Here is a 144,179-nt window from a genome sequence, read left to right on the forward strand (position 1 = left end):
CAAGCAAAGGGCAACCAGTGAAGAACAAACACCATTGTAAATACAACCCATATTTATGCTTATTTATTTTCCTTTTTGTACTTTAACTATTTGCACATCGTTACAACACTGTACATAGCCATAATATGACATTTGAAATGTCTCTAATTCCTTTTAAACTTTTGTTGTCTATTATTGTCTTTCACTTTTGTTTATTATCTATTTCACTTGCTTTGGTAATGTAAACATGTTGCCCTTTGAATTGAAGAGAGAGAGTTGATTTTATTATTATTTATGATACCAGTCTTTGACCGGTACCCCCTGTACATAGCCTCGCTAGTTATTTTATTGTTGCTCTTTAATAATTTGTTATTTTTCTATTTTCTTATTTATTTCGTTTTTACTTCAGTTAATTTTAGTAAGAAATTATTAACACTTATTTTTCATGAAACTGCATTGTTTGTTAAGGGCTTGTAAGTAAGCATTTCACTGTAAGGTCTACTTCACCTGTTGTATTCGGTACATGTGACAAATACAATTTGATTTGAATATTTGACTGAGTATGTACAGGGTTTTACAACCTTTGTCTGGAATAAAAGCCGCAAATTAAACACTAAACAACATCCTATGACAAAGTCCAAAGGTGCCACCTCCCACTCCTACTGCTGGGTGTAATCATTAGTCCAAACAGTTAAAAAAAAAAAACCGAGAGATTCTATTGGACAGATTAAGGTAGGTCCCGCCCCGTTTCGTTCCGTTTACGAAACGTTTTGCAACAGAATCGGGATAATGACTACACCCCTGTTAACGCGAATGTTCCCTGGCGAATGTTTGCGGAAGTGGAAGCTTGAACAAATAAACAGTTCAATTAATCATCTCTGTTGTATGCGAGATACACTCAACGTTTTCAATGATCTCGTTGTTTGCGTCGTTGGTTTACAATGAATGTGTCAAAAATCAGCAACACACATTGACGAGTATTTAGTTATTTATTCTGCCCTCCCAAAACAACTGGAAACACGTGAGCTGACCTACTACGTCGTCGTCAGCTGAGACAGGCGACATGGCGACTTCAGCGGGCTTCAAGGTGCTGAGAGTTAATATATATATTTGCTTTGTTTTGTTCGCATTGTCAACGGATCATGTTGTCCTGTGAGGTTTTGTAAATAGTTTAACCGAAAACAGTTGGCTAGAAGTTGAGAAAGCTGTCAGTGTCGACACTTGACAGCTAACAACGTTAGTTAGTAGAAGTTGCCTGTCCAGTTGGCAGAGTAGTGCAGATTCATGTGAAACGGTCTTAAGAAGTTACTTGTAAAAACCTTGAACCTGTCGACTTCCAGAATACCAAACAGGCTCATGTTGTTAGCTTTCATAGTTACAAGTCGAGCTAACTTGTTGTACTAACAACCACCAACACAAACATGCAAAACAGTTTAAAAGTTGTCAGGAAGTTGGTTGAGCCAGCTGCCTAGTTAGCCACAACATCACATTTCTGAAAAGGTAGAAAGGTGAACGAATGTGAAATTGGTCAATGTTCAAAGAGAGAAATTATAAACAATACAGCAAATGTATCCCATTACATTATCACATGGAAATAGCACTTAATTTGGGTGAAGTTAGGCCTAGTGTACCTAGCTATTTGTTTACCAAGTCTCCAACAACAACAACATGAGTTGTATTCATCTCTGAATGCGATTCCCTCTTTCTCTCTCAGGTTCTATATGAGCATGATGGAGTTTTTATACACACCAACCCAGGAAGGAGTGAGGAGCAGGATTCTCTGACTTCAGGATCCCTGCGTGTCCTGGACCAGGTATGTCGATATTGGAACGACAGAATGAGATGAGATCCTTCCCTTGTTATGATGTCCACAGATCAGACTGAACATTCCTTCTCGTCATTTCTACCAGGATGGGGACATAGTGCTGGAATATAAACCCGTGGAGGATGTTGACCACTCTGCCATGCTGTGTGCTGCCAAGGTTAGACTTTATTTACATATCTTTTGATAATAATATTCCATGTTTCAGGTCATCATAAACAAAGTGTACACATGTGCATATATTCAAATACTAACAAGATTAATCTTACTGGTACATTCATATAGAAATACTGCTAATTGGCGTTTGGCCACAACTGTTGTCTGGTGCTGATAATACACACAGACAGTGCAATTGGTTTAACATGGAAATAGCTGTTCTATCAGTCAGCCTACAGTAGCAGCCAATGTGTGGTGTTCAATGTAGGTCTACATTTCATGAGACCTTTGGAGAAAAAACCCACACGCAGGACTTGACGTGAACCTGTTTTTATCCACTTGTCCTTCAGACCAGGAGGTGACTGGAAATGGTGTTTGATGCAAGAAACCACTTAAAATACAATGAATTATTATTCTGACATTATTACAGGGAATTAGACATATTATACTACCTTCTGCCTATTGGATACTTATATTATTCAAGCCTGTCTCAAAATACAACACTGGCCCTTTAAGACAAAAACAAAAGCCCTTTACCTGACTCACCTTTCAAAGATGTCTAGAAATGTACATGTTTGGTGGTCTTGTAGGAAGCAATCACTCCCCTATTGCTGACTACAGATGACCTATCACTGGGCTAATACCAACGTAATCACAACAGTAAAACTAAATGTTTTGTCATACCCGTGGTATACGGTCTGATATACCACAGCTGTCAGCCAATCAGCATCCAGGGCTTGAACCACCCAGTTTATAATTGTGTGTGTATATAGGCCTACTGCAGCTCTGATTGGTTATGCCACCGGTCTGTGTAGAGTACGAGTGGTGCCTGTCAATGCAATAGAATCATACACCGATGCTTTCTGACTACAACAACATCTCTTGCACAATTAGTTTTGTTTTGGTATGTTGTATTGAAAGTGGCTAATAACGCATTGACTCGATCACAATTAGTTTTGTTTCGGTATGTTGCGTTGGAAGTGGCTAATATCGCATTGACTCGATCACAATTAGTTTTGTTTCGGTATGTTGCGTTGGAAGTGGCTAATATCGCATTGACTCGATCACAATTAGTTTTGTTTTGGTATGTTGCGTTGAAAGTGGCTAATATCGCATTGACTCGATCACAATTAGTTTTGTTTTGGTATGTTGCGTTGGAAGTGGCTAATATCGCATTGACTCGATCACAATTAGTTTTGTTTTGGTATGTTGCGTTGGAAGTGGCTAATATCGCATTGACTCGATCACAATTAGTTTTGTTTTGGTATGTTGCGTTGGAAGTGGCTAATATCGCATTGACTCGATGACAATTAGTTTTGTTTTGGTATGTTGCGTTGGAAGTGGCTAATATCGCATTGACTCGATCACAATTAGTTTTGTTTTGGTATGTTGCGTTGGAAGTGGCTAATATCGCATTGACTCGATCACAATTAGTTTTGTTTTGGTATGTTGCGTTGGAAGTGGCTAATATCGCATTGACTCGATCACAATTAGTTTTGTTTTGGTATGTTTTTGTAACGCATTGACTCGATCACAATTAGTTTTGTTTTGGTATGTTGCGTTGGAAGTGGCTAATATCGCATTGACTCGATCACAATTAGTTTTGTTTTGGTATGTTGCGTTGGAAGTGGCTAATATCGCATTGACTCGATCACAATTAGTTTTGTTTTGGTATGTTGCGTTGGAAGTGGCTAATATCGCATTGACTCGATCACAATTAGTTTTGTTTTGGTATGTTGCGTTGGAAGTGGCTAATAACGTATTGACTCGATCACAATTAGTTTTGTTTTGGTATGTTGTGTTGGAAGTGGCTAATAACGTATTGACTCGATCACAATTAGTTTTGTTTTGGTATGTTGTATTGAAAGTGGCTAATAAAGCATTGTCTCGATCACAATTAGTTTTGTTTCGTTATGTTGCATTGAAAGTGGCTAATATCGCATTGACTCGATCACAATTAGTTTTGTTTCGTTATGTTGCATTGAAAGTGGCTAATAACTCATTGACTCGATCAGAATTAGTTTTGTTTCGGTATGTTGCGTTGGAAGTGGCTAATATCGCATTGACTCGATCACAATTAGTTTTGTTTTGGTATGTTGCGTTGGAAGTGGCTAATAACGCATTGACTCGATCACAATTAGTTTTGTTTCGGTATGTTGCGTTGAAGTGGCTAATAAAGCATTGTCTCGATCACAATTAGTTTTGTTTTGGTATGTTGCGTTGAAAGTGGCTAATATCGCATTGACTCGATCACAATTAGTTTTGTTTTGGTATGTTGCATTGAAAGTGGCTAATATCGCATTGACTCGATCACAATTAGTATGTTGCGTTAAGTGGCTAATAACGCATTGACTCGATCACAATTAGTTTTGTTTTGGTATGTTGCGTTGGAAGTGGCTAATATCGCATTGACTCGATCACAATTAGTTTTGTTTTGGTATGTTGCGTTGGAAGTGGCTAATATCGCATTGACTCGATCACAATTAGTTTTGTTTTGGTATGTTGCGTTGGAAGTGGCTAATATCGCATTGACTCGATCACAATTAGTTTTGTTTTGGTATGTTGCGTTGGAAGTGGCTAATAACGTATTGACTCGATCACAATTAGTTTTGTTTTGGTATGTTGTTTTGCTAATAACGCATTGACTCGATCACAATTAGTTTTGTTTTTCACAATTAGTTTTGTTTTGGTATGTTGCGTTGAAAGTGGCTAATAAAGCATTGTCTCGATCACAATTAGTTTTGTTTTGTTATGTTGCATTGAAAGTGGCTAATATCGCATTGACTCGATCACAATTAGTTTTGTTTGCATTATGTTGCATTGAAAGTGGCTAATAACTCATTGACTCGATCACAAAGTTTTGTTTTTAGTTTTGGCTAATAACGCATTGACTCGATCACAATTAGTTTTGTTTTGGTATGTTGCGTTGAAAGTGGCTAATATATGTTGTTTTGTTTTGAAAGTGGCTAATATCGCATTGACTCGATCACAATTAGTTTTGTTTCGTTATGTTGCACAATTAGTTTTGTTTTGGTTGCATTGAAATGGCTTGCATTGTTCACAAAGTTTTGTTTCGTTATGGCATTGAAAGTGGCTAATATCGCATTGACTCGATCACAATTAGTTTTGTTTTGGTATGTTGCGTTGAAGTGGCTAATATCGCATTGACTCGATCACAATTAGTTTTGGCTAATATCGCATTGACTCGATCACAATTAGTTTCCTTTTGGTATGTTGCGTTGATCACAAAGTGGCTAATATCGCATTGACTCGATCACAATTAGTTTTGTTTTGGTATGTTGCGTTGAAAGTGGCTAATATCGCATTAGTTTTGTTTTGTTTTATGTTGCATTGAAAGTGGCTAATATCGCATTGACTCGATCACAATTACGTTATGTTGCATTGAAAGTGGCTTAACTCATTTCGATCACAATTAGTTTTGTTTCGTTATGTTGCATTGAAAGTGGCTAATAACGCATTGACTCGATCACAATTAGTTTTGTTTTGTTATGTTGCGTTGAAAGTGGCTAATATCGCATTGACTCGATCACAATTAGTTTTGTTTTGGTATGTTGCGTTGAAAGTGGCTAATATCGCATTGACTCGATCACAATTAGTTTTGTTTCGGTATGTTGCGTTGGAAGTGGCTAATATCGCATTGACTCGATCACAATTAGTTTTGTTTTGGTATGTTGCGTTGAAAGTGTTGCATTGAAAGTGGCTAATAACGCATTGACTCGATCACAATTAGTTTTGTTTTGGTATGTTGCATTGAAAGTGGCTAATATCGCATTGACTCGATCACAATTAGTTTTGTTTCGTTATGTTGCATTGAAAGTGGCTAATAACTCATTGACTCGATCAGAATTAGTTTTGTTGCATTGAAAGTGGCTAATATCGCATTGACTCTATCACAATTTCCACAGTAAAGGGAAACGTTGATAGTGTTAACTAAAGAGGGGAAAACTCTATAAAGTGTAGTGAGGTTCAATCTGGTGTTTCTCTGCACGGTGTCCGCACAGCTTAAAGGGAACATTAGTCAGGATTATGGTGACAACACTCCACATTTTTATAGGTTGGCTTGGCTGTATCCATGGTGACACATCGGTTGTCTTGAGAGCTCGACGATGACTGTCAAATCACAGTCTGGCTCCAATCACCTTGGTCATGTGACAGCAGCATCGCTTCATGTTTCCTGACTCTGTTTGTCTGCTGCACTAGAGTACGGATGTTCTAGTGATCTCTGACTGAAATAAAAACCCTTGAGAGCGGACATGCAACAGGAAACCGAAGCCCAGAAGTATATCCTGATTCCTGAATCTAAAATGGTTCATCCCGGTCGTGATGAAAACACATAGTTTCCATGAAGAGATGAGCTAGCTAACTCTCCTCTCTCTACCAGCCACTCAGGACAGATGTCTGTCAGTTAGGTTCTCTGTGGAGAAACCGGTTTAATTTGAATAGCCTCTCATAGTATTTCCAGCCTTTGCTGTATTTATTTGTACCACTTCCTACCCAGCCAGCCACCTACCCAGCCAGAACTATGTACTGTATATAGATAGTACAACATTTTGGGGTCACTTAGACATTTCTGAAAAACAGCAGATTTAAAAAAAAAAAAAAAAAATGTAATATCTACATTGGCGTACAGAGGAGCATTATCAGCAATCATCACTCCTGTGTTCCAATGTCACGTTATGTAGCTAATTCAAGTTTATACTTTCAAAAGGCTAATTGATCATTAGAAAACCCCTTTTCACAGAACAGTGCAAACGGAGGCCCCGGTGCATAACTGAGCAGAAGGGCAAGTACATTTGTGTCTAGTTTGAGAAACAGATGCCTCACATGTCCTCAACCGGCAACTTCATTAAATAGTTACTGCAAAACACTATCCTCAACATCAACAGTGAAGAGGCGACTCCGGGATGCTGGCCTTCTAGGCAGAGTTGCGAAAAAGAAAGCCATATCTCAGACTGGCCAATTAAAAATAAAAGATTGAGATGGACAAAGAACACAGACACTGGACAGAAGAAGATTTGGAAAAGGAGTGTTATGGACAGACAAATCTGAGTTTGAGGTGTTAGGATCATAAAGAAGAACATTCATGAGATGCAGAAAAGATGCTGGAGGAGTGCTTGACGCCATCTGTCAATCATGGTGGAGGCAATGTGATGGTCTGGGGGTGCTTTGGTGGTGGTAAAGTGGGAGATTTGTACAGGGTTAAAGGGATCCTGAAGAAGGAAGGCTATCACTCCATTTTTGCAACGCCATACCATATACCTTACCCTGTGGATGGAGCTTAATTGGAGCCAATTTCCTCCTACAACAGGACAATGACCCAGAGCACAGCTCCAAACTATGCAAGAACTATTTAGGGAAGAAGCAGTCAGCTGGTATTCTGTCTATAATGGAGTGTCCAGCACAGTCACTGGATCTCAACCCTATTGAGCTGTTGTGGGAGCAGCCTGACCGTATGGTACTTAAGAACGGCCCATCAAGCCAATCCAACTGGTGGGAGGAGCTTCAGGAAGCATGGGGTGAAATCTCTTCAGATTACCTCAACAAATTGACAATTAGAATGCCAATGGTCTGCAAGGCTGTAATTGCTGCAAATGGAGGATTCTTTGACAAAAGCAGAGTTTGAAGGACACTTATTATTTAAATTAAAAATCATTATTTATAACCTTGTCAACGTCTTGACTATATTCCCTATTCATTTTGCAACTCATTTCAGGTATGTTTTCATGGAAAACAAGGACATTTCTACATAACCCCAAACTTTTGAACAGTACTGTGGATAGTACAGTATATGGGTAGGTGTGTGTACTGTATGTAGATAGTATATGGGTAGGTGTGTCTACTGTATGTAGATGGTACAGTATATGGGTGAGTCTGAGTATACCTGTATTCTCTCTCCCAGGAGTCTAGCTCTGTGTTTGAATGGGGCCAGAGGCACCAGGGTTCGAGCCAAGACCCAGGAGACAAGCCTACCAGGCAGGTGGAGCACCAGCTGAGCTGTGAGACAGAATGGGACATGGTTCACACTGTTCAGTTCAGGAAGAAACCCAGCAACCATGAAGGTGAGTGGAAGAGAACACCCTAGAACACAGCAGGACACCCTAGAACACAGCAGGACACCCTAGAACACAGCAGGACACCCTAGAACACAGCAGGACACCCTAGAACACAGCAGGACACCCTAGAACACAGCAGGACACCCTAGAACACTGCAGGACACCCTAGAACACTGCAGGACACCCTAGAACACTGCAGGACACCCTAGAACACTGCAGAACACCCTAGAACACTGCAGAACACCCTAGAACACTGCAGGACACCCTAGAACACAGCAGGACACCCTGGAACACAGCAGAGCACAGCAGGACACCCTAGAACACAGCAGGACACCCTGGAACACAGCAGAGCACAGCAGGACACCCTAGAACACAGCAGGACACCTTAGAACACCCTAGAACATAGCAGAGCACAGCAGGACACTCTAGAACACAGCAGGACACCCTAGAACACAGCAGGACACCCTAGAACACAGCAGGACACCCTAGAACAGAGTAGGCCCGGGTAGGCCACAGTAGAATGGCCATTGATTTGACCTTTTTCTTTAGTCAGGGAAAGTCATGGAGAACATATCAATGTTTTAGCATCATCATGCTTCCTCTATGGAGAGACAAATGTCACTATTCCTTACCTGTCCAGCTGATATATTGTCATTACCTGGAACCTACTGCAATGAGATATGTCCGGTTTCTTTGAACTGTCAGTCTAGTACGGGAACCACAATGTCGAGTACTGGAACCGCAATGTCGAGTACTGGAACCGCAATGTGTGGCACTGGAACCGCAATGTGTGGCACTGGAACCGCAATGTCGAGTACTGGAACCGCAATGTCGAGTACTGGAACCGCAATGTCGAGTACTGGAACCGCAATGTCGAGTACTGGAACCGCAATGTCGAGTACTGGAACCGCAATGTCTGGCACTGGAACCACAATGCAAGATAATTGTTGGTCTTGGCCTTGCCGTTCTGTGGTTCTTCCTAGCAAGACTTAACCTTGTTAAGCGTGCAGCGGTCTCTCTCATATATACAGTATATTTCTCTCTCTCTCCTCAGGCTGGTGTCTCTCATATATACAGTATATTTCTCTCTCTCTCCCTCCTCTCAGGCTGGTGTCTCTCATATATACAGTATATTTCTCTCTCTCTCCCTCCTCTCAGGCTGGTGTCTCTCATATATAAAGTATATTTCTCTCTCTCTCTCTCCTCAGGCTGGTGTCTCTCATATATACAGTATATTTCTCTCTCTCTCCCTCCTCTCAGGCTGGTGTCTCTCATATATACAGTATATTTCTCTCTCTCTCCCTCCTCTCAGGCTGGTGTCTCTCATATATAAAGTATATTTCTCTCTCTCTCTCCCTCCTCTCTGGCTGGTGTCTCTCATATATACAGTATATTTCTCTCTCTCTCTCCCTCCTCTCTGGCTGGTCTCTCTCATATATACAGTATATTTCTCTCTCCCTCCTCTCAGGCTGGTCTCTCTCATATATACAGTATATTTCTCTCTCTCTCTCTCTGGCTGGTCTCTCTCATATATACAGTATATTTCTCTCTCTCTCTCTCCTTCCTCTCAGGCTGGTCTCTCTCATATATACAGTATATTTCTCTCTCTCCTCTCTGGCTGGTCTCTCTCATATATACAGTATATTTCTCTCTCTCTCCCTCCTCTCTGGCTGGTCTCTCTCATATATACAGTATATTTCTCTCTCTCTCTCTCTCCTCTCTGGCTGGTCTCTCTCATATATACAGTATATTTCTCTCTCCCTCCTCTCTGGCTGGTCTCTCTCATATATACAGTATATTTTCTCTCTCTCTCTCCTCTCTGGCTGGTCTCTCTCATATATACAGTATATTTCTCTCTCTCTCTCCTCTCTGGCTGGTCTCTCTCATATATACAGTATATTTCTCTCTCTCTCTCCTCTCTGGCTGGTCTCTCTCATATATACAGTATATTTCTCTCTCTCTCTCTCCTCTCTGGCTGGTCTCTCTCATATATACAGTATATTTCTCTCTCTCTCTCTCCTCTCTGGCTGGTCTCTCTCATATATACAGTATATTTCTCTCTCTCTCTCTCCTCTCTGGCTGGTCTCTCTCATATATACAGTATATTTCTCTCTCTCTCTCCCTCTTCTCAGGCTGGAATTCCAAAACACCTGTCCTCTTTACGTCCAGAAGCTGCTTTAGCAGAGCGACCATGATTAAGTTGGTTGGAGGAGAGGAGACTAATTGCTTCACTTTTCCCACAGTACGATCAATCTTCTCCAGCAGGCCCCTGGGGGATTAATCAGGCCTCCCGCTACTTCCTGCTCTGCAGACATTTAAATGTCAAGCGAGTCAAATTAAAAGGCATTACACATGGATCTATTCAACTATAGATGAAGTGTGGCATGAACGTTGTGCAGCGTGTCTCTCTGCATCAGGAAAACCCCTAGAATACACACACATACTCTAATCTGTGTGTGAGTAAATGTGTTGTGTATCTAAACCCCCCCTCTCTCTCCATCTCTCCCCCCCACCTCATTGTGAGTACATGTGTTGTGTATCTAAACCCCCCTCTCTCTCCATCTCCCCCACCTCATTGTGTGAGTACATGTGTAGTGTTGTGTATCTAAACCCCCCTCTCTCCATCTCTCCCCCCTCTCTCTCCCCCACCTCATTGTGTGAGGACATGTGTATATCCTGTCTCTAACCCCCCTCCCTCTCCACCTCTCTCCCCCACCTCATTGTGTGAGGACATGTGTGGTGTTGTGTGAGGACATGTGTAGTGTTGTGTATCTAACCCCCCTCTCCACCTCCCTCACCTCATGTGTATTTCTGTGTATATCCTGTCTCTAAACCCCCCCTCTCCACCTCCCTCACCTCATGTGTATTTCTGTGTATATCCTGTCTCTAAACCCCCCTCTCCACCTCCCTCACCTCATGTGTATTTCTGTGTATATCCTGTCTCTAAACCCCCCTCTCCACCTCCCTCACCTCATGTGTATTTCTGTGTATATCCTGTCTCTAAACCCCCCTCTCTCCACCTCTCTCCCCCACCTCATTGTGTGTTTCTGTGTATATCCTGTCTCTAACCCCCCTCTCCACACCTCCCTCACCTCATTGTGTGTTTCTGTGTATATCCTGTCTCTAAAACCCCCCCCCCCTCTCCACCTCCCTCACCTCATTGTGTGTTTCTGTGTATATCCTGTCTCTAACCCCCCCTCTCCACCTCCCTCACCTCATTGTGTGTTTCTGTGTATATCCTGTCTCTAAACCCCCCCTCTCCACCTCCCTCACCTCATGTGTATTTCTGTGTATATCCTGTCTCTAACCCCCCCCTCTCCACCTCCCTCACCTCATGTGTATTTCTGTGTATATCCTGTCTCTAAACCCCCCCTCTCCACCTCCCTCACCTCATGTGTATTTCTGTGTATATCCTGTCTCTAACCCCCCCTCTCCACCTCCCTCACCTCATGTGTATTTCTGTGTATATCCTGTCTCTAACCCCCCTCTCCACCTCCCTCACCTCATTGTGTGTTTCTGTGTATATCCTGTCTCTAACCCCCCCCCCCCTCTCCACCTCCCTCACCTCATTGTGTGTTTCTGTGTATATCCTGTCTCTAAACCCCCCTCTCCACCTCCCCCACCTCATTGTGTATTTCTGTGTATATCCTGTCTCTAAACCCCCCTCCACCTCCCTCACCTCATTGTGTATTTCTGTGTATATCCTGTCTCTAACCCCCCCCTCTCCACCTCCCTCACCTCATGTGTATTTCTGTGTATGTCCTGCCTCTAAACCCCCCTCTCCACCTCCCTCACCTCATGTGTATTTCTGTGTATATCCTGTCTCTAAACCCCCCCTCTCCACCTCCCTCACCTCATGTGTATTTCTGTGTATATCCTGTCTCTAAACCCCCCTCTCCACCTCCCTCACCTCATGTGTATTTCTGTGTATATCCTGTCTCTAAACCCCCCCCTCTCCACCTCCCTCACCTCATGTGTATTTCTGTGTATATCCTGTCTCTAAACCCCCCCCCCTCTCCACCTCCCTCACCTCATTGTGTGTTTCTGTGTATATCCTGTCTCTAACCCCCCTCTCCACCTCCCTCACCTCATGTGTATTTCTGTGTATGTCCTGCCTCTAAACCCCCCTCTCCACCTCCCTCACCTCATGTGTATTTCTGTGTATATCCTGTCTCCTAAACCCCCCCTCTCCACCTCCCTCACCTCATTGTGTGTTTCTGTGTATATCCTGTCTCTAAACCCCCCCTCTCCACCTCCCTCACCTCATTGTGTGTTTCTGTGTATATCCTGTCTAAACCCCTCTCCCTCTCTCTCCAGGTGCTCCTCCTCAACCCGCTCCCATCCCAGAGAAGAGTAAGGGTTCCCGGCTGTTGTTCCGTCTCAGTGACCTGGCCTCGGTCAGGGTGAAGGAGGAGGGCTGGTCCTACCTGGTGTTCACCCTCAGAGACCACAACATGGGGGTTGAGCTGCCTGCCCTACACTTTCACCAGGGTGGTAGTGACGTCTTCCTGGACTGTCTCAGGAAGTACATGCTGCTGACAGAGTACGTAGACCAGACAGTACATATACATGCTGCTGACAGAGTACGTAGACCAGACAGTACATATACATGCTGTTGACAGAGTACGTAGACCAGACAGTACATATACATGCTACATGACAGAGTACGTAGACCAGACAGTACATATACATGCTGCTGACAGAGTACGTAGACCAGACAGTACATATACATGCTGTTGACAGAGTACGTAGACCAGACAGTACATATACATGCTGCTGACAGAGTACGTAGACCAGACAGTACATATACATGCTGTTGACAGAGTACGTAGACCAGACAGTACATATACATGCTGTTGACAGAGTACGTAGACCAGACAGTACATATACATGCTGTTGACAGAGTACGTAGACCAGACAGTACATATACATGCTGTTGACAGAGTACGTAGACCAGACAGTACATATACATGCTGTTGACAGAGTACGTAGACCAGACAGTACATATACATGCTGCTGACAGAGTACGTAGACCAGACAGTACATATACATGCTGTTGACAGAGTACGTAGACCAGACAGTACATATACATGCTGCTGACAGAGTACGTAGACCAGACAGTACATATACATGCTGCTGACAGAGTACGTAGACCAGACAGTACATATACATGCTGCTGACAGAGTACGTAGACCAGACAGTACATATACATGCTGTTGACAGAGTACGTAGACCAGACAGTACATATACATGCTGAGACAGAATACATAAACACACTCCACTTCGTCTCTCAAAAACAGAACTGAGGGAGTTGGGCTAGGTGAGGGAGTTGGGCTAGGTGAGGGAGTTGGGCTAGGTGAGGGAGTTGGGCTAGGTGAGGGAGCTGGGGCTGGGCTGGGGCTGGGCGAGGGAGCTTGGGCTGGGTGAGGGAGCTGGGGCTGGGCGAGGGAGCTGGGGCTGGGCGAGGGAGCTGGGGCTAGGCGAGGGAGCGGGGCTAGGCGGGAGCGGGGGCTTGGGAGGAGCGGGGGCTTGGCGAGGAGCGGGGGCTTGGCGAGGAGCGGGGGCTAGGCGAGGGAGCGGGGGCTTGGCGAGGGAGGGGGAGGGGGCTAGGCGGGGGCTGGCGAGGGAGCGGGGGCTAGGCGAGGGAGCGGTCTAATACAACTTATTCCACTTAATTCAAATGTTCAAAAATAGTTAAAAAAATAAATAAAAAAAACTTTAGCAATGAAACAGCCAGGGAAAAGTGTTGTGTGTATTGCCTCTGGTAACACTGGGTATGTGGTGACCTTTGTGTTCCTCAAAGGGTCACTATCCTATGTCAGCCAAGGCCCAAGCCCAGTCCCACGGTGAACACAATTACAGGTTAAACAGACAGTCCCTAGTGGACCAAGCAGAGCAATCACGCCCTGGACAGACACACTCCAGAACACACTGCGCTCTAGAATTGAAAGTCAAGTCTTTCCCAGTGCTGGAGACGATTGCTTTCAGGAAAGTGTGACCCCCCCCCCCCAGCCAGATGTAGCCTATTCTGCTGTAAAAAAAAAAACAGTGACCCGGTGCCCACACACCAGGTGGTCTGTTTAGTTCTGTGGCCGCATGTGAAGAGGCGTTAAGTCTGACCAGAGTCCCGGTAGAAAGTAGTGCACTATATAGGGAATAGGGTGCCGTTTTGGTACACATCCTGAAAGTGGTTTCTGTTCTGCTTCCACTCTGCCAGGTTCAGTTTAAAACATAAATAAAATGAATGCATTTTTATTTGTCACCTGCTTTCGTAAACAACAGGCAGGTTTAGACGAGCTTTGAAATACTTACTTTAAGGCTTCCCTTTTCCAGCAATGTAGAGAGAAAGATACAACTCTCTGCTGCTATCCCCCTGTGGGTTCCTGCTATCCCCCCTGTGGGTTCCTCCTATCCCCCCCTGTGGGTTCCTCCTATCCCCCCTGTGGGTTCCTCCTATCCCCCCTGTGGGTTCCTGCTATCCCCCCTGTGGGTTCCTGCTATCCCCCCTGTGGGTTCCTGCTATCCCCCCTGTGGGTTCCTGCTATCCCCCCTGTGGGTTCCTGCTATCCCCCCTGTGGGTTCCTCCTATCCCCCCTGTGGGTTCCTCCTATCCCCCCTGTGGGTTCCTCCTATCCCCCCTGTGGGTTCCTCCTATCCCCCTGTGGGTTCCTCCTATCCCCCCTGTGGGTTCCTGCTATCCCCCCTGTGGGTTCCTCCTATCCCCCCTGTGGGTTCCTCCTATCCCCCCTGTGGGTTCCTCCTATCCCCCTGTGGGTTCCTCCTATCCCCCTGTGGGTTCCTCCTATCCCCCTGTGGGTTCCTCCTATCCCCCTGGGTTGGGTTCCTCCTATCCCCCTGTGGGTTCCTCCTATCCCCCTGTGGGTTCCTCCTATCCCCCTGTGGGTTCCTCCTATCCCCCCTGTGGGTTCCTGCTATCCCCCCTGTGGGTTCCTGCTATCCCCCCTGTGGGTTCCTACTATCCCCCTGTGGGTTCCCCCTGTGGGTTCCTCTCTGCCTGTCCCCCCCCTGGGTTCCCCCCTGTGGGTTCCTCCTATCCCCCTGTGGGTTCCCCTGTGGGTTCCTCCTATCCCCCTGTGGGTTCCTCCTATCCCCCTGTGGGTTCCTCCTATCCCCCCTGTGGGTTCCTCCTATCCCCCCTGTGGGTTCCTGCTATCCCCCTGTGGGTTCCCCCTATCCCCCCCCCTCCCCCTGTGGGTTCCCCTATCCCCCTGTGGGTTCCTCCTATCCCCCCTGTGGGTTCCTCCTATCCCCCCTGTGGGTTCCTCCTATCCCCCCTGTGGGTTCCTCCTATCCCCCCTGTGGGTTCCTCCTATCCCCCCTGTGGGTTCCTCCTATCCCCCTGTGGGTTCCTCCTATCCCCCTGTGGGTTCCTCCTATCCCCCCTGTGGGTTCCTCCTATCCCCCCTGTGGGTTCCTCCTATCCCCCCTGTGGGTTCCTCCTATCCCCCTGTGGGTTCCTCCTATCCCCCCTGTGGGTTCCTCCTATCCCCCTGTGGGTTCCTCCTGTCCCCCCTGTGGGTTCCTCCTGTCCCCCCTGTGGGTTCCTCCTATCCCCCCTGTGGGTTCCTCCTATCCCCCCTGTGGGTTCCTCCTATCCCCCCTGTGGGTTCCTCCTATCCCCCCTGTGGGTTCCTGCTATCCCCCCTGTGGGTTCCTGCTATCCCCCCTGTGGGTTCCTCTCTGCACCTTTGTTAGCAGATATAATGGCCAGAAAGAGAGGTTAAACTGTTGCGTTTGATGGTAAATTAAGTGGGTGTCGGTGTAATTCCTAAATTCACCACTAGATGGCTTCAGGTTCTATGGAAGTCAGTCCATTCAGTTGCAGTCAAATATATTAATATCATTTCACAATTCACTATTTCTTCTAACATTTGTCAAAATCCACCAATCGAATGGTGTTCACACATTTATTTGTTTGATTTACAACTGGCAGAGGACCCCCAAAAAATGTGACCTAAACTGAAATTCGGGGCTCCCGAACGGCACAGAGGTCTAAGGTACTGCATCTCAGTGCAAGAGGCGTCACTACATTCCCTGGTTCGAAATCCAGGTTGTATAACATCCGGTTGTGATTTGGGAGTCCCACAGGGCGGCGCACAATTGGCCCAGCGTCGTCCGTGTTGGGCTGGGGGGTTGGCTGTCATGGTAAACAAAACAAAAAAGAGAACTTGTTCTTAACTGACTTGTCAAGTTAAATAAAAATTAAAATAAAACATTTTATTAAGATTTTTCAAAATTTGTCCTACTTGTAAAAAGTTCAGGTGCCACGGTTTAATATGTTCTACTTGTTGTAAGTTGCAGGTGCCTACAGTGTAATTTATCCTACTTGTAGTAAGTTGCAGGTGCCTACAGTGTAATTTATCCTACTTGTAGTAAGTTGCAGGTGCCTACAGTGTAATTTATTCTACTTGTTGCAGGTGCCTACAGTGTAATTTATCCTACTTGTTGCAGGTGCCTACAGTGTAATCGCCCTACTTGTTGTACGTTGCAGGTGCCTACAGTGTAATCACCCTACTTGTTGTACGTTGCAGGTGCCTACAGTGTAATTTATCCTACTTGTTGTACGTTGCAGGTGCCTGCAGTGTAATTTATCCTACTTGTTGTATGTTGCAGGTGCCTACAGTGTAATCACCCTACTTGTTGTACGTTGCAGGTGCCTACAGTGTAATTTATCCTACTTGTTGTACGTTGCAGGTGCCTGCAGTGTAATTTATCCTACTTGTTGTACATTGCAGGTGCCTACAGTGTAATTTCTCCTACTTGTTACAGGTGCCTACAGGGTAATTTATCCTACTTGTTGTATGTTGCAGGTGCCTACAGTGTAATTTATCCTACTTGTTGTACGTTGCAGGTGCCTACAGTGTAATTATCCTACTTGTTGCAGGTGCCACAGTGTAATTTATCCTACTAGTTGTACGTTGCAGGTGCCTACAGTGTAATTTATCCTACTTGTTGTACGTTGCAGGTGCCTACAGTGTAATTTATCCTACTTGTTGTACGTTGCAGGTGCCTGCAGTGTAATTTATCAGACAGTACAGGAATATTCATGTATACTACTTGTTGTACGTTGCAGGTGCCTACAGTGTAATGTATCCTACTTGTTGTACGTTGCAGGTGCCTACAGTGTAATTTATTCTACTTGTTGTACATTGCAGGTGCCTACAGTGTAATTTATCCTACTTGTTGTATGTTGCAGGATCCTACAGTGTAATTTATCCACTTGTTGTACATTGCAGGTGCCTACAGGGTAATTTATTCTACTTGTTGTACATTGCAGGTGCCTACAGTGTAATTTATCCTACTTGTTGTATGTTGCAGGTGCCTACAGTGTAATTATCCTACTTGTTGTATTTGCAGGTGCCTACAGTGTAATTTACTACTTGTTGTACGTTGCAGGTGCCTACAGTGTAATGTATCCTACTTGTTGTATGTTGCAGGTGCCTACAGTGTAATTTATCCTACTTGTTGTAGGTTGCAGGTGCCTACAGGGTCATGTATCCTACTTGTTGTAAGTTGCAGGTGCCTACAGTGTAATTTATCCTACTTGTTGTATGTTGCAGGTGCCTACAGTGTAATTTATTCTACTTGTTGTACGTTGCAGGTGCCTACAGTGTAATGTATCCTACTTGTTGTACGTTGCAGGTGCCTACAGTGTAATTTATCCTACTTGTTGTAAGTTGCAGGTGCCTACAGTGTAATTTATCCTACTTGTTGTAAGTTGCAGGTGCCTACAGTGTAATTTATCCTACTTGTTGCAGGTGCCTACAGGGTAATTTATCCTACTTGTTGTACTTTGCAGGTGCCTACAGGGTAATTTATCCTACTTGTTGTAAGTTGCAGGTGCCTACAGGGTAATTTATCCTACTTGTTGTACTTTGCAGGTGCCTACAGGGTAATTTATCCTACTTGTAGTAAGTTGCAGGTGCCTACAGGGTAATTTATCCTACTTGTTGTAAGTTGCAGGTGCCTACAGTGTAATTTATCCTACTTGTTGTACGTTGCAGGTGCCTACAGTGTAATTTATCCTACTTGTTGTAAGTTGCAGGTGCCTACAGTGTAATTTATCCTACTTGTTGCAGGTCCCTACAATGTAATTTATCCTACTTGTTGTACATTGCAGGTGCCTACAGGGTAATTTATCCTACTTGTAGTAAGTTGCAGGTGCCTACAGGGTAATTTATCCTACTTGTAGTAAGTTGCAGGTGCCTACAGGGTAATTTATCCTACTTGTAAGTTGCAGGTGCCTACAGGGTAATTTATCCTACTTGTTGTACTTTGCAGGTGCCTACAGTGTAATTTATCCTACTTGTAGTAAGTTGCAGGTGCCTACAGTGTAATTTATCCTACTTGTAGTAAGTTGCAGGTGCCTACAGTGTAATTTATCCTACTTGTTGTACATTGCAGGTGCCTACAGTGTAATTTATCCTACTTGTTGTACGTTGCAGGTGCCTGCAGTGTAATTTATCCTACTTGTTGTATGTTGCAGGTGCCTACAGTGTAATCACCCTACTTGTTGTACGTTGCAGGTGCCTACAGTGTAATTTATCCTACTTGTTGTACGTTGCAGGTGCCTGCAGTGTAATTTATCCTACTTGTTGTACATTGCAGGTGCCTACAGTGTAATTTCTCCTACTTGTTACAGGTGCCTACAGGGTAATTTATCCTACTTGTTGTATGTTGCAGGTGCCTACAGTGTAATTTATCCTACTTGTTGTACGTTGCAGGTGCCTACAGTGTAATTATCCTACTTGTTGCAGGTGCCTACAGTGTAATTTATCCTACTAGTTGTACGTTGCAGGTGCCTACAGTGTAATTTATCCTACTTGTTGTACGTTGCAGGTGCCTACAGTGTAATTTATCCTACTTGTTGTACGTTGCAGGTGCCTGCAGTGTAATTTATCCTACTTGTTGTACGTTGCAGGTGCCTACAGTGTAATGTATCCTACTTGTTGTACGTTGCAGGTGCCTACAGTGTAATTTATTCTACTTGTTGTACATTGCAGGTGCCTACAGTGTAATTTATCCTACTTGTTGTATGTTGCAGGATCCTACAGTGTAATTTATCCTACTTGTTGTACATTGCAGGTGCCTACAGGGTAATTTATTCTACTTGTTGTACATTGCAGGTGCCTACAGTGTAATTTATCCTACTTGTTGTATGTTGCAGGTGCCTACAGTGTAATTATCCTACTTGTTGTACTTTGCAGGTGCCTACAGTGTAATTTATCCTACTTGTTGTACGTTGCAGGTGCCTACAGTGTAATGTATCCTACTTGTTGTATGTTGCAGGTGCCTACAGTGTAATTTATCCTACTTGTTGTTTTGCAGGTGCCACAGTGTAATTTATCCTACTTGTTGTACGTTGCAGGTGCCTACAGTGTAATTTATCCTACTTGTTGTATGTTGCAGGTGCCTACAGTGTAATTTATCCTACTTGTTGTACTTTGCAGGTGCCTACAGTGTAATGTATCCTACTTGTTGTACGTTGCAGGTGCCTACAGTGTAATTTATCCTACTTGTTGTACGTTGCAGGTGCCTACAGTGTAATTTATTCTACTTGTTGTACATTGCAGGTGCCTACAGTGTAATTTATCCTACTTGTAGTAAGTTGCAGGTGCCTACAGGGTAATTTATCCTACTTGTTGTACTTTGCAGGTGCCTACAATGTAATTTATCCTACTTGTTGCAGGTCCCTACAATGTAATTTATCCTACTTGTTGTACGTTGCAGGTGCCTACAGGGTCATTTATCCTACTTGTAGTAAGTTCCAGGTGCCTACAGTGTAATTTATCCTACTTGTTGTAAGTTACAGGTGCCTACAGTGTAATTTATCCTACTTGTTGTATGTTGCAGGTGCCTACAGTGTAATTTATCCTACTTGTAGTAAGTTGCAGGTGCCTACAGTGTAATGTATCCTACTTGTAGTAAGTTGCAGGTGCCTACAGGGTAATTTATCCTACTTGTTGTACATTGCAGGTGCCTACAGGGTAATTTATCCTACTTGTTGTAAGTTGCAGGTGCCTACAGGGTAATTTATCCTACTTGTAGTAAGTTGCAGGTGCCTACAGGGTAATTTATCCTACTTGTTGTAAGTTGCAGGTGCCTACAGGGTAATTTATCCTACTTGTTGTAAGTTGCAGGTGCCTACAGTGTAATTTATCCTACTTGTTGTATGTTGCAGGTGCCTACAGTGTAATTTATTCTACTTGTTGTAAGTTGCAGGTGCCTACAGTGTAATTTATCCTACTTGTTGTACTTTGCAGGTGCCTACAGTGTAATTTATCCTACTTGTTGTACGTTGCAGGTGCCTACAGTGTAATTTATTCTACTTGTAGTAAGTTGCAGGTGCCTACAGTGTAATTTATCCTACTTGTTACAGGTGCCTACAGGGTAATTATCCTACTTGTAGTAAGTTGCAGGTGCCTACAGGTAATTTATCCTACTTGTAGTAAGTTGCAGGTGCCTACAGGGTAAAATGGCCGTTCAACCAGTGTTGAAAAGTGTCAGTAGTACTTAATCACTTAATTCAGTAGTACTTAATCACATCAGTAGTACTTAATCACATCAGTAGTACTTAATCACATCAGTAGTACTTAATCACATCAGTAGTACTTAATCACATCAGTAGTACTTAATCACATCAGTAGTACTTAATCACATCAGTAGTACTTAATCACATCAGTAGTACTTAATCACATCAAATCAAATGTAATTTGTCACATGGAAGTAAACAACAGGTGTAGACTAACAGTGAAATGCTTCCTGACGGGGCCCTTTACCAACAACGCAGAGTTAAACATAAATGTAGACCGTGACACGAGGCAAAAGTACACAGTGAGTAAAGATAACATGGCTATATACAGGAAGTACCAGGTAATAACGTGGCTGTATACAGGAAGTACCAGTACTGAGTTGATGTGCAGAGGTATGAGGTATATATGAACAGGGGTAAAATGACTAGGCAAAACAGGATAGATAATAGATGGTGGGAGCAGCATATGTGGTGAAAGTGTGTGTGGGGTCAGGGTGTGTGTGTGTGTGTGTGTGTGTGTGTGTGTGTGTGTGTTTGAGCATGTGGGTAGAGTCCAGTGTGTGGGGGTCAGTATGTGTGGTGTGTGTGAGCATGTGGGTAGAGTCCAGTGTGTGTGTGGGGGTCAGTATGTGTGTGTGTTGGGGTGTGAGCTGTGTGTGTGTGAGCATGTGGGTAGAGTCCAGTGTGTGTGTGGGGGGTCAGTATGTGTGTGTGTTGGGGTGTGAGCTGTGTGTGTGTGAGCATTGGGTAGAGTCCAGTGTGTGTGTGGGGGTCAGTAACCATGAGCTGTGTGTGTGTGTGAGCATGTGGGTAGAGTCCAGTGTGTGTGTGGGGGTCAGTATGTGTGTGTGTTAACAGAGCTTTGTGTGTGTGTGTGAGCATGTGGGTAGAGTCCAGTGTGTGTGTGTGGGGTCAGTATGTGTGTGTGTTGGGGTGTGAGCTGTGTGTGTGTGTGAGCATGTGGGTAGAGTCCAGTGTGTGTGTGTGGGGTCAGTATGTGTGTGTGTGTGTGAGCATGTGGGTAGAGTCCAGTGTGTGTGTGGGGGGTCAGTATGTGTGTGTGTTGGGGTGTGAGCTGTGTGTGTGTGTGAGCATGTGGGTAGAGTCCAGTGTGTGTGTGTGTGTGTGTGTGTGTGTGTGTGTGAGCATGTGGGTAGAGTCCAGTGTGTGTGTGAGTCTTGTTTAGCAGTCTTATGGTTTGGGGATAGAAGCTGTTCAGAGTCCTGTTGCTTCCAGACATTGGTACCGTTTGCCGTGTGGTAGCAGAGAGAACAGTCTACGACTTGGGTGACCTTCCTCTGACACCGCCTGGTTTTCAGATCCTGGATGGCAGGAAGCTCCGCCCCAGTGATGTCATCACGTGAACAGAGACTCCTTCCTTCTTGGTTGTCTGTAGGCTACTAGAAGATGGAGTATTGTTGTGTTTCACTTCATCAGCTTGGCATCCTGTATAATAACTCGTCAACTGTGACTGTATCCAGCTAGTATTCTGATAGTATACGTACGGAGCATTCAGAAAGTATTCAGACCCTTTGACTTTTCCACAATTTGTTACGTTACAGCCTTATTCTAATATGGATTCATTTTTTTTCTCCCTCATCAATCTACACACAATGCCCCATAATGACATCACAATGCCCCATAATGACATCACAATGCCCCATAATGACATCACAATGCCCCATAATGACATCACAATACCCCATAATGACATCACAATACCCCAAAATGACAAAGCAATACGTTTTTTTAGATTTATTTTTTCAAATGTATTAAAAATTCAAAATATAATTTCCGTAAGTATTCAGACCCTTTACACAGTACTTTGTTGAAGCACTTTTTGTCAGTGATTACAGCCTTGACTCTTCTATATAATATAATATATAATATAATAATAATATAATACTCTTCTTGGGCATGACGCTCCAAGATTGGCCCATCTGTATTTGGGGCGTTTCTCCCGTTCTTCTCTGCAGATCCTCTCAAGCTCTGTCAGGTTGGATGGGGAGTTTCTCCCATTCTTCTCTGCAGATCCTCTCCAGCTCTGTCAGGTTGGATGGGGAGTTTCTCCCATTCTTCTCTGCAGATCCTCTCCAGCTCTGTCAGGTTGGATGGGGAGTTTCTCCCATTCTTCTCTACAGATCCTCTCAAGCTCTGTCAGGTTGGATGGGGAGTTTCTCCCATTCTTCTCTGCAGATCCTCTCAAGCTCTGTCAGGTTGGATGGGGAGTTTCTCCCATTCTTCTCTGCAGATCCTCTCAAGCTCTGTCAGGTGGGATGGGGAGTTTCTCCCATTCTTCTCTGCAGATCCTCCCAAGCTCTGTCAGGTGGGATGGGGAGTTTCTCCCATTCTTCTCTGCAGATCCTCTCAAGCTCTGTCAGGTGGGATGGGGAGTTTCTCCCATTCTTCTCTGCAGATCCTCCCAAGCTCTGTCAGGTGGGATGGGGAGTTTCTCCCATTCTTCTCTGCAGATCCTCTCAAGCTCTGTCAGGTGGGATGGGGAGTTTCTCCCATTTTCTCTGCAGATCCTCTCCAGCTCTGTCAGGTTGGATGGGGAGTTTCTCCCATTCTTCTCTGCAGATCCTCTCAAGCTCTGTCAGGTTGGATGGGGAGTTTCTCCCATTCTTCTCTACAGATCCTCTCAAGCTCTGTCAGGTTGGATGGGGAGTTTCTCCCATTCTTCTCTGCAGATCCTCTCAAGCTCTGTCAGGTTGGATGGGGAGTTTCTCCCATTCTTTCTACAGATCCTCTCAAGCTCTGTCAGGTTGGATGGGGAGTTTCTCCCATTCTTCAGTCTACAGATCCTCTCAAGCTCTGTCAGGTTGGATGGGGAGTTTCTCCCATTCTTCTCTGCAGATCCTCTCCAGCTCTGTCAGGTTGGATGGGGAGTTTCTCCCATTCTTCTCTGCAGATCCTCTCAAGCTCTGTCAGGTTGGATGGGGAGTTTCTCCCATTCTTCTCTACAGATCCCTCAAGCTCTGTCAGGTTGGATGGGGAGTTTCTCCCATTCTTCTCTACAGATCCTCTCAAGCTCTGTCAGGTTGGATGGGGAGTTTCTCCCATTCTTTCTGCAGATCCTCTCCAGCTCTGTCAGGTTGGATGGGGAGTTTCTCCCATTCTTCTCTGTAGATCCTCTCAAGCTCTGTCAGGTGGGATGGGGAGTTTCTCCCATTCTTCTCTGCAGATCCTCCCAAGCTCTGTCAGGTGGGATGGGGAGTTTCTCCCATTCTTCTCTGCAGATCCTCTCAAGCTCTGTCAGGTGGGATGGGGAGTTTCTCCCATTCTTCTCTGTAGATCCTCCCAAGCTCTGTCAGGTTGGATGGGGAGCGTTGCTGCACAGATATTTTCAGGTTTCTCCAGAGATGTTCAATCGAATTCAAGTCAAGGCTCTGGCTGGGCCGCTAAAGGACATTCAAATATTCGTCCCGAAGCCACTCCTGCGTTGTCTTGGCTGCGTGTTTAGAGTCGTACAGTACCTGGCCTGTTGGAAGGTGAACCTTCGCCCCAGTCTGAGGTCCTGAGCGCTTTGGAGCAGGTTTTCATCAAGGATCTCTCTGTACTTTGCTCCGTTTATCTTTCTCTCGGTCCTGACTAGTCTCCCAGTCCCTGAAAAACATCCCCACAGCATGATGCTGCCACCACCATGCTTTTAGGGATGATGCCACCACCACCATGCTTCACCGTAGGGATGGTGCCAGGTTTCCTCCAGATGTGACGTTGACATTCAGGCCAAAGAGTTCAATCTTGGTTTCATCAGACCAGAGAATCTGGTTTCTCATGGTCCCCATCCCCAGATCTGTGCCTTGACACAATCCTGTTCTGAGCTCTACGGACAATTACCATGACCGTGTGTCTTGGTTTGTGCTCTGACAGGCACTGTTAACTGTGGAACCTTTTACATAGACAGGTGTGTTCCTTTCCAAATCATGTCCAATCAATATAATGTACCACAGGTGGACTCCAATCAAGACATCTCTGAAAGGACACTGTAACCATGGGTTTGTCTGTTTGTAGAAACACCTCAAGGATGATCAATGGAAACAGGATTAATCTGAGCTCAATTTCGAGTCTCATAGCAAAGGGTCTAAATACCTATGTAAATAAGACATTTCAGTTTATTAATTAAGGCATTTGCAAACATTTAAAAAAAACTGTTTTTTCTTTGTCATTATGGGGTTTGTGTGTAGATTAGTGAGTTTTTTTGTTTCTTTAATCAATTTTACAATAAGGCTTTAATGTAACAATGTGAAGAGAGAAAAATCAAGGGGTCGGAATACTTTCCAAATGCACTGTATGTCCCAGGTAGCCTCATTTAATTCACATGATTATTATTGACGATCTCATCAACTGGTGTTACTGCTGATGTTGTTTACAACGTATGATGTTTTATGAAGGCGTGACTGTATCGCATCACAATATTGATGTGAACGTGTCTTGATGGCCAGCGCTCAGTCTACACTGTTTGGTACAGTAACCAGGACTGTGTTGTCTCAGGGGTAGAGGTTTTAACAGACTACAGTACCTGACATCTCTGAAAGGACACTACAGGATAACCATGGGTTTGTCTGTTTGGTACAGTAACCAGGACTGTGTTGACTCAGGGGTAGAGGTTTTAACAGACTACAGTACCTGACATCTCTGAAAGGACACTACAGGATAACCATGGGTTTGTCTGTTTGGTACAGTAACCAGGACTGTGTTGACTCAGGGGTAGAGGTTTTAACAGACTACAGTACCTGACATCTCTGAAAGGACACTACAGGATAACCATGGGTTTGTCTGTTTGGTACAGTAACCAGGACTGTGTTGTCTCAGGGGTAGAGGTTTTAACAGACTACAGTACCTGACATCTCTGAAAGGACACTACAGGATAACCATGGGTTTGTCTGTTTGGTACAGTAACCAGGACTGTGTTGACTCAGGGGTAGAGGTTTTAACAGACTACAGTACCTGACATCTCTGAAAGGACACTACAGGATAACCATGGGTTTGTCTGTTTGGTACAGTAACCAGGACTGTGTTGACTCAGGGGTAGAGGTTTTAACAGACTACAGTACCTGACATCTCTGAAAGGACACTACAGGATAACCATGGGTTTGTCTGTTTGGTACAGTAACCAGGACTGTGTTGACTCAGGGGTAGAGGTTTTAACAGACTACAGTACCTGACATCTCTGAAAGGACACTACAGGATAACCATGGGTTTGTCTGTTTGGTACAGTAACCAGGACTGTGTTGTCTCAGGGGTAGAGGTTTTAACAGACTACAGTACCTGACATCTCTGAAAGGACACTACAGGATAACCATGGGTTTGTCTGTTTGGTACAGTAACCAGGACTGTGTTGACCCAGGGGTAGAGGTTTTAACAGACTACAGTACCTGACATCTCTGAAAGGACACTACAGGATAACCATGGGTTTGTCTGTTTGGTACAGTAACCAGGACTGTGTTGTCTCAGGGGTAGAGGTTTTAACAGACTACAGTACCTGACATCTCTGAAAGGACACTACAGGATAACCATGGGTTTGTCTGTTTGGTACAGTAACCAGGACTGTGTTGACTCAGGGGTAGAGGTTTTAACAGACTACAGTACCTGACATCTCTGAAAGGACACTACAGGATAACCATGGGTTTGTCTGTTTGGTACAGTAACCAGGACTGTGTTGTCTCAGGGGTAGAGGTTTTAACAGACTACAGTACCTGACATCTCTGAAAGGACACTACAGGATAACCATGGGTTTGTCTGTTTGGTACAGTAACCAGGACTGTGTTGACTCAGGGGTAGAGGTTTTAACAGACTACAGTACCTGACATCTCTGAAAGGACACTACAGGATAACCATGGGTTTGTCTGTTTGGTACAGTAACCAGGACTGTGTTGACTCAGGGGTAGAGGTTTTAACAGACTACAGTACCTGACATCTCTGAAAGGACACTACAGGATAACCATGGGTTTGTCTGTTTGGTACAGTAACCAGGACTGTGTTGTCTCAGGGGTAGAGGTTTTAACAGACTACAGTACCTGGCATCTCTGAAAGGACACTACAGGATAACCATGGGTTTGTCTGTTTGGTACAGTAACCAGGACTGTGTTGACTCAGGGGTAGAGGTTTTAACAGACTACAGTACCTGACATCTCTGAAAGGACACTACAGGATAACCATGGGTTTGTCTGTTTGGTACAGTAACCAGGACTGTGTTGTCTCAGGGGTAGAGGTTTTAACAGACTACAGTACCTGACATCTCTGAAAGGACACTACAGGATAACCATGGGTTTGTCTGTTTGGTACAGTAACCAGGACTGTGTTGTCTCAGGGGTAGAGGTTTTAACAGACTACAGTACCTGACATCTCTGAAAGGACACTACAGGATAACCATGGGTTTGTCTGTTTTGGTTTTGTGTTTATTTGCTTGTTTCATGATTTCCCTACATATTGATTACTTCCCCATAAGGAGTAGAAAGGGGTGTGGTCCCGTTTGTTTAACCATCTACTGTGACATCAACATGGTACTATATATAGAGGTGCTGTGAGAACCGAGCCCACAGCCCCCAGCATACAGCCCCCAGCATACAGCATACAGCCCCCAGCATACCCCCTCCAAGCGGCGCTATAGAGAACAGCCCCCCCAGCGGTGCTGTGAGAACAGGCCCCCCAGCGGCGCTGTGAGAGCAGGGCCCCCCCAGCGGCGCTGTGAGAACACAGCGGCGCTGTGAGAACAGGGAGAACCCCCCCAGCGGTGCTGTGAGAACAGGGCCCCCCTGCGGCGCTGCGAGAACAGGGCCCCCTGCAGCGCTGCGAGAACAGGGCCCCCCTGCTGCGCTGCGAGAACAGGGGGCCCCCTAGCGTGTGGGCCCTGTTATCATTTACAGGAGGCTTCATTGCTCATCCAGCAGTGATTTATGTTGTTTCTGCTGCGCTGCTACAGAACCTGGGAGGAGAGATACTCACTAACTCACTCACAGGCTCTGGTCTAGTGTAGTAAACAGGGAATAGGGCTCTGGTCTAGTGTAGTAAACAGGGAATGGGGCTCTGGTCTAATGTAGTGTAGTAAACAGGGAATGGGGCTCTGGTCTAATGTAGTGTAGTAAACAGGGAATAGGGCTCTGGTCTAATGTAGTAAACAGGGAATAGGGCTCTGGTCTAATGTAGTGTAGTAAACAGGGAATGGGGTTCTGGTCTAATGTAGTGTAGTAAACAGGGAATAGGGCTCTGGTCTAATGTAGTAAACAGGGAATAGGGCTCTGGCCTAATGTAGTAAATGGAATAGGGTACCATTTGAGAGACAGCCCAGTCTCAGCCCTTTATGTGTCCAACAGAATCACATAACTGTCTGTTCATCTATCAGGTGTTTTGTTACAGTTTCTCAGTGGCCTTTAGCAACGGTTTCCCCTCTCTAGTAGTAATAATACCCGCTGTCACACCGTGCCTGTGTCCCAAACACCACACTATCCCCTGTATAGAGGGGCTCTGGTAGGAGTTAGTGCTCTATATATGGGATGGGTGCCATTTGGGACAATAATAACCGCTGTCACACCGTGCCTGTGTCCCAAACACCACACTATCCCCTGTATAGAGGGGCTCTGGTAGGAGTTAGTGCTCTATATATGGGATCGGGTGCCATTTGGGACAATAATACCCGCTGTCACACCGTGTCTGTGTCCCAAACCCCACACTATCCCCTGTATAGAGGGGCTCTGGTAGGAGTTAGTGCTCTATATATGGGATCAGGGTGCCATTTGGGACGAAGGCTGTGGGATTTATTTGCGTGCGGGGAGCTGCTATTGCAGTTGATCCATTTTTTCTTCTCTAGATGCTGCCGTGCTGTGATTGGTTATTAAAGGCTTCTCTTCCCTCCAATGGATCGGAGGGTTTTACCGTGTTGTGTTTCTACACCATTTCTATGCTAATGCTGCGGGTGGTGAGTTGTGTTCTGTGTGTGGCTGGCTACATTGTGTTGGTGTGGCCTTCTCTTACCTTCCGTCTGCTGTATCAGGCTAACAGTCTACTGGTCTCTTAGGACCAATTGTGAGGGGGGGGGGCGCGAGAGAGAGACTGTCAATTCTAATAACCCCTCTTAGCCCTCCCCTAGTTTTCGAGTGTCCCTCGGTGTGGGAGTGTCCCTCAGGCCGAGCATTTAGTCGTAGGGAGAGATAAATATCCCTATGGAGTGGGACATCACTCATGCACAGCGGAAGCTGCCAAAGGATTGCTCACCTCGCAGTTCACTGAAGACGAGCCTCGTGTTTTTCACCATGCCAGTACTGACGGCAGTAATAGCCTTCCTTATGATGTATTTCTCATGCAACAACACGTACTTACCATATGAGAAACAAATGGGAACCGCAAAACAATAATGAGGTGGTAATGTACGTATCCTCTGGCTGTGGTTCAATGTAGAGTAGTAATGTAGCTGTCCTCTGGCTGTGGTTCAATGTAGAGTAGTAATGTAGCTGTCCTCTAGCTGTGGTTCAATGTAGAGTAGTAATGTAGCTGTCCTCTGGCTGTGGTTCAATGTAGAGTAGTAATGTAGCTGTCCTCTGGCTGTGGTTCAATGTGGAGTAGTAATGTAGCTGTCCTCTGGCTGTGGTTCAATGTAGAGTAGTAATGTAGCTGTCCTCTGGCTGTGGTTCAATGTAGAGTAGTAATGTAGCTGAATTGGCTGTGGTTCAATGTAGAGTAGTAATGTAGCTGTCCCCTGGCTGTGGTTCAATGTGGAGTAGTAATGTAGCTGTCCTCTGGCTGTGGTTCAATGTAGAGTAGTAATGTAGCTGTCCTCTGGCTGTGGTTCAATGTGGAGTAGTAATGTAGCTGTCCTCTGGTTGTGGTTCAATGTAGAGTAGTAATGTAGCTGTCCTTTGGCTGTGGTTCAATGTAGAGTAGTAATGTAGCTGTCCTTTGGCTGTGGTTCAATGTAGAGTAGTAATGTAGCTGTCCTCTGGTTGTGGTTCAATGTAGAGTAGTAATGTAGCTGTCCTCTGGCTGTGGTTCAATGTAAGTAGTAATGTAGCTGTGGTTCAATGTAGAGTAGTAATGTAGCTGTCCTCTGGCTGTGGTTCAATGTAGAGTAGTAATGTAGCTGTGGTTTAATGTAGAGTAGTAATGTAGCTGTCCTCTGGCTGTGGTTCAATGTGGAGTAGTAATGTAGCTGTCCTCTGGTTGTGGTTCAATGTAGAGTAGTAATGTAGCTGTCCTCTGGCTGTGGTTCAATGTAGAGTAGTAATGTAGCTGTCCTCTGGCTGTGGTTCAATGTGGAGTAGTAATGTAGCTGTCCTCTGGCTGTGGTTCAATGTAGAGTAGTAATGTAGCTGTCCTCTGGCTGTGGTTAAATGTAGAGTAGTAATGTGGCTGTGGTTCAATGTAGAGTAGTAATGTAGCTGTCCTCTGGCTGTGGTTCAATGTAGAGTAGTAATGTAGCTGTACTCTGGCTGTGGTTCAATGTAGAGTAGTAATGTAGCTGTCCTCTGGCTGTGGTTCAATGTAGAGTAGTAATGTAGCTGTCCTCTGGCTGTGGTTCAATGTGGAGTAGTAATGTAGCTGTGGTTCAATGTAGAGTAGTAATGTAGCTGTCCTCTGGCTGTGGTTCAATGTAGAGTAGTAATGTAGCTGTCCTCTGGCTGTGGTTCAATGTAGAGTAGTAATGTAGCTGTCCTCTGGCTGTGGTTCAATGTAGAGTAGTAATGTAGCTGTGGTTCAATGTAGAGTAGTAATGTAGCTGTCCTCTGGCTGTGGTTCAATGTAGAGTAGTAATGTAGCTGTGGTTCAATGTAGAGTAGTAATGTAGCTGTCCTCTGGCTGTGGTTCAATGTAGAGTAGTAATGTAGCTGTGGTTCAATGTAGAGTAGTAATGTAGCTGTCCTCTGGCTGTGGTTCAATGTAGAGTAGTAATGTAGCTGTCCTCTGGCTGTGGTTCAATGTAGAGTAGTAATGTAGCTGTCCTCTGGCTGTGGTTCAATGTAGAGTAGTAATGTAGCTGTCCTCTGGCTGTGGTTCAATGTGGAGTAGTAATGTAGCTGTCCTCTGGCTGTGGTTCAATGTAGAGTAGTAATGTAGCTGTCCTCTGGCTGTGGTTCAATGTAGAGTAGTAATGTAGCTGTGGTTCAATGTAGAGTAGTAATGTAGCTGTCCTCTGGCTGTGGTTCAATGTAGAGTAGTAATGTAGCTGTCCTCTGGCTGTGGTTCAATGTAGAGTAGTAATGTAGCTGTGGTTCAATGTAGAGTAGTAATGTAGCTGTCCTCTGGCTGTGGTTCAATGTAGAGTAGTAATGTAGCTGTCCTCTGGCTGTGGTTCAATGTAGAGTAGTAATGTAGCTGTGGTTCAATGTAGAGTAGTAATGTAGCTGTCCTCTGGCTGTGGTTCAATGTAGAGTAGTAATGTAGCTGTCCTCTGGCTGTGGTTCAATGTAGAGTAGTAATGTAGCTGTCCTCTGGCTGTGGTTCAATGTGGAGTAGTAATGTAGCTGTCCTCTGGCTGTGGTTCAATGTGGAGTAGTAATGTAGCTGTGGTTCAATGTAGAGTAGTAATGTAGCTGTCCTCTGGCACTGGTTTAATGTAGCTGACAGCTCCTCTGGCTGTGGTTCAATGTAGAGTAGTAATGTAGCTGTCCCCTGGCTGTGGTTCAATGTAGAGTAGTAATGTAGCTGTCCTCTGGCTGTGGTTCAATGTAGAGTAGTAATGTAGCTGTGGTTCAATGTAGAGTAGTAATGTAGCTGTCCTCTGGCTGTGGTTCAATGTAGAGTAGTAATGTAGCTGTCCTCTGGCTGTGGTTCAATGTAGAGTAGTAATGTAGCTGTCCTCTGGCTGTGGTTCAATGTAGAGTAGTAATGTAGCTGTCCTCTGGCTGTGGTTCAATGTAGAGTAGTAATGTAGCTGTCCTCTGGCTGTGGTTCAATGTAGAGTAGTAATGTCGTTGTCATCTGGCTGTGGTTTAATGTAGCTGTCCTCTAGTTGTGGTTCAATGTAGGGTAGTAATGTAGCTGTCCCCTGGCTGTGGTTTAATGTAGAGTAGTAATGTAGCTGTCCTTTGGCTGTGGTTCAATGTAGAGTAGTAATTTAGCTGTGGTTTAATGTAGAGTAGTAATGTAGCTGTCCCCTGGCTGTGGTTCAATGTAGAGTAGTAATGTAGCTGTCCTCTGGCTGTGGTTCAATGTAGAGTAGTAATGTAGCTGTGGTTCAATGTAGAGTAGTAATGTAGCTGTCCTCTGGCTGTGGTTCAATGTAGAGTAGTAATGTAGCTGTGGTTCAATGTAGAGTAGTAATGTAGCTGTCCTCTGGCTGTGGTTCAATGTAGAGTAGTAATGTAGCTGTGGTTCAATGTGGAGTTGTACTGAAGGACTTTCATTTCATAATAGCATTTTGACAGTCGCATTTCCTTCACTCTGTAATTTTCTGCAATTTGTTGGGGATTAATGATTTACCAGTTGAAGCCATTTAAACCAGTGTTCTGAACTATTTATACCAAACGGTTTAGGGTCCATTCAGATGGCCACACAGCTCTTCATCATCAACTACACAATAAGCTAGAAAATAGTTAGCTTACGTTACAAACATCTTCAATCTCTCTAACGTTACTACAATATTTACTTCAGCTACGCTACACACATCTTTAATCTCCCAATGTTACCACAATAAAAAACAATGACTTGTGTTTGACCTTTGAAACGTGTTTTAATGAACATCAAGGCAAGCTTACAACATTGTTCATTCAATTTGTAGTAAATTATTTATCTAGATTCTTTACATCCACTGGTTCACAAGATGACAGCTTGGTTTGCTGGTTTATTGGAGGACCATACTATAATCTCCATTTAAAATGGACAAAAATACACATTTCTCAGGCAAGAATTTTGCGAAGACTGTCTGGGAGTGATCTAAGGAAGGGGAAAATGGAAAACTAGCTTTTATTGGCAGAGAGGTTTGGAACTCTTTTTGTTATTGGTCCAATTTACTGCATTGTGATGTCACCATGGAAAGCCGATTAGATGCTGATTAGAAGGTCCTGTGGATAGTTTCTAGTTGGAAAAAAAGATAATATCAGGAAATACAACGAATAAATTGTTTTCACTCTTTAACAGTGTTAGTTTCATCAACTGTTGTACACTATGATATAAAACACTGCATTTGGACCACACTGGGCCTTTAAACAACACAAATGCCAATTAATTCAAATGTCAACACTCCATATAGCAAGCTTAATGTATCGCTAGCTAGCTAATGTTAGCTAGTCGGATAGCTTGTTAATTAGTGATTTTCGTCAATTAATGACAAAAACAATTTCATAATCGTTTGTCAAAATATGAACATATTCCTGTTAAATGTACATCATTATTTGCATGATTTGTTATGAAGTTATGACTTCTATTTGCTTCCATCCTAGTATAGGCATACTCATCCACAGATTAAAGCCCATCACAATCAGCTTTCATTTGTAATCAACCTTTTTCCCAAATATCAATACGGAATGTTTCAATGTCACTGAATTGGCACCAGGAGTCTGGAGGAGTTACAGAATGACCCTCCTATTGTTCTTCACGTTGTCATCCTCGACCCGCCTTTCTCTTTCCTCATTTCCTCTCCTGGCCTGGAGTGGGAATAGGCCACCCGTTATACCCCTATAAATGGCACCTTATTCCCTACGAAGTGCACTACTTTCTAAAGTACTTTATAGGGAACTGGGTGTCGTTTGGGACGGAGCCTCACTCTCTCCTCTGTTTTTAAATGAGCCAAACTGAGCACAGTGGAGTTTATTTGAAATAGCTCTGTATATTACAGCTGGCAGAGGTTTTTAATGAGTTGCAAAGCCTTTATCAACTGCTGTGTTGGTTTTCTGGGGCTGCAGGACTATTCAAACAGGCTAATTAACTTTACATCACACTGCTGTCCCAAATGTGACCCTATTTATTCCCTATATAGGGCACCTCCTTTAGAAGTAGTGCACTATAAAGGGAATAGGCTGCCATTTTGCCAGATGGTGTTTTTTTATTTGTTTATTTTTCATTAGCATCATCGCTAACGGATACAGAAAGGGGTAGACAAACGGACACACAGACAGGGGCATTCTTGTCATCTGGCCTCGTCGAATTAAAGTTTATTTGTCACGTGTGCCGAATACAACAGGTATAGATAGACCTTACATTGAAATGCTTACTTACAGTCTCTAACCAACAGTGCAAAAAGTTATTATGTGAAATATAAACAACAGTGAAAAATAACAGTAGAGAGGCTATATACAGTAGAGGCTATATACAGTAGAGGCTATATACAGTAGAGAGGCTATATACAGTAGAGAGGCTATATACAGTAGAGAGGCTATATACAGTAGAGAGGCTATATACAGTAGAGAGGCTATATACAGTAGAGAGGCTATATACAGTAGAGAGGCTATATACAGTAGAGAGGCTATATACAGTAGAGAGGCTATATACAGTAGAGAGGCTATATACGGTAGAGAGGCTATATACGGTAGAGAGGCTATATACGGTAGAGGGGCTATATACGGTAGAGGGGCTATATACGGTAGAGGGGCTATATACGGTAGAGAGGCTATATACGGTAGAGGGGCTATATACGGTAGAGAGGCTATATACGGTAGAGGGGCTATATACGGTAGAGAGGCTATATACAGTAGAGAGGCTATATACAGTAGAGAGGCTATATACAGTAGAGAGGCTATATACGGTAGAGAGGCTATATACGGTAGAGAGGCTATATACAGTAGAGAGGCTATATACAGTAGAGAGGCTATATACAGTAGAGAGGCTATATACGGTAGAGAGGCTATATACGGTAGAGAGGCTATATACGGTAGAGAGGCTATATACAGTAGAGGGCTATATACAGTAGAGGCTATATACAGTAGAGAGGCTATATACGGTAGAGAGGCTATATACGGTAGAGAGGCTATATACGGTAGAGAGGCTATATACGGTAGAGAGGCTATATACGGTAGAGAGGCTATATACGGTAGAGAGGCTATATACGGTAGAGAGGCTATATACGGTAGAGAGGCTATATACGGTAGAGAGGCTATATACGGTAGAGAGGCTATATACGGTAGAGAGGCTATATACGGTAGAGAGGCTATATACGGTAGAGAGGCTATATACGGTAGAGAGGCTATATACGGTAGAGAGGCTATATACGGTAGAGAGGCTATATACGGTAGAGAGGCTATATACGGTAGAGAGGCTATATACGGTAGAGAGGCTATATACGGTAGAGAGGCTATATACGGTAGAGGCTATATACGGTAGAGAGGCTATATACGGTAGAGAGGCTATATACGGTAGAGTGGCTATATACGGTAGAGAGGCTATATACGGTAGAGAGGCTATATACGGTAGAGAGGCTATATACGGTAGAGAGGCTATATACAGTAGAGGCTATATACAGTAGAGGCTATATACAGTAGAGGCTATATAGAGTAGAGGGGCTATATAGAGTAGAGGGGCTATATAGAGTAGAGGGGCTCTATAGAGTAGAGAGGCTATATACGGTAGAGAGGCTATATACGGTAGAGAGGTAGAGAGGCTATATACGGTAGAGAGGCTATATACGGAGAGAGGCTATATACGGGAGAGAGGCTATATACGGTAGAGAGGCTATATACAGTAGAGAGGCTATATACAGTAGAGAGGCTATATACAGTAGAGGGGCTATATACAGTAGAGAGGTTATATACAGTAGAGAGGTTATATACAGTAGAGAGGTTATATACAGTAGAGAGGTTATATACAGTAGAGAGGTTATATACAGAGAGAGGCTCTATACAGTAGATAGTTGATGAACTAGAGAGTGTTATATACAGCAGAGTGTTTCCTCCTGCAGCAGACGGTGTTTCCTCAGTAGACTCCCTGATGTGAAACAGTAGAGGTTATATATCTCACTTATTCTAATTTCTCTTTCTCAGTCTCTCTTTCTGTACCCTATTAGGTCTACCACAGATGCCTCCCTCCTCCAGGTCAGCCCCCAGGGTTATAGCAGAGCTCTATCCCAGTCCTTTGAGAATACAGCTAGATGATGCCACCTTCAGGAGAGACTTATACAGTAGAACCTATACACTCTAGTGTACACCTGTCTCCTCACACCCTAGTGTACACCTGTCTCCTCACACCCTAGTGTACACCTGTCTCCTCACACTCTAGTGTACACCTGTCTCCTCACACTCTAGTGTACACCTGTCTCCTCACACCCTAGTGTACACCTGTCTCCTCACACCCTAGTGTACACCTGCCTCCTCACACCCTAGTGTACACCTGTCTCCTCACACCCTATATGTACACCTGTCTCCTATCTAGTGTACACCTGTCTCCTATACACTCTAGTGTACACCTGTTCCTCACACCCTAGTAGTACACCTGTCTCCTCACACTCTAGTGTACACCTGTCTCCTCACACCTAGTGTACACCTGTCTCCTCACACTCTAGTGTACACCTGTCTCCTGACAGGGCCCTAGTAGTACACCTATGCCCCTCACACCCTAGTGTACACCTTCTCCTCAGACCCTAGTAGTACACCTGTCTCCTCACACTCTAGTGTACACCTTCTCCTCAGTGCCCTAGTGTACACCTGTCTCCTCACATCCCTAGTGTACACCTGTCTCCTCACCCTATAGAACCTCCTAGACCAGTACACCTGTCTCCTCACACCTAGTATATACACCTGTCTACCACACCCTAGTGTACATGAAGGGCCTCCTCACACCCTAGTGTACACCTGTCTCCTCACACTCTAGTGTACACCTGTCTACTCACACTCTAGTGTACACCTGTCTACTACACCCTAGTAGTACACCTGTCTACTCACAGCCTAGTCACCTGTCTCCTCACACCCTAGTGTACACCTGTCTCCTCACACCCTAGTGTACACCTGTCTCCTCACACTCTAGTGTACACCTGTCTGACTCACACCCTAGTGTACACCTGTCTCCTCACACCCTAGTGTACACCTGTCTCCTCACACCCTAGTGTACACCTGTCTCCTCAGACCTAGTGTACACCTGTCTCCTCACACCCTAGTGTACACCTGCCTCCTCACACCCTAGTGTACACCTGTCTCCACACACCCTAGTGTACTCTGTCTCCTCACAAAAGTGTACACCTGTCTCCTCACACCCTAGTGTACACCTGCCTCCTCACACCCTAGTGTACACCTGTCCCCACACCCTAGTGTACACCTGCCTCTTCCAGACAAGCTGCCCTAGAGTACACCTGTCTCCTCACACCCTAGTGTACACCTGTCTCCTCACACCCTAGTGTACACCTGTCTCCTCACACCCTAGTGTACACCTGTCTCCCTCACCACCCTAGTGTACACCTGTCTCCAGACAAGCCCTAGTGTACACCTGTCTCCTCACACCCAAGTGTACACCTGTTCCCTCACACCCTAGTGTACACCTGTCTCCTCACACCCTAGTGTACACCTGTCTCCCTCACACCAGAGTGACTACACCTGTCTCCTCACACCCAGTGTACACCTTCTCCTCACACCCTGTGTACACCTGTCTCCTCACACCGAGTACACCTGTCTCCTCACACCAAGAGTGTACACCTGTCTCCCACACCTAGTGTACACCTGTCTCCTCACACCCTAGTGTACACCTGTCTCCTCACACCCTAGTGTACACCTGCCTCCTCACAACCTAGTGTACACCTGTCACACACCCTAGTGTACACCTGTCCCTCACACCCTAGTGTACACCTGCCTCCTCACAACCTAGTGTACACCTGTCTACCAGACACTCCTAGTGTACACCTGTCCAGACTCACACCTAGTGTACACCTGTCTCTACTCCTCCACCCTAGTTACACCTGAGACCAGACACCCTAGTCCTCCCACACCTGTCTACTCCACACCTAGTGTACACCTCCCAGTCTACTCACACCCTAGTGTACACCTGTCTACTCACACCCCCAGACCAGTGTACTCCTCCTCTGACGGCTCTCTTCCCAGACACCCTAGGTCCCACCACAGATGCCTCCTCCACCCAGTGTACACCTGCCTCCTCAGACCAGAGACTCTGTACCCTGTCCTCCTCACACCCTAGTGTACACCTTCTCCTTCCAGACCCTGTACGGCCTCCTCACACCCTAGTGTACACCTGTCTCCTCACACCCTAGTGTACACCTGTCTCCTCACACCCTCCCAGTGTACACCTGTGGGATGTCCTGCCTCTTTACGGCCTCCTCACACCCTAGTGTACACCTGCCTCCTCACACCCTAGTGTACACCTGTCCGGCCTCCTCACACCCTAGTGTACACCTGCCTCCTCACCCTAGTGTACACCTGCCTCCTCACACCCTAGTGTACACCTGTCTCCTCACACCCTAGTGTACACCTGCCTCCTCACACCCTAGTGTACACCTCCTCCCAGCACCCCTGCAGGCTGTCTCCTCCCCCTAGTGTAGCCACCTGTCTCCTCCCACACCCTCTGTACACCTGTCTCCTCACACCCTAGTGTACACCTGTCTCCTCACACCCTAGTGTACACCTGTCTCCTCACACCCTAGTGTACACCTGTCTCCTCACACCCTAGTGTACACCTCCTCCTCACACCCTCTGTGCCTCCTACACCTCTGTCTCCTCACACCCTAGTGTACACCTGCCTCCTCACACCTAGTGTACGGCCTCCTCCTCACACCCTCTGTACACCTCCTCCCACACCCTAGTGTACACCTGTCTCCTCACACCCTAGTGTACACCTGTCTCCTCACACCCTAGTGTACACCTGCCTCCACACACCCTAGTGTACACCTGTCTCCACACACCCTAGTGTACACCTGCCTCCTCACAACCTAGTGTACACCTGCCAGCCGGCCTCTGTACGGCCTCCTCCCAGCCGCCCTCTGTACGGCCTCCTCCCAGCCGGCCTCTGTACGGCCTCCTCCCAGCCGCCCTCTGTACGGCCTCCTCCCAGCCGCCCTCTGTACGGCCTCCTCCCAGCCGCCCTCTGTACGGCCTCCTCCCAGCCGGCCTCTAGTGTACACCTCCTCCTCCCAGCCGGCCTCCTAGTGCCTCCTCCCAGCCACTCTGTCGGCCTCCTCCCAGCCGGCCTCTGTACGGCCTCCTCCCAGCCGGCCTCTGTACGGCCTCCTCCCAGCCGGCCCTAGGCCTCCTCCCAGCCACCTACGGCCTCCTCCCAGCCGGCCTCTGTGCCTCCTCCCAGCCACCTGTACGGCCTCCTCCCAGCCGGCCTAGTGTACGGCCTCTGTACCTACGGCCTGTCTCCTCACAGCCGGCCCTCTGTACGGCCTCCTCCCAGCCGGCCTCTGTACGGCCTCCTCCCAGCCGGCCTCTGTACGGCCTCCTCCCAGCCGGCCTCTGTACGGCCTCCTCCCAGCCGGCCTCTGTACGGCCTCCTCCCAGCCGGCCTCTGTACGGCCTCCTCCCAGCCGGCCTCTGTACGGCCTCCTCCCAGCCGGCCTCTGTACGGCCTCCTCCCAGCCGGCCTCTGTACGGCCTCCTCCCAGCCGGCCTCTGTACGGCCTCCTCCCAGCCGGCCTCTGTACGGCCTGTCTCCTCCCAGCCGGCCTCTGTACGGCCTCCTCCCAGCCGGCCTCTGTACACCTCCTCCCACCCCCGGCCTCTGTCGGCCTCCACCCAGCCGGCCTCTGTCGGCCTCCTCCCAGCCGGCCTCTGTACCTGCCTCCTCCCAGCCGGCCTCTGTACACCTGTCTCCCACCGGCCTAGTGTACACCTGTCTCCCAGCCGGCCTCTGTACACCGGTCTCCTCCACCGGCCTCTGTACGGCCTCCTCCCAGCCACTCCTAGTGTACACCTGCCTCCTCCCACCGGCCTCTGTGGCCTCCTCCCCACCTGCCTCCTCCCAGCCGGCCTCTGTACGGCCTCCTCCCAGCCGGCCTCTGTACGGCCTCCTCCCAGCCGGCCTCTGTACTGTCTCAGGGTTCACAGAGCAACTCTGCTGTTATTTTAATGAGTTTGTTCTGAGCAGGGCAGTGACTTAATGAGAGCAGCATATTTGTTGGTTTGTTTTATGAGGACTCTCTGAAAGCCTGGGTAGGAGAAATGATATGTGTCCCAAATGGGAATAGGGCCCTGGGCTAAAGTAGTGCACTATATAGGGAATAGGGCTCTGGTCTAGAGTAGTGCACTATATAGGGAATAGGGCTCTGGTCTAGAGTAGTGCACTATATAGGGAATAGGGCCCTGGTCTAAAGTAGTGCACTATATAGGGAATAGGGCTCTGGTCTAGAGTAGTGCACTATATAGGGAATAGGGCTCTGGTCTAGAGTAGTGCACTATATAGGGAATAGGGCCCTGGTCTAAAGTAGTGCACTATATAGGGAATAGGACTCTGGTCTAAAGTAGTGCACTATATAGGGAATAGGGCCCTGGTCTAAAGTAGTGCACTATATAGGGAATAGGACTCTGGTCTAAAGTAGTGCACTATATAGGGAATAGGGCCCTGGTCTAAAGTAGTGCAACTATATAGGGAATAGGGCTCTGTTCTGAGTAGTGCACTACTTAATAGGGAATAGGGCTCTGGTTAAAGAGTTTGTTTTATGAGGACTCTCTGAAAGCCTGGGTAGGAGAAATGATATGTGAATAGAGGAGAACCAAATAGGGGGGCAATAGGGCTCTGGTCTAAAGTAGTGTACTATATAGGGAATAGGGCCCTGGTCTAAAGTAGTGCACTAAATAGGGAATAGGGCTCTGGTCTAAAGTAGAGTAGAACTGGGTAATAAAGGATGGGGGGGGAATAGGGCTGGGTAATAGATGGAGAACTGTAGTGCACTGAATAAAGGAGAACTGGGAATAGGGCTACTGGTCTAGAGGAGAACTGCAATAAAGGATATACATGCTCTGAATAGGAGAACTGGTAATAAAGGATGGGGTGGGGGGGGGTACATGCTCTGAATAGAACTGGGAATAGGACTCTGGGTAATAAAGGATAGTACATGCTCTGAATAGAGGAGAACTGGGAATAAAGGATGGGGGGGTCTAAAGTAGTGCACTATATAGGGAATAGGGCCCTGGAATAAAGTAGTGCACTAGAACTGGGTAATAAAGGATGGGGGTACATTACATGCTCTGAATAGAGGAGAACTGGGTAATAAAGGATGGGGGTACATGCTCTGAATAGAGGAGAACTGGGTAATAAAGGATGGGGGGTACATGCTCTGAATAGAGGAGAACTGGGTAATAAAGGATGGGGGGGTAGATGCTCTGAATAGAGGAGAACTGGGTAATAAAGGATGGGGGGTAGATGCTCTGAATAGAGGAGAACTGGGTAATAAAGGATGGGGGGGTACATGCTCTGAATAGAGGAGAACTGGGTAATAAAGGATGGGGGGGGGGGGTACATGCTCTGAATAGAGGAGAACTGGGTAATAAAGGATGGGGGGGGGTACATGCTCTGAATAGAGGAGAACTGGGTAATAAAGGATGGGGGGGGGTACATGCTCTGAATAGAGGAGAACTGGGTAATAAAGGATGGGGGGGTACATGCTCTGAATAGAGGAGAACTGGGTAATAAACTTTGTTCTCCATCAGCACCAGGCTACATGGCCAGTGGACAGAGGGAATAGTTGGCAGGAGTTGTTTTTTAGGTCGCCTCAGGGACTTTTAATTGCGTATCTTTTATCTATTGTCCTTCTCGTTGACATTTTGACTCTTGTAATAAAAATCATTTTTTTTCTGTTTGAAATAGAACCTCTGTCAGGTCTCAGTGTTATCCTTTATAATTAAACGTGGGCCGTGCCTCAGCTCCCTCCCAACCAACCAGGGGGCACGTTTTTAACAGCCTCTGGTAATGCATTGTGGGCAGATAACAGGCCTAACTGTGGTGGTACATTTGTTTTAGATCCCGACTGTGTTATGGAATAGCAGCGACATCTCATAGACATTAGCTTGGCTGCCGAGGCTGCCTGTCTGAGTGAGAGTACTGTACTCATTATCATTAAGGTTCAGGGTGCCTCCCTCCCGGCCCAGCCTCCTCTCTCCTGCTCTATATCAGTATTACAGGAGCCATTTAGTAGAGCAGGGATTGTGGAGGAGAAGCTAATGAGCCTTGACTTGCTAATAACATTGGGTGGCCTCACTTCTCAAAGGGGGTTAACGCTGCTGGAATATTGTTTTCTAATGTGACTCTAAAAAAAAAATATCCAATTGCAAAGATGAATGAGCAGCGTCTCAGCCGGCCGGTAACCAACGTCAGGAGAAATAGATTGGCCTCTTTTCTGTCTTTGATTCCTGTGGTACTTTTTGTAGCGAGAGTAAAAATAAAATAAAAGAGTCCTTGAAAAGCATTTAGTTTTCTTGGTGATGTGATATTGTTGGCTTTTACTTCTTCGTAGTAAGAGTACGCAGTCTGGAGAGTTGAAAGTGTAAGAGTACGCAGTCTGGACAGTTGAAAGTGTAAGAGTACGCAGTCTGGACAGTTGAAAGTGTAAGAGTACGCAGTCTGGACAGTTGAAAGTGTAAGAGTACGCAGTCTGGACAGTTGAAAGTGTAAGAGTACGCAGTGTGGGAGTTGAAAGTGTAAGAGTACGCAGTGTGGAGAGTTGAAAGTGTAAGTACGCAGTGTGGAGAGTTGAAAGAGTACGCAGTGTGGACAGTTGAAAGTGTAAGAGTACGCAGTCTGGACAGTTGAAGTACGCAGTCTGTGCAGTTGAAAGTGTAAGAGTACGCAGTCTGGATAGTTGTAGGAGTACGCAGTCTGGACAGTTGTAAGAGTACGCAGTCTGGACAGTTGAAAGTGTAAGAGTACGCAGTCTGGACAGTTGAAAGTGTAAGAGTACGCAGTCTGGACAGTTGAAAGTGTAAGAGTACGCAGTCTGGACAGTTGAAAGTGTAAGAGTACGCAGTCTGGACAGTTGAAAGTGTAAGAGTACGCAGTCTGGACAGTTGAAAGTGTAAGAGTACGCAGTCTGGACAGTTGAAAGTGTAAGAGTACGCAGTCTGGACAGTTGAAAGTGTAAGAGTACGCAGTCTGGACATTTGAAAGTCTGTTGAAAAGAGTGCAGCTGGACAGTTGAAAGTGTGGAGAGTTGAAAGTGTAAGAGTACGCAGTCTGGACAGTTGAAAGTGTAAGAGTACGCAGTCTGTGGAGAGTTGAAAGTGTTCCAGGCAGTGAGGGGCCAGGGGAGGGGGAGGGGGCTACTAGGTTGGACGTCTGAGATGACAAATGCTGTTGTGCTTTTGAGATGCTTTCGCCCGTTGCTTTTGATGAAAATCGAAAGTTAAAATGTGCAGTAAGTCATCTGGCTGTGGGCACTTCCTAATGTAACATCTCACACCTGTGATGAAGGTGAAAATAGCATGGCTAAAATAAGCTTGTGTCATCTTAGTGTTTATAATGAGACTGCAGCTAAACTACATCTGTCTGGTGCCACAGCGTTAACCATGACCTCCTTCATGACCCCTATCTTCCCTGTCATCCCTCTCCTCTCCTTCTCCTCCTCTCTCCTTCTCCCTCTCTCCTTCTCCCTCTCTCCTTCTCCCTCTCTCCTCCTCTCTCCTTCTCCTTCTCTCCTCCTCCCTCCTTCTCCCGCTCCTCTCCTTCTCCTTCTCTCCTCCTCTCTCCTTCTCCCTCTCCTCCTCCTCTCCTTCCCCTCTCTCCTCTCTCCTCTCTCCTCCTCTCTCCTCCCCAATCTTCTTCTCCTCTCCTCTCCTTCTCCTTCTCCCCTCTCTCTCTCCTCTCTCTCTCTCTCCCTCTCTCATCCCCCAATCTTCTTCATTTTCTCTCTCTCTCTCTCTCTCTCTCTCTCTCTCTCTCTCTCTCTCCCTGTTCCTCTCTCTCTCCTCTCTCCTCAATCAACTCTCTCTCTCCTCCTCTCTCCTTCTCCCTCTCTCCTCCGCTCTCCTTCTCCCTCTCTCCTCCGCTCTCCTTCTCTCTCCTTCTCTCCCCTTCTCCCTCTCTCCTTCTCCTCCTCTCTCTCCTTCTCCCTCTCTCTCCTCCCTCTCCCCCACCAGAAGTTTTCTCAGGACCCAGTCACCACTACGCTGGGTGGTTTCTCCAAGGTGACCAACTACGATGCGTTCCGGGGTCCAGACACGGTGCTACTGAAGCAGAGGCCTGTCGGGGAGGTGGCTGACCTGCTGAATGAGGCCATACCTGGTCTGGACATCAACCAGCTGGAGGAACCGGGCTTTGAGGTTATCACCAGGGTGAGGAACACACACACACACAACCAGCTGGAGGAACCAGGCTTTGAGGTTATCACCAGGGTGAGGAACACACACACACACAACCAGCTGGAGGAACCAGGCTTTGAGGTTATCACCAGGGTGAGTAACACACACACACAACCAGCTGGAGGAACCAGGCTTTGAGGTTATCACCAGGGTGAGTAACACACACACACAACCAGCTGGAGGAACCAGGCTTTGAGGTTATCACCAGGGTGAGGAACACACACACACACACAACCAGCTGGAGGAACCAGGCTTTGAGGTTATCACCAGGGTGAGTAACACACACACACACAACCAGCTGGAGGAACCAGGCTTTGAGGTTATCACCAGGGTGAGTAACACACACACACAACCAGCTGGAGGAACCAGGCTTTGAGGTTATCACCAGGGTGAGTAACACACACACACAACCAGCTGGAGGAACCAGGCTTTGAGGTTATCACCAGGGTGAGTAACACACACAACCAGCTGGAGGAACCAGGCTTTGAGGTTATCACCAGGGTGAGTAACACACACACACACAACCAGCTGGAGGAACCAGGCTTTGAGGTTATCACCAGGGTGAGTAACACACACACACACAACCAGCTGGAGGAACCAGGCTTTGAGGTTATCACCAGGGTGAGTAACACACACAACCAGCTGGAGGAACCAGGCTTTGAGGTTATCACCAGGGTGAGTAACACACACACACAACCAGCTGGAGGAACCAGGCTTTGAGGTTATCACCAGGGTGAGTAACACACACACACAACCAGCTGGAGGAACCAGGCTTTGAGGTTATCACCAGGGTGAGTAACACACACACACACAACCAGCTGGAGGAACCAGGCTTTGAGGTTATCACCAGGGTGAGTAACACACACACACAACCAGCTGGAGGAACCAGGCTTTGAGGTTATCACCAGGGTGAGGAACACACACACACACAACCAGCTGGAGGAACCAGGCTTTGAGGTTATCACCAGGGTGAGTACACACACACACACAACCAGCTGGAGGAACCAGGCTTTGAGGTTATCACCAGGGTGAGTCAGAGTAGACACTGGGAATGAACGCACATACTCACACACACTCACACTCACTCTGGAACTTAAAAATGGCGCCGGAAGTAATGGCAGCAATTTTACTTGCGCCCAACCAATTGTGCTGTTATGTGTTTTTTTCTCTCGCGTTATTTGTAACTTATTTTGTACATAATGTTTCTGCAACTGTATTTTACGGCAAAAAAAGAGCTTCTGGATATCAGGACAGCGATCACTCACCTCGGATTAGACAAAGAGCTTCTGGACATCAGGACAGCGATCACTCACCTCGGATTAGACAAAGAGCTTCTGGATATCAGGACAGCGATCACTCACCTCGGATTAGACAAAGAGCTTCTGGATATCAGGACAGCGATCACTCACCTCGGATTAGAAAAGAGCTTCTGGATATCAGGACAGCGACATCAGGACACTCACCTCGGATTAGACAGAGCTTCTGGATATCAGGACAGCGATCACTCACCTCGGATTAGACAAAGAGCTTCTGGATATCAGGACAGCGATCACTCACCTCGGATTAGACAAAGAGCTTCTGGACATCAGGACAGCGATCACTCACCTCGGATTAGACAAAGAGATTCTGGATATCAGGACAGCGATCACTCACCTCTGATTAGACAAAGAGCTTCTGGATATCAGGACAGCGATCACTCACCTCGGATTAGACAGCTTCTGGATATCAGGACAGCGATCACTCACCTCGGATTAGACAAAGAGCTTCTGGATATCAGGACAGCGATCACTCACCTCGGATTAGACAAAGATTTTTTTTCTTCAACAAGCAGACGCAACAGGACATTCTCCGAACCCCCGACAAGGCCAACATCCCCCCCCCCGTTATTTGCAAGAGGAAGAGACGCAGGTACAGAGGACACCGAGCAGGATGCCTTGTGAGGATCCGCAGAAGGTGCGTGGGAAAGCTGCCATTACCTTAAATACTACTCGCCAACGTGCAATCGTTGGACAATAAATTAGGCGAGGTACGATCACGAATATCCTACCAACGGGACATCAAAAACTAATATCCTATGTTTCACGGAATAGTGACTGAATGACGACATGGATATACGCTGCACCGGAAAGATAGAACAGCACAGTCCGGTAAAACGAGGGGGGCGTATTTGTAAACAGCTGGTGCACGAAATCTAATGAAGTCTCTAGATTCTGCTCGCCTGAAGTAGAGTATATTGTGATAAATTGCAAGCCACACTACTTGCCTAGAGAGTTTTAAAGCTATAGTTTTCGTGGCTGTATATTTACCACCACAGACAGATGCTGGCACTAAGACCTCACTCAGTCAGCTGTATAAGGGAATAAGTAAACAGGAAACCACTCACCCAGAGGCGGCGCTCCTAGTGGCCAGAGACTTTAATGTGGGGAAACTGTAATCAGTTCTACCAAATTTCCATCAACATGTTAAATGTGCAACCAGAGAGAGAGAAAAAATCTAGATCACCTGATCACCACACACAGAGACGCGTACAAAGCTCTCCCTCGCCCTCCATTTGGTAAATCCCACCACAACTCTATCCTCCTGATTCCTGCTTACAAGCAAAAATTAAAGCAGGAAGCACCAGTGACTCGGTCTATAAAAAAGTGGTCAGATGAAGCTGATGCTAAACTACAGGACTGTTTTGCTAACACAGACTGGAACATGTTCCGGGATTCTACCGATGGCATTGTGGAATACACCACATCAGTCACTGGCTTTATCAAGTAGTGCATTGAGGACGTCGTCCCCACAGTGACTGTACGTACATACCGCAACCAGAAGCCATGGACTTCAGGTAACATTCGCACTGAGCTGAAGGGTAGAGCTGCCGCTTTCAAGGTGCGGGACTCTTAACCCGGAAGCTTATAAGAAATCTCGCTATGCCCTGCGTCGAACCATCAAATAGGCAAAGCGTCAATACAGTCTTGGAGATAAAGACAGACTTAGGAAACGCATACAGGCGATCAGATCTGACCGCGTTTAACGTCTCCAGAACCACATCAATATGACATGCTGTAGTAATCTTGTGAGATGTGAAGCACGGCTGCTTACTGCCTTGTGCCCACCTGTCTCACTGGCTAGATGGGACTCTCGGCCAGGACCCAAGCAGACTGGCTAGATGGGACTCTCAGCCAGGACCCGAGCAGACTGGCTAGATGGGACTCTCAGCCAGGACCCGAGCAGACTGGCTAGATGGGACTCTCAGCCAGGACCCGCGCGGACTCTCAGCCAGGACCCGAGCAGACTGGCAAGATGGGACTCTCAGCCAGGACCCGAGCAGACTGGCTAGATGGGACTCTCAGCCAGGTCCCGAGCAGACTGGTTAGATGGAACTCTTAGCCAGGACCCGAGCAGACTGGTTAGATGGGACTCCCAGCCAGGACCAGTGCAGACTGGCTAGATGGGAATCTCAGCCAGGACCCGAGCAGACTGGCTAGATGGGACTCTCAGCCAGGACCCAAGCAGACTGGCTAGATGGGACTCTCAGCCAGGACCCGAGCAGACTGGTTAGATGGGACTCTCAGCCAGGACCAGTACAGACTGGCTAGATGGGACTCTCGGCCAGGACCCGAGCAGACTGGCTAGATGGGACTCTCAGCCAGGACCCGATCAGACTGGCTAGATGGGACTCTCAACCAGGACCCGAGCAGACTGGCTAGATGGGACTCTCAGCCAGGACCCGAGCAGACTGGCTAGATGGGACTCTTAGCCAGGACCCGAGCAGACTGGCTAGATGCGACTCTTAGCCAGGACCCGAGCAGACTGGCTAGATGGGACTCTTAGCCAGGACCCGAGCATACTGGCTAGATGCGACTCAGCCAGAAGTTTCCTTCTTCCTCACACAGACACAGCTCTACCGTCTGTCTCCATTAAACCAGGAGGTTGTGGTAACAGCCACCCAGTTCCTCTCTAATTGCCTCTCTGTTTTAATTAGAAGTGACCCTCTGCTCTCAGCGTTGCCAAGGCAACATGCGCTGCTAGCTTGCCTCCTCTCCTCTCCACAGGTGTGGTTGAGTGTGATGTTGGATGACATGTGCTTTGCTAAACATAGGGATAGTCACCCCACACAACCCACTCAGTGGAATGGCACCCAGAGTGGAACGGCAAAGTCACTCGCTGTGCTTCTCAGAAATGGCTGGAAATGTGAGATCCACTTAAATGTGGTTTGAACTTCGTTTCTCAGTAGGTTTATGGGACAGAGTGTGGGGACATCGGTAGGTTTATGGGACAGAGTGTGGGGACATCGGTAGGTCTGTGGGACAGAGTGTGGGGACATCGGTAGGTCTGTGGGACAGAGTGTGGGGGTAGGTCTGTGGGACAGAGTGTGGGGACGTCGGTGGGACAGAGTGTGGGGACGTCGGTGGGACAGAGTGTGGGGGGACGTCGGTGGGACAGAGTGTGGGGGGACGTCGGTGGGACAGAGTGTGGGGGGCGTCGGTGGGACAGAGTGTGGGGGGACGTCGGTGGGACCGAGTGTGGGGGGACAGAGTGTGGGGGGACGTCGGTGGGACAGCGTGTGGGGGGAGGTCGGTGGGACAGAGTGTGGGGGGGGACGTCGTTGGGACAGAGTGTGGGGGACGTCGGTGGGACAGAGTGTGGGGGGACGTCGGTGGGACAGAGTGTGGGGGGATGTCGGTGGGACAGAGTGTGGGGGGGGGGACGTCGGTGGGACAGAGTGTGGGGGGGGGATGTCGGTGGGACAGAGTGTGGGGGGACGTCGGTGGGACAGAGTGTGGGGGGACGTCGGTGGGACAGAGTGTGGGGGGCGTCGGTGGGACAGCGTGTGGGGGGACGTCGGTGGGACAGAGTGTGGGGGGACGTCGTTGGGACAGAGTGTGGGGGGACGTCGGTGGGACAGAGTGTGGGGGGACGTCGGTGGGACAGAGTAGGGGGGGGACGTGGGTGGGACAGAGTGTGGGGGGACGTCGGTAGGTCTGTGGGACAGAGTGTGGGGGGACGTCGGTGGGACAGAGTGGGGGGGGCGTCGGTAGGTCTGTGGGACAGAGTGGGGGGAGGCAGGGGGAGGCAGCAGGTAGGGTTAGGGGGGAGGCAGGTAGGGTTAGGGGAGGCGGCAGGTAGGGTTAGGGGGAGGCGGCAGGTAGGGTTAGGGGGAGGCAGGTAGGGTTAGGGGGAGGCAGGTAGGGTTAGGGGGAGGCAGGTAGGGTTAGGGGGAGGCAGCAGGTAGGGTTAGGGGGGGGAGGCAGGTAGGGTTAGGGGGAGGCGGCGTCAGGACTGTTGTCCTCAACTGACTAGGTCTCCTCTTTCAACATCAGGACTGTTGTCCTCAACTGACTAGGTCTCCTCTTTCAACACCAGGACTGTTGTCAACTGACTACGTATCCCCTATCCCATTTAGCAGATGCTTTTATCAGGTACAGACTTACAGTAGTGTGCATAAATGTAACATATGGGAGGCTGCAGCGAAAATCTAACCAAGGACTCTTGGCATTGCAAGCGCCATGTGCTCTCAATCTAACTGGATTAAATAAAGGTTTTAAACATTATTTAAATAGATCTGTGGTGTGTAAATAGTAAATAAATTAGACCTCTTTCTCACACACACACACACACACACACACACACACACACACACACACACACACACACACACACACACACACACACACACACACACACTTCGATTGGCTGATGATGCAGAGTGTAACCTCTGAGTCACGGAGGAATGCTACGCACGGCAGATTTTTTAATTAGATTTTGATTCCATGAACCTCCTGGCTGGCCACTTTATTACCTTGTGGAAATCATTAGAAAAGAGGGAGAAAGATCAATAGTGTAAATATGCTACTTTACCCGTTTTAAAACAACCTCTGTATAAAGAGCCACACTATACGAAGTTGATCAGATATGCAGCTTTGAAGGTCCCCAAGAACACCGTGGCCTTCATCATTATTAAATGGAGGTAGTTTGGAACCACCAGGGGCTGGTCGCCCGGCCATACTGAGCAAATTGGGGGAGAAGGGCCTTGGTCAGGGAGGTGACCGAGAACCCGATGGTCACTCTGACAGAGCTCCACAGTTCCAGAAGAACAACCATCTCTGCAGCACTCCACCAATCAGGCCTTTATGGTAGAGTGGCCAGACGGAAGCCACTCCTCAGTAAAAGGCACATGACAGCCTGCTTGGAGTTTGCCAAAAGGCACCTAAATGACTCTGACCATGAGAAACCAGATTTTCTGGTCTGATGAAACCAAGATTGAACTCTTTGGCCTGAATGCCAAGCGTCACATCTGGAGGAAACCTGGCACCATCCCTACGGTGAAGCATAGTGGTGGCAGCATCATGCTCTGGGGATGTTTTTCAGGGACTGGGAGACTAGTCAGGATCAAGGGAAAGATGAACGGAGCACCGAGATCCTACAGAGAGATCCTTGATGACAATCCAGAAGCACACAGCCAAGACAATGCAGGAGTGTCTTTGGGTCTCTGAATGTCTGAGTGGCCCAGCCAGAGCCCAGACGTCTCTGGAGAGACCTGAAAATATCTGTGCAGCGTCGCTCCCCATCGAAGCTGACAGAGCTTGAGAGGATCTGCAGAGAAGAATGGGAGAAACTCCCCAAACACAGGTGAGCCTAGCTTGTAGCTTCATACCCAAGAAGACTGGAGGCTGTAATCGCTGACACAGATGCTTCAACACAGGACTGAGTAAAGGGTCTGAATACTTCTGGTAATGTCAAATGTCAGTGTTTTATTTTGTTTCACATTTTTTTCTAAAAATTTTAACTTGTATTTGCTTTGTCATTATGAGGTATTGTGTATAGCTTGATGAGGGGGATGAAATGATATAATCCATTTTGGAATAAGGTTGTAACGTAACAACATGCGGATGAAGTCGAGGGGTCTGAGTACTATCTGAATCCACTGAATGGAGAAGCTTGGTGGGACTCTCTCTCTTGTTCTGTTTACACCTTCAGAAAAATATTTTCACTGACGTGAGAAAAGTTCTTCCTAAATCTCTTTCTAGTTATTTTCCAATGAAGGCGTAACAAAATAGCGCAATCTTGTGTGTATTGGCTGGCTGGATGTTGGATAGTTATGGTGCTGCACGAACACACACACACACATCCCTGCTTATCACAAAGCTCATGAATTATTGACTCCTATATACAGTCCACCCCCCTTATCAGCCCCGTCCCCATGGAAACAGTTCTCCGCATCGTAGCTTAGGCTTTAGTTAGTCTGTCTTTCTGGCTGAATCCTCGTCTTCTATCTCTCTGAGCAGAACTGTTCAATTGACTTAAGTGTCTGAAATGAGGACAGAGTGTAGTCGCTACGGTATTGTACCAGGTTGTTGGCCTGGCAAACCAAACGTCACACAGCTGTCAATTGGACGTGTGTGTAGGCTAGTACTGGACACAGAGTTAGAAATGACACACACACACACACACACACATTAGAAATAGTGTTTTAAATTATTTCCATTTTAAAACGGACACAACGTAACCAGTGGTCCAGCCAGAGCTTGGGGTTTTGTTGGATTTCAATGGGGTCGTGACCCTCATGAGTTGGACTTGACACCCTTCTGTCTCTCTCTCTGTCTCTGTCTGTCTCCCTCTGTCTCTCTCTCGGTCTGTCTCTCTCTCTGTCTCTGTGTCTGTCTCTCTCTCTGTCTCTGTGTCTGTCTCTCTCTCTGTCTCTGTGTCTGTCTCTCTCTGTCTCTCTGTCTCTGTCTCTCTGTCTCTCTCTCTCTCTCTCTCTGTCTCTCTGTCTCTCTCTCTCTCTCTCTGTCTCTCTCTCTGTCTCTCTCTCTGTCTCTCTCTCTGTCTCTCTCTCTGTCTCTCTCTCTGTCTCTCTCTCTGTCTCTCTCTCTGTCTCTCTCTCTGTCTCTCTCTCTGTCTCTGTGTCTGTCTCTCTCTGTCTCTGTCTGTCTCTCTGTCTCTCTCTGCTTTACTGGCAGGGTTAACAAAGCAAGTGAAATAGATATTAAACAATTTACAGTAACAATATGTCTATATGCACTTTTGTAATGATGTGCAGATAGTTTAAATAAACATAACATAAATATGGGTTGAATTTACAATGGTGTTTGTTCTTCACTGGTTGCCCTTTTCTTGTGGCAACAGGTCACAAATCTTGCTTCTGTGATGGTACACTGTGGTATTTCACCCAGTAGATATGGGAGTTTATCAAAAGTGGATTTGTGTGATCTGAGGGAAATGTGTGTCTCTAGTATGGGGTCATACATTTGGCAGGAAGTGTGGTTAGGAAATGCACCTCGGTTTCCACCTCATTTTCTGCAACTGTGTACTCACTGTTTAGGGTAAAATGACATTCTAGTTTGCTCTGTTTTTTTGTTAATTACTTGACACATTGAAAATAATAATATTTTTGTTTTTCTCATGATTTGGTTGGGTTCTAGTTGTGTTGCTGTCCTGGGGCTCTGTGTGTGAACAGGGCCCCAGGAACCAGCTTGTTTTCTCATGATTTGGTTGGGTTCTAGTTGTGTTGCTGTCCTGGGGATCTGTGGTGTCTGTGTGTGAACAGGGCCCCAGGACCAGCTTGTTTTCTCATGATTTGGTTGGGTTCTAGTTGTGTTGCTGTCCTGGGGCTCTGTGGTGTCTGTGTGTGAACAGGGCCCCAGGAACCAGCTTGTTTTCTATGTTGTCTCTATATCTGGTCACTGAGTCTTTACATTGTTAATGTCTTTCTTTTGTTTAAATTATTAGATTTTGACAAGGTATTTTGGTAATTTGATATCTCAGTCCCTCCCCCTCCCTCCCTCCCTCCCTCCCTCCCTCCCTCCCTCTCTATAGTGTGTTATTGGTGTAGCAGTAAGTCCCCTCCCTCCCTCTTTCTCTCTATAGTGTGTTATTGGTGTAGCAGTAAGTCCCCTCCCTCCCTCTTTCTCTCTATAGTGTGTTATTGGTGTAGCAGTAAGTCCCCTCCCTCCCTCTCTCTCTCTATAGTGTGTTATTGGTGTAGCAGTAAGTCCCCTCTCTCCCTCCCTCCCTCTCTCTCTATAGTGTGTTATTGGTGTAGCAGTAAGTCCCCTCTCTCCCTCCCTCCCTCCTCCCTCCCTCCCTCCCTCCCTCCCTCCCTCCCTCCCTCCCTCCCTCCCTCCCTCCCTCCCTCCCTCCCTCCCTCCCTCCCCTCCCTCCCTCCCTCCCTCCCTCTCTCTCTATAGTGTGTTATTGGTGTAGCAGTAAGTCCCCTCTCTCCCTCCCTCCCTCTCTCTCTATAGTGTGTTATTGGTGTAGCAGTAAGTCCCCTCCCTCTCTCTCTATAGTGTGTTATTGGTGTAGCAGTAAGTCCCCTCTCTCCCTCCCTCCCTCTCTCTCTATAGTGTGTTATTGGTGTAGCAGTAAGTCCCCTCCCTCTCTCTCTATAGTGTGTTATTGGTGTAGCAGTAAGTCCCCTCTCTCCCTCCCTCCCTCTCTCTCTATAGTGTGTTATTGGTGTAGCAGTAAGTCCCCTCCCTCCCTCCCTCTCTCTCTATAGTGTGTTATTGGTGTAGCAGTAAGTCCCCTCTCTCCCTCTTTCTCTCTATAGTGTGTTATTGGTGTAGCAGTAAGTCCCCTCCCTCCCTCTCTCTATAGTGTGTTATTGGTGTAGCAGTAAGTCCCCTCTCTCCCTCCCTCCCCTCTCTCTATAGTGTGTTATTGGTGTAGCAGTAAGTCCCCTCTCTCCCTCTCTCTCTCTATAGTGTGTTATTGGTGTAGCAGTAAGTCCCCTCCCTCCCTCTCTCTATAGTGTGTTATTGGTGTAGCAGTGAGTCCCCTCCCTCCCTCCCTCCCTCCCTCCCTCCCTCCCTCCCTCTCTCCCTCCCTCCCTCTCTCTCTATAGTGTGTTATTGGTGTAGCAGTAAGTCCCCTCCCTCCCTCCCTCTCTCTATAGTGTGTTATTGGTGTAGCAGTAAGTCCCCTCTCTCCCTCCCTCCCTCTCTCTCTATAGTGTGTTATTGGTGTAGCAGTAAGTCCCCTCCCTCCCTCCCTCCCTCTCTCTCTATAGTGTGTTATTGGTGTAGCAGTAAGTCCCCTCTCTCCCTCCCTCCCTCTCTCTCTATAGTGTGTTATTGGTGTAGCAGTAAGTCCCCTCCCTCCCTCCCTCCCTCCCTCCCTCCCTCCCTCCCTCCCTCCCTCCCTCCCTCTCTATAGTGTGTTATTGGTGTAGCAGTAAGTCCCCTCTCTCCCTCCCTCCCTCCCCTCTCTATAGTGTGTTATTGGTGTAGCAGTGAGTCCCCTCCCTCCCTCCCTCCCTCCCTCCCCCTCCCTCTCTATAGTGTGTTATTGGTGTAGCAGTAAGTCCCTCCCTCCCTCCCTCTCTCCTCCCCTCTCCCTCCCTCCCTCTCTCTATAGTGTGTTATTGGTGTAGCAGTAAGTCCCCTCTCTCCCTCCCTCCCTCCTCCAGTAAGTCCCCTCTCTCCCTCCCTCCCTCTCTCTATAGTGTGTTATTGGTGTAGCAGTAAGTCCCCTCCCTCCCTCCCTCCCCCCTCTATAGTGTGTTATTGGTGTAGCCCTCCCTCCCTCCCTCCCTCCCTCTCTATAGTGTGTTATTGGTGTAGCAGTAAGTCCCCTCCTCTCCCTCCCTCTCTCTATAGTGTGTTATTGGTGTAGCAGTAAGTCCCCTCCCTCCCTCCCTCCCTCTCTAGTGTGTTATTGGTGTAGCAGTAAGTCCCCCCCTCCCTCCCTCCCTCTCTCTATAGTGTGTTATTGGTGTAGCAGTAAGTCCCCTCTCTCCCTCCCTCCCTCTCTCTATAGTGTGTTATTGGTGTAGCAGTAAGTCCCCTCCCTCCCTCCCTCTCTCTATAGTGTGTTATTGGTGTAGCAGTAAGTCCCCCCTCCCTCCCTCCCCTCTCTATAGTGTGTTATTGGTGTAGCAGTAAGTCCCCTCCCTCCCTCCCTCCCTCCCTCTCTCTATAGTGTGTTATTGGTGTAGCAGTAAGTCCCCTCCCTCCCTCTCTATAGTGTCCCCTCCCTAAGTCCCCTCCCTCCCTCCCTCCCTCCCTCCCTCCCTCCCTCCCTCCCTCCCTCCCTCCCTCCCTCTCTATAGTGTGTTATTGGTGTAGCAGTAAGTCCCCTCCCTCCCTCCCTCCCTCTCTCTCTATAGTGTGTTATTGGTGTAGCAGTAAGTCCCCTCTCTCCCTCCCTCCCTCTCTCTCTATAGTGTGTTATTGGTGTAGCAGTAAGTCCCCCCCCTCCCTCCCTCCCTCCCTCCCTCCCTCCCTCCCTCCCTCCCTCCCTCCCTCCCTCCCTCCCTCCCTCCCTCCCTCCCTCCCTCTCTCTATAGTGTGTTATTGGTGTAGCAGTAAGTCCCCTCCCTCCCCTCTCTCTCTCTATAGTGTGTTATTGGTGTAGCAGTAAGTCCCCTCCCTCCCTCCCTCTCTCTCTATAGTGTGTTATTGGTGTAGCAGTAAGTCCCCTCCCTCTCTCTCTCTATAGTGTGTTATTGGTGTAGCAGTAAGTCCCCTCCCTCCCTCTTTCTCTCTATAGTGTGTTATTGGTGTAGCAGTAAGTCCCCTCTCTCCCTCCCTCCCTCTCTCTCTATAGTGTGTTATTGGTGTAGCAGTAAGTCCCCTCTCTCCCTCCCTCCCTCTCTCTCTATAGTGTGTTATTGGTGTAGCAGTAAGTCCCCTCTCTCCCTCCCTCCCTCTCTCTCTCTCTATAGTGTGTTATTGGTGTAGCAGTAAGTCCCCTCCCTCCCTCTCTCTCTCTATAGTGTGTTATTGGTGTAGCAGTAAGTCCCCTCCCTCCCTCCCTCTCTCTCTATAGTGTGTTATTGGTGTAGCAGTAAGTCCCCTCTCTCCCTCTCTCTCTCTATAGTGTGTTATTGGTGTAGCAGTAAGTCCCCTCTCTCCCTCTCTCTCTCTATAGTGTGTTATTGGTGTAGCAGTAAGTCCCCTCCCTCCCTCTCTCTCTCTATAGTGTGTTATTGGTGTAGCAGTAAGTCCCCTCCCTCCCTCCCTCTCTCTCTATAGTGTGTTATTTGTGTAGCAGTAAGTCCCCTCCCTCCCTCCCTCTCTCTCTATAGTGTGTTATTGGTGTAGCAGTAAGTCCCCTCCCTCCCTCCCTCTCTCTCTATAGTGTGTTATTGGTGTAGCAGTAAGTCCCCTCCCTCCCCCCTCTCTCTCTATAGTGTGTTATTGGTGTAGCAGTAAGTCCCCACTCTCCCTCTCTCTATAGTGTGTTATTGGTGTAGCAGTAAGTCCCCTCTCTCCCTCCCTCCCTCTCTCTCTATAGTGTGTTATTGGTGTAGCAGTAAGTCCCCCCCTCCCTCCCTCCCTCCCCCTCCCTCCCTCCCTCCCTCCCTCCCTCCCCCTCCCTCCCTCCCTCCCTCCCTCCCTCCCTCCCTCCCTCCCTCCCTCCCTCTCTATAGTGTGTTATTGGTGTAGCAGTAAGTCCCCCCTCCCTCCCTCCCCTCCCTCCCTCCCTCCCTCCCTCCCTCCCTCCCTCCCTCCCTCCCTCCCTCCCCCTCCCTCTCTATAGTGTGTTATTGGTGTAGCAGTAAGTCCCCTCTCTCCCTCCCTCCCTCTCTCTCTCTATAGTGTGTTATTGGTGTAGCAGTAAGTCCCCTCTCTCCCTCCCTCCCTCTCTCTCTCTATAGTGTGTTATTGGTGTAGCAGTAAGTCCCCTCCCTCCCTCCCTCCCTCCCTCCCTCCCTCTCTCTCTATAGTGTGTTATTGGTGTAGCAGTAAGTCCCCTCCCTCTCTCTCTCTATAGTGTGTTATTGGTGTAGCAGTAAGTCACCTCCCTCCCTCTCTCTATAGTGTGTTATTGGTGTAGCAGTAAGTCACCTCCCTCCCTCTCTCTCTCTCTCTCTCTATAGTGTGTTATTGGTGTAGCAGTAAGTCCCCTACCTCCCTTTCTCTCTATAGTGTGTTATTGGTGTAGCAGTAAGTCCCCTCCCTCCCTCCCTCCCTCCCTCCCTCCCTCCCTCCCTCCCTCCCTCCCTCCCTCCCCCTCCCTCCCTCCCTCCCTCCCTCCCTCCCTCCCTCCCTCCCTCCCTCCCTCCCTCTCTCTCTATAGTGTGTTATTGGTGTAACAGTAAGTCCCCTCTCTCCCTCCCTCCCTCTCTCTCTATAGTGTGTTATTGGTGTAGCAGTAAGTCCCCTCCCTCCCTCCCTCTCTCTCTATAGTGTGTTATTGGTGTAGCAGTAAGTCCCCTCCCTCCCTCTTTCTCTCTATAGTGTGTTATTGGTGTAGCAGTAAGTCCCCTCCCTCCCTCTCTCTCTCTATAGTGTGTTATTGGTGTAGCAGTAAGTCACCTCCCTCCCTCCCTCTCTCTCTATAGTGTGTTATTGGTGTAGCAGTAAGTCCCCTCCCTCCCTCCCTCTCTCTATAGTGTGTTATTGGTGTAGCAGTAAGTCCCCTCCCTCCCTCTTTCTCTCTATAGTGTGTTATTGGTGTAGCAGTAAGTCCCCTACCTCCCTCTCTCTATAGTGTGTTATTGGTGTAGCAGTAAGTCCCCTCCCTCCCTCCTCTCTCTCTCTATAGTGTGTTATTGGTGTAGCAGTAAGTCCCCTACCTCCCTCTCTCTATAGTGTGTTATTGGTGTAGCAGTAAGTCCCCTCCCTCCCTCTCTCTATAGTGTGTTATTGGTGTAGCAGTAAGTCACCTCCCTCCCTCCCTCTCTCTCTATAGTGTGTTATTGGTGTAGCAGTAAGTCCCCTCCCTCCCTCTCTCTCTATAGTGTGTTATTGGTGTAGCAGTAAGTCACCTCCCTCCCTCCCTCCCTCTCCCTCCCTCCCTCCCTCCCTCCCTCCCCCTCCCTCCCTCCCTCCCTCCCCCTCCCTCCCTCCCTCCCTCCCTCCCTCCCTCCCTCCCTCCCTCCCTATAGTGTGTTATTGGTGTAGCAGTAAGTCACCTCCCTCCCTCTCCCTCTCCCTCTCTCGTATAGTGTGTTATTGGTGTAGCAGTAACATGTAGGTAATGCAGTATTTCCATACTCTCCCTCTCTGTCCTGGTAGATTGATCTTGGCGTGCTGCCAGCGGTCCGGCGTAGGGAGCCTGTTGGGGCGGAGGAGTGGAACACCAACATGGACCCTGAGGGACGCATGAGGAACATCTCACACCTTAAACAGATCATATTCAAAGGGGTAAGGAACACCTCAAATGTGGGGCCAGGAACCAACTAAATACAGCAGGATGTAACACACTGAAACACCAGGATATAACACACTGAAACACCGGGATGTAACACACTGAAACACCAGGATGTAACACACTGAAACACCAGGATATAACACACTGAAACACCAGTATATAACACCAGGATATATCACACTGAAACACCAGGATATAACACACTGAAACACCATGATGTAACACACTGAAACACCAGGATATATCACACTGAAACACCAGGATGTAACACACTGAAACACCAGGATATAACACACTGAAACACCAGGATATAACACACTGAAACACCAGGATATAACACACTGAAACACCAGGATATAACACCAGGATATAACACACTGAAACACCAGGATATAACACACTGAAACACCAGGATGTAACACACTGAAACACCAGGATGTAACACACTGAAACACCAGGATGTAACACACTGAAACACCAGGATATAACACACTGAAACACCAGGATGTAACACACTGAAACACCAGGATGTAACACACTGAAACACCAGGATGTAACACACTGAAACACCAGGATGTAACACACTGAAACACCAGGATATAACACACTGAAACACCAGGATGTAACACACTGAAACACCAGGATGTAACACACTGAAACACCAGGATATAACACCAGGATATAACACACTGAAACACCAGGATGTAACACACTGAAACACCAGGATATAACACCAGGATGTAACACACTGAAACACCAGGATATGACACACTGAAACGCCAGGATATATCACACTGAAACACCAGGATGTAACACACTGAAACGCCAGGATATATCACACTGAAACACCAGGATGTAACACACTGAAACACCAGGATGTAACACACTGAAACACCAGGATATAACACACTGAAACACCAGGATGTAACACACTGAAACACCAGGATATATCACACTGAAACGCCAGGATATATCACACTGAAACACCAGGATGTAACACACTGAAACACCAGGATATAACACACTGAAACACCAGGATATAACACACTGAAACACCAGGATGTAACACACTGAAACACCAGGATGTAACACACTGAAACACCAGGATGTAACACACTGAAACACCAGGATGTAACTCACTGAAACACCAGGATGTAACACACTGAAACACCAGGATATAACACACTGATATAACACACTTAAACACCAGGATGTAACACACTGAAACACCAGGATGTAACACACTGAAACACCAGGATGTAACACACTGAAACACCAGGATATAACACACTGAAACACCAGGATGTAAACACTGAAACACCAGGATATAACACCAGGATATAACACACTGAAACACCAGGATATAACACACTGAAACACCAGGATGTAACACACTGAAACACCAGGATATAACACCAGGATATAACACACTGAAACACCAGGATATAACACACTGAAACACCAGGATATAACACACTGAAACACCAGGATATAACACACTGAAACACCAGGATATAACACACTGAAACACCAGGATATAACACACTGAAACACCAGGATATAACACACTGAAACACCAGGATGTAACACACTGAAACACCAGGATGTAACACACTGAAACACCAGGATGTAACACACTGAAACACCAGGATGTAACACACTGAAACACCAGGATGTAACACACTGAAACACCAGGATATAACACACTGAAACACCAGGATGTAACACACTGAAACACCAGGATGTAACACACTGAAACACCAGGATGTAACACACTGAAACACCAGGATGTAACACACTGAAACACCAGGATATAACACACTGAAACACCAGGATGTAACACACTGAAACACCAGGATGTAACACACTGAAACACCAGGATGTAACACACTGAAACACCAGGATGTAACACACTGAAACACCAGGATGTAACACACTGAAACACCAGGATATAACACCAGGATGTAACACACTGAAACACCAGGATATAACACCAGGATATAACACACTGAAACACCAGGATATAACACACTGAAACACCAGGATGTAACACACTGAAACACCAGGATATAACACACTGAAACACCAGGATGTAACACACTGAAACACCAGGATATAACACACTGAAACACCAGGATGTAACACACTGAAACACCAGGATGTAACACACTGAAACACCAGGATATAACACACTGAAACACCAGGATATAACACACTGAAACACCAGGATATAACACACTGAAACACCAGGATGTAACACACTGAAACACCAGGATGTAACACACTGAAACACCAGGATGTAACACAATGAAACACCAGGATGTAACACACTGAAACACCAGGATGTAACACACTGAAACACCGGGATGTAACACACTGAAACACCAGGATGTAACACACTGAAACACCAGGATGTAACACACTGAAACACCAGGATGTAACACACTGAAACACCGGGATATAACACACTGAAACACCGGGATATAACACACTGAAACACCAGGATATAACGCACTGAAACACCAGGATGTAACGCACTGAAACACCAGGATGTAACACACTGAAACACCAGGATGTAACACACTGAAACACCAGGATGTAACACACTGAAACACCAGGATGTAACACACTGAAACACCAGGATATAACACACTGAAACACCGGGATGTAACACACTGAAACACCGGGATGTAACACACTGAAACACCAGGATGTAACTCTTTTCAGAGAGTGTTTTGTCTCCCGACATCGCCTCTCTCTCTGAAGCGACCGTTGGAAGGCTCAGTTGAAACTGGAACAGCTCTGTTCGGCCTGTTTTGTTTGTTACTTACTGTAGGACTGTGGAAATAAAAGCTGTCTGTCTTTCCTCTCTTACTTTCTCTCTGTCTCCCCCCCATCCCTCTTTCTGTCCCCCCATCCCTCTTTCTGCCCCCCCATCCCTCTTTCTCCCCCCCCATCCCTCTTTCTGCCCCTCCATCCCTCTTTCTGTCCCCCCCTCCATCCCTCTTTCTGCCCCCCCATCCCTCTTTCTGCCCCCCCCCATCCCTCTTTCTGTCCCCCCTCCATCCCTCTTTCTTTCTGTCCCTCTTTCCCCCCATCCCTCTTTCTGTCCCCCCATCCCTCTTTCTGTCTCTCCCCATCCCTCTTTCTGTCTCTCTTCCCCCCATCCCTCTTTCTGTCTCTCTTCCCCCATCCCTCTTTCTGTCTCTCCCCCCATCCCTCTTTCTGTCTTCCCCTCCCCCATCCCTCTTTCTGTCTCTCCTTCCCTCCTAGGGTCTGTGTCACGTGTTGAGGAAGGAGGGATGGAAGTTTCTGCTGGGCTACTTCCCCTGGGAGAGCACCCTGGAGGAGAGGAGGAGTCTGACCAGGAGGAAAACGTAAGAGAGACACTCCTACTCATTAGGAGACTGGGAGGAAAACGTAAGAGAGACACTCCTACTCATTAGGAGACTGGGAGGAAAACGTGAGAGAGACACTCCTACTCATTAGGAGACTGGGAGGAAAACGTAAGAGAGACACTCCTACTCATTAGGAGACTGGGAGGAAAACGTGAGAGAGACACTCCTACTCATTAGGAGACTGGGAGGAAAAGGGGAGAGAGACACTCCTACTCATTAGGAGACTGGGAGGAAAACGTGAGAGAGACACTCCTACTCATTAGGAGACTGGGAGGAAAACGTAAGAGAGACACTCCTACTCATTTGGAGACTGGGAGGAAAACGTAAGAGAGACACTCCTACTCATTAGGAGACTGGGAGGAAAACGTAAGAGAGACACTCCTACTCATTAGGAGACTGGGAGGAAAAGGGGAGAGAGACACTCCTACTCATTAGGAGACCGGGAGGAAAATGTGAGAGAGACACTCCTACTCATTAGGAGACTGGGAGGAAAAGGAGAGAGAGACTCTCCTACTCATTAGGAGACTGGGAGGAAAAGGGGAGAGAGACACTCCTACTCATTAGGAGACTGGGAGGAAAACGTAGGAGAGTCACTCCTACTCATTAGGAGACTGGGAGGAAAACGTAGGAGAGACACTCCTACTCATTAGGAGACTGGGAGGAAAACGTAAGAGAGACACTCCTCATTAGGAGACTGGGAGGAAAACGTGAGAGAGACACACCTACTCATTAGGAGACTGGGAGGAAAACGTGAGAGATACACTCCTACTCATTAGGAGACTGGGAGGAAAACGTAAGAGAGACACTCCTCATTAGGAGACTGGGAGGAAAACGTGAGAGAGACACTCCTACTCATTAGGAGACTGGGAGGAAAACGTAAGAGAGACACTCCTACTCATTAGGAGACTGGGAGGAAAACGTAAGAGAGACTCTCCTACTCATTAGGAGACTGGGAGGAAAACGTAAGAGAGACTCTCCTACTCATTAGGAGACTGGGAGGAAAACATGAGAGAGACACTCTTACTCATTAGGAGACTGGGAGGAAAACGTGAGAGAGACACTCTTACTCATTAGGAGACTGGGAGGAAAACGTGAGAGAGACACTCCTACTCATTAGGAGACTGGGAGGAAAACGTAAGAGAGACACTCCTACTCATTAGGAGACTGGGAGGAAAACGTAAGAGAGACACTCCTACTCATTAGGAGACTGGGAGGAAAACGTAAGAGAGACACTCCTACTCATTAGGAGACTGGGAGGAAAACGTGAGAGAGACACTCTTACTCATTAGGAGACTGGGAGGAAAACGTAAGAGAGACACTCCTACTCATTAGGAGACTGGGAGGAAAACATGAGAGAGACACTCTTACTCATTAGGAGACTGGGAGGAAAACGTGAGAGAGACACTCTTACTCATTAGGAGACTGGGAGGAAAACGTGAGAGAGACACTCCTACTCATTAGGAGACTGGGAGGAAAACGTAAGAGAGACACCTACTCATTAGGAGACTGGGAGGAAAACGTAAGAGAGACACTCCTACTCATTAGGAGACTGGGAGGAAAACGTAAGAGAGACACTCCTACTCATTAGGAGACTGGGAGGAAAACGTAAGAGAGACACTCCTACTCATTAGGAGACTGGGAGGAAAAGGAGAGAGAGACTCTCCTACTCATTAGGAGACTGTGAGGAAAAGGGGAGAGAGACACTCCTACTCATTAGGAGACTGGGAGGAAAACGTGAGAGAGACACTCCTACTCATTAGGAGACTGGTGGGAAAACGTAAGAGAGACACTCCTACTCATTAGGAGACTGGGAGGAAAACGTAAGAGAGACTCTCCTACTCATTAGGAGACTGGGAGGAAAACGTAAGAGAGACACTCCTACTCATTAGGAGACTGGGAGGAAAACGTAAGAGAGACTCTCCTACTCATTAGGAGACCGGGAGGAAAACGTAGGAGAGACACTCCTACTCATTAGGAGACTGGGAGGAAAACGTAAGAGAGACACCTACTCATTTGGAGACTGGGAGGAAAACGTGAGAGAGACACTCCTACTCATTAGGAGACTGGGAGGAAAAGGAGAGAGAGACTCTCCTACTCATTAGGAGACTGGGAGGAAAAGGGGAGAGAGACACTCCTACTCATTAGGAGACTGGGAGGAAAACGTAGGAGAGACACTCCTACTCATTAGGAGACTGGGAGGAAAACGTAGGAGAGACACTCCTACTCATTAGGAGACTGGGAGGAAAACGTAAGAGAGACACTCCTCATTAGGAGACTGGGAGGAAAACGTGAGAGAGACACTCCTACTCATTAGGAGACTGGGAGGAAAACGTGAGAGATACACTCCTACTCATTAGGAGACTGGGAGGAAAACGTGAGAGAGACACTCCTACTCATTAGGAGACTGGGAGGAAAACGTAAGAGAGACACTCCTCATTAGGAGACTGGGAGGAAAACGTAAGAGAGACACTCCTCATTAGGAGACTGGGAGCTCCTCCATAATTGACACATGTCCTCTGTCAGATCTGCATCATAACAGCACTGCTGACATAATACTAGGATAGGAAAACCCAACAACTCTCACTTCATGTTGTCTTTATGCTCGTAGAGAGCTCTTACAGCGTTTTATGAATCTTTACATTTACGTTTTCCTCCTCGTCTCCTACAGCCTTACATTTACGTTTTCCTCCTCGTCTTTTACGTTTTCCTCCTCGTCTCCTACAGCTTTACATTTACGTTTTCCTCCTCGTCTTTTACGTTTTCCTCCTCGTCTCCTACAGCCTTACATTTACGTTTTCCTCCTCGTCTCCTACAGCCTTACATTTACGTTTTCCTCCTCGTCTCCTACAGCTTTACATTTACGTTTTCCTCCTCGTCTCCTACAGCTTTACATTTACGTTTTCCTCCCCGTCTCCTACAGCTTTACATTTACGTTTTCCTCCTCGTCTCCTACAGCCTTACATTTACGTTTTCCTCCTCGTCTTTTACGTTTTCCTCCTCGTCTCCTACAGCTTTACATTTACGTTTTCCTCCTCGTCTTTTACGTTTTCCTCCTCGTCTCCTACAGCCTTACATTTACGTTTTCCTCCTCGTCTCCTACAGCCTTACATTTACGTTTTCCTCCCTCGTCTCCTACAGCTTTACATTTACGTTTTCCTCCTCGTCTCCTACAGCTTTACATTTACGTTTTCCTCCCCGTCTCCTACAGCCTTACATTTACGTTTTCCTCCCCGTCTCCTACAGCCTTACATTTACGTTTTCCTCCTCCTCTCCTACAGCTTTACATTTACGTTTTCCTCCCCGTCTCCTACAGCCTTACATTTACGTTTTCCTCCTCGTCTCCTACAGCTTTACATTTACGTTTTCCTCTTCGTCTCCTACAGCTTTACATTTACGTTTTCCTCTTCGTCTCCTACAGCTTTACATTTACGTTTTCCTCCTCGTCTCCTACAGCTTTACATTTACGTTTTCCTCCTCGTCTCCTACAGCCTTACATTTACGTTTTCCTCCTCGTCTCCTACAGCTTTACATTTACGTTTTCCTCCTCGTCTCCTACAGCTTTACATTTACGTTTTCCTCCTCGTCTCCTACAGCTTTACATTTACGTTTTCCTCCTCGTCTCCTACAGCTTTACATTTACGTTTTCCTCCTCGTCTCCTACAGCTTTACATTTACGTTTTCCTCCTCGTCTCCTACAGCTTTACATTTACGTTTTCCTCCTCGTCTCCTACAGCTTTACATTTACGTTTTCCTCCTCGTCTCCTACAGCTTTACATTTACAGCTTTACATTTTTCCTCCTCGTCTCCTACAGCCTTACATTTACGTTTTCCTCCTCGTCTCCTACAGCCTTACATTTACGTTTTCCTCCTCGTCTCCTACAGCTTTACATTTACGTTTTCCTCCTCGTCTCCTACAGCTTTACATTTACGTTTTCCTCCTCGTCTCCTACAGCTTTACATTTACGTTTTCCTCCTCGTCTCCTACAGCTTTACATTTACGTTTTCCTCCTCGTCTCCTACAGCTTTACATTTACGTTTTCCTCCTCGTCTCCTACAGCTTTACATTTACGTTTTCCTCCTCGTCTCCTACAGCCTTACATTTACGTTTTCCTCCTCGTCTCCTACAGCTTTACATTTACGTTTTCCTCCTCGTCTCCTACAGCTTTACATTTACGTTTTCCTCCTCGTCTCCTACAGCCTTACATTTACGTTTTCCTCCTCGTCTCCTACAGCCTTACATTTACAGGTAATATGACTTGTATTTAAGAATGGCTAATACGTTTCAGTTTGAAAATAAATGTTGCCGTTCAGATGGCGTTGTGAGCACTATATGAAGAGAGTACTAGTTCTCATAGCTCAGCACCCCGGTTATGTTGAAGGAAATTAAAGTGGTCCGTACTATTCTGTTTCATCGCCACTCAGTCAACTCACCCTAAATGAGATTAGGGAATTGTCAGGGACCTCACGATACGATATGATCACGATATGTATGTGCTGATTCTATGTATCACGATACGATATGATCACGATATGTATGTGCTGATTCTATATGTATCACGATATGATCACGATATGTATGTGCTGATTCTATATGTATCACGATATGATCACGATATGTATGTGCTGATTCTATATGTATTACGATATGATCACGATATGTATGTGCTGATTCTATATGTATCACGATATGATCACGATATGTATGTGCTGATTCTATATGTATCACGATATGATCACGATATGTATGTGCTGATTCTATATGTATTACGATATGATCACGATATGTATGTGCTGATTCTATATGTATTACGATATGATCACGATATGTATGTGCTGATTCTATATGTATCACGATATGATCACGATATGTATGTGCTGATTCTATATGTATTACGATACGATATGATCACGATATGTATGTGCTGATTCTATATGTATTACGATACGATATGATCACGATATGTATGTGCTGATTCTATATGTATCACGATACGATATGATCACGATATGTATGTGCTGATTCTATATGTATCACGATACGATATGATCACGATATGTATGTGCTGATTCTATATGTATTACGATATGATCACGATATGTATGTGCTGATTCTATATGTATCACGATACGATATGATCACGACATGTATGTGCTGATTCTATATGTATCACGATACGATATGATCACGATATGTATGTGCTGATTCTATATGTATCACGATACGATATGATCACGATATGTATGTGCTGATTCTATATGTATCACGATACGATATGATCACGATATGTATGTGCTGATTCTATATGTATTACGATATGATCACGATATGTATGTGCTGATTCTATATGTATCACGATACGATATGATCACGATATGTATGTGCTGATTCTATATGTATTACGATATGATCACGATATGTATGTGCTGATTCTATATGTATCACGATATGATCACGATATGTATGTGCTGATTCTATATGTATCACGATATGATCACGACATGTATGTGCTGATTCTATATGTATCACGATACGATATGATCACGATATGTATGTGCTGATTCTATATGTATCACGATACGATATGATCACGATATGTATGTGCTGATTCTATATGTATTACGATACGATATGATCACGACATGTATGTGCTGATTCTATATGTATCACGATACGATATGATCACGACATGTATGTGCTGATTCTATATGTATCACGATACGATATGATCACGACATGTATGTGCTGATTCTATATGTATCACGATACGATATGATCACGACATGTATGTGCTGATTCTATATGTATCACGATACGATATGATCACGACATGTATGTGCTGATTCTATATGTATCACGATACGATATGATCACGACATGTATGTGCTGATTCTATATGTATTACGATACGATATGATCACGACATGTATGTGCTGATTCTATATGTATCACGATACGATATGATCACGACATGTATGTGCTGATTCTATATGTATCACGATACGATATGATCACGACATGTATGTGCTGATTCTATATGTATCACGATACGATATGATCACGACATGTATGTGCTGATTCTATATGTATCACGATACGATATGATCACGACATGTATGTGCTGATTCTATATGTATCACGATACGATATGATCACGATATGTATGTGCTGATTCTATATGTATTACGATATGATCACGATATGTATGTGCTGATTCTATATGTATTACGATATGATATGATATGTATGTGCTGATTCTATATTTATTACGATATGATCACGATATGTATGTGCTGATTCTATATGTATTACGATATGATCATGATATGTATGTGCTGATTCTATATTTATTACGATATGATCACGATATGTATGTGCTGATTCTATATTTATTACGATATGATCACGATATGTATGTGCTGATTCTATATGTATTACGATATGATCATGATATGTATGTGCTGATTCTATATGTATTACGATATGATCACGATATGTATGTGCTGATTCTATATGTATTACGATATGATCACGATATGTATGTGCTGATTCTATATGTATCACGATATGATCACGATATGTATGTGCTGATTCTATATGTATCACGATACGATATGATCACGATATGTATGTGCTGATTCTATATGTATTACGATATGATCACGATATGTATGTGCTGATTCTATATGTATTACGATATGATCACGATATGTATGTGCTGATTCTATATGTATCACGATACGATATGATCACGATATGTATGTGCTGATTCTATGTATCACGATACGATATGATCACGATATGTATGTGCTGATTCTATATGTATTACGATATGATCACGATATGTATGTGCTGATTCTATATGTATTACGATATGATCACGATATGTATGTGCTGATTCTATATGTATTACGATATGATCACGATATGTATGTGCTGATTCTATATGTATTACGATATGATCACGATATGTATGTGCTGATTCTATGTATCACGATACGATATGATCACGATATGTATGTGTTGATTCTATATGTATTACGATTCGATATTTACGATTTGATGTTCCAAACATATTGCTAACTAATTGTCTGATGCAGAGAGACGATGAGAAACTAGTTTTGATCAGTCATGGAAATAAGTACTGAAACCACGTTGGGTCACTATTTAAAAGGTCCAATGTAACTGTTTTTTATCTCAATATCAAATCATTTCTGGGAAACAATTATGTACCTTTTTTATTGTGATTGTTTTAAATTAAAAGGTAAAAAAGAAACACAATTGTTTCTCCTCAATCAAGAATTTAGCCTGGACTTTCTGGAAGTCGTCTGAGTGAGGGTTAAAACAGGAAACTGGCTGTTATTGGCAGAGAGGTTTGGAACTCTCTTTCTTATTGGTCTATTAACTCATTTAAAAGCCAAAACTCCATCCCACCAAAACAGGCAGAAATTTCAGGCGGTCTTTTCAAACAGCTCTTAGACTACAAGGACATTATCATTTTCACAATATTATTCCAACTTAATATATATATTATACATAAATATATTTAAAAGACAGAGAAATCAAGGTTTTGAGTGCACTGGGCTTTTAAGAAAAGATGGAGAACCGAGCTATAGGACAAAATACCAGTGTTTTGGTACAGGTAAAGTGAACTAGCGCTAGCTAACACTACCTAGCAAAATCAAAAATATATACATTTATATATGTTTTACTTGGAGTCAAGGTATCTATAATATGGTCCAAAGTAATATTGCGATATGTAACTATCAATTTTTTTCCGGCACTAATGTAATATGTGAAATATTCTCCGTTGTCTCACTCCTTTACTTCCTCTCTTTCCTCAGGGATGAGTACTTATTCCCTCTCTCATCATCCTCTTTTCTCTCTTCTCATCCTCTATTCATTTACATTTACATTTAAGTCATTTAGCAGACGCTCTTATCCAGAGCGACTTACAAATTGGTGCATACACCTTATGACATCCAGTGGAACAGCCACTTTACAATAGTGCATCTAAATCTTTTTAGGGGGGTGAGAAGGATTACTTACCCTATCCTAGGTATTCCTTGAAGAGGTGGGGTTTCAGGTGTCTCCGGAAGGTGGTGATTGACTCCGCTGTCCTGGCGTTGTGAGGGAGTTTGTTCCACCATTGGGGGCCAGAGCAGCGAACAGTTTTGACTGGGCTGAGCGGGAACTGTACTTCCTCAGTGGTAGGGAGGCGAGCAGGCCAGAGGTGGATGAACGCAGTGCCCTTGTTTGGGTGTAGGGCCTGATCAGAGCCTGGAGGTACTGAGGTGCCGTTCCCCTCACAGCTCCGTAGGCAAGCACCATGGTCTTGTAGCGGATGCGAGCTTCAACTGGAAGCCAGTGGAGAGAGCGGAGGAGCGGGGTGACGTGAGAGAACTTGGGAAGGTTGAACACCAGACGGGCTGCGGCGTTCTGGATGAGGTGTAGGGGTTTAATGGCACAGGCAGGGAGCCCAGCCAACAGCGAGTTGCAGTAATCAAGACGGGAGATGACAAGTGCCTGGATTAGGACCTGCGCCGCTTCCTGTGTGAGGCAGGGTCGTACTCTGCGGATGTTGTAGAGCATGAACCTACAGGAACGGGACACCGCCTTGATGTTAGTTGAGAACGACAGGGTGTTGTCCAGGATCACGCCAAGGTTCTTAGCGCTCTGGGAGGAGGACACAATGGAGTTGTCAACCGTGATGGCGAGATCATGGAACGGGCAGTCCTTCCCCGGGAGGAAGAGGAGCTCCGTCTTGCTGAGGTTCAGCTTGAGGTGGTGATCCGTCATCCACACTGATATGTCTGCCAGACATGCAGAGATGCGATTCGCCACCTGGTCATCAGAAGGGGGAAAGGAGAAGATTAATTGTGTGTCGTCTGCATAGCAATGATAGGAGAGACCATGTGAGGTTATGACAGAGCCAAGTGACTTGGTGTATAGCGAGAATAAGAGAGGGCCTAGAACAGAGCCCTGGGGGACACCAGTGGTGAGAGCGCGTGGTGAGGAGACAGATTCTCGCCACGCCACCTGGTAGGAGCGAACTGTCAGGTAGGACGCAATCCAAGCGTGGGCCGCGCCGGAGATGCCCAACTCGGAGAGGGTGGAGAGGAGGATCTGATGGTTCACAGTATCGAAGGCAGCCGATAGGTCTAGAAGGATGAGAGCAGAGGAGAGAGAGTTAGCTTTAGCAGTGCGGAGCGCCTCCGTGATACAGAGAAGAGCAGTCTCAGTTGAATGACTAGTCTTGAAACCTGACTGATTTGGATCAAGAAGGTCATTCTGAGAGAGATAGCCGTAGAGCTGGCCAAGGACGGCACGCTCAAGAGTTTTGGAGAGAAAAGAGAGAAGGGATACTGGTCTGTAGTTGTTGACATCGGAGGGATCGAGTGTAGGTTTTTTCAGAAGGGGTGCAACTCTCGCTCTCTTGAAGACGGAAGGGACGTAGCCAGCGGTCAGGGATGAGTTGATGAGCGAGGTGAGGTAAGGGAGAAGGTCTCCGGAAATGGTCTGGAGAAGAGAGGAGGGGATAGGGTCAATCGGGCAGGTTGTTGGGCGGCCGGCCGTCACAAGACGCGAGATTTCATCTGGAGAGAGAGGGGAGAAAGAGGTCAGAGCATAGGGTAGGGCAGTGTGAGCAGAACCAGCGGTGTCGTTTGACTTAGCAAACGAGGATCGGATGTCGTCGACCTTCTTTTCAAAATGGTTGACGAAGTCATCTGCAGAGAGGGAGGGGGTTTCAGGAGGGAGGAGAAGGTGGCAAAGAGCTTCCTAGGGTTAGAGGCAGATGCTTGGAATTTAGAATGGTAGAAAGTGGCTTTAGCAGCAGAGACAGAGGAGGAAAATGTAGAGAGGAGGGAGTGAAAGGATGCCAGGTCCGCAGGGAGGCGAGTTTTCCTCCATTTCCGCTCGGCTGCCCGGAGGGGATGAGTACTTATTCCCTCTCTCATCATCCTCTATTCCTCAGGGATGAGTACTTATTCCCTCTCTCATCATCCTCTTTTCTCTCTTCTCATCCTCTATTCCTCAGGGATGAGTACTTATTCCCCCTCACTTCTCATCCTCTTTTCTCTCTTCTCATCCTCTTTTCCTCAGGGATGAGTACTTATTCCCTCTCTCATCATCCTCTTTTCTCTCTTCTCATCCTCTATTCATTTACATTTACATTTAAGTCATTTAGCAGACGCTCTTATCCAGAGCGACTTACAAATTGGTGCATACACCTTATGACATCCAGTGGAACAGCCACTTTACAATAGTGCATCTAAATCTTTTAGGGGGGTGAGAAGGATTACTTACCCTATCCTAGGTATTCCTTGAAGAGGTGGGGTTTCAGGTGTCTCCGGAAGGTGGTGATTGACTCCGCTGTCCTGGCGTTGTGAGGGAGTTTGTTCCACCATTGGGGGCCAGAGCAGCGAACAGTTTTGACTGGGCTGAGCGGGAACTGTACTTCCTCAGTGGTAGGGAGGCGAGCAGGCCAGAGGTGGATGAACGCAGTGCCCTTGTTTGGGTGTAGGGCCTGATCAGAGCCTGGAGGTACTGAGGTGCCGTTCCCCTCACAGCTCCGTAGGCAAGCACCATGGTCTTGTAGCGGATGCGAGCTTCAACTGGAAGCCAGTGGAGAGAGCGGAGGAGCGGGGTGACGTGAGAGAACTTGGGAAGGTTGAACACCAGACGGGCTGCGGCGTTCTGGATGAGGTGTAGGGGTTTAATGGCACAGGCAGGGAGCCCAGCCAACAGCGAGTTGCAGTAATCAAGACGGGAGATGACAAGTGCCTGGATTAGGACCTGCGCCGCTTCCTGTGTGAGGCAGGGTCGTACTCTGCGGATGTTGTAGAGCATGAACCTACAGGAACGGGACACCGCCTTGATGTTAGTTGAGAACGACAGGGTGTTGTCCAGGATCACGCCAAGGTTCTTAGCGCTCTGGGAGGAGGACACAATGGAGTTGTCAACCGTGATGGCGAGATCATGGAACGGGCAGTCCTTCCCGGGAGGAAGAGGAGCTCCGTCTTGCTGAGGTTCAGCTTGAGGTGGTGATCCGTCATCCACACTGATATGTCTGCCAGACATGCAGAGATGCGATTCGCCACCTGGTCATCAGAAGGGGGAAAGGAGAAGATTAATTGTGTGTCGTCTGCATAGCAATGATAGGAGAGACCATGTGAGGTTATGACAGAGCCAAGTGACTTGGTGTATAGCGAGAATAAGAGAGGGCCTAGAACAGAGCCCTGGGGGACACCAGTGGTGAGAGCGCGTGGTGAGGAGACAGATTCTCGCCACGCCACCTGGTAGGAGCGAACTGTCAGGTAGGACGCAATCCAAGCGTGGGCCGCGCCGGAGATGCCCAACTCGGAGAGGGTGGAGAGGAGGATCTGATGGTTCACAGTATCGAAGGCAGCCGATAGGTCTAGAAGGATGAGAGCAGAGGAGAGAGAGTTAGCTTTAGCAGTGCGGAGCGCCTCCGTGATACAGAGAAGAGCAGTCTCAGTTGAATGACTAGTCTTGAAACCTGACTGATTTGGATCAAGAAGGTCATTCTGAGAGAGATAGCCGTAGAGCTGGCCAAGGACGGCACGCTCAAGAGTTTTGGAGAGAAAAGAGAGAAGGGATACTGGTCTGTAGTTGTTGACATCGGAGGGATCGAGTGTAGGTTTTTTCAGAAGGGGTGCAACTCTCGCTCTCTTGAAGACGGAAGGGACGTAGCCAGCGGTCAGGGATGAGTTGATGAGCGAGGTGAGGTAAGGGAGAAGGTCTCCGGAAATGGTCTGGAGAAGAGAGGAGGGGATAGGGTCAATCGGGCAGGTTGTTGGGCGGCCGGCCGTCACAAGACGCGAGATTTCATCTGGAGAGAGAGGGGAGAAAGAGGTCAGAGCATAGGGTAGGGCAGTGTGAGCAGAACCAGCGGTGTCGTTTGACTTAGCAAACGAGGATCGGATGTCGTCGACCTTCTTTTCAAAATGGTTGACGAAGTCATCTGCAGAGAGGGAGGGGGGTTTCAGGAGGGAGGAGAAGGTGGCAAAGAGCTTCCTAGGGTTAGAGGCAGATGCTTGGAATTTAGAATGGTAGAAAGTGGCTTTAGCAGCAGAGACAGAGGAGGAAAATGTAGAGAGGAGGGAGTGAAAGGATGCCAGGTCCGCAGGGAGGCGAGTTTTCCTCCATTTCCGCTCGGCTGCCCGGAGGGGATGAGTACTTATTCCCTCTCTCATCATCCTCTATTCCTCAGGGATGAGTACTTATTCCCTCTCTCATCATCCTCTTTTCTCTCTTCTCATCCTCTATTCCTCAGGGATGAGTACTTATTCCCCCTCACTTCTCATCCTCTTTTCTCTCTTCTCATCCTCTTTTCCTCAGGGATGAGTACTTATTCCCTCTCTCATCATCCTCTTTTGTCTCTTCTCATCTTCTTTCCTCAGGGATGAGTACTTATCCCCTCTCTCATCATCCTCTTTTCTCTCTTCTCATCCTCTTTCCTCAGGGATGAGTACTTATTCCCCCTCACTTCTCATCCTCTTTCCTCATGGATGACTACTTATTCCCCCTCTCTTCTCATCCTTTTCCTCGTGGATGGGTACTTATTCCCCCTCTCTTCTCATCCTCTTTCCTCAGGGATAAGTACTGATTCCCCCTCTCTTCTCATCCTCTTTCCTCAGGGATGAGTACTTCTGTATGAAGCTCCAGTGGAAGTCAGTGAGTGAGGAGCAGGAGAAACACAACAGCATGTTTCGAGACCACAGGAGTCTAATAGGTAATCATCATCATCATCATCATCACTTCTAACAGCATGTTTAGAGACCACAGGAGTCTAATAGGTCATCATCATCATCATCACTTCTAACAGAATGTTAGTCAGGAGTCTAATAGGTAATCATCATCTTCATCACTTCTAACAGCATGTTAGTCAGGAGTCTAATAGGTCATCATCACTTCTAACAGAATGTTAGTCAGGAGTCTAATAGGTCATCATCATCATCATCATCACTTCTAACAGAATGTCTGGGGGCTCTGTCTGGGGGTGCTCTGCCTGGGGGCTCTCTGCCTGGGGGCTCTCTGCCTGGGGGCTCTCTGCCTGGGGGCTCTCTGCCTGGGGGCTCTCTGCCTTGGGGCGCTCTGCCTGGGGGCTCTCTGCCTGGGGGCTCTCTGCCTGGGGGCTCTGCCTGGGGGCGCTCTGCCTGGGGGCTCTCTGCCTGGGGGCTCTCTGTCTGGGGGTGCTCTGCCTGGGGGCTCTCTGCCTGGGGGCTCTCTGCCTGGGGGCTCTCTGCCTGGGGGCTCTCTGCCTGGGGGCTCTCTGCCTGGGGGCTCTCTGCCTGGGGGCTCTGCCTGGGGGCTCTCTGCCTGGGGTTGTTGAGGAAGCCAGAAGAAAGTTTTCCCTTCTAAGCGATGGACAATAGTTGTATTCTATTGGTCTGACAGTTGGATGGTTACGTGGTTTGAACAATGGGCACTGTGACAAACAGGAGACCTTTCCAATATGTTAATGAGTTAGACTCCTTGTTCCAACAGCCTCAGTCAGCAACTTAACTTCCACCAGCCAGTGAAGAACAAAAGTTGGCCACATTTCTCCAGGTCTCACCCCAAACTGCTCAGCAAAACCATTTGAAACCAAGTGTGACACCTTTCCTAGTTTAGCTACTTTACGACTGAGCTGAGCCTGGAATCAATCTGTCTCCCATCGGATCAACCCCATGTTTTATTTATTCAATATTCCATCAGCGTCGGCCGCCTGGAGAACCCAGCCCCAAAATCTGCGTCCCAAATGGCACCTTATAGCCTATACGTAGTGCACTACTTTTGACCTGAGCCCTATGTGCACTAAATAGGGAGCAGGTAGTCATTTGGGACAGGACCCATGTCAGCCAGGTAATGGGATCTCATCTCCTCCTGACCGTTGAGGAATGATCCATACTGGATCTGGCTGGCTCCTCAATGGACTTGGCATTTCTGTTCTCTCTGTCTCTATATTCTCTCTCTCTCTCTCTCTGAGTCGCCCCCCTCCCCTCCCCCGTCCCCCCTGCTATTCAAAGGCTTGAAATTAGGCTCCGGTTGTAACAGGGTTAGAGTTGTGTGCTCTCTGTAAATGTCAACTGAAATGAATATGGAAATGAGTGGCGGCTGGCACGTGAGCAATGCTGAACTGTTGGAAGTGCTGCTGGTCCCATTTCTGATTTCAACCTCCTGGCAGTCAACTCTTCGTCTAAGGACCATCAGGCAGACGAGATGTGTGGTGAAGTCGGAGCCTCTGTAATCATGAAGTGTCTCTCTGAGTTGTGAGGAGTGCTGATCCTACGATCAGGCTCCTTCTGTTCCATGTCATCTGACTCGTTATGTTCTTCATGTACATGCAAAATGTATTTGGTGAATTAAAGGGGATTCTAAGGTCTGTTGACTGTGTTGATTTTCCTCCACAGAGAAAGACGTGAACAGGACCGATCGGACCAACACTTTCTATGAAGGACAAGACAACCCAGGACTGATCCTGCTGCACGATGTCCTCATGACCTACTGCATGTATGACTTTGACCTGGGTAAGACCACGCTTGTTATACTGAATGACTTTGACCTGGGTAAGACCCCGCTTGTCATGCTGAATGACTTTGACCTGGGTAAGACAAAGCTTGTCATACTGAATGACTTTGACCTGGGTAAGACAAAGCTTGTCATACTGAATGACTTTGACCTGGGTAAGACCACGCTTGTCATACTGAATGACTTTGACCTGGGTAAGACCACGCTTGTCATATTGTATGACTTTGACCTGGGTAAGACCACGCTTGTCATACTGAATGACTTTGACCTGGGTAAGACCACGCTTGTCATACTGAATGACTTTGACCTGGGTAAGACCACGCTTGTCATATTGTATGACTTTGACCTGGGTAAGACCACGCTGGTCATACTGAATGACTTTAACCTGGGTAAGACCACGCTTGTCATACTGAATGACTTTGACCTGGGTAAGACAAAGCTTGTCATACTGAATGACTTTGACCTGGGTAAGACCAAGCTTGTCATACTGAATGACTTTGACCTGGGTAAGACCAAGCTTGTCATACTGAATGACTTTGACCTGGGTAAGACCAAGCTTGTCATACTGAATGACTTTGACCTGGGTAAGACAAAGCTTGTCATACTGAATGACTTTGACCTGGGTAAAACAAAGCTTGTCATATTGTATGACTTTGACCTGGGTAAGACCAATCTTGTCATACTGAATGACTTTGACCTGGGTGAGACCAAGCTTGTCATACTGAATGACTTTGACCTGGGTAAGACCACGCTTGTCATATTGTATGACTTTGACCTGGGTAAGACCACGCTTGTCATACTGAATGACTTTGACCTGGGTAAGACCACGCTTGTCATACTGAATGACTTTGACCTGGGTAAGACAAAGCTTGTCATACTGAATGACTTTGACCTGGGTAAGACCACGCTTGTCATACTGAATGACTTTGACCTGGGTAAGACCACGCTTGTCATACTGAATGACTTTGACCTGGGTAAGACCACGCTTGTCATATTGTATGACTTTGACCTGGGTAAGACCAAGCTTGTCATACTGAATGACTTTGACCTGGATAAGACAAAGCTTGCCATACTGAATGACTTTGACCTGGGTAAGACCACGCTTGTCATACTGAATGACTTTGACCTGGGTAAGACCAAGCTTGTCATACTGAATGACTTTGACCTGGGTAAGACCAAGCTTGTCATACTGAATGACTTTGACCTGGGTAAGACCAAGCTTGTCATACTGAATGACTTTGACCTGGGTAAGACCAAGCTTGTCATACTGCATGTACTCGGCCTCTACTGGGTTTTTACTGAGGATTCACCAACGATAAATACTAGATGCCACTCAGCACCAGACGTGATCAGTGGAGGCTGCTGAGGGGAGGACGGCTCATAATAATGGCTGGAGTGAATGGAATGGCATCAACCACATGGAAACCATGGAAACCATGTGTTTGATGTATTTGATACCATTCCACTGATTCCGCTCCAGTCATTACCACGAGCCTGTCCTCCCCAATTAAGGTGCCACCAACCTCCTGTGGTCAAGATTGTGTTGGAATGAAAACTCTCTGTCACCACCAGGCTTTGGCTGGCTGACTGACTGACTGGCTGACTGGCTGGCTGGCTGAACCCGGGTTGTTTTCTCTGTCACCAGGCTATGTCCAGGGTATGAGTGACCTGCTGTCTCCGATCCTCTATGTGATGGAGGACGAGGTGGACGCCTTCTGGTGCTTTGTCTCCTTCATGGACCAGATGGTGAGACTGACAACATAGAACTAGATATACTAGAACAGACATAATTTAATAAGACCATAGAAATAGGCTAGATAAACTAGCAGGGACATAACCTTTTAGTGGTTTGTCTCCTTCATGGACCAGATGGGTAAAACTGAGAACATCTGAATTATTAGAACATGCGTAACACAGAAATATAAATACTATAATGGACAAAGCCCCTCAGACCAAAGCAAATGAAATGAGGATGTCCATTCTAGTCATTCCATGTCTGTGGGTGAGACCTTCACTTACCTCTGTGTAGGTATATGACAGCACAGTTCTTCCTGTTTAACGAGAGAGGGAGGCCAACTAGGTAAGTGTTGGTAGAGTGAGACCTGATTATCTGACTACGCTGGGTTCCCATGGTGCAATTCACAAAGGATGCATCCAAGACCACTCTCTCATAGCCTCCACCAATAGCTGAGCAGAGCCCTGACACTTTGTGATGTCACTCCAGCTCTATGATTTGTGTTCTGAATTAGTTTCTGTCTTATTATCCAACTTATTACAACACCATCCAGCTTCCTGTCTGTTATGTTACGACACCATCCAGCTTCCTGTCTGGTACGTTACGACACCATCCAGCTTCCTGTCTGTTACGACACCATCCAGCTTCCTGTCTGTTACGACACCATCCAGCTTCCTGTCTGTTACGACACCATCCAGCTTCCTGTCTGTTACGACACCATCCAGCTTCCTGTCTGTCACGACACCATCCAGCTTCCTGTCTGTCACGACACCATCCAGCCTCCTGTCTGTCACGACACCATCCAGCCTCCAGTCTGTCACGACACCATCCAGCCTCCAGTCTGTCACGACACCATCCAGCCTCCAGTCTGTCACGACACCATCCAGCCTCCAGTCTGTCACGACACCATCCAGCCTCCAGTCTGTCACGACACCATCCAGCCTCCAGTCTGTCACGACACCATCCAGCCTCCAGTCTGTCACGACACCATCCAGCCTCCAGTCTGTCACGACACCATCCAGCCTCCAGTCTGTCACGACACCATCCAGCCTCCAGTCTGTCACGGCACCACCCAGCCTCCAGTCTGTCACGGCACCACCCAGCCTCCAGTCTGTCACGGCACCACCCAGCCTCCAGTCTGTCACGGCACCACCCAGCCTCCAGTCTGTCACGGCACCACCCAGCCTCCAGTCTGTCACGGCACCACCCAGCCTCCAGTCTGTCACGGCACCACCCAGCCTCCAGTCTGTCACGGCACCACCCAGCCTCCTGTCTGTCACGACACCACCCAGCCTCCTGTCTGTCACGGCACCACCCAGCCTCCTGTCTGTCACGGCACCACCCAGCCTCCAGTCTGTCACGACACCACCCAGCCTCCAGTCTGTCACGACACCACCCAGCCTCCAGTCTGTCACGACACCACCCAGCCTCCTGTCTGTCACGACACCACCCAGCCTCCTGTCTGTTTCCTCTATTCTTTCTTCCAGATAGCTGCTGAAGTAATTTAAAGGGCATTTCGTGTTCATTAACCATCCATAGCTTTATAGATACTGTATCCCAGGGCTGGTCTTCCCTGGTAAACAGCTACACACAGACACACAGGTTAGGGTAAACAGCAATCATGTTATTATTACTCGGCTGAGTGGTCTCGTACCTGACAGGCCCTTGTTATTCAAAGAAAACCCAAAGACCTTGTCATCTCCAGCACTGTAGCTGTCATCCCACCCATTAATACATCAAACATGGCAACATCAGGGTTATTGATTTAAACGCCTGCCAGATAGCAACTTGTTAGTGAGGAAGGTAAAAGGAAAGCTGGTGATTGAGGAGTAGAGAGCATCAATGTGGTGTTATGTGACGGGCTTGCTGGCCGGCTGGCTGGCCGGCTGGCTGGCCGACTGGCTGGCCGACTGGCTGGCCGACTGGCAGGCTGGCCGACTGGCTGGCTGGCCGACCGGCTGGCTGGCCGGCCGACTGGCTGGCTGGCCGGCCGACTGGCTGGCTGGCCGGCCGACTGGCTGGCTGGCCGGCCGACTGGCCGGCTGACTGACTGACCGGCTGGCTGGCCGGCTGGCTGGCTGGCCGACTGGCTGGCTGGCTAGGCCGACTGGCTGGCTGGTCGAATGGCTGACTGGCTGGCTGGCTGACTGGCTGAATGACTGACTGGCTGGCTGGCCGACTGGCTGGCTGGCCGACTGGCTGGCTGGCCGACTGGCTGGCTGGCCGACCGGCTGGCCGGCCGACCGACTGGCTGGTCGACTGGCTGGCTGGCCGACTGGCTGGCTGGCCGACTGGCTGGCTGGCCGACTGGCTGGCTGGCTGGCTGGCTGGCTGGCTGGCTGAATGACTGGCTGGCTGGCCGACTGGCTGGCTTGGCCGACTGGCTGGCAGGCCGACTGCCTGGCTGACCGACTAGCCGGTAGGCTGAATGCCGGCACGCTTCTTCTGGCAGTCCGACGGACGAATCTGGGTTAGGAGGCGGATGCCAAGATAACACTACCTGCCCCATGCATAGTGCCAACTGTAAAGTGTGGAGGAGAAGGAATAATGAATACAGAAATGCTTTGTCAAGATCGGTATGGGAAGAACTTGACTGGTCTGCACGGTGCCCTGACCTCAACCCCCAATCGAGCAACTTTAGGATGAATTGGAACACTGACTGCGAGCCAGGCCTAATCAGTGCCTGACCTCACCAATGCTCTTGTGGCTGAATGAAAGAAAGTCCCCCACAGCAATGTTCCAACATCTAGTGGAAAGCCTTCCCAGAGGAGTAGAGACTGTTATAGCAGCAATGTTCCAACATCTAGTGGAAAGCCTTCCCAGAGGAGTAGAGGCTGTTATAGCAGCAATGTTCCAACATCTAGTGGAAAGCCTTCCCAGAAGAGTAGAGACTGTTATAGCAGCAATGTTCCAACATCTGGTGGAAAGCCTTCCCAGAAGAGTAGAGGCTGTTATAGCAGCAATGTTCCAACGTCTAGTGGAAAGCCTTCCCAGAAGAGTGGAGGCTGTTATAGCAGCAATGTTCCAACATCTAGTGGAAAGCCTTCCCAGAAGAGTGGATGGAGGCTGTTATAGCAGCAATGTTCCAACGTCTAGTGGAAAGCCTTCCCAGAAGAGTGGAGGCTGTTATAGCAGCAATGTTCCAACGTCTAGTGGAAAGCCTTCCCAGAAGAGTGGAGGCTGTTATAGCAGCAATGTTCCAACATCTAGTGGAAAGCCTTACATTTACATTACATTTAAGTCATTTAGCAGACGCTCTTATCCAGAGCGACTTACAAATTGGTGCATTCACCTTATGACATCCAGTGGAACAGCCACTTTACAATAGTGCATCTAAATCTTTTAGGGGGGTGAGAAGGATTACTTTATCCTATCCTAGGTATTCCTTAAAGAGGTGGGGTTTCAGGTGTCTCCGGAAGGTGGTGATTGACTCCGCTGTCCTGGCGTCGTGAGGGAGTTTGTTCCACCATTGGGGGGCCAGAGCAGCGAACAGTTTTGACTGGGCTGAGCGGGAACTGTACTTCCTCAGTGGTAGGGAGGCGAGCAGGCCAGAGGTGGATGAACGCAGTGCCCTTGTTTGGGTGTAGGGCCTGATCAGAGCCTAGAGGTACTGAGGTGCCGTTCCCCTCACTGCTCCGTAGGCAAGCACCATGGTCTTGTAGCGGATGCGAGCTTCAACTGGAAGCCAGTGGAGAGAGCGGAGGAGCGGGGTGACGTGAGAGAACTTGGGAAGGTTGAACACCAGACGGGCTGCAGCGTTCTGGATGAGTTGTAGGGGTTTAATGGCACAGGCAGGGAGCCCAGCCAACAGCGAGTTGCAGTAATCCAGACGGGAGATGACAAGTGCCTGGATTAGTACCTGCGCCGCTTCCTGTGTGAGGCAGGGTCGTACTCTGCGGATGTTGTAGAGCATGAACCTACAGGAACGGGCCACCGCCTTGATGTTAGTTGAGATCGACAGGGTGTTGTCCAGGATCACGCCAAGGTTCTTAGCGCTCTGGGAGGAGGACACAATGGAGTTGTCAACCGTGATGGCGAGATCATGGAACGGGCAGTCCTTCCCGGGAGGAAGAGCAGCTCCGTCTTCAACGTTTAGGATGAAAGCCTTCCCAGAAGAGAGGTTCAGCTTGAGGTGGTGATCCGTCATCCACACTGATATGTCTGCCAGACATGCAGAGATGCGATTCGCCACCTGGTCATCAGAAGGGGAAAGGCCTTCCCAGAGGAGTAGAGACTGTTATAGCAGCAATGTTCCAACATCTAGTGGAAAGCCTTCCCAGAAGAGTGGAGGCTGTTATAGCAGCAATGTTCCAACATCTAGTGGAAAGCCTTCCCAGAAGAGTAGAGACTGTTATAGCAGCAATGTTACAACATCTAGTGGAAAGCCTTCCCAGAAGAGGAGAGGCTGTTATAGCAGCAATGTTCCAACATCTAGTGGAAAGCCTTCCCAGAAGAGTAGAGACTGTTATAACATCTAGTGGAAAGCCTTCCCAGAGGAGTAGAGACTGTTATAACATCTAGTGGAAAGCCTTCCCAGAAGAGTAGAGACTGTTATAACATCTAGTGGAAAGCCTTCCCAGAGGAGTAGAGACTGTTATAACATCTAGTGGAAAGCCTTCCCAGAAGAGTAGAGACTGTTATAACATCTAGTGGAAAGCCTTCCCAGAGGAGTAGAGACTGTTATAGCATCTAGTGGAAAGCCTTCCCAGAAGAGTAGAGGCTGTTATAACATCTAGTGGAAAGCCTTCCCAGAAGAGTAGAGACTGTTATAGCAGCAATGTTCCAACATCTAGTGGAAAGCCTTCCCAGAAGAGTAGAGACTGCTATAGCAGCAAAAGGGGGGACCAACTCCATGTTGATGCCCATGATTTTGGAATGAGATGTTTGACGAGCTGGCGTCCACATAGTGTCGATCCTGTAGTCTGAATAGTGTGAATGTATTTCCATTCTGTCTACATTCTCAGCACCAGAACTTTGAGGAGCAGATGCAGGGAATGAAGACTCAACTGATCCAGCTCAGCACTCTGCTACGACTACTGGACCTGTCCTTCTGGAACTACCTGGGTGAGGGGAACACACACACACACACACTCTGCTACGACTACTGGACCTGTCCTTCTGGAACTACCTGGGTGAGGGGAACACACACACACACACACTCTGCTACGACTACTGGACCTGTCCTTCTGGAACTACCTGGGTGAGGGAACACACACACACACACACACACACACACACACACACACACACACACACACACACACACTGCTACGACTACTGGACCTGTCCTTCTGGAACTACCTGGGTGAGGGACACACACACACACACACACACACACACACACACACACACACACACACACACACACACACACACACACACACACACACACACACACACACACACTCTGCTACGACTACTGGACCTGTCCTTCTGGAACTACCTGGGTGAGGGGAACACACACACACACACACACACACACACACACACACACACACACACACACACACACTCTGCTACGACTACTGGACCTGTCCTTCTGGAACTACCTGGGTGAGGGGAACACACACACAACACACACACACACACACACACACACACACTGCTACGACTACTGGACCTGTCCTTCTGGAACTGCCTGGGTGAGGGGAACACACACACACACACACACACACACACACACACACACACACACACACACACACACACACACTGCTACGACTACTGGACCTGTCCTTCTGGAACTACCTGGGTGAGGGGAACACACACACAAACAGGGCATGTGTTAAAAAAAAAAAATCCTTAAAATAAAATTACATTTTAGCGTCAATTATTGGAGTCTGGGTAGTCCAGTCCCTCCCTAATGAACAACACCCATTACTGCCATTTAGAATCCACAGAATAGAACGTTCACCGTGACAACGGAACACACATTCATCCTCATCATAAGTGTACTAGATAATCACCTTGATGGAGCCAGTGAAACATTTCCCTTGTGTTTTCTCTCTCACACAAGTGCCGACGCCACATTTCGTCTTTGAAAGAAAAACCAGAGTTTATCCGAGTTTGAATAAGACTTTCTAATGAGATAAATATGGTGTGTTCTGTTTGGAAAAGTCTCCTATTTGCTAGAGGTCATAGGGGGTAGCCGCATCCCTAAACAGTCCCTGATAAGTTGTTTTGAATTAGGCTGTTTAAATGCGGCTAGCGCTACCGTGCAGTCTGATTGGGACGATGTTGATTTATCACCGCGTACTTTATAGTCATTAATTTTCTTGATTAATTTCGGGGCTCGCTCAGCCACCCTACTAAAACTGGTCTGCTGTTCGTTACCTCGCCGGATAACAACAAAGCTCCTCCAGAATTCAGAGAGCTACCAAGAACAATAAACCAAGTCAATTCAATAATATGTAAATTAAATGTGTTATTTATCTCTTTAATTTGAGCTGGAAAGGTTAGATTGAGGGCAGGAAGAGAACGACAGTGATGGACGGGATTGTCTTTTGGGGGGGCGGGGGGAAGAAGAGATAGAGAGGGGACGTAAGAGGCTTAAGGTCTACGATTGGTTGACTTTAATTTACGAGGCTCCACTTCCTCACTATTGATATTCCTTCAGCTCCTTGATCAGAGATGCTCACAACTCTGACACATTCCGAGTGGATTTAACCCCCTCAGGGATGGTTGGATCTATGCCCAATGGCTTTTCAGCTCATGATGTCTACAGGCAATACCTGAGATGTTGTCGGGTTCCCTTCATGCTAACCTTATGTTAGAGGCTACCTGTACTTCTGCTAACCTTGTGTGTTTGTGTGTCTCCGTCTTAGTGGCCCAGGACTCTGGTCACCTGTACTTCTGCTAACCGTGTGTGTGTCTGTGTGTCTCCATCTTACAGTGGCCCAGGACTCTGGTCACCTGTACTTCTGCTAACCTTGTGTGTGTGTGTGTGTGTGTGTATCTTACAGGGGCCCAGGACTCTGGTCATCTGTACTTCTGCTAACCTTGTGTGTGTGTGTGTGTGTCTCCATCTTACAGTGGCCCAGGACTCTGGTCACCTGGACTTCTGCTAACCGTCTGTGTGTCTCCATCTTACAGTGGCCCAGGACTCTGGTCACCTGTACTTCTGCTAACCTTGTGTTTGTGTGTGTGTCTTACAGGGGCCCAGGACTCTGGTCACCTGTACTTCTGCTAACCTGTGTGTGTGTGTGTGTGTGTGTGTGTATCTTACAGGGGCCCAGGACTCTGGTCACCTGTACTTCTGCTAACCTTGTGTGTGTGTGTGTGTATCTTACAGGGGCCCAGGACTCTGGTCACCTGTACTTCTGCTAACCTTGTGTTTGTGTGTGTGTATCTTACAGGGGCCCAGGACTCTGGTCACCTGTACTTCTGCTAACCTTGTGTTTGTGTGTGTGTATCTTACAGGGGCCCAGGACTCTGGTCATCTGTACTTCTGCTTTCGCTGGCTCCTGATTCGTTTCAAGAGAGAACTGAGTTTCCCTGATGTCCTGCGTCTTTGGGAGGTGAGTCACAGACATTCAAGGCGTTTACCGTTAATCAATCGTCTGTTCTCTAATGATCGATCAGCCCACACAGTCAATCCAGCCAATCAATCAAAGAGGCCAATCAGTCATTACAGTGAGCACTTGATCAATCAGTGGCCTCTCTCTGTCCCCTGACTCTCTGATCCTGCTGCTCCTCAGTCTCACCACCACCTCTTCTCCTGCTCTCCTCCTCCTCCTCCTCCTCCTCCTCCTCCTCCTAACTCCCCATAGATGAATCAGTAACCTGATTAAAAGGCCCGTGGTTTAGTTTTAATTTCATCATCTCTCCATTTCGTCCAGAGGCATTGCGAGGAAACACAAGCCAATTAGCATTAATTTAATTATGTTTCACAGAATCACAACAATTAGTTTGATTTATCAGACATAATGATGCAGATACTGTATCTCTCTCACACACACACCGACTCTGATAGTCTCTGGGTTGACTTCAGGTAATGTGGACCGGGCTGCCGTGCCAGAACTTCCACCTGCTGGTGTGCTGTGCCATCCTGGACTCAGAGAAACACCAGATTATGGAGAAACAATACGGCTTCAATGAGATCCTCAAGGTGTGTGTTCTTACGTTTTGTCTGTATGTGTGTGTTCACTTGTATCTGTCTCTGTGTGAGTGCAAGGTTGGTTGGGGTCAACATTACACTAAATATGACCTGCCCTACCTCCTAAAATAGAAAGGGTCCTTTTAACTCCTATCAGAGGAGAGTAGGGTGGGGGGGAGAGAAGAGAAGAGGAGAGTGGGAAGAGAAGAGGAGAGTGGGGGAGAAGAGGAGAGTGGGGGAGAGGAGAGGGGGGAGAGGAGAGTGGGAGAGGAGAGTGGGGGGAGAAGAGGAGAGTGTGGGGGGAGAGAAGAGGAGAGTGTGTGGGGGAGAGAAGAGGAGAGTGTGTGGGGGGAGAGAAGAGGAGAGTGTGTGGGGGAGAGAAGAGGAGAGTGTGTGGGGGGGAGAGAAGAGGAGAGTGTGTGGGGGAGAGAAGAGGAGAGTGTGTGGGGGGAGAGAAGAGGAGAGTGGGGGGGGGAAGAGGAGAGTGGGGGGGGGGAGAGAAGAGGAGAGTGGGGGGGAAGAGGAGAGTGGGGGGGAAGAGGAGAGTGGGGGGAGAGGAGAGGGGGGGGGGGAGGAGAAGAGGAGAGTGGGGGGGGGAGAAGAGGAGAGTGGGGGGAGAAGAGGAGAGTGGGGGGGAAGAAGAGGAGAGTGGGGGAGAGAAGAGGAGAGAGGGGGGGGAGAGAAGAGGAGAGTGGGGGGGGAGAAGAGGAGAGTGGGGGGGGAAGAGGAGAGTGGGGGGGAGAAGAGGAGAGTGGGGGGAGAGAAGAGGAGAGTGGGGAGGAGAGAAGAGGAGAGGGGGGAGGAGAGAAGAGGAGAGTGGGGGGGAGAAGAGGGAGAGTGGGGAGGAGAGAAGAGGAGAGGGGGGAGAAGAGGAGAGTGGGGGGAGAGAGAGGAGAGTGGGGGGAGAGAAGAGGAGAGTGGGGGAAGAGGAGAGTGGGGGGAGAAGAGGAGAGTGGGGGAGAGAAGAGGAGAGTGGGGGAGAGAAGAGGAGAGTGGGGGGGGAGAAGAGGAGAGTGGGGGAGAAAAGAGGAGAGTGGGGGAAGAGAAGAGGAGAGTGGGGGTAGAGTCGGGGGGAGAAGAGGAGAGTGGGGAGGAGAGAAGAGGAGAGTGGGGAGGAGAGAAGAGGAGAGTGGGGGGAGAGAAGAGGAGAGTGGGGGGAGAGAAGAGGAGAGTGGGGGGGGAGAGAAGAGGAGAGTGGGGAGGAGGGAAGAGGAGAGTGGGGAGAAGAGGAGAGTGGGGGTAGAGTCGGGGGAGAGAAGAGGAGAGTGGGGAGGAGAGAAGAGGAGAGTGGGGGGAAGAGAAGAGGAGAGTGGGGGGAAGAGAAGAGGAGAGTGGGGGGAAGAGAAGAGGAGAGTGGGGGGAGAGAAGAGGAGAGTGGGGAGGAGAGAAGAGGAGAGTGGGGAGAAGAGGAGAGTCGGGGGAGAGAAGAGGAGAGTGGGGAGGAGAGAAGAGGAGAGTGGGGAGGAGAGAAGAGGAGAGTGGGGAGGAGAGAAGAGGAGAGTGGGGAGGAGAGAAGAGGAGAGTGGGGAGGAGAGAAGAGGAGAGTGGGGGGGAAGAGAAGAGGAGAGTGGGGGGAGAGAAGAGGAGAGTGGGGAGGAGAGAAGAGGAGAGTGGGGAGGAGAGAAGAGGAGAGTGGGGAGGAGAGTCGGGGGAGAGAAGAGGAGAGTGGGGAGGAGAGAAGAGGAGAGCAGCAGTGGTGCTGGTGTAACGGATGTGAAACGGCTAGCTTAGTTAGCAGTGGTGCTGGTGTAACGGATGTGAAACGGCTAGCTTAGTTAGCGGTGGTGCTGGTGTAACGGATGTGAAACGGCTAGCTTAGTTAGCGGTGGTGCTGGTGTAACGGATGTGAAACGGCTAGCTTAGTTAGCGGTGGTGCTGGTGTAACGGATGTGAAACGGCTAGCTTAGTTAGCGGTGGTGCTGGTGTAACGGATGTGAAACGGCTAGCTTAGTTAGCGGTGGTGCTGGTGTAACGGATGTGAAACGGCTAGCTTAGTTAGCGGTGGTGCTGGTGTAACGGATGTGAAACGGCTAGCTTAGTTAGCGGTGCGCGCTAAATAGCGTTTCAATCGGTAACGACACTCGCTCAGAGACCTTGAAGTAGTAGTTCCCCTTGCTCTGCAAGGGCCGCGGCTTTTGTGGAGCGATGGGTAACGATGCTTCGAGGGTGACTGTTGTTGATGTGTGCAGAGGGTCCCTGGTTCGCGCCCAGGTATGGGCTAATGATAGGTCTGGGAATCTCTCTAGAAATATAGGCTGATGTTATCAGGAGTTATCTTGGCTGTGTCATGTACATGATAGCCTGTAAGGATGCTTAGAACGGTTTTAAATCATTCAACATTTTACCTTGAGGTTACTTCCTGATGTGATCACAGCTGTTCTTTCTGCAGTTGGTAGACAGCTAGTAGATGGTAACCATGGAGACCTTGCAGGCTCTATCTATACAGTAGCTAAAACACCAGGTGGGAGACAGTTGGTAGACAGCTAGTAGATGGTAACCATGGAGACCTTGCAGGCTCTATCTATACAGTAGCTAAAACACCAGGTGGGAGACAGTTGGTAGACGGCTAGTAGATGGTAACCATGGAGACCTTGCAGGCTCTATCTATACAGTAGCTACAACACCAGGTGGGGGAGGGAGGTGGCAGTAGATAGGGGGAGAAAGAGAGTGGGGAGAGCGAGGGAGGGGGTTTAGGGAGGGAGAGAAAGGAGGGAAAGAGAGTGGTGAGAGAGAGAGGGGGGTTTAGGGAGGGAGAGAGGGAGATAAAGTAGGAAGAGAGAGAGGGAAAGAGAGTAGTGAGAGAGAGGGGGGGGGGGTTTAGGGAGGGAGAGAGGGAGATAAAGTAGGAAGAGAGAGAGGGAAAGAGAGTAGTGAGAGAGAGGGTTTAGGGAGGGAGAGAGGGAGATAAAGTAGGAAGAGAGAGAGGGAAAGAGAGTAGTGAGAAGAGAGAGAATGGGCTTTACACTGTGTTTTTCTGATGTCTGAAGGAAGCAGTTAATTATCACCTAGCAGGAGCATGTGGTCTTCTAACTAACAGGCTTTCACTGCCTAGTCACATTACAACACGTGTGTTATATCCACACAGAACACTGGTTTTCAGTGTTGGAGTGTTTATCCGTGTCATCACTTTAGCACAAGGACGGGCAACTTCGGTGGGGTGGGGGCCACCAAAAACCTCATCACGAGCGGCCGCAGTGGCTCGCTGGTCTGCATACCTACATTCATGTTCACACATGCAGTCAGAGCTGGCTCTAGCATTTTGGAGGCCCTAAGCAACATTTTGTTGGGGGGCCCCTGCCACTTTGTGGGCAAAACGTTTTTTTTTAGCTGCCCCCCCCCCTCTTGAAAGCCGGAGAGAGAAAGTTTGACACATTTTGCCATGGACATGTTGCAGTGAGAAAATAACCAACAGCCCACCACAAGTTTTTAATACATTTGCAAAAATTTCTAAACAGTTTTTTTTTGTCATTAAACTGTTTGTTTTTTTTGGTCATTATTTATTTTTTAGTTTACCTTTTTAACTAGGCAAGTCAGTTAAGAACAAATTCTTATTTACAATGACTGGTCTCGGAACAGTGAGTTAACTGCCTTGTTCAGGGGCAGAACGACAGATTTTTACCTTGTCAGCTCGGGGATTCGATCCAGCAACCTTTCGGTTACTTGTCCAACACTTTAACCACTGGGCTACCTGCCGCCCCATACGATGATCACACCATTTCCATTTATTACAGGACACTGATAATAACTTGTCCACGGGACCTGTTGACTCCTGTTTCAACTTTCTCCTTCTGGTTCCTGAGAGATAATACCTTGTCCACGGGACCTGTTGACTCCTGTTTCAACTTTCTCCTTCTGGTTCCTGAGAGATAATACCTTGTCCACTGGACCTGTTGACTCCTGTTTCAACTTTCTCCTTCTGGTTCCTGAGAGATAATACCTTGTCCACTGGACCTGTTGACTCCTGTTTCAACTTTCTCCTCCTGGTTCCTTGACTTCTGTTTCAACTTTCTCCTTCTGGTTCCTGAGAGATAATACCTTGTCCACTGGACCTGTTGACTCCTGTTTCAACTTTCTCCTTCTGGTTCCTGAGAGATAATACCTTGTCCACTGGACCTGTTGACTCCTGTTTCAACTTTCTCCTCCTGGTTCCTGAGAGATAATACCTTGTCCACTGGACCTGTTGACTCCTGTTTCAACTTTCTCCTTCTGGTTCCTGAGAGATAATACCTTGTCCACTGGACCTGTTGACTCCTGTTTCAACTTTCTCCTTCTGGTTCCTGAGAGATAATACCTTGTCCACGGGACCTGTTGACTCCTGTTTCAACTTTCTCCTTCTGGTTCCTGAGAGATAATACCTTGTCCACTGGACCTGTTGACTCCTGTTTCAACTTTCTCCTTCTGGTTCCTGAGAGATAATACCTTGTCCACTGGACCTGTTGACTCCTGTTTCAACTTTCTCCTTCTGGTTCCTGAGAGAGTGACGGCACAACACTTGCAAAGTAAAACTAAACACCAAAACACAACAGCATTAACAACGTGTTAAGATAGACATGACAACATTTTTTATATATGCCATTTATCAGACGCTTTTATCCAAAGCGACTTACAGTCATGTGTGCATACATTCTACGTATGGGTGGTCCCGGGAATCGAACCCACTACCCTGGCGTTACAAGCGCCATGCTCTACCAACTGAGCTACAGAACCACCTACATGAGGACTTTCACCCCATCTTCACCATCAGAACACAGGTTCAGAGAGCGGTTCCCAAGCGCTGGCATCCTCACTTTGCTCCCCATCTCCTTCTCTGTCACCTGGTAGGCAGGTCACCTGGTAGGCAGGTCACCTGGTAGGCAGGTCACCTGGTAGGCAGGTCACCCGGTAGGCAGGTCACCCGGTAGGCAGGTCACCCGGTAGGCAGGTCACCTGGTAGGCAGGTCACCTGGTAGGCAGGTCACCTGGTAGGCAGGTCACCTGGTAGGCAGGTCACCTGGTAGGCAGGTCACCTGGTAGGCAGGTGCGTAGCCCTAATCAATGCTACATCCTCTTCAGGTAACTCGGCACTAGACTTTCACATGAATGCCTCCAACATGTTGTTTAAAGTACCATCTTTCCTTTTCATCTGATCCATTAACCAATAAAGCAGCTCACCCAACTATGGTGTTTAAAGTGTCTCCCAGACCCAACCCATCTGTTTACAGTGTCTCCCAGACCCAACCCATCTGTTTACAGTGGCTCCCAGACCCAACCCATCTGTTTAAAGTGGCTCCCAGACCCAACTATGGTGTTTAAAGTGGCTCCCAGACCCAACCCATCTGTTTACAGTGGCTCCCAGACCCAACCCATCTGTTTAAAGTGGCTCCCAGACCCAACTATGGTGTTTAAAGTGGCTCCCAGACCCAACCCATCTGTTTAAAGTGGCTCCCAGACCCAACCCATCTGTTTAAAGTGTCTCCCAGACCCAACCCCTCTGTTTAAAGTGTCTCCCAGCCCAACCCATCAGTGTCTCCCAGACCCAACCCATCTGTTTAAAGTGTCTCCCAGACCCAACCCATCTGTTTAAAGTGTCTCCCAGACCCAACCCCTCTGTTTAAAGTGTCTCCCAGCCCAACCCATCTGTTTAAAGTGTCTCCCAGACCCAACCCATCTGTTTAAAGTGGCTCCCAGACCCAACCCATCTGTTTAAAGTGTCTCCCAGACCCAACCCATCTGTTTAAAGTGTCTCCCAGACCCAACCCATCTGTTTAGTGTCTCCCAGACCCAACCCATCTGTTTAAAGTGTCTCCCAGACCCAACCCATCTGTTTAAAGTGACTCCCAGACCCAACCCATCTGTTTAGTGTCTCCCAGACCCAACCCATCTGTTTAGTGTCTCCCAGACCCAACCCATCTGTTTAAAGTGTCTCCCAGACCCAACCCATCTGTTTACAGTGTCTCCCAGACCCAACCCATCTGTTTAAAGTGTCTCCCAGACCCAACCCATCTGTTTAAAGTGTCTCCCAGACCCAACCCATCTGTTTAAAGTGTCTCCCAGACCCAACCCATCTGTTTACAGTGTCTCCCAGACCCACCCCATCTGTTTAAAGTGTCTCCCAGACCCAACCCATCTGTTTAGTGTCTCCCAGACCCAACCCATCTGTTTAAAGTGTCTCCCAGACCCAACCCATCTGTTTAAAGTGTCTCCCAGACCCAACCCATCTGTTTAAAGTGTCTCCCAGACCCAACCCATCTGTTTAAAGTGTCTCCCAGACCCAACCCATCTGTTTAGTGTCTCCCAGACCCAACCCATCTGTTTAAAGTGTCTCCCAGACCCAACCCATCTGTTTAAAGTGTCTCCCAGACCCAACCCATCTGTTTAAAGTGTCTCCCAGACCCAACCCATCTGTTTAAAGTGTCTCCCAGACCCAACCCATCTGTTTAAAGTGTCTCCCAGACCCAACCCATCTGTTTAAAGTGTCTCCCAGACCCAACCCATCTGTTTAAAGTGTCTCCCAGACCCAACCCATCTGTTTAAAGTGTCTCCCAGACCCAACCCATCTGTTTAAAGTGTCTCCCAGACCCAACCCATCTGTTTAAAGTGTCTCCCAGACCCAACCCATCTGTTTAAAGTGTCTCCCAGACCCAACCCATCTGTTTAAAGTGTCTCCCAGACCCAACCCATCTGTTTAAAGTGTCTCCCAGACCCAACCCATCTGTTTAAAGTGTCTCCCAGACCCAACCCATCTGTTTAAAGTGGCTCCCAGACCCAACCCATCTGTTTAAAGTGTCTCCCAGACCCAACCCATCTGTTTAAAGTGTCTCCCAGACCCAACCCATCTGTTTAAAGTGTCTCCCAGACCCAACCCATCTGTTTAGTGTCTCCCAGACCCAACCCATCTGTTTAAAGTGTCTCCCAGACCCAACCCATCTGTTTAGTGTCTCCCAGACCCAACCCATCTGTTTAAAGTGTCTCCCAGACCCAACCCATCTGTTTAAAGTGTCTCCCAGACCCAACCCATCTGTTTAGTGTCTCCCAGACCCAACCCATCTGTTTAAAGTGTCTCCCAGACCCAACCCATCTGTTTAAAGTGTCTCCCAGACCCAACCCATCTGTTTAAAGTGTCTCCCAGACCCAACCCATCTGTTTAAAGTGTCTCCCAGACCCAACCCATCTGTTTAAAGTGTCTCCCAGACCCAACCCATCTGTTTAAAGTGTCTCCCAGACCCAACCCCATCTGTTTAAAGTGTCTCCCAGACCCAACCCATCTGTTTAAAGTGTCTCCCAGACCCAACCCCTCTGTTTAAAGTGTCTCCCAGACCCAACCCATCTGTTTAGTGTCTCCCAGACCCAACCCATCTGTTTAAAGTGGCTCCCAGACCCAACCCATCTGTTTAAAGTGTCTCCCAGACCCAACCCATCTGTTTAAAGTGTCTCCCAGACCCAACCCATCTGTTTAAAGTGTCTCCCAGACCCAACCCATCTGTTTAGTGTCTCCCAGACCCAACCCATCTGTTTAAAGTGTCTCCCAGACCCAACCCATCTGTTTAAAGTGTCTCCCAGACCCAACCCATCTGTTTAAAGTGGCTCCCAGACCCAACCCATCTGTTTAGTGGCTCCCAGACCCAACCCATCTGTTTAAAGTGGCTCCCAGACCCAACCCATCTGTTTAAAGTGTCTCCCAGACCCAACCCATCTGTTTAAAGTGTCTCCCAGACCCAACCCATCTGTTTAAAGTGTCTCCCAGACCCAACCCATCTGTTTAGTGTCTCCCAGACCCAACCCATCTGTTTAAAGTGTCTCCCAGACCCAACCCATCTGTTTAAAGTGTCTGTTTAAAGTGTCTCCCAGACCCAACCCATCTGTTTAAAGTGTCTCCCAGACCCAACCCATCTGTTTAAAGTGGTCCCAGACTCCCAGACCCAACCCATCTGTTTAAAGTGTCTCCCAGACCCAACCCATCTGTTTAGTGTCTCCCAGACCCAACCCATCTGTTTAAAGTGTCTCCCAGACCCAACCCATCTGTTTAAAGTGTCTCCCAGACCCAACCCATCTGTTTAAAGTGTCTCCCAGACCCAACCCATCTGTTTAAAGTGTCTCCCAGACCCAACCCATCTGTTTAAAGTGTCTCCCAGACCCAACCCATCTGTTTAAAGTGTCTCCCAGACCCAACCCATCTGTTTAGTGTCTCCCAGACCCAACCCATCATCCCATCTGTTTACAGTGACCCAGACCCAACCCATCTGTTTAAAGTGTCTCCCAGACCCAACCCATCTGTTTAAAGTGTCTCCCAGACCCAACCCATCTGTTTAAAGTGTCTCCCAGACCCAACCCATCTGTTTAAAGTGTCTCCCAGACCCAACCCATCTGTTTAAAGTGTCTCCCAGACCCAACCCATCTGTTTAAAGTGTCTCCCAGACCCAACCCATCTGTTTAAAGTGGCTCCCAGACCCAACCCATCTGTTTAAAGTGTCTCCCAGACCCAACCCATCTGTTTAAAGTGTCTCCCAGACCCAGACCCAAGTGTCCCATCTGTTTAAAGTGTCTCCCAGACCCAACCCATCTGTTTAAAGTGTCTCCCAGACCCAACCCATCTGTTTAAAGTGTCTCCCAGACCCAACCCATCTGTTTAAAGTGTCTCCCAGACCCAACCCATCTGTTTAAAGTGTCTCCCAGACCCAACCCATCTGTTTAAAGTGTCTCCCAGACCCAACCCATCTGTTTAAAGTGGCTCCCAGACCCAACCCATCTGTTTAAAGTGGCTCCCAGACCCAACCCATCTGTTTAAAGTGTCTCCCAGACCCAACCCATCTGTTTAAAGTGACTCCCAGACCCAACCCATCTGTTTAAAGTGGCTCCCAGACCCAACCCATCTGTTTAAAGTGGCTCCCAGACCCAACCCATCTGTTTAAAGTGACTCCCAGACCCAACCCATCTGTTTAAAGTGACTCCCAGACCCAACCCATCTGTTTAAAGTGTCTCCCAGACCCAACCCATCTGTTTAAAGTGGCTCCCAGACCCAACCCATCTGTTTAGTGTCCCAGACCCAACCCATCTGTTTAAAGTGTCTCCCAGACCCATCTGTTTAAAGTGTCTCCCAGACCCAACCCATCTGTTTCTGTCTCCCAGACCCAACCCATCTGTTTAGTGTCTCCCAGACCCAACCCATCTGTTTAAAGTGTCTCCCAGACCCAACCCATCTGTTTAAAGTGACTCCCAGACCCAACCCATCTGTTTAAAGTGTCTCCCAGACCCAACCCATCTGTTTAAAGTGTCTCCCAGACCCAACCCATCTGTTTAAAGTGTCTCCCAGACCCAACCCCATCTGTTTAGTGTCTCCCAGACCCAACCCATCTGTTTAAAGTGTCTCCCAGACCCAACCCATCTGTTTAAAGTGGCTCCCAGACCCAACCCATCTGTTTAGTGTCTCCCAGACCCAACCCATCTGTTTAAAGTGTCTCCCAGACCCAACCCATCTGTTTAAAGTGTCTCCCAGACCCAACCCATCTGTTTAAAGTGTCTCCCAGACCCAACCCCATCTGTTTAAAGTGTCTCCCAGACCCAACCCATCTGTTTAGTGTCTCCCAGACCCAACCCCATCTGTTTAGTGTCTCCCAGACCCAACCCCATCTGTTTAGTGTCTCCCAGACCCAACCCCATCTGTTTAAAGTGTCTCCCAGACCCAACCCATCTGTTTAGTGTCTCCCAGACCCAACCCATCTGTTTAAAGTGTCTCCCAGACCCAACCCATCTGTTTAAAGTGTCTCCCAGACCCAACCCATCTGTTTAAAGTGTCTCCCAGACCCAACCCATCTGTTTAAAGTGTCTCCCAGACCCAACCCATCTGTTTACAGTGTCTCCCAGACCCAACCCATCTGTTTAAAGTGTCTCCCAGACCCAACCCATCTGTTTAGTGTCTCCCAGACCCAACCCATTTAAAGTGTTTAATCTGTTTAGTGTCTCCCAGACCCAACCCATCTGTTTAGTGTCTCCCAGACCCAACCCATCTGTTTAAAGTGTCTCCCAGACCCAACCCATCTGTTTAAAGTGTCTCCCAGACCCAACCCATCTGTTTAAAGTGGCTCCCAGACCCAACCCATCTGTTTAAAGTGGCTCCCAGACCCAACCCATCTGTTTAAAGTGTCTCCCAGACCCAACCCATCTGTTTAAAGTGTCTCCCAGACCCAACCCATCTGTTTAAAGTGTCTCCCAGACCCAACCCATCTGTTTAAAGTGTCTCCCAGACCCAACCCATCTGTTTAAAGTGTCTCCCAGACCCAACCCATCTGTTTAAAGTGTCTCCCAGACCCAACCCATCTGTTTAAAGTGTCTCCCAGACCCAACCCATCTGTTTACAGTGTCTCCCAGACCCAACCCATCTGTTTACAGTGTCTCCCAGACCCACCCCATCTGTTTAAAGTGACTCCCAGACCCAACCCCTCTGTTTAAAGTGTCTCCCAGACCCAACCCATCTGTTTAAAGTGTCTCCCAGACCCAACCCATCTGTTTAGTGTCTCCCAGACCCAACCCATCTGTTTAAAGTGTCTCCCAGACCCAACCCATCTGTTTAAAGTGTCTCCCAGACCCAACCCATCTGTTTAAAGTGTCTCCCAGACCCAACCCATCTGTTTAAAGTGTCTCCCAGACCCAACCCATCTGTTTAAAGTGTCTCCCAGACCCAACCCATCTGTTTAAAGTGGCTCCCAGACCCAACCCCTCTGTTTAAAGTGTCTCCCAGACCCAACCCGTCTGTTTAAAGTGGCTCCCAGACCCAACCCATCTGTTTAGTGGCTCCCAGACCCAACCCATCTGTTTAGTGTCTCCCAGACCCAACCCATCTGTTTAAAGTGTCTCCCAGACCCAACCCATCTGTTTAGTGACTCCCAGACCCAACCCATCTGTTTAAAGTGGCTCCCAGACCCAACCCATCTGCATGTCTACAGTGGAATCTAGTCTTTCTCTCTCATTCGCTCCACTTCCTCTGTCATCTTCAAGCTCACACATTATGCAACTGGACCTCACTTCACGGGAGAACTGTAAACCCACTGAGGAGAGACATGACGGTCTTTACTGCTGCAGGTACTGTGGACCAGAACAACACTGTCCCAACACCTCCGCCTGGTGTATCTTGATGTACACTCAATCTCCAGAATTCAGCCCGTGCCCTCGGTTATCTCCTGCTCCTCATGTGCCGCTTCCAGCTGGGAATATACACACTGCAACGCACCGGTCATTTCCTGATAACATAGACTCTCCCATTATGGCCAGATCACGAATTTGTGACGTGAATAACAGCCCCCGGTACTCCCATCAGTCCCCCAGTTACCAGCTACCAAGCCATGTGACATGAGTCCTCATAAACTGATATCCTAACAATGCTACTAAAGTAACTACTGTTATTACTAACATGACCCCTGACCTTAACCTCCTCCACTTACTGTCCTGAGAATAACTACTGCATGTAATCTGTCAAGCGTTCACCGGCTGTTAGAAATGAGGAATGGGTAATGACGTTGGCCCTCACAACCTCGCAACTTCACAACCTCGCAACTTCACAACCTCGCAACCTCACAACCTCGCAACTTCACAACCTCACAACCCCACAACCTCACAACCTCACAACCTAACAACCTCACAACCTCACAACCTAACAACCTCACAACCTAACAACCTCACAACCTCACAACCCACAACCTCACAACCTCACAACCTCACAACCTCACAACCTCACAACCTAACAATCACAACCTCACAACCTCACAACCTAACAACCTAACAATCTAACCTCACAACCTCACAACTTCACAACCTAACAACTTCACAACCTCACAACCTAACAATCTCACAACCTAACAACCTCACAACCTAACAACCTCACAGGTTTCTGGAAAGTTGACAATAGTGTCCTCAATGCCAACACGATCTCTGCTACTCTCACCATGATCCGGGTTTGTGTAATAGTCTCTATATTGGGCACAGTTAGCTGTCCTCCCTCTCCTACGAGCCATCTCCTGTAACAACATACACAGTCTCTGTGGATGATCCCATTCTATCACCCCCATCACCTTCCATCCCACTTAAGTCTGATGTAAACATTCTGTCACCTTCCATCCCACTTAAGTCTGATGGTAACATTCTGTCTCAATCACAGGCCCCGTGTGTACCTCACTTCCTGCTACAGATACATTCTGTCTCAATCACAGGCCCCATGTGTACCTCACTTCCTGCTACAGATACATTCTGTCTCAATCACAGGCCCCATGTGTACCTCACTTCCTGCTACAGATACATTCTGTCTCAATCACAGGCCCCATGTGTACCTCACTTCCTGCTACAGATACATTTACACACACATCATTCCATCTAACCCGTAACACTATAGTCACTAGTCCTAATGCACCTCTACATCTATAAACATACTAAAACATTCCTAAATCAATGAGTCGATATTACCTCAGTCCCTCCTCTGGAACAATGATCAGTCTTATGTTCCACGACACCTAAAAACCTATTGACTTGAACAGGGAAGAGAGAAAGAGTGTGTTTAATAATTCACACCACCCTTGATGCTACTAGGACTGGGGACAGAACCGTCCCTCCGTTACGTTCTATGGCCTTGTGATACTGGTCTCCATGCCGTCTCCTTCGTTTTCATCCTTGGCTGTTATCGCAAGACACCGACTATGAACCTTGTGTGCAATTAATTATACCGTATCGTCCAGCAATCTGAATGTATGATGCGATGTAACATGAATATTCTGATGACATTGGAAAACAAAAGAGAACAGAAATGGTTGACCCGAGCGATCATCCAGTGAGTTCTCCAATAACCTCCCTCTCGGAGGACACTTAAAGATAAGGTTTCTAGAGCCTTCCTGGGGTCTAATACATTTTTAGCAGTGCCCCCACTCCTCCAGTTTGAGAGCAACTCTCTCTCTCACTGTAGCCGAATCATAACTAAAACATTTTTATAAATTATCCAACCCAAATTTAGAATGGACAGTCCTTAGTGCTTTACTTTGTCTTCTCAGACTAGCACACATCATCCCGGTTAGAATGTACATTTATAAATGGGAACTTTTTACTGTCGGTAATAACTCTTCTCATTACAGCCCCCCTTTGTCCCTGTTTTCCTGTATCTCAATGCGTACTCAGTCTAAATTGTTCAGTGTGTAGACCTCCCTTCTCCCGGCACTTATCATTCTAGCGTCTTCTTCAGATGGCGTATTTTACTGGCTACCTCTCTGAAGAGTTGCCAGGTCAGGGAGTTGGAACCCCAACACTCCCTTATTTTACTGGCTACCTCTCTGAAGAGTTGCCAGGTCTGGGAGTTGGAACCCCAACACTCCCTTATTTTACTGGCTACCTCTCTGAAGAGTTGCCAGGTCAGGAGTTAACACCTAACCCACTCGGGGATAACTTTCTAAGGTTACCAACCTCTCTGAAGTAGAACTCATCCCAATCTGGTGAAATTGGTAACAATCAAATCAGAATCCAGTAATAAGTAATGAAATCAGCAATACACACATCACAATCCATTTGGGGTAACTGTCAACCCACATTAACATATAGCCTAGTGGTTAGAGCGTTGGACTAGTAACCGGAAGGTTGCGAGTTCAAACCCCCGAGCTGACAAGATACAAAATCTGTCGTTCTGCCCCTGAACAGGCAGTTAACCCACTGTTCCTAGGCCGTCATTGAAAATAAGAATTTGTTCTTAACTGACTTGCCTTGTTAAATAAAGGTCAAATAAAATAAAATATGAGCAGACTGAACAAAATACATGTGTATATTTACCCAAAGACCAGGACCCTGGGAACTGATCGTTTCCACTTTGAACACATGGTTCACATCATGAATCACATGTTGTTAACACACTGCATGTTAACTCAAAAATAAACCAATTCCAATACCTAATCATCTTGGAATTACAATTCTTGATAATTGTTTATTTATTAACCTTTATTTAACTAGGCAAGTCATAACTCCATAAGGAAATTAATGGTACCTCATTAAGTAATGGTAGAATAGAGACGAGTGTTTCTCGTTCATTTTGTCATTAAATCCCACATGTCCCCTTCATTGATCAAACACCACTATGTAAAATGTTCCTGTCCTGCTGCTCTCTAGAGGATTGGTTGTTGCTCTCTAGAGGATTGGTTGTTGCTCTCTAGAGGATTGGTTGTTGCTCTCTAGAGGATTGGTTGTTGCTCTCTAGAGGAGTGGTTGTTGCTCTCTAGAGGAGTGGTTGTTGCTCTCTAGAGGATTGGTTGTTGCTCTCTAGAGGATTGGTTGTTGCTCTCTAGAGGATTGGTTGTTGCTCTCTAGAGGATTGGTTGTTGCTCTCTAGAGGATTGGTTGTTGCTCTCTAGAGGATTGGTTGTTGCTCTCTAGAGGATTGGTTGTTGCTCTCTAGAGGATTGGTTGTTGCTCTCTAGAGGATTGGTTGTTGCTCTCTAGAGGATTGGTTGTTGCTCTCTAGAGGATTGGTTGTTGCTCTCTAGAGGATTGGTTGTTGCTCTCTAGAGGATTGGTTGTTGCTCTAGAGGATTGGTTGAAGAGGTGGGAGGACATTGAAACCCCACCTCTCAAGGAGAGGTAATTAATCCTTCTCACCCCCCTCCCTCCAAAGAGCTTTATTGGTTTCCACTGGATGCTTTGTAAGTCGCTCTGGATAAGAGCGTCTGCTAAATGACTTAAATGTAAATGTTGTTGCTCTCTAGAGGATTGGTTGTTGCTCTCTAGAGGATTGGTTGTTGCTCTCTAGAGGATTGGTTGTTGCTATTTTGAAAAAGATGGAAACGCTCGTATAGCGTCATTTCCTCCGACTGCAGCAGGCTTCATTCCTACTTTACACTCATTCTTCCAATGTCCGATAGCTCCCTGTTTATAGATGTGGGACAGTCTGCCTACGCTTAAGTATTTTGTTTGCTACTCAAAACCAGTCTGAACGTCAACATTGAGTTCCTCTGTCCAGTGTCTGTGTTCTTTTGCACATCTTCATCTTTTCTTTTCATTGGCCAGTCTGAGATTTGGCTTTTTCTTTGCAAATCTGCCTAGAAGGCCAGCATCCCGGAGTCGCCTCTTCACTGTTGACGTTGAGACTGGTGTTTTGCGGGTACTATTTAATGAAGCTGCCAGTTGTGGACTTGTGAGGCGTCTGTTTCTTCAAACTAGACACACTAATGTACTTGTGCTCTTGCTCAGTTGTGCACCGGGGCCTCCAACTCCTCTTTCTATTCTGCTTAGAGTCGGTTTGCGTCGTTCTGTGACGGGAGTAGTACACAGCGTTGTACGAGATCTTAAGTTTCTTGGCAATTTCTCGCATGGAATAGCCTTCATTTCTCAGAACAGGAATAGACTGACGAGTTTCAGAAGAAATTACCATTTTGAGCCTGTATTTGAACCCACAAATGTTGATGCTCCAGATACTCAACTAGTTTAAAGAAGGCCAGTTTTATTGCTTTTTTAAAATCAGATCAATAGTTTTCAGCTGTGCTAACATAATGGCAGAAGGGTATTCTAATGATCAATTAGCCTTTTTTAAATGATAAACTTGGATTGGCTAACACAACGTGCCATTGGAACACAGGAGTGATGGTTCCTGATAACGGGCCTAATTTAGATATTCCATTAAAAATCATCCGTTTCCAGCAACAATAGTCATTTACAACATTAACAGTGGCAACACTGTATTTCTGATCAGTTTGATGTTATTTTAAATGGACAAAAAATGTGCTTAAAAATAAAAAAAGAAACAAAAAAAATTGATTTTTAAGTGACCCCAAAGTTTTGAGCGGTAGAATATGTTTTAGTGATCTGCCCGCAGGCCGTCAGTTACCCATCTCTGCTTTAGCAAATCACCGATCAAAGAATGTTCTCCCTTCCTCTGTTCTTCTTCTTTTCTCCCTCCTTCTTTTCTCCCTTCCTTCCAGCTCATAAATGAACTGTCGATGAAACTGGACATCAGGGCCATCCTCAACAAAGCTGAAGCTATATGCCTGCAGCTGAAGAGTTGTAAGGTATGTATCCCAAGATAGGACATCTATCTATCTTCAGAACGTTTGTGCTTCCGGTATATTCTGAAATACAATGCATGGGTTTTGAGAAGCTCGCCCATCCGGCTCGAAGGAACATGGTAAATAATGGAGGGTTTGCCGAGTGTGGAGAGGGAAAGGAAATGGGATACAATTGGTTTGTGCTGTTTCCAGTAGAAGGGTGTGAAGGGGGTTTTCAACACAACCCTCGTTAACTTGTTTGTTTAGTCCGACAATATCTTTATAGAATTGACCCAACAGTGGTAGAAACACACAGGGGGTATGAATGAATGCAGTCGAATCTAACCCTCATTCAAAAAACCTGTGACATATATGTTTTTAATATTTATTTTTATTTATTTTATTTAAAAAAATAAGAAAACTGTGTAGGATTTCCCCAACTTGGTGGTATAACTATATACACAAGGTGTGTGAATAAATGCAGTTGAAACTAAACCTCGTTAAAACTGTGTCTGTGACACACGTTTTTAATAGTTTCCTCTGATGATATCCTTGTAGGATGTGTCCAACTCCGTGGCAGAACATTAGATACCTTCAGTTTGTTCCTGTATTCTGAAACACTTACTGAACTTGCTACTCTTTTTCTCAAATGTCTTTTTACTGTTGATTTATTTCTTTACTTACACACACACATTTTTTTTCTCGCACCATTGGTTAGAGCCTGTAAGTAAGCATTTCACTGTAAGGTCAACACCTGTTGTATTCAGCATTTCACTGTAAGGTCAACACCTGTTGTATTCAGCATTTCACACCTGTGACAAATAAACCTTTGATTTGATTCAACACCTGTTGTACTATATTCATAACACTCTTATATTCACTCTTCAACACCTTGTTGCTAATTCACTCTTCAACACCTTGTTGTACCTATATTCATAGCTAACACTCTTCAACACCTTGACCTATGGTTCTAACCAGATCTTTAACCTGATGTTTATTATCTGTGTAGGATTTGCCCAACTCCGTGGTTGAGATGCTTGGATTCAACAGCACAGACACTGAGTCATCATCCCAGTCAGAGGACACTGAGAGAACGGACAGACCGGACTCTCCCGAACCTTCTACACCGTCAGACGACCAGCAGGACTTAGTCTCTGAGTACAACCCCAGCGGCAACAACGGACACTTACGGGACGCAGCGCGTGACGTTTACAAATTAGCCTACATATCGTAGCCAGCCTGGCGAACAGTAGTCGCTCGTCCAGTGAGAGATTTGGTTCTGGTGGCTGAGACGAGGCTCACAGCCTGGTGAAAAAGGTGGATTGCCTCTCTCCCACCTCAATTTTTGTAATGATTCTCTGTCTGTTATTCATCTAATTTTTCTTGTCCGAGGGTGGTCTTTGAGTTTTTAGGATATTGTTCCTTATTACCCCTGACTATAAGGTATTTAGTGTTCAGCAGATTGTTCCTTATTACCTTGTTAATCGCTCCTGAATCGTGTGAATAGTCAAATGTAATGCTGAAGTAGTTGACATTTAAATAAGAGGTGGAAGGGCTGAGGAATGGATAAGGTTTTATATTAACAGGGCTTATTATATCTCACTGTAGTATTCAGCTAATAGGAGCCCTGCTGTAGGTGTAATTCAATTAGAACTATTTCATGAAGATGTGGTTGTATTATCTCAAGGCAAGGCCCCTCTCCTCTACCAACTGAAAATGATTTTCTGCCCTGCAGCCTATTGCCATGGATTTTCCACAGTGTACAAAACATTAAGAACACCTGATCTTTACATAACATAGACTGACCAGGTGAATCCATGACATAGACTGACCAGGTGAATCCATGACATAGACTGACCAGGTGAATCCATGACATAGACTGACCAGGTGAATCCATGACATAGACTGACCAGGTGAATCCATGACATAGACTGACCAGGTGAATCCATGACATAGACTGACCAGGTGAATCCATGACATAGACTGACCAGGTGAATCCATGACATAGACTGACCAGGTGAATCCATGACATTTAGACTGACCAGGTGAATCCATGACATAGACTGACCAGGTGAATCCATGACAGACTGACCAGGTGAATCCATGACATAGACATGACCAGGTGAATCCATGACATAGACTGACCAGGTGAATCCCATGACATAGACTGACCAGGTGAATCCATGACATAGACTGACCAGGTGAATCCATGACATAGACTGACCAGGTGAATCCATGACAGACTGACCAGGTGAATCCATGACATAGACTGACCAGGTGAATCCATGACATAGACTGACCAGGTGAATCCATGACATAGACTGACCAGGTGAATCCATGACAGACTGACCAGGTGAATCCATGACATAGACTGACCAGGTGAATCCATGACACTTAGACTGACCAGGTGAATCCATGACATAGACTGACCAGGTGAATCCATGACATTAGACTGACCAGGTGAATCCATGACATAGACTGACCAGGTGAATCCATGACATCCATGACATAGACTGACCAGGTGAAGACTGACCAGGTGAATCCATGACATAGACTGACCAGGTGAATCCATGACATAGACTGACCAGGTGAACAGACTGACCATGACAGACTGACCAGGTGAATCCATGACAGACTGACCAGGTGAATCCATGACATAGACTGACCAGGTGAATCCATGACATAGACTGACCAGGTGAATCCATGACATAGACTGACCAGGTGAATCCATGACATTAGACTGACCAGGTGAATCCATGACATAGACTGACCAGGTGAATCCATGACATAGACTGACCAGGTGAACCCATGACATAGACTGACATTCCAGGTGAATCCATGTGACATAGACTGACCAGGTGATCCATGACATAGACCAGGTGAATCCATGACATAGACTGACCAGGTGAATCCATGACAGACTGACCAGGTGAATCCATGACATAGACTGACCAGGTGAATCCATGACATAGACTGACCAGGTGAATCCATGACATAGACTGACCAGGTGAATCCATGACATAGACTGACCAGGTGAAAGCTATGATCCCTTATTGATGTCACTTGTTAAATCCTCTTCAATCAGTGTAGATGAAGGTGGAGGAGACCTGGTTAAAGAAGGAGTGTTAATCCTTGAGACATGGATTGTGTACCATTCAGAGGGTGAAGGGTCAAGACAAAATATCTAAGTGCCTTTGAAGGGGGTGTGGTAGTAGGCTCCAGCCACACCAGTTTAAGTGTGAAGAACTGCTACGCTGCTGAATTGACACAACTGTGGGAAACACTGGAGTCAACATGGGCCAGCATCCCTGCGGAACGCTTTCGACACCTTGTAGAGTCCCACGTCCCGATGAATTGAGGCTGTTCTGAGGACAAAAGGGGATTGCAACTCAATATTAAGAAAGTGTTCCTAATGTTTTGTCCACTCAGTGGTTTTCTATGCCGCTGACATCTGACTGAAAGAGACATGATTTATATTGAAAAAATGTCATTTTGTTTCTGAATCCATATTGTTAGTCGTACTAGAATGTGTGGGTTGGCATGGCGATAATGTATGTACAAGTAATTAGATGTCTGTTCCTCTGGACTGGAGGTTCCCAGAAGTTGCTTCAACAAACACCCAACCTTACAGCAACGTTTTTTTTTTAAATGATGTAGAGTTCATGCTTATTTTTTTTAAAGAAGCTGGCCACCCTGAACCATGAGGCCTTTTTTACTAGGCAAGTCAGTTAAGAACAAATTATTATTTCGAATGACGGAATGGGGAGGGAACTCTTACCTTCTCATCCAATGGGTTTTAAGAAGGAGGTGAGAAGAGAGGATGCGAAGAATCAAGGAAAACAATGAAGGTTCTCTCCATGTCTCAACTGGCGTGGCCAGTCTGTTCACAGTTCCACATATCCTGTGGCTCGAAATATAACTAAATGAACCATAATGTCCCATATTATGTCCCTTATTTTTGTTCCCTATTTTACACTGACACAAATGGACAACCATATACCTTTTTTTTGTTTTGTTTTCCAATACAATGAATGTGGCTCTTTCAAAGGCTTGATGTAACAGTGAGACAACGGGACACGTTTTCAGGTTCGTTATTTACCGATGCGGCAATGAATCTGTTGTCTCTCAGACCGGAGAGAACAGCACATCAGCTCTTGTTGTTGTGAGAGATTTGGAATTCGTTCCTAGAAATAGAGTCCGCTTCCCAAATGGCACACTATTCCCTACGTAGTGCACTACTTAGCCTAGGGCTCTGGTCAAAAGTAGTGCACTATATATAGTGAATAGGGTGCCAGTCAGTGTCTGAGAATCAGCATCTGAATAGGACCGTCTGAAGGAAACGGTATCGCTGGTCTGTTCAGAGCGTTTGTAGCAACAACAAAAAACAGAGTGAGGATTTTCATATCCTTGTCCCATAGGAAATTACCTCAGTTGCTATGTCACTTGTGTGACAGGCCCCTAACTCTGCACGCCTGTCCTCCTGTCACACTGAAAGCGGAGTAAAAACAAAATGCAAGGATTCTGTTGGCCTCGACTTGAAGAATAAAACGAGATCCGATATCAAAACCTTTTCTAGCACAGACTTTGGATAAATAACCCAGAGAAAATGAAGTTGTTCTTTGAGATGAGAGCTATAGGTGCTATCGTGGTTTTGTAACAAACTACTTGTGAGATGTATGGTGCTGGTTTATTGGCTGTGAGTGTTTTGAAAGCCTGCAAATTGTGTTCGGGAAAAAAATAGCACTTTACAAATGAAATGCAACTTCACACATCTTGAGACCAGCAGATGGCTCATATCAAGCGCCAGTATTAATATATCTGAGACTGCCTGCTGTTGTCAGCCGTCTGAAACAACACATGGCTGAACACTGCAGCTCAATCAGGTAAGAACACTGCAGCTCAATCAGGTAAGAACACCGCAGCTCAATCAGATAAGAACACTGCAGCTCAATCAGGTAAGAACACTGCAGCTCAATCAGGTAAGAACACTGCAGCTCAATCAGATAAGAACACTGCAGCTCAATCAGGTAAGAACACTGCAGCTCAATCAGGTAAGAACACTGCAGCTCAATCAGGTAAGAACACTGCAGCTCAATCAGGTAAGAACACTGCAGCTCAATCAGATAAGAACACTGCAGCTCAATCAGATAAGAACATTGAATGTCCATTCAGTAGCAGCTCACTTTGTTGACCATCCCATCTCCTCCCTCAAATACACAGGCGTGGAGCATGTTGCTCTACCAAGGAGAGGTAACATGGAGATCCTACTTACGACAGAGGGAGGCCTACCGGATATCCTGTCTAAAAACATGGACCACTCGTGGTCTGAATATTGACTTGATCTCAGACCCTTCTTATGAACAATTTTTTTTTTTTATGAACAAGTATTTTTAAAAATCTGTAAATTCTTTCTACAGGTTATCATCGTACACCCAATATGTTCCCCCTGCTTATTATACTTATTATGCATTAGGGTTGAACCAAAAGATTATTGGAAAGAATTATGTGGCTACCCTGGGGCGGCAGGGTAGCCTAGTGGAACACTGCAGCTCGTTGGACTAGTAACACTGAAGGTCACTAGTTCAAACACTGCAGCTCTGACAAGGAACACATCAGTCAATCCTGAACAAGGCACTCAATACTAATGACACGCCCCATATTCACTGTTGTCATTGGTTGCTCTAATACTAATGACATGACACTGTTGTCATTGTTGCTCTAATACTAATGACACGCCCCTAACTGTTGTCATTGGTTGCTCTAATACTAATGACATACCCCTCACTGTTGTCACTGGTTGCTCTAATACTAATGACATACCCCTCACTGTTGTCATTGGTTGCTGAACAAGGCCCTAATACTAATGACATACAGCTCACTGTTGTCATTGGTTGCTCTAATACTAATGACATGCCCCTCACTGTTGTCATTGGTTGCTCTAATACTAATGACATACCCCTCACTGTTGTCATTGGTTGCTCTAATACTAATGACACGCCCCTCACTGTTGTCATTGGTTGCTCTAATACTAATGACACGCCCCTCACTGTTGTCATTGGTTGCTCTAATACTGACATACCCCTCACTGTTGTCATTGGTTGCTCTAATACTAATGACACGCCCCTCACTGTTGTCATTGGTTGCTCTAATACTAATGACATACCCCTCACTGTTGTCATTGGTTGCTCTAATACTAATGACATGCCCCTCACTGTTGTCATTGGTTGCTCTAATACTAATGACACGCCCCTCACTGTCATTGGTTGCTCTAATACTAATGACATACCCCTCACTGTTGTCACTGGTTGCTCTAATACTAATGGCATACCCCTCACTGTCATTGGTTGCTCTAATACTAATGACACGCCCCTCACTGTTGTCATTGGTTGCTCTAATACTAATGACATACCCCTCACTGTTGTCATTGGTTGCTGTAATACTGACATACCCCTCACTGTTGTCATTGGTTGCTCTAATTGCCTTGTTTGTCGACATCCTGGTTCCAGCATTCATGACATCACCCTGAAGAAGAAAAAGTGATGCTGAAATGTTGCTGTTTTACCAAATAAATTACTGGGACTTTATATATATATACAGCAGTAAATCATTTTATTAAAAATTCTACAATGTGATTTTCTGGATTTTTTTCTTCTCATTTTGTCTGTCATAATTGAAGTGTACCTATGATGAAAATTACAGGCCTCTCTCATCTTTTTAAGTGGGAGCACAATTGCACAAAATACTTTTTAGTCCCACTGTATGTGTGTATATACACACACAGTGCATTTGGCAAGTATTCAGACCCCTTTCCCTTGTTCCACATTTTGTTACGCTACAGCCTTATTCTATAAATGTATTAAATACATGATTTCCCTCATCAATTCTACACACAAAACCCCATAATGACAAAGTGAAAACAGACATTTGGAGTTTTGCAAATGTATAAAAAAAAAACAGAAATACCTTATTTACATAAATATTCAGACCCTTTGCTATGACACTCAACATTGAGCTCAGGTGCATCTTGTTTCCATTGATCATCCGTGATATGTTTCAACAACTTGATTGAAGCCCAGCTGTGGTAAATTCAAATAGATGGACATGATTTGGAAAGATACACACCTGTCTATATAAGGTCCCACAGTTGACAGTCCATGTCAGCGCAATAACCAAGCCATGAGGTCAAAGGAAGTGTCTGTAGAGCTCCGAGACAAGATTGTGTCGAGGCACAGATCTGGGGAAGGGTACCAAAATAATAATTGGACGGAAGAAGTTTGGAACCACCAAGGCTTTTCCTAGAACTGTCCGCCTGGCTAAACTGAGCAAATGGGGGAGAAGGGTGTTGGTCAGGGAGGTGACCAAGAACCAGATGGTCACTCAAAGAGCTCCAGAGTTCCTCTGTGGAGATGGGAGAACCTTCAAGAAGGACAACCATCTCTGCAGCACTCCACCAATCAGGCCTTTATGGTAGAGTGATCAGACGGAAGCCACTCCTCAGTAAAAGGTACATGACAGCCCGCTTGGAGTTTTCCAAAAGGTACCTAAAGGACTCTCAGACCATGAGAAACAAGATTCTCTGGTCTGATGGAACCATAGTGTGAACTCTTTGGCCTGAATGCCAAGCGTCACATCTGGAGGAAACCAGGCACCATCCCTACGGTGAAGCATAGTGGTGGCAGCATCATGCAGTGGGGATGTTTTTCAGCAACAGGGACTGTTTCACATTGACATTGCTTATTTGAGCTGTTCTTGCCATAATATGGACTTGGTATTTTTACCAAATAGGGCTATCTTCTGTATACCACCCCTACCTTGTCACAACACAACTGATTGGCTCAAACTAATTAACAAATTAACTTTTAACAATGCACGCTTGTTAATTGAAATGCATTCCAGGTGACTACCTCATGAAGCTGGTTGAGGGAATGCCAAGAGTGTGCAAAACTGTCATCAAAGGCAAAGGGTGGCTACTTTGAAGAATCTCAAATATAAAATATATTTTGACTTGTTTAACATTTTCTTTGGTTACTGTGTGATTCCATGTGTGTTATTTCATAGTTTTGATGTCTTCACTATTATTCTACAATGTATAAAATAGTAAACAATGAAGAAAAACCCTTGAATGAGGAGGAGTGTCCACATTTTTGACTGGTGCTATATATATATATGTATATGTGTATATATATATATATATGTATATGAGTGTATATGACTATTTTAATAACCGGTAAGTCGTATGAAAATCATATATTATTGGTGTTTTGAGTCCTCTGACAATTCCAGGAAAAGCTTGTGTGTTCATGAGGCTGTAGGTGATCAGATGGCTGTGTCAGGTCTGTCCAGGTGAGCTCCCTCAGCACACCAGTAGCTCCAATAGGTTATAGGTGAGCAGATGGCTGTGTCAGGTCTGTCCAGGTGAGCTCCCTCAGCAAACCAGTAGCTCCAATAGGTTATAGGTGAGCAGATGGCTGTGTCAGGTCTGTCCAGGTGAGCTCCCTCAGCAAACCAGTATCTCCAATAGGTTATAGGTGAGCAGATGGCTGTGTCAGGTCTGTCCAGGTGAGCTCCCTCAGCACACCAGTAGCTCCAATAGGTTATAGGTGAGCAGATGGCTGTGTCAGGTCTGTCCAGGTGAGCTCCCTCAGCAAACCAGTATCTCCAATAGGTTATAGGTGAGCAGATGGCTGTGTCAGGTCTGTCCAGGTGAGCTCCCTCAGCACACCAGTAGCTCCAATAGGTTATAGGTGAGCAGATGGCTGTGTCAGGTCTGTCCAGGTGAGCTCCCTCAGCAAACCAGTAGCTCCAACATGTTTAACTGATTGGCAGATCATTTGACTGGAGAGTTCTCTTCCTAGCTTTTTATAAGTGAGTTGTGAATGCATCCCAGGTGGCACCCTATTCCCTATATAGTGCACTACTTTTGATCAGAGTTTGCACCCTATTCCCTATGTAGTGCACTACTTTTGACCAGAGTGCCATGGGAATAGGCTGCCATTTCAGAAGCCGACAGTGACTAACACACCTGTAAATACCACATGTATGTCTGATAGGAAGTGTGACTTCAGACTCAGAGAAGCTAAGCCAGTCCTTATCTCTCCCCTCCAGACCGATGAGGGGGTCTTCAGGAGGTAGCAAGGAAGGGAACAGTGCACTGAGCTGGGGGTATTAGGCTCTGCATCGCCCCCCTGGGAGCGACAGACTATGGAGAGTCTGAGACAGATGCTTCAGTGAGAAAGCACTGGGGCTGTGGGTTTAAGGGTAACTTACCGTCCAATTTCCATGTTATCTTGCCTTTTTCCAAACTTTTAGAATCCCAGGCCAAACTCTCAGCTTTTACCTTGTCATTGGGGCGGCAGCGTAGCCTAGTGGTTAGAGCGTTGGACTAGTAACCGGAAGGTTGCGAGTTCAAACCCCCGAGCTGACAACGTACAAATCTGTCGTTCTGCCCCTGAACAGGCAGTTAACCCACTGTTCCCAGGCTGTCATTGAAAATAAGAATATGTTCTTAACTGACTTGCCTGGTTAAATAAAGGTAAAAAATTCTCTTCTAAATGTGCACCAGTTTGGTTTTAGACCTGGGGCCGTATGTACAGTGCATTCAGAAAGTATTCAGACACCTTGACTTTTTCCACATTTTGTTACGTTACAGCCTCATTCTGAAATGGATTTAAATCATTTTTTCCCCCTCGTCAATCAACACACAATATCCCATAATGAAAGTCCCAAAAATGAGTTTTTATATATTTTTGCAAATTTATAAAAAAACATCACATTTACTTTACTCTGTACTTTGTTGAAGCACCTTTGGCAGCGATTACAGCCTCGAGTACTAATAATATATGCCATTTAGCAGACGCTTTTATCCAAAGGGACTTACAGTCATGTGTGCATACATTCTACGTATGGGTGGTCCTGGGAATCGAACCCACTACCCTGGCGTTACAAGCGCCATGCTCTACCAACTGAGCTACAGAAGGACCTTGGTTATGATGCTACAAGCTTGGCACACCTGTATTTGGGGAGTTTCTCCTATTCTTCTCTGCACATCTGTAATTAATCTTACCTGATTAAGCTAATCAGGTAAATGTAATTAGCTAGAATTTCGGGGCACCACAAAATAATATTTATAGAGCTGTTATCTTCCGAATAAACTCTTAAAGACCTAGTTATCTTTTACATCAATAGCAGTTAATATTTAATCGTCACCTTATTTAGTCTCATCTGAAAGTGGTAAATTATTGAACCCTTCACAAACCCTGGCTAAGAAGTTTAATCAGCAATACAACATTTGGTTTAATTATGTATTTACTAAATACCTAAATAATCACACAGAGTTACATCTACACAGAATGGCTCATACATTGATTACAAATTATGTCATAAAGGAAAACGTCCCTAGCGGACGGAACAGATATGACGGATATTTTGACATCCGGATGAAACGCGTGCCCAAAGTAAACTGCCTGTTACTCAGGCCCAGAAGCTAGGATATGCATATAATTGGTAGATTTGGATAGAGAAAAACCTGTTTTTGCTTTGTTATTATGGGGTATTGTGATGTCATTATGGGGTATTGTGATGTCATTATGGGGTATTGTGTGTAGACTTTTTAGAACAAGGCTGTAACGTAACATAATGTGGAAGAAGTCAACGGATATTAATACTTTCCGAAGGCACTCTATCAAGCGTCTTAGAGAAGGAGTGCTGATCTCGGATCTGGTTTTACCTGTCCATGCAATCTTATTCATTATGATAAATCCTGATCCTAAACCAGTACTTCTGCTCTGAGATGCTTGATACATACAGTACCTACAGAAAGTACTGAATTTAAAATGGATTCAATTGAGATGTCTTGTTACTGTCCTAAACACAATACCCCATAATGTCAAAGTGGGATTATGGTTTTAGACATTTTTACAAATTAATTAAAAATTAAAAGCTGAAATGTCCTGAGTCAATAACTATTCAACCCCTTTGTTATGGCAAGCCTAACTAAATTCAGGAGTAAAAAAATTGCTTAACAAGTTACATGGACTCACTCTGACTACCTAATGACTACCTAATCTCTGTACCCCCCCACACAACTATCTATCTGTAAGGTCCTTCAGTCAAGCAGTGAATTTCAAACACAGATTCAACCACAAATACCAGGGAGGTTATTCAATGCCTTGCAACGAACGCCACCTATTATTTATTTTTTAATCAGATATGAAATATCCCTTTGAGCATGGTGAAGTTATTAATTACACTTTGGATGGCGTGTCAATACACCCAGTCACTACAAAGATGCAGGCGTCCTTCCTAACTTAGTTGCCAAAGAGGAAGGAAACAGCACAGGGATTTCACCTTGAAAACAGTTAGTTTCATCCTATCACAGCCATTAAACTCTGAGGATGGATCAACAACATTGTAGTTACTCCACAACACCGACCTAAATGACAAAGGGAGAATAACAAAGCCTGTACAAAACATGCATCCTGTTTGCAACATTTCACAAATGTAAAACTACAGAAAATGTGGCAAGGCAAATAGTTTTGTCTTGAATACAAAGTGCAATGTTCGGAGCAAATCCAATACATTACTGAGTATCACTCCTCATATTTTCAAGCATAGTGGTGGCCGTATCATTTTATGGGTATTCTTGTAATCGTTAAGGACCTGGGTGTGTTTCAGGATTTTAAAAAAAAAGAAACGGAATGTAGCAAAGCACAGGCAGAATCCTTGAGGAATACCTGGTTCATTCGGCTCTCTGATTCCGAGGGTTAAATGTGGAAGACACATTTCAGTTGAAGGCATTCAGTTGTACAACTGACTTACCCCTTTTCTCTTGCCACCAGGCACTGGAAGATGAATTCATCTTTCAGCAGGACAATAACCTAAACCGCAAGGCCAAATCTACACTGGAGCTGCTTACCAAGAGGACAGTGAATGTTCCTGAGTGGTTGAGTTACACGTTTGACTTGAATCTACTTGACAATCTATGTCAATACCTGAAAATGGTTGTCTAGCAATGATCAACGACCAATTTGACAGAGTTTGATTAAAACATTTTGAAGAATAATGGGCAAATATAGCCAAATTCAAGTTTGGAAAGCTCTGAGACTTACCCAGAAAGACTTCCAGCTGTAATCACTGCCAAAGGTGCTTCTACAAAGTATTGACTCAGGGGTCTGAATACTTACGGTACCAGTCAAAAGTTTGGACACACCTACGCATTCAAGGGTTTCTCTTTATTTGTACTATTTTTACTATTATTTGTAGAATAATAGTGAAGAGATCAACACTGTGAAATAACACATATGGAATCATGTAGTAACCAAAAAAGTGTTAAACAAATAAAAAATATATTTAAAATGTTAGATTATTCAAAGTAGCCACCTATATTGCCTTGATGGCAGCTTGCACACTCTTGGCATTATCTCAATGTTGTGTCTCATAGCAAAGGGTCTGAATATTTATTGTAAATAAGGTATTTGTCTTTTTCATTTTCAATAAATTTGCAAAAAACAATCTATGCATGTTTTCACTTTGTCATTATGGGGTATTGCTTGTAGACGGGTGCGGATTTTTTTATTTAATTAATTTTGAGGCTGTAACAACACTGTGGAATAAGTCAAGGGGTATGAATGCTTTCTGAAGGCCGTTTCAACTGCTACGCTTGTTCTAGATGATGTGTTAAGTTGTTTATATGGTACAAACCATTGTGCTGACTTATTTATAGACTTTCCCAAGGCCTTTGACACTGTTGACTATTACTCATTCAAAGGCTGACTGAAATAGGCCTGGATGAAATAGGCCTGGATGAAATAGGCCTGGATGAAATAGGTCTGGATGAAATAGGCCTGGATGAAATAGGCCTGGATGAAATAGGCCTGGATGAAATAGGCCTGGATGAAATAGGTCTGGATGAAATAGGCCTGGATGAAATAGGCCTGGATGAAATAGGTCTGGATGAAATAGGCCTGGATGAAATAGGCCTGGATGAAATAGGTCTGGATGAAATAGGCCTGGATGAAATAGGTCTGAATCAGGATTCTGGCAAGGGATTTGAGAATTATGTCAGACAGGACACAATGTGTGATTTTTTTTTATGGTGTCAAGTCTAGTTTCCTGGATATTACAACATGTGTACTGCAAGGGTCAGTATTGGGACCTGTTCTCTTTGACTGTATATATATAAATAATATGGGTCTGTCTGTTACCGTGTAATATTTATCTGTATGCAGAATAGACTGTTACTTATGCCGTTGCCCCAATTGTTGAACAGGCTATGGTAGATCTTCAATCTGACCATGTTACCTAACAGAAAGCCCTGGTTGTTAGATCTTCAATCTGACCTTGTTACCTAACAGAAAGCCCTGGTTGTTAGATCTTCAATCTGACCTTGTTACCAAACAGAAAGCCCTGGTTGTTAGATCTTCAATCTGACCTTGTTACCTAACAGAAAGCCCTGGTTGGTAGATCTTCAATCTGACCTTGTTACCGAACAGAAAGCCCTGGTTGGTAGATCTTCAATCTGACCTTGTTACCTAACAGAAAGCCCTGGTTGTTAGATCTTCAATCTGACCTTGTTACCAAACAGAAAGCCCTGGTTGTTAGATCTTCAATCTGACCTTGTTACCTAACAGAAATCCCTGGTTGGTAGATCTTCAATCTGACCTTGTTACCGAACAGAAAGCCCTGGTTGTTAGATCTTCAATCTGACCTTGTTACCTAACAGAAAGCCCTGGTTGTTAGATCTTCAATCTGACCTTGTTACCTAACAGAAAGCCCTGGTTGTTAGATCTTCAATCTGACCTTGTTACCTAACAGAAAGCCCTGGTTGGTAGATCTTCAATCTGACCTTGTTAGCTAACAGAAAGCCCTGGTTGTTAGATCTTCAATCTGACCTTGTTACCTAACAGAAAGCCCTGGTTGTTAGATCTTCAATCTGACCTTGTTACCTAACAGAAAGCCCTGGTTGCTGTAAAACAACTTAATGCGGGCAAGACTAAATCTATGCTCTGTAATTCTCGCAAAAAAAACGTTTCAGATTAACCTCATATTTATTCCTTACATGGGTCTCCCATCGATCTGGTTCGCCCTATAAATATCTGGGCATTTGTATTGACAGAAATGTAAAGTTTTAAAAATCTAACGGATCTAGGTAAAAAAAGCAAACATTTAATATGGGCTTATTTATTTTATTATCAATCATACCTCTTCCTAAATAGCAGAAAGCAGAATGTACAGTCGACTTTCCAGACAGTTGTTGACTGTGGTGACACCATTTACCAGATTGCAGCAGCCACTACTCTGAAACCTGTAGATGCCTTCTACCACAGCACCATTTACCAGATTGTAGCAGCCACTACTCTGAAACCTGTAGATGCCTTCTACCACAGCACCATTTACCAGATTGTAGCAGCCACTACTCTGAAACCTGTAGATGCCTTCTACCACAGCACCATTTACCAGATTGTAGCAGCCACTACTCTGAAACCTGTAGATGCCTTCTACCACAGCACCATTTACCAGATTGTAGCAGCCACTACTCTTAAACCTGTAGATGCCTTCTACCACAGCACCATTTACCAGATTGTAGCAGCCACTACTCTGAAACCTGTAGATGCCTTCTACCACCACACCATTTACCAGATTGTAGCAGCCACTACTCTGAAACCTGTAGATGCCTTCTACCACAGCACCATTTACCAGATTGTAGCAGCCACTACTCTGAAACCTGTAGATGCCTTCTACCACCACACCATTTACCAGATTGTAGCAGCCACTACTCTGAAACCTGTAGATGCCTTCTACCACAGCACCATTTACCAGATTGTAGCAGCCACTACTCTGAAACCTGTAGATGCCTTCTACCACCACACCATTTACCAGATTGTAGCAGCCACTACTCTGAAACCTGTAGATGCCTTCTACCACAGCACCATTTACCAGATTGTAGCAGCCACTACTCTGAAACCTGTAGATGCCTTCTACCACCAGCACCATTTACCAGATTGTAGCAGCCACTACTCTGAAACCTGTAGATGCCTTCTACCACAGCACCATTTACCAGATTGTAGCAGCCACTACTCTGAAACCTGTAGATGCCTTCTACCACAGCACCATTTACCAGATTGTAGCAGCCACTACTCTGAAACCTGTAGATGCCTTCTACCACAGCACCATTTACCAGATTGTAGCAGCCACTACTCTGAAACCTGTAGATGCCTTCTACCACCAGCACCATTTACCAGATTGTAGCAGCCACTACTCTGAAACCTGTAGATGCCTTCTACCACAGCACCATTTACCAGATTGTAGCAGCCACTACTCTGAAACCTGTAGATGCCTTCTACCACAGCACCATTTACCAGATTGTAGCAGCCACTACTCTGAAACCTGTAGATGCCTTCTACCACCACACCATTTACCAGATTGCAGCAGCCACTACTCTAAAACCTGTAGATGCCGTCTACCACCACACCATTTACCAGATTGTAGCAGCCACTACTCTTAAACCTGTAGATGCCTTCTACCACAGCACCATTTACCAGATTGTAGCAGCCACTACTCTGAAACCTGTAGATGCCTTCTACCACCACACCATTTACCAGATTGTAGCAGCCACTACTCTGAAACCTGTAGATGCCTTCTACCACAGCACCATTTACCAGATTGTAGCTGCCACTACTCTTAAACCTGTAGATGCCTTCTACCACAGCACCATTTACCAGATTGTAGCAGCCACTACTCTGAAACCTGTAGATGCCTTCTACCACAGCACCATTTACCAGATTGTAGCAGCCACTACTCTGAAACCTGTAGATGCCTTCTACCACAGCACCATTTACCAGATTGTAGCAGCCACTACTCTGAAACCTGTAGATGCCTTCTACCACAGCACCATTTACCAGATTGTAGCAGCCACTACTCTGAAACCTGTAGATGCCTTCTACCACAGCACCATTTACCAGATTGTAGCAGCCACTACTCTGAAACCTGTAGATGCCTTCTACCACAGCACCATTTACCAGATTGTAGCAGCCACTACTCTGAAACCTGTAGATGCCTTCTACCACCGCACCATTTACCAGATTGTAGCAGCCACTACTCTGAAACCTGTAGATGCCTTCTACCACAGCACCATTTACCAGATTGTAGCAGCCACTACTCTGAAACCTGTAGATGCCTTCTACCACCACACCATTTACCAGATTGTAGCAGCCACTACTCTGAAACCTGTAGATGCCTTCTACCACAGCACCATTTACCAGATTGTAGCAGCCACTACTCTGAAACCTGTAGATGCCTTCTACCACAGCACCATTTACCAGATTGTAGCAGCCACTACTCTGAAACCTGTAGATGCCTTCTACCACAGCACCATTTACCAGATTGTAGCAGCCACTACTCTGAAACCTGTAGATGCCTTCTACCACAGCACCATTTACCAGATTGTAGCAGCCACTACTCTGAAACCTGTAGATGCCTTCTACCACAGCACCATTTACCAGATTGTAGCAGCCACTACTCTGAAACCTGTAGATGCCTTCTACCACAGCACCATTTACCAGATTGTAGCAGCCACTACTCTGAAACCTGTAGATGCCTTCTACCACAGCACCATTTACCAGATTGTAGCAGCCACTACTCTGAAACCTGTAGATGCCTTCTACCACAGCACCATTTACCAGATTGTAGCAGCCACTACTCTGAAACCTGTAGATGCCTTCTACCACAGCACCATTTACCAGATTGTAGCAGCCACTACTCTGAAACCTGTAGATGCCTTCTACCACAGCACCATTTACCAGATTGTAGCAGCCACTACTCTGAAACCTGTAGATGCCTTCTACCACAGCACCATTTACCAGATTGTAGCAGCCACTACTCTGAAACCTGTAGATGCCTTCTACCACAGCACCATTTACCAGATTGTAGCAGCCACTACTCTGAAACCTGTAGATGCCTTCTACCACAGCACCATTTACCAGATTGTAGCAGCCACTACTCTGAAACCTGTAGATGCCTTCTACCACAGCACCATTTACCAGATTGTAGCAGCCACTACTCTGAAACCTGTAGATGCCTTCTACCACAGCACCATTTACCAGATTGTAGCAGCCACTACTCTGAAACCTGTAGATGCCTTCTACCACAGCACCATTTACCAGATTGTAGCAGCCACTACTCTGAAACCTGTAGATGCCTTCTACCACAGCACCATTTACCAGATTGTAGCAGCCACTACTCTGAAACCTGTAGATGCCTTCTACCACAGCACCATTTACCAGATTGTAGCAGCCACTACTCTGAAACCTGTAGATGCCTTCTACCACAGCACCATTTACCAGATTGTAGCAGCCACTACTCTGAAACCTGTAGATGCCTTCTACCACAGCACCATTTACCAGATTGTAGCAGCCACTACTCTGAAACCTGTAGATGCCTTCTACCACAGCACCATTTACCAGATTGTAGCAGCCACTACTCTGAAACCTGTAGATGCCTTCTACCACAGCACCATTTACCAGATTGTAGCAGCCACTACTCTGAAACCTGTAGATGCCTTCTACCACAGCACCATTTACCAGATTGTAGCAGCCACTACTCTGAAACCTGTAGATGCCTTCTACCACAGCACCATTTACCAGATTGTAGCAGCCACTACTCTGAAACCTGTAGATGCCTTCTACCACAGCACCATTTACCAGATTGTAGCAGCCACTACTCTGAAACCTGTAGATGCCTTCTACCACAGCACCATTTACCAGATTGTAGCAGCCACTACTCTAAACCTGTAGATGCCTTCTACCACAGCACCATTTACCAGATTGTAGCAGCCACTACTCTGAAACCTGTAGATGCCTTCTACCACAGCACCATTTACCAGATTGTAGCAGCCACTACTCTGAAACCTGTAGATGCCTTCTACCACAGCACCATTTACCAGATTGTAGCAGCCACTACTCTGAAACCTGTAGATGCCTTCTACCACAGCACCATTTACCAGATTGTAGCAGCCACTACTCTGAAACCTGTAGATGCCTTCTACCACAGCACCATTTACCAGATTGTAGCAGCCACTACTCTGAAACCTGTAGATGCCTTCTACCACCACACCATTTACCAGATTGTAGCAGCCACTACTCTGAAACCTGTAGATGCCTTCTACCACAGCACCATTTACCAGATTGTAGCAGCCACTACTCTGAAACCTGTAGATGCCTTCTACCACAGCACCATTTACCAGATTGTAGCAGCCACTACTCTTAAACCTGTAGATGCCTTCTACCACCACACCATTTACCAGATTGTAGCAGCCACTACTCTGAAACCTGTAGATGCCTTCTACCACAGCACCATTTACCAGATTGTAGCAGCCACTACTCTGAAACCTGTAGATGCCTTCTACCACAGCACCATTTACCAGATTGTAGCAGCCACTACTCTGAAACCTGTAGATGCCTTCTACCACAGCACCATTTACCAGATTGTAGCAGCCACTACTCTTAAACCTGTAGATGCCTTCTACCACAGCACCATTTACCAGATTGTAGCAGCCACTACTCTGAAACCTGTAGATGCCTTCTACCACAGCACCATTTACCAGATTGTAGCAGCCACTACTCTGAAACCTGTAGATGCCTTCTACCACAGCACCATTTACCAGATTGTAGCAGCCACTACTCTGAAACCTGTAGATGCCTTCTACCACCACACCATTTACCAGATTGTAGCAGCCACTACTCTTAAACCTGTAGATGCCTTCTACCACAGCACCATTTACCAGATTGTAGCAGCCACTACTCTGAAACCTGTAGATGCCTTCTACCACAGCACCATTTACCAGATTGTAGCAGCCACTACTCTAAACCTGTAGATGCCTTTCTACCACAGCACCATTTACCAGATTGTAGCAGCCACTACTCTGAAACCTGTAGATGCCTTCTACCACCACACCATTTACCAGATTGCAGCAGCCACTACTCTGAAACCTGTAGATGCCTTCTACCAAAGCACCATTTACCAGATTGTAGCAGCCACTACTCTTAAACCTGTAGATGCCTTCTACCACAGCACCATTTACCAGATTGTAGCAGCACTACTCTGAAACCTGTAGATGCCTTCTACCACAGCACCATTTACCAGATTGTAGCAGCCACTACTCTTGAAACCTGTAGATGCCTTCTACCACAGCACCATTTACCAGATTTAGCAGCCACTACTCTGAAACCTGTAGATGCCTTCTACCACCACACCATTTACCAGATTGTAGCAGCCACTACTCTGAAACCTGTAGATGCCTTCTACCACAGCACCATTTACCAGATTGTAGCAGCCACTACTCTGAAACCTGTAGATGCCTTCTACCACAGCACCATTTACCAGATTGTAGCAGCCACTACTCTGAAACCTGTAGATGCCGTCTACCACAGCACCCTTTGTTTTATCACAGGTGACCGTTTTTAAAACTCATCACAGACATCCTGGATTAAAAGGTTCAGTTTGTCCTCATTAAAGTCCCATTGGTCACTTCATTATTCCATCTTTGTTAACAAAGCTCAACCAGACAAGCTCCTGAGTTAACATCTGCATGGCTTGCTGTTTGTGATTCAGGCTGGGTTTCTGTACAGCACCAATGACATCGGCTGATGTAAATAAAAAAGGGCTTCATAAAATACATTTTGATTGATTGACTTATCTAACTTTGCTGTTACAATATAAAATCTTGAGGTACCAAACTGATAAGGCCAATCACTAACTCTGAGGGACAGATGTTCCTCGGCTACTGAAAGGTAAAACACTTTTAGTTTAAAAGCACCTCGTTACTGGAACAAACTTACAAGATAGATTACAATGAAATGTTCTGGTGCTGCTGAAGGGCAATTTAGATTATTGATAGGGAATCCTGGGGAGCTTCTTATTGAGAAATGTAATTGTTTTTCTTGAATATTTGTGACAGAGGACTGATTTAGGCCAATAGGGAACTTCTGAAGGGACAGAGGACTGGCTAACTGATAAGGCCAATAGGGAACTTCTGAAGGGACAGAGGACTGGCTAACTGATAAGGCCAATAGGGAACTTCTGAAGGGACAGAGGACTGGCTAACTGATAAGGCCAATAGGGAACTTTGAAGGGACAGAGGACTGGCTAACTGATAAGGCCAATAGGGAACTTCTGAAGGGACAGAGGACTGGCTAACTGATAAGGCCAATAGGGAACTTCTGAAGGGACAGAGGACTGGCTAACTGATAAGGCCAATAGGGAACTTCTGAAGGGACAGAGGACTGACTAACTGATAAGGCCAATAGGGAACTTCTGAAGGGACAGAGGACTGGCTAACTGATAAGGCCAATAGGGAACTTCTGAAGGGACAGAGGACTGGCTAACTGATAAGGCCAATAGGGAACTTCTGAAGGGACAGAGGACTGGCTAACTGATAAGGCCAATAGGGAACTTCTGAAGGGACAGAGGACTGGCTAACTGATAAGGCCAAAGCCAGAAGAGAGCAGGGACGAAAAATATCTGTCCGTAAGGGCTGCTGTCTAGACCAGGTTGAGCTCCTCAGTAGGTTCCTTATCTCTAGAGGCTGCCAACTACACTCTGTCCCTACTGATCATGTCCAGGGACTATTGTTCCTTATCTCTAGAGGCTGCCAACTACACTCTGTCCCTACTGATCATGTCCAGGGACTATTGTTCCTATCTCTCCAAGGACCTGACAAATATCTGTCCCGAAGGGCCATGACAAATATCTGTCCCGAAGGACCATGACAAATATCTGTCCAGAAGGACCATGACAAATATCTGTCCCGAAGGACCATGACAAATATCTGTCCAGAAGGACCATGACAAATATCTGTCCATGAAGGACCATGACAAATATCTGTCCCGAAGGACCATGACAAATATCTGTCCCATGACAAATAGAAGGACCATGACAAATATCTGTCCAGAAGGACCATGACAAATATCTGTCCCGAAGGACCATGACAAATATCTGTCCCGAAGGACCATGACAAATATCTGTCCCGAAGGAGGACCATGACAAATATCTGTCCAGAAGGACCATGACAAATATCTGTCCCGAAGGACCATGACTAATATCTGTCCAGAAGGGCCATGAAAATATCTGTCCCGAAGGACCATGACATGACTAATATCTGTCCAGACAAAAGGACCATGAAAAATATCTGTCCCATGAAGGACCATGAAAATATCTGTCCAGAAGGGCCAGAAGGGCCATGAAAAATATCTGTCCAGAAGGACCATGACAAAAGTCCAGAAGGGCCATGAAAAATATCTGTCCAGAAGGACCATGACAAATATCTGTCCAGAAGGGCCATGAAAATATCTGTCCAGAAGGACCATGACAAATATCTGTCCCGAAGGGCCATGACAAATATCTGCCCAGAAGGGCCATGACAGATATCTGTCCAGAAGGACCATGAAAAAGAGCACCACCTTACAGTCAGTGGTCTCAGAAATTAGATGCATCTTTAGTTTGTAACAGAAGCACCTACTTGATCAGTATGGGTTTAGTTTCATCCAGTACCATACATTCAGAAAATGGAATGGAACTAGAAAGCTGTCTCAAACATTTACAGGAGGAGTTCTGCGTTTTCCCCTAGCACTCCTCTCACAACCTGTTAGTGGATGAGAATATTTATAGAGCCCATGTCTGATAGTATTGCCTTAAAGTGGCTGTACTTGTCTGTTAAAATGGCTGTAAAGTGGATGTAGTTGTCTGTTAGAAATGGAGAGCGGCCAGTGTTGTAGTGTTCCGGAATCCTCCATCACTTCCAAAGCATCCCCTGGAGGTTTCTCAAGCTTTTACAAGATGGCTGCCAGTAGCCTATAGGGTGTTAAAGCTGATCTAGCCTGCAGTGTTGTAGTGTTCTGGAATCCTCCATCACTTCCAAAGCATCCCTGGAGGTTTCTCAAGCTTTTACAAGATGGCTGCCAGTAGCCTATAGGGTGTTAAAGCTGATCTAGCCTGCAGTGTTGTCAGCCTTATCACAGACACGGTTCTGTGGCTCTCGCTCTCCCTCTCTATTTCTTTCTTTCTTTCTTTCTGCTCTCTTAGAGCAAAGAGCTTTGGGCAGTTTCCCTGACCTCATTCCAGTTGTATGGCAGCACAAAGAAACAGAACATATCAGGGACTCATAATAGTCATATTGAAGTAACTAATGACCAGGTGTATTGGACCCGTTGTCCAGCATCAAGCCAGAGCACACAGACATCCTGAATTAAATCTGCTGTAGCATTATGGTCTGTTATTGTTATCATTATAGGTTGGCATGTATGATGTGTGTTGTTGCCCTTGTCTTACCCCTCCTGTTACCCCTCCTGTTACCCCTCCTCTTACCCCTCCTCTTACCCCCTCCCCCTCCTCTTACCCCTCCTGTTACCCCTCCTGTTACCCCTCCTCTTACCCCTCCTGTTACCCCTCCTGTTACCCTTCCTCTTACCCCTCCTGTTACCCCTCCTGTTACCCCTCCTGTTACCCCTCCTCTTACCCCTCCTCTTACCCCTCCTGTTACCCCTCCTGTTACCCCTCCTGTTACCCTCCCCTCCTGTTACCCCTCCTGTTACCCCTCCTGTTACCCCTCCTGTTACCCCTCCTGTTACCCCTCCTGTTACCCCTCCTCTTACCCCTCCTGTTACCCCTCCTCTTACCCCTCCTGTTACCCCTCCTGTTACCCCTCCTGTTACCCCTCCTCTTACCCCTCCTGTTACCCCTCCTCTTACCCCTCCTGTTACCCCTCCTGTTACCCCTCCTGTTACCCCTCCTGTTACCCCTCCTGTTACCCCTCCTCTTACCCCTCCTGTTACCCCTCCTGTTACCCCTCCTGTTACCCCTCCTGTTACCCTTCCTCTTACCCCTCCTGTTACCCCTCCTGTTACCCCTCCTCTTGCCCCTCCTGTTACCCCTCCTGTTACCCCTCCTCCTGTTACCCTTCCTCTTACCCTCCTGTTACCCCTCCTGTTACCCCTCCTCTTACCCCTCCTGTTACCCCCCTCCTCTTACCCCTCCTGTTACCCCTCCTGTTACCCCTCCTCTTACCCCTCCTGTTACCCCTCCTGTTACCCCTCCTGTAACCCCTCCTGTTACCCCTCCTCTTACCCCTCCTGTTACCCCTCCTGTTACCCCTCCTGTTACCCTTCCTCTTACCCCTCCTGTTACCCCTCCTGATACACCTCCTCTTACCCATCCTGTTACCCCTCCTGTAACCCCTCCTGTTACCCCTCCTCTTACCCCTCCTATTACCCCTCCTGTTACCCCTCCTGTTACCCTTCCTCTTACCCCTCCTGTTACCCCTCCTCTTACCCATCCTGTTACCCCTCCTGTTACCCCTCCTCTTACCCATCCTGTTACCCCTCCTGTAACCCCTCCTGTTACCCCTCCTCTTACCCCTCCTCTTACCCCTCCTGTTACCCCTCCTCTTACCCCTCCTCTTACACCTCCTGTTACCCCTCCTGTTACCCCTCCTGTTATACCTACTCTTACCCCTCCTGTTACCCCTCCTGTTATACCTACTCTTACCCATCCTGTTACCCCTCCTGTTACCCCTCCTCTTACCCCTCCTGTTACACCTCCTGTTACACCTCCTGTTGCCCCTCCTGTTACCCCTCCTGGCTAAAAGGCAAAGACCAGTTCAGCATCAGTCACCCTCCCCTGGGCTCTCTCTCTCTCTCTCTCTCTCTGAGATGCCATCTCTCTCTCTCTCTCCCTCTCTCTCTCTCTCTCTCTCTCTCTGAGATGCCATCTCTCTCTCTCTCTCTCTCTCTGAGATGCCATCTCTCTCTCTCTCTCTCTCTCTCTCTCTCTCTCTCTCTCTCTCTCTCTCTCTCTGAGATGCCATCTCCCTCTCTCTCTCTCTCCTCTCTCTCTCTCTCCCTGAGATGCCATCTCTCTCTCTCTCTCCCCTCTCTCTCTCTCTCTCTCTCTCTGAGATGCCATCTCCCTCTCTCTCTCTCTCTCCTCTCTCTCTCTCTCTCTCTCTCTCTCTCCGAGATGCCATCTCTCTCTCTCTCTCTCTCTCTCTCTCTCTCTCTCTCTCTCTCTCTCTCTCTCTCTCTCTCTGAGATGCCATGTCTTTCTCTCTCTCTCTCTGAGATACCATGTCTTTCTCTCTCTCTCTCTGAGATGCCATGTCTTTTCTCTCTCTCTCTGAGATGCCATGTCTCTGTCTCTCTGATATGCCATGTCTCTCTCTGAGATGCCATGTATATCTCTCTCTGAGATGCCATGTATCTCTCTCTCTGAGATGCCATGTCTCTCTCTCTGAGATGCCATGTTTCTCTCTCTCTGACTTCATCCATTCTTCACCCTCTCCACTAAAACATAGTTATGTGTGGACCTTGGAGAAAGAGAGAGGTGATGAGGAACTGTAACCCTGTGTTAAACTCTAAGGTGATGAGGAACTGTAACCCTGAGAGGTGATGAGGAACTGTAACTCTGAGAGAGGTGATGAGGAACTGTAACCCTGAGAGGTGATGAGGAACTGTAACCCTGAGAGGTGATGAGGAACTGTAACTCTGAGAGGTGATGAGGAACTGTAACCCTGAGAGGTGATGAGGAACTGTAACCCTGTGTTAAACTCTAAGGTGATGAAGAACTGTAACCCTGAGAGGTGATGAGGAACTGTAACCCTGAGAGGTGATGAGGAACTGTAACCCTGAGAGGTGATGAGGAACTGTAACTCTGAGAGGTGATGAGGAACTGTAATCCTGAGAGGTGATGAGGAACTGTAACTCTGTGTTAAATCCCCAGGTGATGAGGAACTGTAACTCTGAGAGGTGATGAGGAACTGTAACTCTGAGAGGTGATGAGGAACTGTAACCCTGAGAGGTGATGGGGAACTGTAACTCTGAGAGGTGATGAGGAACTGTAACCCTGAGAGGTGATGAGGAACTGTGACTCTGAGAGGTGATGAGGAACTATGACTCTGTGTTAAACCCTCAGGTGATGAGGAACTGTAACTCTGTGTTAAACCTCAGGTGATGAGGAACTGTAATCCTGAGAGGTGATGAGGAAATGTAACCCTGTGTTAAATCCTCAGGTGATGAGGAACTGTAATCCTGAGAGGTGATGAGGAACTGTAACCCTGAGAGGTGATGAGGAACTGTAACTCTGAGAGGTGATGAGGAACTGTAACTCTGTGTTAAATCCTCAGGTGATGAGGAACTGTAACTCTGAGAGGTGATGAGGAACTGTAACCCTGAGAGGTGATGAGGAACTGTAACTCTGAGAGGTGATGAGGAACTGTAACTCTGAGAGGTGATGGGGAACTGTAACTCTGAGAGGTGATGAGGAACTGTAACCCTGAGAGGTGATGAGGAACTGTAACTCTGAGAGGTGATGAGGAACTGTAACTCTGAGAGGTGATGAGGAACTGTAACTCTGAGAGGTGATGAGGAACTGTAACTCTGAGAGGTGATGAGGAACTGTAACTGTGTTAAACTCTCAGGTGATGAGGAGTTGTGGCCCTGTGTTAGTGTGTTAAACTCTCAGCAACCTGACACCAATCTGTCAGTGTTACTGGCAAGATCAACGCCTCCCTGCAACTTTTCAGCATTGTCACATTGAGGTTATCTAAAGCCAGAGTGTTACTTCTAATGGCAGTTAAGATGAGACGGGTACTACTGACGAACAGACAGACATTCACATTTGATGTGACTGAGTTTGATTTGCTGTTGAAATGGAGACTCATCTCCTGTTTTACTTGTATGGAGGAAGAAAGCTACACCTTGTGTTGTTCAGTAGTGGATACAGACGTACTTAGGTGCTTGGTTCTGGGTGTGTATTGTAGACGATGATGGTAGAAACTATACAATACTAATACCAGACACTATACAATACTAGACTCTATACAATACTAGACACTATACAATACTAGACACTATACAATACTAGACACTATACAATACTAGACACTAGACAATACTTGACACTAGACAATACTAGACACTATACAATACTAGACACTATACAATACTAGACACTATACAATACTTGACACTATATAATACTAGACACTAGACAATACTAGACACTAGACAATACTAGACACTATACAATACTAGACACTATACAATACTAGACACTATACAATACTAGACACTATACAATACTAGACACTATACAATACTAGACACTAGACAATACTAGACACTATACAATACTAGACACTAGACAATACTAGACACTATACAATACTAGACACTATACAATACTAGACACTGTACAATACTAGACACTATACAATACTAGACACTATACAATACTAGACACTATACAATACTAGACACTATACAATACTAGACACTATACAATACTAGACACTATACAATACTAGACACTATACAATACTAGACACTATACAATACTAGACACTATACAATACTAGACACTATACAATACTAGACACTATACAATACTAGACACTATACAATACTAGACACTAGACAATACTAGACACTATACAATACTAGACACTAGACAATACTAGACACTATACAATACTAGACACTATACAATACTAGACACTATACAATACTAGACACTACACAATACTAGACACTAGACAATACTAGACACTATACAATACTAGACACTAGACAATACTAGACGCTATACAATACTAGACGCTATACAATACTAGACACTATATAATACTAGACACTAGACAATACTAGACACTATACAATACTAGACACTAGACAATACTAGACACTATACAATACTAGACACTATACAATACTAGACACTGTACAATACTAGACACTATATAATACTAGACACTATATAATACTAGACACTATACAATACTAGACACTATACAATACTAGACACTATACAATTCTAGACACTATATAATACTAGACACTATACAATACTAGACATTATACAATACTAGACACTATACAATACTAGACACTATACAATACTAGACACGAGGCAATACTAGACTCTATACAATACTAGACACTATACAATACTAGACTCTATAAAATACTAGACACTATACAATAATAGACACTAGACAATACTAGACACTATACAATACTAGACACTATACAATACTAGACACTAGACAATACTAGACACTATACAATACTAGACACTATACAATACTAGACACTATACAATACTAGACACTATACAATACTAGACACTATAAAATACCAGACACTATACAATACTAGACACTAGACAATACTAGACACTAGACAATACTAGACACTATACAATACTAGACACTATACAATACTAGACACTATACAATACTAGACACTAGACAATACTAGACACTATACAATACTAGACACTATACAATACTAGACACTATACAATACTAGACACTAGACAATACTAGACACTATAAAATACCAGACACTATACAATACTAGACACTATACAATACTAGACTCTATAAAATACTAGACACTATACAATTCTAGACACTATATAATACTAGACACTATACAATACTAGACACTATACAATACTAGACACTATACAATACTAGACACTAGACAATACTAGACACTATAAAATACCAGACACTAGACACTATACAATACTAGACACTATACAATACTAGACACTAGACAATACTAGACACTATAAAATACTAGACACTAGACAATACTAGACACTATAAAATACTAGACACTATACAATACTAGACACTAGACAATACTAGACACTATAAAATACCAGACACTAGACACTATACAATACTAGACACTATACAATACTAGACACTAGACAATACTAGACACTATAAAATACCAGACACTAGACACTATACAATACTAGACACTATACAATACTAGATACTATACAATACTAGACACTATACAATACTAGACACTATACAATACTAGACACTATACAATACTAGACACTATACAATACTAGATACTATACAATACTAGACACTAGACAATACTAGACCTGGTGGTAGACACTATAAAATACTAGACAGTATACAATACTAGACACTAGACAATACTAGACACTAGACACTATGCAATACTAGACAATACTACAATACTAGACACTAGACACTATACAATACTAGACACTATAAAATACTAGACACTAGACACTATACAATACTAGACAATATACAATACTAGACACTATACAATACTAGACACTAGACACTATACAATACTAGACACTATACAATACTAGACACTATACAATACTAGACACTAGACACTATACAATGCTAGACAATATACAATACTAGACACTATACAATACTAGACACTAGACACTATACAATGCTAGACAATATACAATACTAGACACTATACACTAGACACTAGACACTATACAATACTAGACAATACTAGACACTATAAAACTAGACACTATACAATACTAGACACTACACTATACAATACTAGACACTAGACACTATAAAATACTAGACACTAGACACTATACAATACTAGACACTATACAATACTAGACACTATACAATACTAGACACTATACAATACTAGACACTATACAATACTAGACACTAGACACTATACAATACTAGACACTATACACTATAGACACTAGACACTATACAGACACTAGACACTATACAATACTAGACACTATAAAATACTAGACACTAGACACTATAAAATACTAGACACTATACAATACTAGACACTAGACACTATACAATACTAGACACTAGACCTGGTGGTAATACTATAAAATACACTAGACACTATACAATACTAGACACTATAAAATACTAGACACTAGACACTATACAATACTAGACACTAGACAATACAATAGACACTATACAATACTAGACACTATACAATACTAGACACTATACAATACTAGACACTATACAATACTAGACACTAGACAATACTAGACACTAGACAATACTAGACACTATACAATACTAGACACTATACAATACTAGACACTATAAAATACTAGACACTAGACACTATACAATACTAGACACTATACAATACTAGACACTATACAATACTAGACACTATACACTATACAATACTAGACACTATACAATACTAGACACTAGACAATACTAGACACTAGACACTATACAATACTAGACACTATACAATACTAGACACTAGACACTATACAATACTAGACACCTAGACACTATACAATACTAGACACTATAAAATACTAGACAATACTAGACACTATACAATACTAGACACTAGACACTATACAATACTAGACACTATACAATACTAGACACTAGACACTATACAATACTAGACACTAGACACTATACAATACTAGACACTATACAATACTAGACACTATAAAATAGACACTAGACACTAGACACTATACAATACTAGACACTAGACACTATACAATACTAGACACTATACAATACTAGACACTATACAATACTAGACACTAGACACTATACAATACTAGACACTATACAATACTAGACACTATACAATACTAGACACAATAGACACTATACAATACTAGACACTATACAATACTAGACACTAGACACTATAAAATACTATACACTATACAATACTAGACACTATACTAAAATACTAGACACTAGACACTATACAATACTAGACACTAGACACTATACAATACTAGACACTATACAATACTAGACACTAGACACTATACAATACTAGACACTATACAATACTAGACACTATACAATACTACAACACTAGACACTAGACAATACTAGACACTATACAATACTAGACACTATACAATACTAGACACTATACAATACTAGACACTAGACACTATACAATACTAGACACTATACAATACTAGACACTATACAATATACAATACTAGACACTATACAATATACTAGACACTAGACACTATAAAATAGACACTAGACACTAGACACTATACAATACTAGACACTATACAATACTAGACACTATACACTACTAGACACTATACAATACTAGACACTATACAATACTAGACACTATACAATACTAGACACTATACAATACTAGACACTATACAATACTAGACACTATACAATACTAGACACTAGACACTATACAATACTAGACACTATACAATACTAGACACTATACAATACTAGACACTGGTGGTAGACACTATACAATACTAGACACTAGACACTGTAATACTATACAATACTAGACACTATACAATACTAGACACTATACAATACTAGAGACTATACAATACTAGACACTATACAATACTAGACACTATACAGACACTAGACACTAGACACTACTAGACAATACTAGACACTATACAATACTAGACACTATACAATACTAGACACTATACAATACTAGACACTATACAATATAGACACTAGACACTATACTATAAAATACTAGACACTATACAATACTAGACTATAAAATACTAGACATACAATACTAGACACTATACAATACTAGATACTATACAATACTAGACACTATACAATACTAGACACTATACAATACTAGGTAGACACTATAAAATACTAGACACTATACAATACTAGACAGGTAGACTAGACTATAAAATACTAGACACTATAGACAATACTAGACTAGACTATACAATACTAGACACTATACAATACTAGACACTATACAATACTAGACACTATACAATACTAGACACTATACAATATACTAGACACTATAAAATACTAGACACTATACAATACTAGACACTATACAATACTAGACACTAGACAATACTAGACACTGGTACAAACTACTAGACACTATACAATACTAGACACTATACAATACTAGACACTAGACAATACAATACTAGACACTATAAATACTAGACACTATACAATACTAGACACTATACAATACTAGACACTATACAATACTAGACACTATACAATACTAGACACTATACAATACTAGACACTAGACAATACTAGACACTATACAATACTAGACACTATACAATACTAGACACTAGACACTACAATACTAGACCTGGTGGTAGACACTATAAAATACTAGACACTATAATAATACTAGACACTATACAATACTAGACACTATACAATACTAGACACTATACAATACTAGACACTATACAATACTAGACACTATACAATACTAGACACTAGACAATACTACCTGGTGGTAGACACTATAAAATACTAGACACTATACAAAATACTAGACACTATACAATACTAGACACTATACAATACTAGACACTATACAATACTAGACACTATACAATACTAGATACTATACAATACTAGACACTAGACAATACTAGATAGACACAATACTAGACACTAGACACTATACAATACTAGACACTATACAATACTAGACACTATACAATACTAGACAATACTACTATAAATACTAGACACTAGACAATACTATACAATACTAGACACTATACAATACTAGATGCTAGACTATACAATACTAGACACTAGACAATACTAGACCTGACACTAGACACTATAAAATACTAGACACTATACAATACTAGACACTAGACACTATACAATACTAGACACTAGACACTATACAATAGCTAGACACTATACAATACTAGACACTATACAATACTAGACTATAAAATACTAGACACTATACAATACTAGACACTATACAATACTAGACACTATACAATACTAGACACTATACAATACTAGACACTATACAATACTAGACACTATACAATACTAGACACTAGACATATGACACTAGACACTATACAAATAGACTACTAGACACTATACAATACTAGACACTATACAATACTACTATACAATACTAGACACTATACAATATAGACACTAGACACTATACAATACTAGACACTATACAATACTAGACTATACAATACTAGACACTATACAATACTAGCTAGACAATATACAATACTAGACACTATACAATACTAGACACTATACACTATACTAGACACTATACAATACTAGACACTATACAATACTAGACACTAGACACTATACAATACTAGACACTATACAATACTAGACACTATACAATACTAGACACTATACAATACTAATACTATACAATACTAGACACTATACAAATAGACCTAGACACTATACAATACTAGACACTATACAATACTAGACACTATACAATACTAGACACTATACAAATAGACACTAGACACTATACAATACTAGACACTATAAAATACTAGACACTATACAATACTAGACACTATACAATACTAGACACTATACAATACTAGACACTATACAATACTAGACACTAGACAATACTAGACACTAGACAATACTAGACACTATACAATACTAGACACTATACAATACTAGACACTAGACAATACTAGACACTATACAATACTAGACACTAGACAATACTAGACACTATACAATACTAGACACTATACAATACTAGACACTATACAATACTAGACACTATACAATACTAGACACTATACAATACTAGACACTATACAATACTAGACACTATACAATACTAGACACTATACAATACTAGACACTATACAATACTAGACACTATACAATACTAGACACTATACAATACTAGACACTAGACACTATACAATACTAGACACTATAAAATACTAGACACTATAAAATACTAGACTATACAATACTAGACACTATAAAAACTAGACACTAGACAACTAGACACTATACAAATACTAGACACTATACATATACTAGACACTATACAATACTAGACACTATACAATACTAGACACTATACAATACTAGACACTATAAAATACTAGACACTATACAATACTAGACACTATACAATACTAGACACTATAACAATACTAGACACTATACAATACTAGACACTATACAATACTAGACACTAGACAATACTAGACCTGGTGGTAGACACTATAAAATACTAGACACTATACAATACTAGACACTAGACACTATACAATACTAGACACTATACAATACTAGACACTATACACTAGACACTATACAATACTAGACACTATACAATACTAGACAATACTAGACACTATACAATACTAGACAATATACAATACTAGACACTATAAAATACTAGACACTAGACACTATACAATACTAGACAATATACAATACAGATACTAGACACTATACTATACAATACTAGACACTATACAAATACTATACAATACTAGACACTATACAATACTAGACACTATACAATACTAGACACTATACAATACTAGACAATACTAGACACTATAAAATACTAGACACTATACAATACTAGACACTATACAATACTAGACACTATACAATACTAGACACTATACAATACTAGACACTATACAATACTAGACACTATAAAATACTAGACACTAGACACTATACAATGCTAGACAATATACAATACTAGACACTATACAATACTAGACAATACTAGACACTATACAATACTAGACACTATACAATACTAGACACTATACAATACTAGACACTATAAATACTAATACTAGACACTATACAATACTAGACACTATACACTATACAATACTAGACACTATACAATACTAGACACTATACAATACTAGACACTAGACACTATAAAATACTAGACACACTAGACACTATACAATACTAGACACTATACAATACTAGACACTATACAATACTAGACACTATACAATACTAGACACTATACAATACTAGACACTATACAATACTAGACACTATACAATACTAGACACTAGACACTATACAATACTAGACACTAGACACTATAAAATACTAGACACTAGACACTATACAATACTAGACACTATACAATACTAGACACTATACAATACTAGACACTATAAAATACTAGACACTATACAATACTAGACACTATACAATACTAGACACTATACAATACTAGACACTAGACACTATACAATACTAGACACTATAAAATACTAGACACTATACAATACTAGACACTATACAATACTATACAATACTAGACACTAGACAATACTAGACAATACTAGACACTAGACAATACTAGACACTATACAATACTAGACACTAGACAATACTAGACACTAGACAATACTAGACACTAGACAATACTAGACACTATACAATACTAGACACTAGACAATACTAGACACTAGACAATACTAGACACTATACAATACTAGACACTAGACAATACTAGACACTAGACAATACTAGACACTAGACACTATGTAATACTAAATACTATACAATATTAGACACTATACAATACTAGACACTATACAATACTAGACACTAGACAATACTAGACACTATACACTAGACAATACTAGACACTAGACAATACTAGACACTATACAATACTAGACACTATACAATACTAGACACTATACAATACTAGACACTAGACACTATACAATACTAGACACTATACAATACTAGACACTATACAATACTAGACACTATACAATACTAGACACTATACAATACTAGACACTAGACAATACTAGACACTATACAATACTAGACACTATACAATACTAGACACTAGACAATACTAGACACTAGACAATACTAGACACTATACAATACTAGACACTAGACAATACTACTAGACACTATACAATACTAGACACTATACAATACTAGACACTATACAATACTAGACACTATACAATACTAGACACTATACAATACTAGACTAGACACTATACAATACTAGACACTAGACAATACTAGACACTATACAATACTAGACACTATACAATACTAGACACTATACAATACTAGACACTAGACATTATACAATACTAGACACTAGACAATACTAGACACTAGACAATACTAGACACTATACAATACTAGACACTATACAATACTAGACACTATACAATACTAGACACTATACAATACTAGACACTATACAATACTAGACACTATACAATACTAGACACTATAGAATACTACAATACTAGACACTATACAATACTAGACACTATACAATACTAGACACTATACAATATTAGACACTATACAATACTAGACAATACTCGACACTATACAATACTAGACACTATACAATACTAGACACTATACAATACTAGATACTATACAATACTAGACAATACTAGACACTATACAATACTAGATACTATACAATACTATACAATACTAGACACTATACAATACTAGACACTATACAATACTAGATACTATACAATACTAGACAATACTAGACACTATACAACACTAGACACTAGACAATACTAGACAATACTAGACAATACTAGACACTACAATACTAGACACTAGACAATACTAGACAATACTAGACACTATACAATACTAGACACTATACAATACTAGACACTATACAATACTAGATACTACAATACAATACTAGACACTATACAATACTAGATACTATACAATACTAGATACTATACAATACTAGACAATACTAGACACTAGACACAATACTAGACACTATACACATACTAGACACTATACAATATACTAGATACAATACTATACAATACTAGACACTATACAATACTAGATACTATACAATACTAGACACTAGACAATACTATACAATACTAGACACTATACAATACTAGATACTATACAATACTAGACACTATACAATACTAGATAGACACTAGACAATACTAGACACTATACAATACTAGACACTATACAATACTAGATACTATACAATACTAGACAATACTATACAATACTAGACACTATACAATACTAGACACTATACAATACTAGACACTATACAATACTAGACACTATACAATACTAGACAATACTAGACACTATACAATACTAGACACTATACAATACTAGACACTATACAGATACTAGACAATACTACTATACAATACTATACAATACTAGACAATACTAGACACTAGACAATACTAGACACTATACAATACTAGACTATACAATACTAGATACTATATACTAGACAATACTAGACACTATACAATACTAGACACTATACAATACTAGACATACAATACTAGACTATACTACAATACAAATAGACACTATACAATACTAGACACTATACAATACTAGACACTATACAATACTAGACACTATACAATACTAGACACTAGACAATACTATACAATACTAGACAATACTAATACACTATACAATACTAGACACTATACAATACTAGACACTAGACAATACTAGACACTATACAACACTAGACACTAGACAATACTAGACAATACTAGACAATACTAGACACTACAATACTAGACACTAGACAATACTAGACAATACTAGACAATACTAGACACTAGACAATACTAGACACTAGACAATACTAGACACTAGACAATACTAGACACTACAATACTAGACACTAGACAATACTAGACACTACAATACTAGACACTAGACAATACTAGACACTAGACAATACTAGACACTATACAATACTAGACACTAGACAATACTAGACACTAGACAATACTAGACACTACTATAGACAATACTAGACACTAGACAATACTAGACACTATACAATACTAGACACTAGACAATACTAGACAATACTAGACAATACTAGACAATACTAGACACTATACAATACTAGACACTATACAATACTAGACACTATACAATACTAGACACTAGACAATACTAGACACTATACAATACTATACAATACTAGACACTATACAATACTAGACACTATACAATACTAGATACTATACAATACTAGACAATACTAGACACTATACAACACTAGACACTAGACAATACTAGACAATACTAGACAATACTAGACACTACAATACTAGACACTATACAATACTAGACAATACTAGACACTATACAATACTAGACACTAGACAATACTAGACACTAGACAATACTAGACACTAGACAATACTAGACACTACAATACTAGACACTATACAATACTAGACACTATACAATACTAGACAATACTAGACACTATGTAATACTCAATACTATACAATATTAGACACTATACAATACTAGACAATACTCGACACTATACAATACTAGACACTATACAATACTAGACACTATACAATACTAGATACTATACAATACTAGACAATACTAGACACTATACAATACTAGATACTATACAATACTATACAATACTAGACACTAGACAATACTAGACACTATACAATACTAGACACTAGACAATACTAGACACTATACAATACTAGACACTAGACAATACTAGACAGGACAATACTAGACAATACTAGACACTATACAATACTCGACACTATACAATACTAGACACTATACAATACTAGACACTATACAATACTAGATACTATACAATACTAGACAATACTAGACACTATACAATACTAGATACTATACAATACTATACAATACTAGACACTAGACAATACTAGACAATACTAGACAATACTAGACACTAGACAATACTAGACACTAGACAATACTAGACACTATACAATACTAGACACTATACAATACTAGACACTAGACAATACTAGACACTACAATACTAGACACTAGACAATACTAGACACTAGACAATACTAGACACTATACAATACTAGACACTAGACAATACTAGACACTAAACAATACTAGACACTAGACAATACTAGACACTAGACAATACTAGACACTATACAATACTAGACACTACAATACTAGACACTAGGCAATACTAGACACTATACAATACTAGACACTAGACACTAGACAATACTAGACACTAGACACTATACAGTACTAGACAATACTAGACACTAGACAATACTAGACACTAGACAATACTAGACACTAGACAATACTAGATACTAGACAATACTAGATACTAGACAATACTAGAGTGTCTCCAGTCCTTGTTTAACCAACTGTCAGGTGTATCCATTTCATCTCTCCATGCTCTTCTTCTGTGGTGGATCAACATCGTAGCTCCCTGTATCCCTTATTCTGTTGCTTTCTACGTGTGTCTGTCTTGAACAAAACCGACCTTTCACTGCCTTTTGAAACATCAAACCAGCTTGTTATTTCACTTGTTTTAGCCTCGCTACGTTCCCGCCTGATTTACTTCTAGAAGCTTTTCATGTGACTTTTGGAAAGAGGTAGAGATAATTTGAAGGAGGCCGTGGAAAGACAAAGCGGGGGCGTGGAGCCAGTCCTAGATGTTCCTCACCGCGTCATCTCAACAACAACCTGACACGTTTCATCTGGACCCAATTTATCAGCTGACAACACATTACAATTGTCTATTTTTATCAACTTCTGCTCTTCGCTTCTTTTATCCCTGTAGGAGTCTGCTGTTTATGAGGACTGTATAATCTGACCTGTATAGAATAGATTATTAATGCTGTATAATCTGACCTGTATAGAATAGATTATTAATGCTGTATAATCTGACCTGTATAGAATAGATGATTCATGTTGTATAATCTGACCTATATAGAATAGATTATTAATGCTGTATAATCTGACCTGTATAAAATAGATGAATAGTACTGTATAATCTGACCTGTATAGAATAGATGATTAATGCTGTATAATCTGGCCTGTATTAAATAGATAAATAGTACTGTATAATCTGACCTGTATTAAATAGATTATTAATGCTGTATAATCTGACCTGTATAGAATAGATTATTAATGCTGTATAATCTGACCTGTATAGAATAGATTATAATAATGCTGTATAATCTGACCTGTATAATCTGAATAGATAGATTATTAATGCTGTATAATCTGACCTGTATAGAATAGATTATTAATGCTGTATAATCTGACCTGTATAGAATAGATTATTAATGCTGTATAATCTGACCTGTATAGAATAGATTATTAATGCTGTATAATCTGACCTGTATAGAATAGATTATTAATGCTGTATAATCTGACCTGTATAGAATAGATTATTAATGCTGTATAATCTGACCTGTATTAAATAGATGTATTAATGTACTGTATAATCTGACCTGTATAGAATAGATTATTAATGCTGTATAATCTAGTATAGAATAGATGATTAATGCTGTATAATCTGACCTGTATAGAATAGATTATTAATGCTGTATAATCTGACCTGTATAGAATAGATTATTAATGCTGTATAATCTGACCTGTATTAAGAATAGATAGAATATTAATGCTGTATAATCTGACCTGTATAGAATAGATTATTAAAATAGATAGAATAGATTATTACTGTTGTATAATCTGACCTGATTATTAATGTATAGAATAATTATTAATGCTGTATAATCTGACCTGTATAGAATAGATTATTAACTGTATAATCTGACCTGTATAGAATAGATTATTAATGCTGTATAATCTGACCTGTATAGAATAGATTATTAATGCTGTATAATCTGACCTATAGAATAGATTTATGCTGTATAATATAGAATAGTACTGTATAATCTGACTGTATAGAATAGATTATTAGTACTGTATAATAGAATAGATTATTAATGCTGTATAATCTGACCTGTATGAAATAGATAAATAGTACTGTATAATCTGACCTGTATAGAATAGATTATTAATGCTGTATAATCTGGCCTGTATTAAATAGATGAATAGTACTGTATAATCTGACCTGTATTAAATAGATAAATAGTACTGTATAATCTGGCCTGTATTAAATAGATAAATAGTACTGTATAATCTGACCTGTATTAAATAGATTATTAATGCTGTATAATCTGACCTGTATAGAATAGATTATTAATGCTGTATAATCTGACCTGTATTAAATAGATAAATAGTACTGTATAATCTGACCTGTATATAATAGATTATTAATGCTGTATAATCTGACCTGTATAAAATAGATGAATAGTACTGTATAATCTGACCTGTATAGAATAGATGATTAATGCTGTATAATCTGACCTGTATTAAATAGATAAATAGTACTGTATAATCTGACCTGTATTAAATAGATTATTAATGCTGTATAATCTGACCTGTATTAAATAGATAAATAGTACTGTATAATCTGACCTGTATAGAATAGATGATTAATGCTGTATAATCTGACCTGTATGGAATAGATTATTAATGTTGTATAATCTGACCTGTATAGAATAGATTATTAATGCTGTATAATCTGACCTGTATAGAATAGATTATTAATGCTGTATAATCTGATCTGTATAGAATAGATTATTAATGCTGTATAATCTGACCTGTATAGAATAGATTATTAATGCTGTATAATCTGACCTGTATGAAATAGATAAATAGTACTGTATAATCTGGCCTGTATTAAATAGATAAATAGTACTGTATAATCTGACCTGTATTAAATAGATAAATAGTACTGTATAATCTGGCCTGTATTGAATAGATTATTAGTACTGTATAATCTGACCTGTATTAAATAGATGAATAGTACTGTATAATCTGACCTGTATAGAATAGATGATTAATGCTGTATAATCTGGCCTGTATTAAATAGATAAATAGTACTGTATAATCTGACCTGTATTAAATAGATTATTAATGCTGTATAATCTGACCTGTATTAAATAGATAAATAGTACTGTATAATCTGACCTGTATTAAATAGATAAATAGTACTGTATAATCTGACCTGTATTAAATAGATAAATAGTACTGTATAATCTGACCTGTATTAAATAGATAAATAGTACTGTATAATCTGACCTGTATTAAATAGATAAATAGTACTGTATAATCTGACCTGTATTAAATAGATAAATAGTACTGTATAATCTGACCTGTATAGAATAGATGAATAGTACTGTATAATCTGACCTGTATAGAATAGATAAATAGTACTGTATAATCTGACCTGTATAAAGCACTGCTGTGCTTTTGAATGTGATGACACATATTTAGCATATTTTGCTTTGGGACTATAGCTGTTAATTAGGGTCTAATTATACACACTGTGTTTGTTGAAGGCAGTTACTGCACAAAGATATCTTCCTCACAATGTGATATCAAAACATTTTGCTTCTCTTCTGGGTTATACAGTAGAACTAGGCAGAACCATTCATTCTGGGTTATTCAGTAGAACTAGGCAGAACCATTCATTCTGGGTTATGCAGTAGAACTAGGTAGAACAGTTCATTCTGGGTTATACAGTAGAACTAGGCAGAACCATTCATTCTGGGTTATGCAGTAGAACTAGGTAGAACAGTTCATTCTGGGTTATACAGTAGAACTAGGTAGAACAGTTCATTCTGGGTTATACAGTAGAACTAGGCAGAACAGTTCATTCTGGGTTATACAGTAGAACTAGGCAGAACCATTCATTCTGGGTTATACAGTAGAACTAGGCAGAACAGTTCATTCTGGGTTATACAGTAGAACTAGGCAGAACCATTCATTCTGGGTTATACAGTAGAACTAGGCAGAACAGTTCATTCTGGGTTATACAGTAGAACTAGGCAGAACCATTCATTCTGGGTTATACAGTAGAACTAGGCAGAACAGTTCATTCTGGGTTATACAGTAGAACTAGGCAGAACAGGTCATTCTGGGTTATACAGTAGAACTAGGCAGAACAGTTAATTCTGGGTTATACAGTAGAACTAGGCAGAACAATTCATTCTGGGTTATACAGTAGAACTAGGCAGAACAGTTCATTCTGGGTTATACAGTAGAACTAGGCAGAACCATTCATTCTGGGTTATGCAGTAGAACTAGGTAGAACAGTTCATTCTGGGTTATACAGTAGAACTAGGCAGAACAGTGCATTCTGGGTTATACAGTAGAACTAGGTAGAACCATTCATTCTGGGTTATGCAGTAGAACTAGGTAGAACAGTTCATTCTGGGTTATACAGTAGAACTAGGCAGAACAGTTCATTCTGGGTTATACAGTAGAACTAGGCAGAACCATTCATTCTGGGTTATACAGTAGAACTAGGCAGAACCATTCATTCTGGGTTATACAGTAGAACTAGGCAGAACAGTGCATTCTGGGTTATACAGTAGAACTAGGTAGAACCATTCATTCTGGGTTATGCAGTAGAACTAGGTAGAACAGTTCATTCTGGGTTATACAGTAGAACTAGGCAGAACAGTGCATTCTGGGTTATACAGTAGAACTAGGTAGAACCATTCATTCTGGGTTATGCAGTAGAACTAGGTAGAACAGTTCATTCTGGGTTATACAGTAGAACTAGGCAGAACAGTTCATTCTGGGTTATACAGTAGAACTAGGCAGAACAGTTCATTCTGGGTTATACAGTAGAACTAGGCAGAACAGTTAATTCTGGGTTATACAGTAGAACTAGGCAGAACCATTCATTCTGGGTTATACAGTAGAACTAGGCAGAACAGTTCATTCTGGGTTATACAGTAGAACTAGGCAGAACAGTTCATTCTGGGTTATACAGTAGGATTAGGCAGAACAGTGCATTCTGGGTTATACAGTAGGATTAGGCAGAACAGTTCATTCTGGGTTATACAGTAGAACTAGGCAGAACAGGTCATTCTGGGTTATACAGTAGAACTAGGCAGAACAGTTAATTCTGGGTTATACAGTAGAACTAGGCAGAACAGTGAATTCTGGGTTATACAGTAGAACTAGGCAGAACAATTCATTCTGGGTTATACA

The 144,179-nt window shown here is 44.9% G+C and overlaps 1 protein-coding gene and 5 long non-coding RNA genes across 9 annotated transcripts; 3 read left to right on the forward strand and 3 right to left on the reverse strand.

Moving 5' to 3' along the window:
• The first annotated feature begins 789 nt into the window (after positions 1-789).
• On the forward strand, positions 790-105,243 carry LOC118382491 (TBC1 domain family member 15-like). Its single transcript, XM_052513390.1, has 22 exons — positions 790-1,066; positions 1,694-1,792; positions 1,890-1,961; positions 7,878-8,037; positions 12,349-12,574; positions 35,514-35,588; positions 39,307-39,340; positions 43,516-43,710; positions 57,696-57,824; positions 61,105-61,208; positions 73,890-73,984; positions 75,645-75,761; positions 77,408-77,508; positions 82,462-82,561; positions 84,917-85,014; positions 85,488-85,604; positions 101,504-101,590; positions 102,576-103,583; positions 103,742-103,945; positions 104,103-104,154; positions 104,186-104,366; positions 104,496-105,243. Exons 1-18 carry the CDS (start codon positions 1,043-1,045, stop codon positions 102,798-102,800), a joined length of 2,058 nt encoding a protein of 685 aa, XP_052369350.1. The 5' UTR covers positions 790-1,042; the 3' UTR covers positions 102,801-103,583; positions 103,742-103,945; positions 104,103-104,154; positions 104,186-104,366; positions 104,496-105,243.
• LOC127927263 (uncharacterized) lies at positions 25,049-27,075 on the forward strand. 2 transcript variants are annotated; one of them, XR_008126722.1, is made up of 4 exons: positions 25,049-25,407; positions 25,729-25,835; positions 25,943-26,584; positions 26,692-27,075. It is a non-coding gene; the product is annotated as an uncharacterized LOC127927263 (long non-coding RNA). The 2 variants fall into 2 exon arrangements; XR_008126721.1 differs by having other exon boundaries at positions 25,049-25,835.
• LOC127927265 (uncharacterized) lies at positions 36,802-38,410 on the reverse strand. 2 transcript variants are annotated; one of them, XR_008126724.1, is made up of 3 exons: positions 38,257-38,410; positions 38,020-38,123; positions 36,802-36,843 (listed from the first exon to the last, which is right to left on the reverse strand). It is a non-coding gene; the product is annotated as an uncharacterized LOC127927265 (long non-coding RNA). The 2 variants fall into 2 exon arrangements; XR_008126725.1 differs by lacking the exon at positions 36,802-36,843 and adding an exon at positions 37,860-37,944.
• Positions 44,778-48,074, reverse strand: LOC127927266 (uncharacterized). Its single transcript, XR_008126726.1, has 3 exons — positions 45,439-48,074; positions 45,201-45,294; positions 44,778-45,146 (listed from the first exon to the last, which is right to left on the reverse strand). It is a non-coding gene; the product is annotated as an uncharacterized LOC127927266 (long non-coding RNA).
• Positions 61,282-63,105, forward strand: LOC127927264 (uncharacterized). Its single transcript, XR_008126723.1, has 3 exons — positions 61,282-61,380; positions 61,424-61,509; positions 62,921-63,105. It is a non-coding gene; the product is annotated as an uncharacterized LOC127927264 (long non-coding RNA).
• Positions 89,004-91,016, reverse strand: LOC127927262 (uncharacterized). Of its 2 annotated transcripts, none has more exons than XR_008126719.1 (3): positions 90,026-91,016; positions 89,628-89,897; positions 89,004-89,529 (listed from the first exon to the last, which is right to left on the reverse strand). It is a non-coding gene; the product is annotated as an uncharacterized LOC127927262 (long non-coding RNA). The 2 variants fall into 2 exon arrangements; XR_008126720.1 differs by having other exon boundaries at positions 89,628-89,691; positions 89,756-91,016.
• Positions 105,244-144,179: the final 38,936 nt, after the last annotated feature.

Source organism: Oncorhynchus keta, unplaced genomic scaffold (genome assembly GCF_023373465.1).
Source record: "Oncorhynchus keta strain PuntledgeMale-10-30-2019 unplaced genomic scaffold, Oket_V2 Un_scaffold_1044_pilon_pilon, whole genome shotgun sequence".
In the NCBI taxonomy this organism is placed as follows: domain Eukaryota; kingdom Metazoa; phylum Chordata; class Actinopteri; order Salmoniformes; family Salmonidae; genus Oncorhynchus; species Oncorhynchus keta.

Bases quoted from the DNA above. Each gene is read 5' to 3' on its own strand.
- LOC118382491 (XM_052513390.1), top strand. From the start codon at position 1,043: ATGGCGACTTCAGCGGGCTTCAAG. The intron at 61,209-73,889 runs GTAAGAGAGACA...CTCTTTCCTCAG, and splicing joins AGTCTGACCAGGAGGAAAAC to GGATGAGTACTTCTGTATGA. The intron at 85,605-101,503 runs GTGTGTGTTCTT...CCTTCCTTCCAG, and splicing joins GCTTCAATGAGATCCTCAAG to CTCATAAATGAACTGTCGAT.